The 144,179-nt window shown below is 44.1% G+C and overlaps 6 protein-coding genes across 7 annotated transcripts; 3 read left to right on the top strand and 3 right to left on the bottom strand.

Moving 5' to 3' along the window:
• The first annotated feature begins 9,429 nt into the window (after positions 1 to 9,429).
• Positions 9,430 to 38,236, top strand: LOC124040693 (serine/threonine-protein kinase PRP4 homolog). The gene is made up of 17 exons (XM_046357768.1): positions 9,430 to 9,584; positions 10,087 to 11,178; positions 12,612 to 12,635; positions 12,683 to 12,790; positions 17,212 to 17,364; positions 17,585 to 17,666; positions 18,519 to 18,717; positions 19,693 to 19,769; positions 20,705 to 20,795; positions 21,952 to 22,099; positions 23,463 to 23,600; positions 26,529 to 26,682; positions 27,993 to 28,107; positions 28,561 to 28,712; positions 28,983 to 29,069; positions 29,691 to 32,209; positions 37,908 to 38,236. The coding sequence occupies exons 1-16, from the start codon at positions 9,532 to 9,534 to the stop codon at positions 29,895 to 29,897; spliced, it is 2,880 nt and encodes a 959-aa protein (XP_046213724.1). The 5' UTR covers positions 9,430 to 9,531; the 3' UTR covers positions 29,898 to 32,209; positions 37,908 to 38,236.
• On the bottom strand, positions 37,864 to 42,344 carry LOC124042162. The gene is made up of 5 exons (XM_046360552.1): positions 41,902 to 42,344; positions 41,788 to 41,813; positions 40,860 to 40,931; positions 40,572 to 40,642; positions 37,864 to 39,829 (listed from the first exon to the last, which is right to left on the bottom strand). Exons 1-5 carry the CDS (start codon positions 41,966 to 41,968, stop codon positions 38,761 to 38,763), a joined length of 1,305 nt encoding a protein of 434 aa, XP_046216508.1. The 5' UTR covers positions 41,969 to 42,344; the 3' UTR covers positions 37,864 to 38,760.
• A 27,180-nt stretch (positions 42,345 to 69,524) lies between these two features.
• On the bottom strand, positions 69,525 to 73,988 carry LOC124041035 (C-C chemokine receptor type 9-like). Its single transcript, XM_046358198.1, has 3 exons — positions 73,790 to 73,988; positions 73,577 to 73,621; positions 69,525 to 71,547 (listed from the first exon to the last, which is right to left on the bottom strand). Exons 2-3 carry the CDS (start codon positions 73,619 to 73,621, stop codon positions 70,486 to 70,488), a joined length of 1,107 nt encoding a protein of 368 aa, XP_046214154.1. The 5' UTR covers positions 73,790 to 73,988; the 3' UTR covers positions 69,525 to 70,485.
• A 6,608-nt stretch (positions 73,989 to 80,596) lies between these two features.
• zgc:136930 (uncharacterized protein LOC563946 homolog) lies at positions 80,597 to 89,250 on the bottom strand. 2 transcript variants are annotated; one of them, XM_046358197.1, is made up of 9 exons: positions 88,631 to 89,250; positions 88,300 to 88,360; positions 88,043 to 88,138; positions 87,507 to 87,686; positions 86,563 to 86,688; positions 84,995 to 85,215; positions 84,474 to 84,520; positions 82,375 to 82,419; positions 80,597 to 80,729 (listed from the first exon to the last, which is right to left on the bottom strand). In XM_046358197.1, exons 1-9 carry the CDS (start codon positions 89,227 to 89,229, stop codon positions 80,671 to 80,673), a joined length of 1,434 nt encoding a protein of 477 aa, XP_046214153.1. In that variant the 5' UTR covers positions 89,230 to 89,250; the 3' UTR covers positions 80,597 to 80,670. The 2 variants fall into 2 exon arrangements, with proteins under 2 accessions (XP_046214153.1, XP_046214152.1); XM_046358196.1 differs by having other exon boundaries at positions 84,439 to 84,520; positions 88,631 to 89,092.
• A 23,489-nt stretch (positions 89,251 to 112,739) lies between these two features.
• On the top strand, positions 112,740 to 126,386 carry bfsp2 (beaded filament structural protein 2, phakinin). The gene is made up of 8 exons (XM_046360551.1): positions 112,740 to 113,343; positions 117,125 to 117,207; positions 119,467 to 119,623; positions 119,969 to 120,130; positions 120,510 to 120,638; positions 120,882 to 121,117; positions 121,405 to 121,487; positions 126,238 to 126,386. The coding sequence occupies exons 1-8, from the start codon at positions 112,897 to 112,899 to the stop codon at positions 126,258 to 126,260; spliced, it is 1,320 nt and encodes a 439-aa protein (XP_046216507.1). The 5' UTR covers positions 112,740 to 112,896; the 3' UTR covers positions 126,261 to 126,386.
• Positions 126,387 to 131,503: 5,117 nt separating this feature from the next.
• abcf2a (ATP-binding cassette, sub-family F (GCN20), member 2a) lies at positions 131,504 to 143,793 on the top strand. Its single transcript, XM_046360549.1, has 15 exons — positions 131,504 to 131,658; positions 133,779 to 133,950; positions 134,231 to 134,443; positions 134,942 to 135,124; positions 135,573 to 135,744; positions 136,485 to 136,580; positions 138,392 to 138,494; positions 139,506 to 139,601; positions 139,872 to 139,991; positions 140,472 to 140,561; positions 140,721 to 140,831; positions 141,118 to 141,180; positions 141,684 to 141,812; positions 142,308 to 142,511; positions 142,806 to 143,793. Exons 2-15 carry the CDS (start codon positions 133,812 to 133,814, stop codon positions 142,920 to 142,922), a joined length of 1,836 nt encoding a protein of 611 aa, XP_046216505.1. The 5' UTR covers positions 131,504 to 131,658; positions 133,779 to 133,811; the 3' UTR covers positions 142,923 to 143,793.
• The last annotated feature ends 386 nt before the right edge of the window (positions 143,794 to 144,179 follow it).

Genomic DNA, 144,179 nt, shown 5'->3' with positions numbered 1-144,179 from the left:
CTCCATGCACAACCACAAAGACAGGGTAAATGGGGAATGATGCAATTGGTAACTACCAATGATGTACTCCTATGCAACCAGCTGGTGCTACATGTTACTCAGTGGCGCCTGCTTTGATTTAACGAATCTGGAGAAAAAAAACTTCATAGAAAATGAATAGGTTAATACTGTGTAATAAAAGTAGTATCAAGTAGTATGTGGTGTCGTAAAATAAATGTGCTTGTTTAATAAGATTCATTACATATTTACATACGAGACCAGGGTCATGTTCGTTAGGCCACGCAAACAGAAAAAGGAAAATAAGCGTTTCTTATTGGACACATCCAGGGTAGTCCCTCCCTACATCAGTCAATTTTCTTTGGCTTGGTGCCTACTGAAAACAGCTCAAAGAAAGGCCTTTGTCAGGATTGCTGGGCCCTTCCTGCCAAGGTAGAGGATTTGGAGAATTTGGGTGTCCTTGGTCCTAATACGGGGGACGATCTAGAGTGGTGGTGCATTGCGCACGTGGCTGGTGGTCCGGCGTAGCGTACGGACAGAGGTGTCAGGGGAAAGTCTCGCCTTTGAGGTGGCGCCGTGCGTGGAGGTCCAAGCTCTTTTTCTGGATGCTACAGAAAGAGAGAAAGAGAGAGCAAGAAAAAGAGAGCGAGGAAGAGAGCTTTCTTACAGTGAGCTAGTGTGTGAGAGACTGTTGAGGTAGACAGAGGCTACCATTGAGGAGTAGAGATACTTTGCAAACGATTAACATGAACTCTAAAGAGCTATTTGTGTGTGTGTGTGTGTGTGTGTGTGTGTGTGTGTGTGTGTGTGTGTGTGTGTGTGTGTGTGTGTGTGTGTGTGTGTGTGTGTGTGTGTGTGTGTGTGTGTGTGTGTGTGTGTGTGTGTGTGTGTGTGTGTGTGTGTGTGTGTGTGTGTGTGTGTGTGTGTGTGTGTGTGTGTGTAGTTTAAGTGTTGTAGTACATGGCCAAGATGTTCAAACGTTCATAAATGACCAACAGGGTCAAATAATAAGAATCACTGTGGTTGTCGAGGGTGAAACAGGTCAGCACCTCAGGAGTAAATGTCAGTTGGCTTTTCATAGCCGAGCATTCAGAGTTCGAGACAACAGGTCCGGTAGAGAGAGAGAGAGAGTGAGAGAGAGAGAGAGAGAGTCGAAAAACAGCAAGTCCGGGACGAGGTACAGTAGCACGTCCGGTGAACAGGTCAGGTTTCCATAGCCGCAAGCAGAACAGTTGAACGTGTTTTTTTTTTTTACTAGTCTCTACAGGGGGTCTTTAAAGCAAAGTTAAACAATGTGACTGTGGCCCTCAAGGACGGGTTGGGAACTCTGCACTCCAGGAATAGTAGGAAAACCCTTTTTAAACCCAAAGCTAACCCAAAGCTAACCAAAGATCACTTTTTTATTTGGCCAGAGTAGGTAGCTACTTAATAATGGGGTTTCAATGCCAGACTTGGTTGCTCCCGAGTGGCGCAGCAGTCTAAAGCACTGCATGTCAGTGCTTGAGGCATCACTACAGACACCCTGGTTTGAATCCAGGCTGTATCACAACTAGCTGTGATTGGGAGTCCCATAGGGTGGCACACAATTGGCCCAGCGTCGTCTGGGTAGGCCGTCATTATAAATAACAATTTGTTCTTAATTGACTTGCCTGGTTAAATAAATAACATAAAAATGCTGCTCTGATCCTCTTGGTCACATGATAAGTAGTGTATAAAAAGAGCACCTATTATGGGGTTCAGTAGCGTTCCAACAATCAACGACAAACATTTTTGTTCAGAAACAAAACTGCGTATCTCATATTACTTGCTCTGTTGCCCATTGCATCCCAATTCCTAAAGGAAATGTCAACAATATATTGTAAACATTGGTGTCTGCTTTCCTGCAAGTTTCTCGAGGGGGCCTGGCCCCACTTTAGGGAAAATATCTAGGAAAAACAATGCATTCTACTAAATATTGTGTTTTTTGATGTTCATATCATGTCAGTGGAAAGGAACATTGGCCTATATGGGATGAACATTCCAGTCTTCAACCCCATGGCATATTATGTAACCTCCCTGATGTTACCATGGCCACACAGCTTTCAAAGCACTTGCTGAGACAGAATGTGTGGGAAAGGTTCTGTAATAAAATTGGGCCACAGTGACATCCCCCCCTCCCCCGGTAAGAACTAGCGAACAACGGGAAAATGAGGGTCCAGTTACCCCTCTGACGGTGTTCACTGGTTTTTGCATGTCCAGCTTTTCTGTAAAAAAAAAAAAAAAAAAAACTACATTAAACGTCTAACACATCATTTCTTAAACAGAGACGTCTGATATCTACAAGCCACACACACAGTACTGTGCCTTACTACTACATGCATCATGAATAACACTAGTACCTGTGTGTGTGTGTGTGTGTGCGTGTGTGTGTGTGTGCGTGTGTGTGTGTGTGTGTGTGTGTGTGTGTGTGTGTGTGTGTGTGTGTGTGTGTGTGTGTGTGTGTGTGTGTGTGTGTGTGTGTGTGTGTGTGTGTGTGTGTGTGTGTGTGTGTGTGTGTGTGTGTGTGTGTGTGTGTGTGTGTGTGTGTGTCACTCTGGATAAGAGCATCTGCTAAAAGACACAACATGTATTAAAATGTGTATGTGTACGTGTATGTACCCGTTACTGTAGGACGATTGGCCATGGTATAAAAACATGACCTGTGTGAACACGGAGGTGCTGTACCAGTGAAGCCTTGAGCGGGGTGCTTGAAGTGGCAATGGGGACACTCAACATGGCTTGTCGCCTGTTGCATTTTGGGGCGGCACTTAGCTTAGTGGTTAGAGTGTTGGATTATTAACCGAAAGGTTGCAAGTTCAAATCCCTGAGCTGACAAGGTACGAATACAAACTACAACCTTTTAGGCCTAATCTATACACAACGGCCTAGGCCATCATTGAAAATAAGAATTTGTTCTTAACTGACTTGCCTAGTAAAATAAAGGAAAAATTTAATGTACAGTAGTGCTTAAAAAAATAAAATAAAAACTTTATCGTTTGGAGTTCATTTTAAAGTATGACCATGTTATGAATACATCTCGACGAGCCATGACAGGAAGTTCTCCACCACATGGACATTTTATTTTACTAGGCAAGTTAGTCAAGAACAAATTCTTATTTTCAATAGCAAGCCTAGGAACAGTGGGTTAACTGCCTGTTCTGCCCCTGAACATTGACTTGCCTAGTAAAATAAAATGTCCATGTGGTGGAGAACTTCCTGTCATGGCTCGTCGAGATGTATTCATAACATGGTCATACTTTAAAATGAACTCCAAACGATAAAGTTTTTATTTATTTTTTAAAGCACTACTGTACATCAATGCTTCATCAATTAGGCCTAAAAGGTTGTAGTTTGTATACCATGAGTTTTTCTCTATTGTATACCTCTCTCAACACACACTGTAGCATTTAATTGTTATATGCTCCCATTATAATCACCAGATGGTCCTACAGTGTGTTTACGCGTCATTCCGGTTGAGTTTTACAGGGCTTCTTTTTTTTGTGACAAGTTTTATTTTTGAAAGTGTATACTGTATGGTCGGAAAAAAAAATGAAAAAATGAGTCAACAGTCAAAGCATCTGTAATAGGCTTGAGGTTTGAGGTTAAAGGTCATAAAAGTCCTGTGTTGCTCAGTTGGTAGAGCATGGCACTTGCAATTCCAGGGTTGTTGGTTTGATTCCCACAGGGGAACAGTATGAATGAGAAAAAAAATGTATGCACTCATTACTGTTAGTTGCTCTTGTAATGATCTTCCACTGAACTCTGACCCCTTGTGGTAAAATGGGTTACTGACACCTCTGACTGACTTCCTGTTGCAAAGGGAACAGCAGAACTCTTTCCTGCCCCTCTACGTTCCTTCTTCTTGTCTGTTTCAGCCCCTTGTTCTTAACTGACTTGCCTAGTTAAATAAAGGTCAAATACATTTTTAAAAAATTAAAAGGTCTTGTGTGTAATTGCTTTCGTGGGTGAACTTCCTTGAAGCGCGCATGTGAGTTGGAGAGGGGAACGTTAAATTGGCAATCTGCAGTTCAAACAACAAATCGGATACCATGCCATTGTTTTGGAAAACAGCTGAGGGATGAATGGGAGAAATATAACCAATCTCAAATTCATGAGCAGAGCCGTTAATGCAAGAACTGACCACTCATTATATTAAATATATGGTTGAAAAATGTTATAAAAATGCTATAAAATGTTTGTTTACAATTACATTGTCTACACAAAAGAAATGAGGGAAAAAAATGATATGATGGTTGCTGATTGGATATGACAGTTCCTAAGCTCATGAGGCATTTTTATAAGTTATATTCTTTAAGAATCAATGGGTATATTACTTTAAATGTCCAAAATGGAAGTACCAATCACAGATTGCCCCTTTAATATTCAAAAACGTATGGTTGATATAATTAACTGATTCAACTGTGTTAAAACACCAACTTGTGAAAATTCATCAGAATATATTTGATACAGTAGCTAACCGGAGCCCTGTTCAAATGATTTAGAAGTGCATCTTTCCTGAAAGCCATGTGGTTGAGCTCTTGTGTCGTCTAATCAGTGATTACTTCACGGAAGGATTTTTACTGAATTCAAATGCTTATAAATATTCTTATAAATATTTTGGGTGTGAGAAGGTTGGTTTGGTGCTTTGGGGCTATGGTGCAGGGAGGGGCTATGGTGCAGGGAGGGGCTATGGTGCAGGGAGGGGCTATGGTGCAGGGAGGGGCTATGATGCAGGGAGGGGCGATGATGCAGGGAGGAAACAGGTAAGCCACCTAAACAACATCGGTACTCAGTCCACCTGCATCTGTCAGTCAGTCTGTCCCCAAAGGCTTTAAGTTCTGAAAGAATATGTTTGTGCAGCAGATCTGGAAGAGAGACATGGGGACAAGGGGGTAAAACTTAAACATTTATGGAATCTATATTAGTGTAAATGTATATGTGTTCCTCTGAGCAATGTCATGTGGAATATAGACAGTGGGGTAAAATTGAGATAAAACTGGTGCAGGCTCTCAGCAATGTAGTGACAGTTGAACTGATCCAAAATGGCTCCCCACGCTAAAACCTGGAGGATGACCTCCATTCTGGCTCAAAGGATGCTGATGCTGACCAGATAGATCATATGGGCTTGGAGCTTGGAGTAGGTATGGCATACATACCTGACAGGACAGGTTGATGGAGCCGGCAGCGTCCAATAGGAACACGCTCTCCTTACTAGTCCACCATTCTATAGTCCACCATTGACCTTAATTTTCACTGTATCTGAAACACGAGTCCCCCCCCCCCCTAAAAAACATTTATCTTACCACACAGGTCTATGCAACGTGTAGGCTCACATCCGAGTTGGAGCTCAGGGCCATGTCACATGACCCGGGATTGATATTGGGCAGTATGCCATACATGGACAGCAGGAAGGACATGTGCTCCAAGCCCATATGATCTATCTGGTCATCATCAGCATCCTTTGAGCCAGAATGGAGGTCATCCTCCAGGTTTTAGCCTGGGAAGCCATTTTGGATCAGTTCAACTCCAACCCCTACATCCACCTCTAGGCCATGGACCTTCTCAAGACAGGGTCTCCTAAGTCGTGCTTCTCCAGTACGTGTGTGTGGATGCTGGTGAACTGGCACACTGCAGCTGTATACTTCGACCAGGTCTTATTAGCATGGGCGGGACTTCCAATTTTATTGTGATGTGGAGAGAGAGAGACACGTTTACTGTTATTTTTGGTGTTGTTTTTCACTTTATAACTATTCACTTTGTATTTTTGTTGTTTTTCTATATATTCACTCACTTGCTTTGGCAATGCTAACACATGTTTCCCATGCCAATAAAGCCCCTTGAATTGAATTGAGTGAGTGAGTGAGTGAGTGAGTGAGTGAGTGAGTGAGTGAGTGAGTGAGTGAGTGCTGGAGGAATGGCTGCAGGTCAAGCAGACACTGGATGACCACTAGGGGGTGTGGCAGGAGCAGATGTGACACTTCAAAATGGAGATTGTCTCGATGACACTGCCCACGCGCTCACAGATGCCATAATGGGATCTACATAGGGATGCTTTCTCTATCATTCTCTATGGACAGTCTAGACAGCGTTGCCCATGAGGTCACAGATGTCATAATGGTAACTACATAGGGATGCTTTCTCTATCATTCTCTATGGACAGTCTAGGCAGCGCAGGTGAGTTCAGGTAAGGTAGACAGAGCAGGTGAGTTCAGGTAAGGTAGACAGAGCAGGTGAGTTCAGGTAAGGTAGACAGAGCAGGTGAGTTCAGGTAGGGTAGACAGAGCAGGTGAGTTCAGGTAGGGTAGACAGAGCAGGTGAGTTCAGGTAAGGTAGACAGAGCAGGTGAGTTCAGGTAGGGTAGACAGAGCAGGTGAGTTCAGGTAGGGTAGACAGAGCAGGTGAGTTCAGGTAGGGTAGACAGAGCAGGTGAGTTCAGGTAAGGTAGACAGAGCAGGTGAGTTCAGGTAAGGTAGACAGAGCAGGTGAGTTCAGGTAGGGTAGACAGAGCAGGTGAGTTCAGGTAAGGTAGACAGAGCAGGTGAGTTCAGGTAAGGTAGACAGAGCAGGTGAGTTCAGGTAAGACAGAGCAGGTAGACAGAGCAGGTGAGTTCAGGTAGGGTAGACAGAGCAGGTGAGTTCAGGTAGGGACAGAGCAGGTAGACAGAGCAGGTGAGTTCAGGTAGGGGTGAGACAGAGCAGGTGAGTTCAGGTAAGGTAGACAGAGCAGGTGAGTTCAGGTAAGGTAGACAGAGCAGGTGAGTTCAGGTAGGGTAGACAGAGCAGGTGAGTTCAGGTAAGACAGAGCAGGTGAGTTCAGACAGAGCAGGTGAGTTCAGGTAAGGTAGACAGAGCAGGTGAGTTCAGGTGAGACAGAGCAGGTGAGTTCAGGTAAGGTAGACAGAGCAGGTGAGTTCAGGTAAGGTAGACAGAGCAGGTGAGTTCAGGTAAGGTAGACAGAGCAGGTGAGTTCAGGTAAGGTAGACAGAGCAGGTGAGTTCAGGTAAGACAGAGCAGGTGAGTTCACAGAGCAGGTGAGTTCAGGTAAGGTAGACAGAGCAGGTGAGTTCAGGTAGGGTAGACAGAGCAGGTGAGTTCAGGTAGGGTAGACAGAGCAGGTGAGTTCAGGTAAGGTAGACAGAGCAGGTGAGTTCAGGTAAGGTAGACAGAGCAGGTGAGTTCAGGTAAGGTAGACAGAGCAGGTGAGTTCAGGTAAGGTAGACAGAGCAGGTGAGTTCAGGTAGGGTAGACAGAGCAGGTGAGTTCAGGTAAGGTAGACAGAGCAGGTGAGTTCAGGTAAGGTGAGTTCACAGAGCAGGTGAGTTCAGGTAAGGTAGACAGAGCAGGTGAGTTCAGGTAGGGTAGACAGAGCAGGTGAGTTCAGGTAGGGTAGACAGAGCAGGTGAGTTCAGGTAAGGTAGACAGAGCAGGTGAGTTCAGGTAGGGTAGACAGAGCAAGTGTTTGGTGGTTGTTCCACTTTATGTTAATATATTAAGGTTTGCAAATACACCCATTGTATTTATGCAAATGAGGAGCATATCATTTCCTTTATTTTAACAAAGAAAAAAAAGGAAATTCCTGATAAAAGAAGAACATTTATATATGAGTGCGCTCTAAGAAAAAATAGTGACGTTTGACAATAAATGTAACACCTGAATTCACACCAAAATCCATGAACTCATTATTTCTGAAGTTGGAGACTTTTATCTCCCTCACCAACTTTAAACGTCTGCTATCTGAGCAGCTAACTGATCGCTGCAGCTGTACATAGTCTATCGGTAAATAGCCCACCCATTTTTACCTACCGCATCCCCATACTGTTTTTATTTTATTTACTTTTCTGCTCTTTTGCACAACAGTATCTCTACCTGCACATGTTCATCTGATCATTTATCACTCCAGTGTTAATCTGATCAATTGTAATTATTCGCTCCTATGGCCTATTTATTGCCTACCTCCTCATGCCTTTTGCACACAATGTATATAGACTTTCTTTTTCTTTCTACTATGTTATTGACTTGTTTATTGTTAACTCCATGTGTAACTCTGTGTTGTTGTCTGTTCACACTGCCATGCTTTATCTTGGCCAGGTCACAGTTGCAAATGAGAACTTGTTCTCAACTAGCCTACCTGGTTAATAAAGGTGAAATAAAATACAAATTTGTCTGTGGCAGTAAAATGTTTTATGTGCTATAACTCACACAAACTGGGTGGTTCGAGTCCTTAATGCTGATTGGCTGAAATATTTAAGCAATAAGGCCCGAGGGTGTGTATATGGCCAATATACCGCAGCTAAGGGCTGCTCTTAAGCACGATGCAGCGCGGAGTGCCTGGATACAGCCCTTAGCTGTGGTATATTGGCTATATACCACAAACCCGAGGTGCCTTATTGCTATTATAAACTGGTTACCAACGTAATTAGAGCTGTAAAAATAATTATTTTGTCATACCCGTGGTATACAGTCTGATATACCACGTATTTCAGCCAATCAGCCTTCAGGGCTCGAACCACCCAATTTATAACAGATCATATACCAGGGGTATCCTCTAATTATGTTATAACCAGTTTATAATAGCAATAATGCACCTTTGGGGTTTGTGATATACTGTATGGCCAATATACCACGGCTAAGGGCTGTAAACACTGAATGTGCAACCACTAACTTTACATTTGTTAAAACATTTTGTCAGTTATCACCAGAAGTTTCAGGTAGCTAGCTAGCCAGCAAATGTTCACATAGACCTACAGTCCATAGCTAGTTAGATTATCCGACAATGATGTCCCCGTTATGTCAGCCATGATTATATGCTTACAGTATGAAATGTAAACATTTCTGATTCCCGAAACAAACTGTATCCAAGCATGCAAATGAACCAACCCATGCTGACCTTTCAGGGACCACTGTCAACGGTATGCTTAGTTTCTGTGCAGAAAATTACTTATTGTCTTGTTGAAACATTTGATGTAATAAGTCATTGTATAATAGTTTGTAAAAATCAAAGTATACGCAAAAGGAAGATGAATTATTTCGAAATCTCTCATATAGATGATAATACAGACGAAAAATAATTTAAAGACAACGCTTTGGTTTGTCTCGCTTTTCCTATCCATTGCGCATGTCCAAAGTAAACGACGTGCCTATTCGATTACGCTGAACTCCGGGGCGCTGGGTAGGAGCTCCATTTCAACTCGACCAGTAATCTGTGTCGCTCGCTCATTTTGTCAACAAGGTAACATGGTGCATCGTCCATAAACATCTATTTTCCATACATTTTGGGGGCAATTTCCCATGCAATCACATCTGCATGGGAAATCACAGAGTTCTCCTACTAATTACAACACGTGCTAAATGACAACATATTTGTTTTTAGCCAACTTCGTCACGGGCTTTGAACGGGGCACCTGGCTCACGCCCGGGAGGCAGACAGTCCCACATTGAATGCCATCAACTTTTAGCTAATGCGAAACACGCTGAAACGGGCGCCTGGACGAGATTAATCCAATCCCCTCACTGAAAATGGCTGCCATTGACTTTATAACGTTAACTGGTGACAGCGAGAAAAAACAAGCGTAAGATATTTTTTTAATTGTTGTTTTAGGTAGCTAAAATGTATAGTTTTCCATATGGGTTATTCCGCGTGTGGTCATAACCAGTTATTGTTTTGAAAAAAAAATCGTCTTATATACGCGTTGTTAGGTGCTAGCCAGAGTCTGTTTCGCTTCTAGCTAGCTAGCTTACAAGCCTATGTTATGGTAATGAAACTAGGATAAATACTGGACAAGGTTAGCCGAGACCCCCAGCCGTTTACTATAATCAATAGCTAGACCATCTGATTCAACTTGCCAAACATCAAGCCCCTGACTAGCTAATTGAATCAGGTGGGCTTGTTCAAGCTGCAACAAAATTGTGTAACGACTGGGGGTCCCCAAGGAAAGGTCTGAGAAACACTCAAGTTGCACAACTAGTTGTTGTATATTAAACCAGCAGTAGTTGTCAAATGAACCGATTACCATGGAGCATTCCAGTTGATTAATCATTACAATACTCCTTCCCGTGTCCTGTCATGTGCAGGGGAGAGAAAGCAGAGAGTGGCAATGAAGAGGAAAACCAGGACCTGTCAGAGGAGGAAGGAGGCGCAGGGAAGGCAGAGGCCAGTTCGTCGACGCTCGTGGTCGCCGCGACCTCAGCTAAGACCAAGAAAAAGAAACACCGGCACCGCAGCAAACACAAGAGACACAAGCAGTCTTCGCCTGAGGACAAGGAGCGACGCCACAAGCACCGGCACAAGCACAAAAAGCACAAGCGTAAAGACGGCCCCTTGACTGACTGCTTCCCCACCGGTGGCGACGACAACGCTTTCCCATACTCTTCCTCCGCCAAGCCGCCGAGACTGGAAGACGATGAGATGGCGCTTCTGGAGGAGCTGGAGAAACAGAGGGCCCTGATCCAAGCCGAGCTAGACAGTGAAATGACTGAGGGTGGCAGGGGGGTACAGTCGGGCATGGCTCTCATACTTCAGGGATACCACTCTGGGGTGGAGGAGGATGTGGAGATTCAGGGGGAGAGGATGTACAACGGACAGCACTTCCGGAAAGGGGCAACGGGGCACGTGGCTGGCTCAGGCTCGCAGACTGCTAAAGACACCGGTAGAGTCCAGCGAGAGTCGACAGACGCCGGCAAAGCTAAGCAGAACAATCCCAATAAAAACGGCAGGAAGAGAAAGATGGACGGCAAGACCAAGGATCAGATGAGAGGACTGAGCACGTCCAGGGATGGAGACAACAGGAGACATTCCAGGAGTGCAGATTGCTTCAAGGAAAGGGCACAGGCGTCCAAGTCTCCTCCTGGCACTAGCAAGCAGCCTTCCCTGCCGGCTCAAAGCAGAGAGGCACAAAGCCAGGACAAACACAAGAAGGCGATCAAGTCCCCCGCCAAGGACGCTTCCTCTGGGAATGAGAACTGCTCTCCTGGCCTACGAGGGAGGCCGCCAGGTCCTGCCTCCCAGCTGCAGCGCAGCAAGTCCCCATCACAGTGCCGGGACCTCCGGGCCTCCACCGGAGCCGAGCGAAGGGCCAGGTCACCGCCACCACTCAGAGGGGGCCACCCGAGCCCCCCAGAGAGTCAAAGGAGAGAGGTGGACCGACTGAGACTCTCACCTGGCAGGTCAAGACATTGTTTGGCCTCATGCCAATTCCACACACACACACACACACACACACACACACACACACACACACACACACACACACACACACACACACACACACACACACACACACACACACACACACACACACACACACACATCACACAAAAAAACATCCAAGGTGATGAGTTAAGAAATCTGGCCTTTTGTGTTTAATACAGATAAACAGGCAATTTTGTTTTCACGGAGGAGATGCATCTTCTCACAATATCTTCTCCACAAATTAATTTACTGTTAACATATTGTGACAAACTATTAGGTTCGGGGTTGCCACTCTCCCGCTGGAATAGACCATGAGCATTGGGGGCTGTATTCATTAGTTCCCACTGTAGCGAAACAGTTTACAATGAATAGTAGTGTTTCTTATGGGTTAAATGTAGCTTAGTCCCTCTCCGTTTCAGCTGGTTGCTACCGTTTGGTTTCTAGTGAATACGATGGTGTTAGACACCACACCGAGGATTTGTTAAAGGAGCCGGGCTCACATTTTTAAAACTACATCTCATTTAAAATAATAACAAGATGTTAAATTGTCACATACACCGGATAGATGCAGTAAAATGTGTTGTTTTACAAGGTCAGCCATAGTAGTATAGCGCCCCTGGAGCAAATTAGGGTTAAGTTCTTTGCTCAAGGGCACCTCAACCTCAACCTTGTCTACTCGGGTATTCAACACCGGTGACTTTTCAGTTACTAGCCCAACTCTCTAATCGCAAGTAGACAGCTGCTTTAGCCAGTATTTATTTGATTTATTTAACCTTTATTTAACTAGGCAAGTCAGTTAAGAACAAATTATTATTTACAATGATGGGCTACCAAAAGGCAAAAGGCCTCCTGCTGGGATGGGGGCCTGGGATAAAAAAAAATCATAAAGAAATACAATATACATGTAAATATAGGGCAAAACACACATCACAACAAGAGAGACACAACACTACATAAAGAGAGACCTAAGACGACAACATAACACAGCATGGTAGCAACATGACATGGTAGCAACATGACATGGTAAAAAACCTTATTTGGTAAAGTCAACAGCACAAAGGTCAAGAAGTTAGAGATAACAATACACCATACAAAGCAGCCACAACTGTCAGTAAGCGTGTCCATGATTGAGTCTTTGTAAGGGTCTATCGGCAAAATCTGAAGCAGATAAAATCTGCGAAGAAGAAAGGAGTGTTGACGTAAAACCAGTACTTAATTGCCGTGTGGAAGATGGCATGTGTCATCAAGCCGTGATATTCCCATCCAAACATAGTCCAGTTTACGTCATCCACACATTGAATCGTGTCCAAATGACTTAAATGTAATGTAAATGTAAATCAATTTTTTAGGTAATGCATGGAGAACATTGAATGTGTAACCACTTGTCCTGTTGCTGCGTGATCTTCAGGATTCGGAGCCAGGACAGTGAAATGTGGGTTTTACAGGTTCCGTTCAGGGATGCCAGCGCAGCTTCAGTAGGTGCCCGTGCGTTGTGTTTTTTTACGGCTCAGCCGCTCACCATTCAGGCGGAGGTGTTGCTCTCCCAGGAGACGCAGCAGGTCTCCATTCAGGAGGAGGTGGGTGGAGGTACTTTTGTCCCAATTTGTCTGATAACTGTACTGTCCCCGCCTGTGTTGTGTATATGTCTGTGAGTCTAAAAATACACAAGTCATTCTATCCCGAATCTCTGTCCGATGGTCTACTTGGACCGAAACGTCATTCTTTATTTTAATCTTTATTCACAATATAACAATATAAATGTGGTGTTATATTTCAGTTCAGTAAATGTGGTATTTTACAGGTTCATATATCAGTGATATATATGATATATATATGTGGTGTTTTACATTCAGTTCATAAATGTGGTGTTTTATATATAAATGGGGTTTTAGTGTTGCAACTTACCTATTTTGAGGTTATCATAGGTGCAGTGAGGTATGTTTTTTTTACAGGATCAGTGAAGTGAAATGTGGTGTTTTACAGGTTCAGTGAAATGTGGTGTTTTACAGGTTCAGTGAAATGTGGTGTTTTACAGGTTCAGTGAAATGTGGTGTTTTACAGGATCAGTTCAGTGAAATGTGGTGTTTTACAGGTCAGTTCAGTGAAATGTGGTGTTTTACAGGTTCAGTTCAGTGAAATGTGGTGTTTTACAGGTTCAGTTCAGTGCAGTGAAATGTGGTGTTTTACAGGTTCAGTTCAGTGAAATGTGGTGTTTTACAGGTTCAGTTCAGTGAAATGTGGTGTTTTACAGGTTCAGTTCAGTGAAATGTGGTGTTTTACAGGTTCAGTGAAATGTGGTGTTTTACAGGTTCAGTGAAATGTGGTGTTTTACAGGTTCAGTTCAGTGAAATGTGGTGTTTTACAGGTTCAGTTCAGTGAAATGTGGTGTTTTACAGGTTCAGTGAAATGTGGTGTTTTACAGGATCAGTTCAGTGAAATGTGGTGTTTTACAGGATCAGTGAAATGTGGTGTTTTACAGGTTCAGTTCAGTGAAATGTGTAGTAGTACGGCACCACTGGAGCAAGTTAGGGTTATTTGCCTTGCTCAAGGGCACATTGACAGATTCTATTCGAACCATCAACCGTTCGGTTACTGGCCCAACGCTCTAACTGCTCATTTACCTGCCGTCCTAATCATGTTTTACTTCAAGGTTCAATAGTTTTATACAGCGCATTCGAAAAGTATTCAGCCCTTGACTTTTTCCACATTTTGTTACGTTACAGCCTCATTCTACAATGGATCAAATAAAATTCATGTTTGCACATTTATATAAATATTCAGACCCTTTCACTCAGTATTTTGTTGAAGCACCTTTGGCAGTGATTACATCCTTAAATCTTATTTGATATGACGCTACAAGCTTGGCACGCCTCTATTTGGTGAGTTTCTCTCATTCTTCTCTGCAGATCCTCTCAAGCTTTGTCAGGTTGGATGGGGAGTGTTGTTGCACAGCTATTTTCAGGTCTCTCCAGAGATGTTCAGGGACATCGGGGTTCAAGTCCAGGCTCTGGCTGGGTTACTCAAGGACATTCAGAGACTTGTCCTGAAGCCACTCTTGGCTGTGTGCTTAGGGTCGTTATCCTGTCTGAAGGTGAACCTTCGCCCCAGTCTGAGGTCCTGAGCTCTCTGGAACAGGTTTTCTTCAAGGATGTCTCTGTATGTTGCTCCATTCATCTTTCCCTCAAACCTGGCTAGTCTCCCAGTCCCTCCTGCTGAAAAACATACCCACAGCATGATGCTGCCACCACAATGCACATCGTAGGGATGGTGCCTGGTTTCCTCCAGACATGACGCTTGGCATTCAGGCCAAATAGTTCAATCTTGGTTTCATCAGACCAGATAATCTTGTTTCTCATGGTCTTAGAGTCCTTTAGGTGCCTTTTGGCAAACTCCAAGCGGGCAAGACTCTTACAGAGGAGTGGCTTCCATCTGGCCACTCTACCATAAAGGCCTGATTGGTTGAGTGCTGCAGAGATGGTTGTCCTTCTGGAATGTTCTCCCATCTCCACAGAGGAACTCTGGGGCTCTGTCAGAGTGACCACAGAGTTCTTGGTCATCTCCCTGTCCAAGACCCTTCTCCCCTGATTTCTCAGTTTGGCCGGGAAGCCAGCTCTATAAAGTCTTGGTGGTTCCACAGGCCACTGTGTTCTGAGGGACCTTCAATGTTGCAGAAATAGTTTGGTACCCTTCCCCAGATCTTTGCCTTGACACAATCCTGTCTCGGGGCTCTACAGACAATTCCTTCGACCTCATGGCATGGTTTTTGCTCTGACATGCACTATCAACTGTGTACCAGGCAAAAGTTTGGACACCTACTCATTCCAGAGTTTATCTTTATTTGTACAGTTTTCTACATTGTAGAATAATAGTGAAGACATCAAAACTATGAATTAACACACATGGATGTAGTAATCAAAAACTGTTAAACAAATCAAAAACATATTTTATTATTTTACCCCTTTTTCTCCCCAATTTTGTGGTATCTAATTGTCCCATTGCCGCAACTCCCGTATGGACTCGGGAGAGGCGAAGGTCGAGAGCCGTGCGTCCTCCGAAACGCAACCCAGTCAAGCTGCACTTGTTATTGACACAATGTGTGCTTTGTGCAGGCCCGACACAGGAGTCGCTAGTGGGCGATGGGACAAGAACATCCCAGCCGGCCAAACCCTCCCATAACCCCAGCCGGCTGCGACAGCCTGGACTCGAACCAGGATCTCTAGTGACACAGCTAGCACTAGCTTAAACCACTGCGCCACTTGGGAGAGAGAGAGGTCCTTCAAAATATGTTTTATATTTACGGTTCTTTAAAGTAGCCACCCTTTGCCTTGATGACAGCTTTGCACACACTTGGCATTCTCTCAAGTAGCTTCATGAGGTAGTCACCCGGAATGCATTTCAATTAACAGGTGTCTTGTTAATTTGTGGAGTTTCTTTCTTAATGTGTTTGTCCCAATCAGTTGTGTTGTGACAAGGTAGGGGTGGTATACAGAAGATAACCTATTTGGTAAAAGACCAAGTCCATATTATGGCAAGAACAGCTCAAAAAAGCAAAGAGAAACAGCAGTCCATCATTACTTTAAGACATGAAGGTCAGTCAATCCGGAAAATTTTAATTGTATTTTTTTTAAGTTTCTTCAAGTGCAGTCGCAAAAAACATCAAGCGCTATGATGAAACCAGCTCTAATGAGGACCGTCACAGGAAAGGAAGACCCAGAGTTACCTCTGCTGCAGAGGACAAGTTCATTTATAGTTACCAGCCCCAGAAATCGGCAATTAACTGCACCTCAGGTTGCAGCCCAAATAAATGCTTCACAGAGTTCAAGTAACGGACACATCTCAACATCAACTGTTCAGAGGAGACTGTGTGAATCAGGCCTTCATGGTAAAATTGCTGCAAAGAAACCACTATTAAAGGACACCAATAAGAAGAGACTTGCTTGGGCCAAGAAACATGAGCAATGGACATTATGCCAGTGGAAATCTGTTTTTTGGTCTGAGTCCAAATTTGAGATTTTTGGTTCCAACCGCCTTGTCCACCACTTGGTCTTTTAGAATTCAAGGCACACTTAACCAGCATGGCTACCAGCGATACGCCATCCCATATGGTTTGTGCTTGGTGGGACTATATCATTTGTTTTTCAGCCGTACAATGACCCAAAACACACCTCCAGGCTGTGTAAGGGCTATTTGACCAAGAAGGATTGCTGCATCGGATGACCTGGCCTCCACAATCACCCGACCTCAACCCAATTGAGATGGTTTAGGATGAGTTGGACCCCAGAGTGAATGAAAAGCAGCCAACAAGTGCTCAACATATGTGGAAACTCCTTCAAAACTGTTGGAAAAGCATTCCAGGTGACTTCCTCATGAAGCTGGTTGAGAGAATGCCAAGCGGGCGCAATGCAATGATTGGCTACTTTGAAGAGTCTCAAATATAAAATATTTTGATTTAACACTTTTTGGGGGGGGTTCTACTTGATTCCATATGTGTTATTTCATAGTTTTGATGTCTTCACTATTATTCTACAATGTCGAAAATGGTAAAAATGAGTCTGTATGTCCTTACTTTTGATTGGTTGTGTGTGTGTGTGTGCCTTTCCAAATCATGTCCAATCAATTGAATTTACCACAGGTGGACTCCAATCAAGTTGTGAAAACAGGATGCACCTGAGCTCAATTTCGTGTCTCATAGCAAAGGGTCTGAATACTTATGTAAATAAGGTATTTCTGTTTTTTTATTTTTTTATTAAATCCGCTTGCTAAAATGTGTAAACCTGTTTTCACTTTGTCATTATGGGGTATTGTGTATAGATTGATGAGGATATTTTTATATATATATATACATTTTAGAATAAGGCTGTATAGTAACAACATTTAGAAAAGGGGAAGGGGTCTGAATACTTTCCGAATGCACTGTAGATCATTAATTGAAATGACCGTTGAACATCGGGAAGCCTTACATATTGCCCCTGGCTTTTTCTTTTCTTTCCTGCGACTCTTCTACGTAGGTCATTGGATCGGGACAGGATGGGACGGAGGCCACAGTGGGGTTCCAGATCCCAGGAGGAGAGGCAGAGACTGAGCCGGGACAGAGAGGACAAGTTCAAGGGCAGCCTCTCGGAGGGAATGAAGGTCGACAAGGAGGACTCTGAAGATGAAGTGTAGGCAGTTCACTTGGGATTTTAATTTGATTTGCTTACTGTTTACCTCAGACGTGTTGAATGGATGGTTCATACACAAATGATACAACATTAATCCATTTCAATGTCATTAATTAAATCACACACCATTTTTCTTTTAGCAATATAAGCTTTTGTCAATGGTTGTGGGGTGGACGACCACATTGTATGTGTGTGTTGACGTGGTTTTGTCCTGTAATAGGCTGGAAGATTACGACGTGGATGAGGACGACGAGGAGGCTCTCATTGAACAGCGGAGGCTACAGCGCCTGGCCATCGTCCAGGTGGGTAAAAAGACGAATGACGTCATCATCCCCTCTGCGCCAACCTAACTTAACCAGAGCCACACAGCCATGTCGCTACAATATGTATTTGAACCTTTCTTTATTGGCTATTGTCATGCACGGCATGCAAACATGACAGGCACAGCTGTTTGATTGTTAGTTCAACAATTTGAATGGCGTTGGACACTGTGCGGTGCCTATACTCTGGCCACACTCCTAATCCCAGGTTTTGTGTTGCTTAGTGCCAAGGGAGTCACTCGAGCTTAATGGCACGCCCACCTTTTTGATTGGCTGATCGGGTCCTGGTGTGTTGATCACATTCGTTTCTGATTGTTGTGTAAGATGACTACATCGGTAGGCAGGAAGAAGGCTGGGCTGAGCGACAGAGAGGGAGGGAGGGCAGTGTATTCTGTATTCCTGGAAAATGTAACCCCCCCCCCTCTCACTCTCCCTGTCCACCAACTCCACAAACCTCACTCTCTCCCTGTCCACCAACAACCAGAATTCCTGTAGGCCCTCCCAGCACACCACTAAGAATACCAATAATTGTGACCATATAGAAATGATTTTGTATGCACAATTAATTGTTTTTTTTTTTTTTTTAGAAAAGGGTGCAAATTTTAAAATGTATCATGTTTATAATCACTAGAGAATAAACTGGATGAGCTCTGATTGTGACTATCCTATCTGTGGTACTGTAATATCCTATGTGGTGCGTCTCTTTGTTAACAGCTCGTGTGCAATCTGTCATATTAAGGAAGTCTTGGGATTCTGCTGGACTTTTATACATATTGTCTGTTTTTATACATATTCTCGTGCCTGTGCTTGAGTGTTTTATTTTTCTGTGAACAGAAGTACAAGGGAGGGAACGAGGACAATAACATGTCGGAGCCCGGCAGCCCGCAGAGCAGCCAGCGCAGCCGCTCGCCCTCGCCAGACGACATCCTGGAGCGTGTGACGGCCGACGTCAAAGAGTACGAGCGGGAAAACGTGGACACCTTTGAAGAAAACATCAAGGCTAAGCACAACCTCATCGAACAGGAGAAAGATGGTAAACGTGTGTGTGTGTGTGTGTGTGTGTGTGTGTGTGTGTGTGTGTGTGTGTGTGTGTGTGTGTGTGTGTGTGTGTGTGTGTGTGTGTGTGTGTGTGTGTGTGTGTGTGTGTGTGTGTGTGTGTGTGTGTGTGTGTGTGTGTGTACATCAGACCTGTCAACTAAGACATAGACCTATGACAAATACTTTCAACTAATTGATCTTCGCTTGGTACATTATGGAAACCATAGATTACTCTGTTGTTAAATACTATGAAGTGTCTGACCCAGGTGGGTGTTTGTCTGATACAGTAGTAGTAGTAACAGCAGCACTCGGTATGTTTGTCTGATACAGTAGTAGTAGTAGTAACAGCAGCACTCGGTATGTTTGTCTGATACAGTAGTAGTAGTAGTAGTAGTAGTCAGCTTAGTAGTAGTAGTAGTAGTCAGCTTAGTAGTAGTAGTCAGCTTAGTAGTAGTAGTAGTCAGCTTAGTAGTAGTAGTCGGCTTAGTAGTAGTGATTCAGAAGTAGATACCTAGTCAGTTGTACAACTGAATGCATTCAACTGAAATGTGTCTTAAGCATTTAACCCAACCCCTCTGAATCAGAGAGGTGTGTGGGGGGGGGGGGCTGCCTTAATCCACATCCACGTCTTCAGCACCCGGGGAACAGTGGGGTTAACTGCCTTGCTTAGGGACAGAACGACAGATTTTTTTTTTTACCTTGTCAGCTCTGGGATTTGATCCAGCAATCTTTTGGTTACTGGCCCAACGCTCCTACCCACCAGACTTCCTGGACATTGATTGATTTTTCAAATATAGTTCATAAATCTATTACTCAATTACTTATTATTATGATGTTAATTTCTCATGTACTCTGACTTCTTAATCAATGAAATATACATGTTTAAAGTCATATTGACATCAGCAGTTGTCAAGATGCTTTTACAGATTAACAGTGCTTGATCTTAAACTCGAGCCCATTTCTTTCCTAGAAGGAACCAACCCCAAAAAACCTTCCGGCCCCGACATGTTTACTGAATCGGATGACATGTTCGCCGCCTACTTTGACGTGAGTACTCCTCCCGTTGCATTGATTCCATTGCTTTGTTTGGAATCTGACCACCATGACTTGTGCCAATGTGTCTTCAACTTGGAATCTGACCACCATGACTTGTGCCAATGTGTCTTCAACTTGGAATCTGACCACCATGACTTGTGCCAATGTGTCTTCAACTTGGAATCTGACCACCATGACTTGTGCCAATGCGTCTTCAACTTGGAATCTGACCACCATGACTTGTGCCAATGTGTCTTCAACTTGGAATCTGACCACCATGACTTGTGCCAATGTGTCTTCAACTTGGAATCTGACCACCATGACTTGTGCCAATGTGTCTTCAACTTTTTTTTTTTTTTTTAAATGAAGTTGTCTATGGAATAGGATCCTGTCAGATAGGGTTGCTAAGAGTGGTATCCATGTCTCGGGGCACCCTTGTTATTATTACTGTCCAAACAAGCATCAGTCAGTGGGTAACTTTAGACCGGGCCACAGCGTTTTCTCTGGTGACCTTTCTGTGAGGCGACTGAGAACTGCTTGTCCGATTTTTTTTAATTATTTTTTTTATTTTTTGGGGAGTCGGGATAAGCACGCAAGTTGGGACTTTAAGCGTAAATCATTTGTTAATGTCAGTGCGGGACTAAAAGTTTGTCGCGTCAATCTCAAGTCAGAATACCACCTCAACTGTGGTTTTGTATTGTAGCCTGACAGTCAGACCTTGGTTCAAATGAGCGTTTAAATGGGCCTGCATGGGGTGCCAGATGGACAGCATTTGCACTTTTGGGACTGTTCCTTTGGTTCCATTGCGCCAGAGGCAAGCTCAATCAAGCACATATTCCCATCAGAATAATAACTGATTTCTTGAAAGGGGGAAAAAAAAACTAACATTTGGAAAAATACATTGGTTTCCCGTCATACTAACATTAAGTGATTTGTGGCCACTGCAGAGTGCAAGGTTTCGAGCAGCAGGTATCGGGAAGGACTTCAAGGAGAACCCCAACCTCCGAGACAACTGGACAGACGCAGAGGGATACTACCGTGAGTCCCATTTGGAATTAAAGCTCCTTCCTTATTTTGTTCCTTCATTTGTTTGTTAGCTTTTTCATTCATTAATCACTACCGAACAAAAAATATAAAACGCAACATGAAACAATTTCTAAGATTTTACTGAGTTACAGTTCATTCATAATATAAGGAAATCAGTCAATTGAAATTAATTCCTTAGTCCCTAATCTATGGATTTCACATGACTGGGCAGGGGTGCAGCCGTGGGTGGGCCTTGGAGGGCACCCACTTGGGGGCCAGGCTCAGCCAATCGGAATGAGTTTTTCCCTACAAAAGGGCTTTATTACAGACAGAAATACTCCTCAGCACCCTACCCAAATAAGATTTTTGTTCAGATGGAATATTTCTGGGATCTTTTATTTCAGCTCATGAAACATGGATCTAACCCTTTACATTTTGCGTTTTAATATTTTATGTTAGATGTTTATTTATATTCCAGTCTCTGACATATGGCGTGTTTTGATATTTCTTAATGTCTGTGTGTTTTTATTGCTAGATATTTACTTTTAGAGGAACATGCATTTTGCTGCAGCTGCTTTAACATCTGTGACCAATAAACTTTGATTTGCTCGAAAATTTCTTGTTAGTCACTAATTCAAACAACAAAGAGGATCAGACAATCTGTTTTACTCGCCTGCTACATCGGACGCGTAACTTTTGCTTAGTGTGAGACGCTCCTGTTCAGTTCAACAAGTCCTGAGCGTAACCGTGCCGGCTCTGTTTTGAGCATAATATTCAGTTCTGGTTCCATTTTCAAGATTTCGACACGCAGCTCACGCCTGAGAGCAAAAGGATATTGTGGCTAGCATTCTGCTCGCATTGACCAAAAGTTACTCTTCCAGTGTAGCAAAAAATAGTGTGTGTGTTAGGCTACTGGAATTATGTTTTTAATTTTATACTTCCTAATGGCGTAACCATAGAGCAAGCTCACTTGCCCGGCTGCCATGAATCCCATAAATTGTCAGTCTTTCACCTAAACAATGGGAATGAACCATAAGTTTTAGGCCTACTGGAATTCTTTGCCGTTTTTTGTTTACTTTCCCCAGGCAACAGGGAAACGCTTAAGGTCAATCCCTACTTATTCATAACCAATTAGCTAATACATTCAATGTCTTTTGCTATTTGACAGGACTCAATATCGGGGAGAAACTGGACAAGCGGTACAGTGTGTACGGCTACACGGGGCAGGGCGTGTTCAGCAACGTCATCCGAGCCCGTGACGTGGCCCGCGCCAGCCAGGAGGTTGCTATTAAGATCATTCGGAACAATGAGCTCATGTGAGTGTCGTTTACCAATAGCTAGTCTTGGACCCGGTTCTGTAGGCAGAAAACATTTTGAAACTGGGGAGATACTACTTGCTGTTGATTGACTACAGCTCAGCGTTAAACACCAAGCTCATCACTAAGCTAAGGACCCTGGGATTAAAACACCTCCCTCTGCAACTGGATTCTGGACTTCCTGACGGTCCGCCCCCAGGTTGATTATGTTATTTAGGATCCCCATTAGCTGACGCCTGTGGCGACAGCTAGTCTTCCTGGGGTCTGACACATTATGAAAAATACATTAGAGAAAGTGGTGAGGGTAGGTGACAACACATCCGCCACGGGGCCCCTCAGGGGTCCGTGCTTAGTCCCCTCCTGTACTCCCTGTTCACCCACTACTGCGTGGCCACGCAAAACACCCAACACCATTAAGTTTACCGATGACACGATAGTGGTAGGCCTGATCACAGATGATGAGCTGGCATATAGGGAGGTAGTCAGAGACCTGGCAGTGTGGTGCCTGGACAACATCCTCTCCCTCAACGTCAGCAAGACAAAGGAGCTGATCGTGGACTACAGGAAACAGAGCACACACCCATTCACATCGACGTGGCTGTAGTGGAGCGGGTCGAGAGCTTCAAGTTACTGTGTCCACATCACAAAGGATCTATCATGGTCCACATACGCCAACAGTCGTGAAGAGGGCATGACAACGCCCCCCCCCACCTTCAATTTTGCTTTGGCCCTCAGATCCTCAGAAGGTTCTACAGCTGCGCCATTGAGAGCATCTTGACTGGCTGCATCACCGCTTGGTATGCCAACTGCTCGGCATCAGACCACAAGGCGCCACCGAGGGTAGAGTGTACAGCCCAGTACAGTGCTTCTTGCCATCCAGGACTTCCAGCCACCCATGTCCTAGACTATTCTCTCTGCTACCGCACGGCAAGCAGTACCGATGCACCAAGTCTGGAACCAACTGTTCCCTGAACAGCTTCTTCTACCCCCAAGCCATAAGACTGGTTAATAATTAGTTCGGTTTGGTTAACTATTTAATTATCTGCGTTGACCATTTTTTATTTTGCACTCATTTTTTTTTGATTCATCACTTACACTGCTGTTACTTTATCTGTCACTGTGTTCCTAGTTACATATCTACCTCAGTTACTATTGTGGGTAGATATTGTACAGGCTTTTTGTTATAGCCCTGCTCGAACACACCATATTCCACATATTCCACTATCTGAGTCAGGTGTGTCAGAGCAGGGCTGGAACCAAAACCCTGTCCACCCAATAGCTCTCCAGGGGGACCTGTACTACTGGCACACCAGTGTGTGTCCATGAATTTAGACTCATCGAAGTGGTCTCTTTGTCCCAATAGGCAGAAGACTGGGCTCAAGGAGCTGGAGTTCCTGAAGAAACTCAACGATGCAGACCCTGACGACAAGTTCCACTGCCTGCGCCTCTTCCGACACTTCTACCACAAGCAGCACCTCTGCCTGGTCTTCGAGCCTCTCAGGTACCACCCTCCAGGTTACTGGCACCCCTAGATTGAGTGCAGTGTTTCCCTTCTCATTGTATAGGCAGGGTGGGCCTAGGGCTTTTGTGGTCACGAAAGGTTGTCAGCCGGTGATTGTCAAGCAAATAACTGTCAGTTTCACGGTAATTGACTTAATTAATGAACACATGTAGCATCTCCTGGCTTCAAAGCCATTTATGCAGATCTTTTGAACATCTACATTTTAAAAAGTCTAATCAATTAATTTAATATAGCCTACACCTTCACAATGAAGCCATTTGATTTATTTTAGACCGGTTTTAAGAAGCATGATTTGAAGAACATGTAGTCTATTTCAGAACAGAATAGCATACTCTTGAGTTGTCCTTATGTGGCTATGCCAAAAGGCTGTGGGCTACGCTAGTTCATTTAGCAGACAAGATTTGCTTAGAATTCCGGCATTATTTTATAGTAGTTAAGAATAAAATTGAACAAAACTGAATAAAATAAAGGATATTTTCTCCAAACGATTGGAGGGAATGCTGAGTTGTGTTGAGCGGTTAACAAAGAAATAGGTATTCTTATGCATTAATAACTCTAAATTAAGCATCATTTTAGTTGTTCTCCAAATGTTGGGCTATGTGTTTTGATTTTTAATACATTTTAATGCTGCATGATCCTCTTTTTAGTAGAGGCCATCACTCTGTTTTCTTGCACAATTGCATAGCCTGTAGAGATGTTGCGCAACATAAGCTCATGGGTTCTTATTAAGTGTTTAATTAGATGTTCTATTACATTTACATTGATGTCAGAGTGATTAGAGGGACAATAGAGTGCTGGGTACCAGGCAGTTCGCAAGTTTGGTAGGCTACTAATGACCAGCATCGGCATCAGAGCTTGGAGAAGCCTAATTACCTTGACTCAACAAGGTAATTACCGCCGGTGTGGCGGCAATACGGTCACCGCAACACCCCAAGGTGGGTCCCTTGAGCATAGGTTTGCTCTCCCTGTGTTAAAGAATGTGGTTTCAAGTGATAATTTTTTGTTGTAAAAGCCTTAGCTGCTGGAGATGGAGTCTGAAAAGAGGTGGTCTTATTGACGCAAAGAGGCTGTTTTGAACTCTGAGGGAGTCGGCTGCTCTCTGTCCTGGGGATGGGGGAAATCGATATGGAATAGTGGTATTATTTTTGCCCATTTTTATATCAATACTGTGACTCCCAAGTATAGATTTTTCTCCTCCTTTTCCAGTATTTGTCATCCTATAGCTTGTTCTTTTTAAACACTTAGAACCGCCTGGCCTTTCATCCTACAGGTACCCGCTAGAGAACGTTGCCGGTCATCTCCTTTAGCATCAGATGCATATCAACCCACATGGTGCTGAAACATAAGCACCAACGCATGATAAATAGTGCATCAACTATTGTAAAGGATTAGTTGCCTAAGTAAATAGCATATTTTTAAGTTTAATGTTATTTGTTTTTGCTTAGTAGCCAAAGCAATGCTGCTGCGTGGGGGGGGGTCATGTGCTGAATACAGGGACCACACGTATATTCTTTGAAAATGTGACATTTGGAAATAGAGCTGCACCTCTTGAATTATGAGAGTTATTTGACAGAGGTAAATGTCATAGAAACTGCAGGATTTTGTCATTCTCCATTCTATGCATTTGTAAATGACAAGATTGGCCCGTTTTCTTCATGTACAATTTGACAGCTGATAGGCCTAACATTGTCACTCGTCAGAGTATTGTCAAATGAATCTGGTCTATAGGCTAACTGTCGTGTGTGAAATTAGTTTCGGTATCGTTTTACTTCCTGTTCATCAACTTAAGAGTCCAGGATATGTTTTGCATTATTCTAAAGGCCTACTGCAACAAACAGCATTTCATGTAATTTCCCTAACAATTAACAATAGAGTTATAGTAAATAAAATGTCTTGTAAAAGTTTTATTTTTATTTTTTTATTGTTTACATAAAATAGAATGGTATCAAGCCTCAAGGTGAGCGTTCAAATTATTAACATGAGTGCCAACGCTGATCAATAGGCATATAACACACTCATTATTGAGAGAGAGAGAGAGAGAGAGAGAGAGAGAGAGAGAGAGAGAGAGAGAGAGAGAGAGAGAGAGAGAGAGAGAGAGAGAGAGAGAGAGAGAGAGAGAGAGAGAGAGAGAGAGAGAGAGAGAGAGAGAGAGAGAGAGAGAGAGAGAGAGAGAGAGAGAGAGAGAGAGAGAGAGAGAGAGAGAGAGAGAGAGAGAGAGAGAGAGAGAGAGAGAGAGAGAGAGAGAGAGAGAGAGAGAATCCTACAGCACATTGTCTTGGGTAAAAAAAGGATCAATACTTTTCTGTTTGATTTTTTTTATTTCATTCCGACAATAGAGTAATGTAAAATGCAAAAGTATCGTGAGGTCGCTGGCAATGTCCAGTCTAACTCTGTCCTGTGTTTTACCTCTTGAGTAGATATTGTTTTCGTTGTAACCAGCATCTCAATTATTATTTTTAGTGCAGACGGATTACTAAACCGTCTGAAATGGCTCCATATTCCTTACATAGTGAACTACTTCCTCTTCTTCTTCTGTGGTTAGAAGTAGTGCGCTAAAATAAATCATATTTTATTGGTCACCTTCACGTGTTTTAGCAGATGTTATTGCGGGTGGAACGAAATGCTTGTGTTTCTAGCTCCAACAAAATCAAATCAAATTTTATTTGTCACATACACATGGTTAGCAGATGTTAATGCGAGTGTAGCAAAATGCTTGTGCTTCTAGTTCCGACAATGCAGTGATAACAGTGCAGTAATATCTAACAATTTCACAACACACACATCTAAAAAAATGGATATATAAATATTTGGACAAGCAATGTCGGCAGTATTTAGTGAATAGGGTGCCATTTTGTGACTCACCCCTAATATTGTATGTGGTGTCTCTCTACTCTCTCTCCTCCTCAGTATGAACCTGCGCGAGGTGCTGAAGAAGTATGGCAAAGACGTGGGCCTCCACATCAAGGCGGTGCGCTCCTACAGCCAGCAGCTCTTCCTGGCCCTGAAGCTGCTCAAACGCTGCAACATCCTCCACGCCGACATCAAACCTGACAATATCCTGGTACGTCACCTGTAACCCACCGTAGCCCCAGAGACAGTCACCTCTAACCCACCGTAGCCCCCAGAGACAGACAGTCACCTGTAACCCACCGTAGCCCCCAGAGACAGTCACCTCTAACCCACCGTAGCCCCCAGAGAGAGACAGTCACCTCTAACCCACCGTAGCCCCCAGAGAGAGACAGTCACCTCTAACCCACCGTAGCCCCCAGAGAGAGACAGTCACCTCTAACCCACCGTCGCCCCCAGAGAGAGACAGTCACCTCTAACCCACCGTAGCCCCAGAGAGACAGTCACCTCTAACCCACCGTAGCCCCCAGTCACCTCTAACCCACCGTAGCCCCCAGAGACAGTCACCTCTAACCCACCGTAGCCCCCAGAGACAGTCACCTCTAACCCACCGTAGCCCCCAGAGAGAGACAGTCACCTCTAACCCACCGTAGCCCCCAGAGAGAGACAGTCACCTCTAACCCACCGTAGCCCCCAGAGAAAGACAGTCACCTCTAACCCACCATAGCCCCCAGAGAGAGACAGTCACCTCTAACCCACCGTAGCCCCCAGAGAGAGACAGTCACCTCTAACCCACCGTAGCCCCCAGAGATAGACAGTCACCTCTAACCCACCATAGCCCCCAGAGAGAGACAGTCACCTGTAATCCACCGTAGCCCCCAGAGAGAAGATTTTAACAAACATTTAATGGAGAATTAATGTTTTAATAGCAGGTTATGACCCGCTTGCGGAGATAACTGTCAGTTTTGATCAGGGCACTCTACCCTTACCAGTTTCTCCCAGTCACATGACGGGAGTGGACCTCAGTTCAGTCTAATTGAACCCACCCAGTGTGAACAATGTGCTGTTTGACGGAGCTAATTGAACCCACCCAGTGTGAACAATGTGCTGTTTGACGGAGCTAATTGAACCCACCCAGTGTGAACAATGTGCTGTTTGACGGAGCTAATTGAACCCACCCAGTGTGAACAATGTGCTGTTTGACGGAGCTAATTGAACCCACCCAGTGTGAACAATGTGCTGTTTGACGGAGCTAATTGAACCCACCCAGTGTGAACAATATGCTGTTTGACGGAGCTAATTGAACCCACCCAGTGTGAACAATGTGCTGTTTGACGGAGCTAATTGAACCCACCCAGTGTGAACAATGTGCTGTTTGACGGAGCTAATTGAACCCACCCAGTGTGAACAATGTGCTGTTTGACAGGGCTTTGATGTCACCTTTGATATTTTTAAACCTGTTGGCTGGAGTTTTTATATAGGTCAAGTTGCATATATTTTATTTTATTGGTTTGTTTTCCCCAGGTGAACGAGTCGAAAACCATCCTCAAGCTCTGCGACTTTGGTTCAGCGTCACACGTGGCAGAGAATGACATCACTCCCTACCTGGTTAGCCGGTTCTACAGGGCGCCGGAGATTAGTGAGACTCCTCTCTTCTTGTCTTTTCCTACTCTTCTCTTTTTCTGTTCTCCTCCTCCTGTTCTTTTTTTAATTTTTTTTTATCCTGTCACGACCCTTGACCTGGAGAACTACTGGGTTCAGGCTTTTTCTCCAGCCCAGTTATATTCAACTAATCACCTGCTCATCAAGTCCTTGATTGGTTGAATTAGTGCAGCAGCTCTCCGCGACCAGTTGGAGAACACTGCTGTAGGTCTTAACTTGAAGGGAAAATATTCAACTGTCGTGTTTAGTACTCGCCAAACGGAATGAAAAACTGCGTAAAATAGGGAGGGGGCTACTTCCCCCCCCCCCATTATAAAACATTTAGAATCTTTTTGAAAACGGTGTGACCTTATGAACACAACGCTCATCAAACATACTAATTTTCCATAGTTTGACCCATGTCTCCTAAAGCCTTTATCTGTCCTTGCAGTCATCGGGAAGCTTTATGACCACGGCATCGACATGTGGTCCGTTGGCTGCACTCTGTATGAGCTGTATACGGGCAAGATCCTTTTCCCAGGGAAAACCAACAACCACATGATTAAGCTCGCCATGGACCTCAAGGGCAAGATGCCCAATAAGGTCAGACCAAAATCCACCAACCACAGAAACACTCCCTTCACCCTGCTACGGGACATTTAACTGTACTGTAGGGTCCATCCAGAAACACTCCCTTCACCCTGCTAAGGGACATTTTACAGCAGAAAAACAATTTATTCAGAAGTGTTATTGAAATTCCAATTTTTAAAACAATCTGAAGAATCTAAACTCTTGAGTTTCTGGTTAGTTCCTGAATGGAATCATTTGAAATGGAATTGACCCCCCCAACTATTATCTTTCTATCCTGCACAGATGATCAGGAAAGGTGTGTTCAAGGACCAGCACTTTGACCAGAACCTCAACTTCCTGTACACCGAAGTAGACAGAGTTACTGAAAGGGTAGGAGGTTGTTGTTTTCTCTCATATTGTCTCAGTGGGAATGTTAATGGAGAATAGTAAGCTAAGCCATGTGTCTATTTTTAAGGACCCTACTTTTCAGAGGATGACTCGAAAACCTTGTGATCTGCAAAAAAGTCAAACGAACCCCAAATGATGTGATGTATCGATTTATGTCCATCTCATCTCTATGGTGTCATTGCTCTTGCCTTCCGTGCTTACTTCTTTTCCACACACACTCCCCCTCTTTCTCCCACCCTTTTTCTCCCTCTTTCTCCTCCTCTTTTCATTCTCCATTTCCTCCTATTCCAACCCCCCCTTTCCATATCTCTGCTCATTTTCTCTCTACTATCTTTGTTTTCTTCACTCATTCCTCCTTTTAAAACCGTTTTTGTTTTCCTCTCTCTTTTTCTCTCCTTTTTAAAACCGTTTTTGTTTTCCTCTCTGGGTCTTTTTTCGACTCTGATCTCTTGCCCCGCCCCATCCAACTCCACACCACTTATCTGTTCTGCTTCTCATCCCAACTCTTTCTCTCTCTCTCACTCTACCTCCTGCGCTCCCTCCCTCCCTCCATCGCTCTCCCCCCTCCCCCACTTGTTCTTCTTCTGTCCCACCCATTCACAGGAGAAGGTGACAGTGATGAGCACCATCAACCCCACCAAGGAGCTGCTGGCTGACATGGTGGGCTGCCAGCGTCTGCCCGAGGACCAGCGCAAGAAGGTGGCCCAGCTCAAGGACCTGCTGGACCTGACCCTTATGCTGGACCCGGCCAAGAGGATCAGCATCAACCAGGCCCTGCAGCACCCCTACATCCAGGAGAAGATCTTCTGACCACTTCGTACTGTATCCACTCACAGTCATGCATTGATTGCTGCAACCAGTACTGAGTCCTTAGTTTGACTATGGTTGGACCCCCATCCCATCTGGCACTGCTGATGGAGAGGAAGTAGTATTATCTTTCGTCCCCTGTTTGAACCACACACACACACACACACACACACACACACACACACACACACACACACACACACACACACACACACACACACTCTTTCTCCCGTTTTTCATCGATCTTCTGGATTGTATAAATAACCGTAGTAGGGCTCCAAGCAGAATGCCTGCTGCATAGCATATGTTCAGTTTCAGCCTACCTGCAAGTCAGATAGTTCTGTCTCATTATAAGCCCTCTATCTCATGGACAGTAAGCCACTCGAGTTGGACTTTCATCCAATCAGATCTTCCGTTTTTTGATTGGCCCCTTGCAGGTGACTGAAGGTGGATGAAATGTTTTGCTGTAAAAAAAAAAAAAAGTGAATTCTGATTGGATTAAGTAAAATGTAAATTCTGATTATTGGGGAGGGTTAGTCAAATGTTAATTCTGATTGGGTTAGTCAAATGTTAATTCTGATTGGGTTAGTCAAATGTTAATTCTGATTGGGTTAGTCAAATGTTAATTCTGATTGGGTTAGTCAAATGTTAATTCTGATTGGGTTAGTCAAATGTTAATTCTGATTGGGTTAGTCAAATGTTAATTCTGATTGGGTTAGTCAAATGTTAATTCTGATTAATGGGGAGGGTTAGTCAAATGTTAATTCTGATTGGGTTAAGTAAAATGTTAATTCTGATTGTTGGGGAGGGTTTTTGAGCTAATGGTCATTCATGAGTTACCAAGGCAGTGACAAGCAGGGAGGGTAACCCAATACCCTTGCCCTTTTGAATGGGATGTTTGTACAGTGGGTTGACTAAACTCCTGCAACCTTGGCAGCTCCTTTGACTTACTGTTACCTGTGATGTGGTGCAGGGCCAGCATAAATGATGTCTATATCCGCGTCTCCCCCAGGTATTGAAAGCCCCCATCCACCCTGTCCCCACATCCTGGTGTCTGTGCAGGCCCTGGTCCGCATGCCCGTTCTGCTGCTGCCTGTGGGTCTGTCAGTGCCGAAAACCCAAACGGTTGGGGGGGTCCTTGGGTTCTACTTTAAAGCAGGTTGTATACCACTTACAGTACATTGAAGGTAAGCTTTCTCCCCCACCCTCCTAAAAAAAAAAAAACTCATTAACTTCAACTGGTTATTATTACCTCATGTTTTATTTATTTTTTATATATTTACACATGGTTTTAGCCAGATGTCCCTGTAGACATGGTTATGTCAAGAAATAGGGTTTCTATAAGACAACTATATATTTCTTAAGCATAATTCAAATCGCTATGGCAAAGATTGGATTTAAAAGAAAATCCAAATCGGTCATGCATCTAAATTGTAGAGAGAAAATTGGGGGGGGGGCTTTATCCAACAAGCTGTCACCTTCAGTGTACTTCTCTTAATGCAACAGCTACGTTTTATTTGCTCTACTGTGTAATAAATACCTTTTTTTTCTGCGCTCCCTTTACGGTGTTAGAAACTGTGAGGATAGCAGTCTTGCTATGTACACAAAAGCATGTGTTAATTGTTTCTAGGTGTGTTCTCTAAAAAAAAATATATATAATAAGGCTATGTAAGTGTTTTGTTTCCCTCTGTTATCTGTCATTGGTTTTCATGTTTTGTATGACCATGGTGTCTTTTGATCCAGGGATATTCCTGCACTGAGCTTTGAGTCTGCTTGTTATGAGCGGTAATTGCCTCTATTTGGTGTTATATATATATAATAATGATCTTATAGGACCAAAACAGAAATAAAACAGCCTAAACGAGTAGCTAATGCAGTATGTATATGCCTTTTCCATAAAATGTCTTCCCTACATACAAATGCCAATGTTCAGGCCCCGTAAAGTGTCAACAATGAACTGAAATGCGTTCTTTTTAAAGCTAATTCACCAAACCTAAACTAAGAATACTTTGGTGGTGTTCCGCGATTTTTAGGCTAGAATCCAAACTTGAGATCTGTGCGCCAAAACTTGACACGTACAGATCGAAAAGTTAGAATTTGGCCCTCACGTGCTAGATTTAGATTTAGATCAAACCAAAGGAGCAGAAGAAGACATCATGTTGTGTGCTGTTTCACTGACGCTGGTGTTTGTGCTGTTTTTCCCCACAATGATGTTTCCTGTGGTGGCTGAGAGCGAGACAAGAGTCCAGCACTTCCTTCTCCAGGCCGGGCTCCCCTTTCAGAGAGACAAGACCTCCACGAGGCCACTTATCAAGGTCATTTCTGATGGCATGTGTAGATACTAAAAGCCGTAAAGCTATAGAAATAAATAGTCGCAAACTCGTATAACTCCCAGCGACTCGATTTAGTTGTATAGCTTCCAGTTAATTTGCCGATAGTCAGCACCTCTACACTAATGTTCCCTGGGGATGCTCCAGCTTGTTATTAGATACTAGAAGCCAACAACACTGGGGGTGATGTAAAATACAATATGGCAAATTTATTTTGCTTACTGTTTTCCGGGAAGGCATTTGTCATCACCCACACTCGACCATTAAAAAGTTGTGGTTCCAAATGTTGCCTCTCACCAGATGTTAAGGATTTATCTTTGTATTCGTCTACACATGACAGACACTTTTTGGTTAACAAAGTGTCATTACATGCTGCACATGTACCTGAGTGTGTTTTGGTTACGCATATGGCTCTAAACTGGTTCCAGATTGCCACAAGGCGTCAGGTAGCTTGACTTTTAACTGTCAAAGTTGAACCACCAGGCGTCAGGTCGGGTAGCTTGACTTGTAACTGTCAAAGTTGAACCACCAGGCGTCCGGTAGCTTGACTTGTAACTGTCAAAGTTGAACCACCAGGCGTCCGGTAGCTTGACTTGTAACTGTCAAAGTTGAACCAAGATACTTGTTCATTTGTTCTCTATATGTTCTAGGTGCCGCCATTTTAGAGAAGAGTCTCGCAAGGAACCTCCTCTGGACAAAGGTTTCTGTTCTGGAGAGAGTTACAGTATTTGTAAAAGTGGACTCATCAATATGACAACATCATACAAAGCGGGGGAAATTCCTGCATACAGAAATCAACAACAGCATTCAAATCTTCTGAGACTGACGCTTGTGGCTTTTCCCCATGTGGGCAAAGCTCAAGGGAGGGCGCAAATGAGGAAGAGGCAAATGTCGCAGTCTTGGCAGATTTTTATTCCATCGTTGATGTCTAAGCAGGAAGACGGGGGGGGGGGGAGGGGGGGCATTGTATGATGATGCCATTTTGCTAAGTCAATTATTAGTAGACATGTCATGACCTGACATTTTTCAAATATGTTATCAGTAACTACTTCAGTTATTGTAATGAGTCGGTGTTAGACACGTTGTTACCGTAATGAGTCGGTGTTAGACACGTTGTTACCGTAATGAGTCGGTGTTAGACACGTTGTTACCGTAATGAGTCGGTGTTAGACACGTTGTTACCGTAATGAGTCGGTGTTAGACACGTTGTTACCGTAATGAGTCGGTGTTAGACACGTTGTTACCGTAATGAGTCGGTGTTAGACACGTTGTTACCGTAATGAGTCGGTGTTAGACACGTTGTTACCGTAATGAGTCGGTGTTAGACACGTTGTTACCGTAATGAGTCGGTGTTAGACACGTTGTTACCGTAATGAGTCGGTGTTAGACACGTTGTTACCGTAATGAGTCGGTGTTAGACACGTTGTTACCGTAATGAGTCGGTGTTAGACACGTTGTTACCGTAATGAGTCGGTGTTAGACACGTTGTTACCGTAATGAGTCACTATTACACGTTGTTACCGTAATGAGTCACTATTACACGTTGTTATTGTAATGAGTCACTATTACACATTGTTACCGTAATTAGTCGGTTAGACACGATATCATAATGAGTCACTATTACACGTTGTTATCGTAATGAGTCACTATTACATGTTATTGTAATGAGTCAGTATTACACGTTATCGTAATGAGTCACTTACACGTTATCGTAATGAGTCTGTTAGACACGTTATCGCAATGAGTCAGTATTACACGTTATCATCGCAATGAGTCACTATTACACGTTATCGTAATGAGTCACTATTACACGTTATCGTAATGAGTCACTTACACGTTATCGTAATGAGTCACTTACACGTTGTTATCGCAATGAGTCACTATTACACGTTGTTATCGCAATGAGTCAGTGTTACATGTTGTTATCGTAATGAGTTACTATTACACGTTGTTATCGTAATGAGTCGGTGTTACACGTTGTTATCGTAATGAGTTACTATTACACGTTGTTACCGTAATGAGTCGGTGTTACACGTTGTTATCGTAATGAGTTACTATTACACGTTGTTATCGTAATGAGTCGGTGTTACACGTTGTTATCGTAATGAGTCACTATTACACGTTGTTACCGTAATGAGTCACTATTACACGTTGTTACCGCAATGAGTCACTATTACACGTTGTTATCGCAATGAGTCACTATTACACGTTGTTATCGCAATGAGTCACTATTACACGTTGTTATCGCAATGAGTCACTATTACACGTTGTTACCGCAATGAGTCACTATTACACGTTGTTATCGCAATGAGTCACTATTACACGTTGTTATCGGAATGAGTCTGTGTTAGACAAGTTGTTATCGTAATGAGTCTGTGTTAGACACGTTGTTATCGTAATGAGTTGGTTAGACACGTTATCGTAATGAGTCACTATTACATGTTATCGTAATGAGTCACTATTACATGTTATCGTAATGAGTCACTATTACATGTTATCGTAATGAGTCTGTTAGACACGCTGTTATCGCAATGAGTCACTATTACACGCTGTTATCGCAATGAGTCAGTATTACACGTTATCATCGTAATGAGTCACTATTACATGTTATCATAATGAGTCACTTACACGTTATCGTAATGAGTTACTATTACACGTTGTTATCGTAATGAGTCACTATTACACGTTGTTATCGTAATGAGTCACTATTACACGTTGTTATCGTAATGAGTCACTATTACACGTTGTTATCGTAATGAGTCACTATTACACGTTGTTATCGTAATGAGTCACTATTACACGTTGTTATCGTAATGAGTCACTATTACACGTTGTTATCGTAATGAGTTACTATTACACGTTGTTATCGTAATGAGTCACTATTACACGTTGTTATCGTAATGAGTTACTATTACACGTTGTTATCGTAATGAGTCACTATTACACGTTGTTATCGTAATGAGTCACTATTACACGTTGTTATCGTAATGAGTCACTATTACACGTTGTTATCGTAATGAGTCACTATTACACGTTGTTATCGTAATGAGTCACTATTACACGTTGTTATCGTAATGAGTCACTATTACACGTTGTTATCGTAATGAGTCACTATTACACGTTGTTATCGTAATGAGTCACTATTACACGTTGTTATCGTAATGAGTCACTATTACACGTTGTTACCGTAATGAGTCAGTATTACACGTTGTTGTCGTAATGAGTCACTATTACACGTTGTTACCGTAATGAGTCACTATTACACGTTATCGTAATGAGTCACTATTACACATTGTTACCGTAATTAGTCGGTTAGACACGTTATCGCAATGAGTCAGTATTACACGTTATCATCATAATGAGTCACTATTACACGTTGTTACCATGAGTCGGTGTTAGACACGTTATCGTAATGAGTCAGTATTACACGTCGTTATCGTAATGAGTCACTATTACACGTTGTTATCGGAATGAGTCAGTGTTAGACAAGTTGTTACCGTAATGAGTCGGTGTTAGACACGTTATCGTAATGAGTCAATATTACACGTCGTTATCGTAATGAGTCACTATTACACGTTGTTATCGGAATGAGTCTGTGTTAGACAAGTTGTTATCGTAATGAGTCTGTGTTAGACACGTTGTTATCGTAATGAGTCTGTGTTAGACACGTTATCATAATGAGTCACTATTACACGCTGTTATCGCAATGAGTCAGTATTACACGTTATCATAATGAGTCACTATTACATGTTATCATAATGAGTCACTTACACGTTATCGTAATGAGTTACTATTACACGTTGTTAACGTAATGAGTCGGTGTTACACGTTGTTACCGTAATGAGTCACTATTACACGTTGTTATCGTAATGAGTCACTATTACACGTTGTTATCGTAATGAGTCACTATTACACGTTGTTATCGTAATGAGTCACTATTACACGTTGTTATCGTAATGAGTTACTATTACACGTTGTTATCGTAATGAGTCACTATTACACGTTGTTATCGTAATGAGTCACTATTACACGTTGTTATCGTAATGAGTCACTATTACACGTTGTTACCGTAATGAGTCACTATTACACGTTGTTATCGTAATGAGTCACTATTACACGTTGTTATCGTAATGAGTCACTATTACACGTTGTTATCGTAATGAGTCACTATTACACGTTGTTATCGTAATGAGTCACTATTACACGTTGTTATCGTAATGAGTCACTATTACACGTTGTTACCGTAATGAGTCACTATTACACGTTGTTGTCGTAATGAGTCACTATTACACGTTGTTATCGTAATGAGTCGGTGTTACACGTTGTTATCGTAATGAGTCGGTGTTACACGTTGTTATCGTAATGAGTCACTATTACACGTTGTTATCGTAATGAGTCACTATTACACGTTGTTATCGTAATGAGTCACTATTACACGTTGTTATCGTAATGAGTCACTATTACACGTTGTTACCGTAATGAGTCACTATTACACGTTGTTATCGTAATGAGTCGGTGTTACACGTTGTTATCGTAATGAGTCACTATTACACGTTGTTATCGTAATGAGTCACTATTACACGTTGTTATCGTAATGAGTCACTATTACACGTTGTTATCGTAATGAGTCACTATTACACGTTGTTATCGTAATGAGTCACTATTACACGTTGTTATCGTAATGAGTCACTATTACACGTTGTTATCGTAATGAGTCACTATTACACGTTGTTATCGTAATGAGTCACTATTACACGTTGTTATCGTAATGAGTCACTATTACACGTTGTTATCGTAATGAGTCACTATTACACGTTGTTATCGTAATGAGTCACTATTACACGTTGTTATCGTAATGAGTCACTATTACACGTTGTTATCGTAATGAGTCACTATTACACGTTGTTACCGTAATGAGTCACTATTACACGTTGTTGTCGTAATGAGTCACTATTACACGTTGTTATCGTAATGAGTCGGTGTTACACGTTGTTATCGTAATGAGTCGGTGTTACACGTTGTTATCGTAATGAGTCACTGTTACACGTTGTTATCGTAATGAGTCACTATTACACGTTGTTATCGTAATGAGTCACTATTACACGTTGTTATCGTAATGAGTCACTATTACACGTTGTTACCGTAATGAGTCACTATTACACGTTGTTATCGTAATGAGTCGGTGTTACACGTTGTTATCGTAATGAGTCACTATTACACGTTGTTATCGTAATGAGTCACTATTACACGTTGTTATCGTAATGAGTCACTATTACACGTTGTTATCGTAATGAGTCACTATTACACGTTGTTATCGTAATGAGTCACTATTACACGTTGTTATCGTAATGAGTCACTATTACACGTTGTTATCGTAATGAGTCACTATTACACGTTGTTATCGTAATGAGTCACTATTACACGTTGTTATCGTAATGAGTCGGCATTAGACACATTGGGTGTGATTTGTTCATGAACTCGGATGTTTTGCTTATGGATTCTGAGAAAGTATATGGAAATCATGATAAATTGTATTTAGTTCGATTGAACTTTGGTTATAATGTGGCTAAATCTATGCCAAAGTGATCAACAATAAAGGTAATACTTTTTCTTGTTATTGATAAATATGGCCAGATTAATGTTATCACTGGTAACATTGCAATTTTGTGTTTTTGTTTTTCAGGGTAAGTCAGAACTTCTCTTCCCTGCCTTGGTTCCTTCAGTCTCCTCTCTCTGCTTTGGTGCCCATGTAAGACTGGAGACCAGGGAAGATGTTCAACGAATGAGCCCCTGTGGATATTTCTCAAATAGAAAATGTTAAAACAGAAGGGAAAAAAATGTTATGTAACACATTTGTCCACATCCTTCACTTTATTCAATGTAATCTTGTCCACTACTGTTTTCTTATGATATAACATCAATGTGCATGCTCTGTCCTTAATTGAGAACAAAACAACGTGTGTTCATTTTTCATTTGGCGTATTAATATAATAAACATAGGCACAGACTATCTGAAGATGTTGAGTTTCTTTGATAACAGTTTACTTGGAAGCTGCCATAGACTACATTAATTGTGTTGCCATAATGACAAGATGTCACAAAAACAATCATGACTTAGCCTGTCTGCTTTAATGACACCTGGCTTAAAACAAACATGACTCAACCATGGTTTGAATTTAAGGGGTGCTAGAATATGAACTTAAACAGTCAGTGAGGACACCCTGAAAATAGTCATCCCAAAGAGTTTGTATAATTTGAACCCTGAACAGAGTGTTAATTTAGGCATGCTAACTCCCACTAGTCAACTAGCTTCCAGTACCTACAGTAGATAACATTGCCTGAACTTTGACATGTTATATCGTCATGACACCAAAGGGTTCAGGTAAGGTCTAACGAGATATGTTGTACATTCATTGACTGGTACACTAGTTCACTTAGCTGTCATGTTCTACTTTGAGAACATTGTGCTGCGATCAGGAACACCCTGTTAAAGGAAAAGGCTTTCTAAATGCACAGTCTGTGTAATCTCCAATTTGTTAAGCTTTTCTCAAGTCCCTGGCTTTAGTTCTCTTTGCAGAGCTTGGTGGTGACACTCTGTGGGAGGTCAATGTACCTTTCTTGCTAGCTTTGGCTTTTCTGATTTTGGTGCAACCTGTAGGTTTTGGTGTTGATCCCTCACCCCAAGACTGGACCTGGACAAGGGTCTCTGTCCTGTTTAGTTTGGCTGAGCTGGAACAGGGCCTCTTAAAGACTGTATGTGGCCTTGCACCCACCCTGATGCGATTCTGTTTGTAAGGAGCACAAGTCGGCCTAGTGCGTGAGTCTCGAGACAGGCTCAGTTCCGTAACACTGGACACAACTGAATCTGCTTTCCTCAAGCGAGAAGTGCTCCTGGTCAAGCTGACGGCCGTAGCCGGCCGACACCGGCCCGTTTTGGTCAGCTCTCGCTGTACTGTGGCCGCCTGCAGATCCTCCATCTCAGATAGTCTGCTTACGATGGCAACCAATGAAGGCTCTCGCATGTGCAGGCTCTGGCGACTTTCCCAATCGGCCGTGCTGGGCAGACTCCGGGTCAGATCCAGCACTTTCAGAGATGCTGGGAGCACATCCGCAAATGGCAACTGGGCCTCCGACGACTCCGAGAAGTGCAAGTCGGAGTCCAGGTCTAAGTCGAAAGGTTCAGGCCTCAACCGGAGCTCTACTTCGGGCGTGACCCACTCGTGGGCCTGGGCGCCTCCTTTCTCTTGGTCGGATAGATCGCTGGCGTCAGAGTGGATGTCTGCCGGTGTGCTGCTACCGTTTCGCTTTGACCCATCAGTGCTGGTTCCTGACCCAAGCCCTGCTCTGTCATTCATTGGGCCCCAACAGTAGAATGTCTTTACCCTCCTCTCCCCATTGGCCCTTCTCCTGTCCCTCGAATTGATAGTGTAAGCCGCCTGGACAGGTGTGATTTTCAACAGAGACTCACTGGAGCTTGTGCCCCGGCCCTCCCCTTGGTTATGTTTGGTGAAACTCGGGTGCCGTAGCCTGCTGTTGAGATGATGGATGTTGATTGTTGGCCGTCTGTGGATCATCCTGAACTGGGCTCTCTGTGATTGGCTCTTGCTAAAGATAAGAGGGAATAAAAATAAGTAGTATGGCGATCTTTAATAAATAATGACATAAAACACGTATTTTAATTTCAAACTCCACAAACCTGAAAGGTGTTTTTAATTCACACCTTTGGTAATACTGACAACCACGTGGTGTTTTTAATTCACACCTTTGGTAATACTGACAACCACGTGGTGTTTTTAATTCACACCTTTGGTAATACTGACAACCACGTGGTGTTTTTAATTCACACCTTTGGTAATACTGACAACCACGTGGTGTTTTTAAGTAGTTTATCGAAGCAAAACGGATACCTAAAATCTGTCCTAGTGGATTGACTATAGCCAAGGTAAATCATGTTTGGTTATATTTTGAGTGGAATATTCCTTTTTGATAATTAAGAAATAGGGGTGAAGTAACCTAATATTTGAGTTTGGATACACAACATTTTTTTAAAGTTTATTTTTTATTGATTCCAATTAAAAGCTAGTCAATTTAAAGTTCGGTATTTTGGCGAAGGCAGAACAAACATGACACCAAATTCTGTCAGACGGGCTGGCATACATTTCTGATTGATTTTCCCTCCATCAAGGTAATGGCCGGCCCATTGTTTAATATCCCATTGTCCTCTATACAGGTGACGTATACAGAGGGGTAATATTCCCACACTGAAGATCTCATTCAGCCCGTGAATAGCCCAGCTGTCACCAAGTTAGGGTAGTAAGCAGGCATTTTAAAATATTCATCTACTTACACTGATGTAGACTCTGATGGGCTATGACAGGTGGTCAGGTAGATACTTGAATTGAGTGTTGATGGAAATATCTAAGAAATTAAAAAGATGATTGTATTAAATGCATTTTTAAAGGCATTAAAAACAACAGTACGCTAAAAGCAAAGGAATTTGTTGAAATGGTCACACACAGCCGGTAACAATTCCTTGTCTGGAAACATCCAGAACAGTTCAAATGGATTAGACTTGCTCATACATGCTGTACATCTAAATGCTCTAAACTATAGTAAGTACTTTTACAGTTATCACCTTCTGTGCTCTGACACCACTTGACATGTCCAAGTCCTCAAGTTGACGAATCAGATGAGAGATATAGAAGTCCTGTGGGCAATAAACAGTTCATTCATTCTTTTCTTAATTAAAGCTGACAGTTGGTTAGACTTTTTGAAATCGGGAGCAAGATCTGAGAAATAATAACTATTCATTCTTATTATTTTATAAAGCCCTACTTTAAATATGAGATTAGCATTAGATAAGTTTGGACAGCTGTTGTGCAATAGAAAAAGCATGTTAAGTAAAGACCGACATATACACGTTTTAATTAAGGTCTCCAATGAGTTTTTCTCTAATTAATTAAACCATGTGATCTTTTTTTCCCCATTTAGCTGAATATGCAATGGGGGAAGTTTCTTAAGGCAATGTACCTATCTATATAGATTATGGAAAGCTACAATCACACTTTAGTAGCACTTCATTAACCTAGAAGGTAGGTATAATGACATAGTCAAATTGTAATTACACACAAAGTCTGCCATCGTTTGTTTTTATTTTGGTAGCCTTTAGTATACATAGGCTACAAACAGCTCTTGTGTTTACAGGTGCACGGAGAGAGAACAAATATATAAATAAAATGGAAAGTCCCATCACACTGATGTTGGATGCTACCACAAACTAAGATAGCACACCACCTTTTCAGTCAAGAGACCTTTATTGTTCTCTGGATCTAAACATTTGTGAGATCCCTTTAATTGTTTGTGGAGCATCCCATACCTTTTATATATATTACTGGCAACATTTTGGCTACCAGTTTGCATCCTAATTTTACACCCTAATTGTTAGCACACTGAGAAAATGCTTATCAGAATGAAGATTGAATTGTTTAAGATTAACGTTACACTGCCTTTAATTTGCTTTTATTGAAAAAGCGGTGTGATGAGCCTGTTTTTTTGTCACTCACCTGGTGTATTTGGCCAGAAACAGCTCCTAGAAAAAATGAAAGCGCAACATTTCAGTCGGGCATAAATCGGGTGAAAATAATTATTTCATGAAAATAAAGATAGGTTTAACCTACCTGGCGTCGAGAGATGCGTCTCCGCTAAACCGTGCCTACGAGCTGTTGACATGTACCGGTTTGACATGTTGAGGTTTGGCGTTTTTGTCGGGCTCTTGCCGTTTGATAATTGCAGTGAAACTGTTGGGATTCCAGACGTTGTTAATATTTACTTGGACATGCACTTGATACGGACATGATCAGATATTCCTCTTTCTCTCCGTTATCATTTTACAGCACCGTATATCAATTCATATATCTCTCTACCTGTAACATTAGGAGCTCGTTTTCTCTACTACACTCTCTGTCCTCGTAGCGTCATAGGTATAGCCTATTGACTTGTATTTCCCGAAAGATTTAGCCAGATACAATGTTACAACGCGTGCCCAAAAGTTATCTTTAAATGATCTAAGATGTGTGTTTTGTCTTTCTGTCATATGCGACACAGATGGGCTCCATTAGCTTGCTTCATGTCTCAAAAACGAAAATGGTGACTGAAACCATGGTAACACATGAACTATGGTAACTTCCCAGTCCTGGAAATGTAGCCTGTTTACTCCAGCCTCAAATAGATTAAAAACCCATTGGTGGTGTTGGAGGGCAAGTAGGAGCCACCCTTTCCTCTGCTCTAAAAATATATATATATCCCAAATGCCCCATGGCAATGATTGGGGACATTGCCCTGTGTAGGGTTCTGTCTTTCGGATTGAGATGTTAAACGGGTGTCCTGACTCTCTGTGGTCACTAAAGATCCCATGGCACTTATAGTAAGAGTAGGGGTGTTAACCCCGGTGTCCTGGCTAAATTCCCAAATCTGGCCCTCATACCATCACGGTCAGCTAGTCATCCCCAGTTTACAATTGGCTCATTCATCCCCCCTCCTCTCCCCTGTAAATATTCCCCAGGTCATTGCTGTAAATGAGAATGTGTTCTCAGTCAATTTACCTGGTAAAATAAGTGTAAAATAAAGATATAAAGATAGTTGTGTGGCTAAACGGAATAGCCTATCCATACATTTTCCACATTTGTGTTTTTCTTCAGAAATGAATGAGTAGAATCCTTAATGATATTATATTAAAGCGGACACCCCGCCTGTGTTTTGATGAACAGCTTAGGGATGAGCCTGGAGATTTTAGTATTATTATTATTAGTATTATTTATTTTTTAACAATTAGGTCTAAGTGCCTTGCGCAAGGGTACATTGCGGCAGGGTAGCCTAGTGGTTAAAGTACTGGACTAGTAACCGAAAGGTTGCAAGTTTGAATCCCCGAGCTGACAAGGTACAAATCTGTCGTTCTGCCCCTGAACAGGCAGTTAACCCACTGTTCCTAGGCCGTCATTGAAAATAAGAATTTGTTCTTAACTGACTTGCCTGGTTAAATAAATTGACCGATTTTTTTTTTTACCTAGTCGACCAAGGGGATTTGTTACATTCCCCCGTTTCTGTGTTGTTTGGGGTTTGTATGTGTGTATTTCAGGAAATGGCTTTCTGGATTCTAAGCAGCTTATTTGTCGGCCCCTCGATGATTGAACCCTCTTGTCAAAGGAAACAGCAGTTTTCAATTACAAACTCCTTCTGCAGCTTGAAAAGCCAGTGTTCCTTTGTTAGGAGAGAGAGCTTCTTTGTGCGTCCTGTGTTTTGTTGTGGGTCTGTATAATTTGTTGTAAAGTGTTTTGTAGCTGGTCCTGCAGAGGTATGTTTATGTCAAAAGGACTGGTTTTGATTATTGAAATTACTCACTTTACGTTAGTAATTATTCTGTTTTTGTTCCCGGGGGGAAGGGGAAGGCACCTTAAGAGTGCTTAGCACACTAGGTAAGACCTGGGTGGACCACCCCCAGTATTTTGGTTAGCGCGCCAGGTGGCATTAAGAATAGGTAAAATAAGAGAGGGGGCTCTTTAACTTTTACTTTCTTTGCTTTGGTTCCATCCAGCCCATTTTCCCCAAATTATTGTGTAAAGGAAGAGTAAATTCCCTGTTAAAGGTAATATTCTCATCCTCTGTCATCTTTACCCGCACCTACAGTCACATACCTCTTTACCTCCACCTACAGTCACATACCTCCACCTACAGTCACATACCTCCACCTACAGTCACATACCTCCACCTGCAGTCACATACCTCCACCTACAGTCACATACCTCTTTACCTCTACCTACAGTCCCATACCTCCAACTACAGTCACATACCTCTTTACCTCCACATACAGTCACATACCTCTTTACCTCCACCTACAGTCCCATACCTCCACCTACAGTCACATACCTCTTTACCTCCACCTACAGTCCCATACCTCCACCTATAGTCACATACCTCTTTACCTCCACCTACAGTCGCATACCTCTTTACCTCCACCTACAGTCCCATACCTCTTTACCTCCACCTACAGTCACATACCTCTTTACCTCCACCTACAGTCACATACCTCCACCTACAGTCACATACCTCCACCTACAGTCACATACCTCCAACTACAGTCACATACCTCTTTACCTCCACCTACAGTCACATACCTCTTTACCTCCACCTACAGTCACATACCTCTTTACCTCCACCTACAGTCACATACCTCCACCTACAGTCACATACCTCTTTACCTCCACCTACAGTCACATACCTCTATACCTCCACCTACAGTCGCATACCTCTTTACCTCCACCTACAGTCCCATACCTCTTTACCTCCACCTACAGTCACATACCTCTTTACCTCCACCTACAGTCACATACCTCCACCTACAGTCACATACCTCCACCTACAGTCACATACCTCTTTACCTCCACCTACAGTCACATACCTCTTTACCTCCACCTACAGTCACATACCTCCACCTACAGTCACATACCTCCACCTACAGTCACATACCTCCAACTACAGTCACATACCTCTTTACCTCCACCTACAGTCACATACCTCTTTACCTCCACCTACAGTCACATACCTCTTTACCTCCACCTACAGTCACATACCTCCACCTACAGTCACATACCTCTTTACCTCCACCTACAGTCACATACCTCTTTCACTCCACCTACAGTCCCATACCTCTTTACCTCCACCTACAGTCACATACCTCTTTACCTCCACCTACAGTCACATACCTCCACCTACAGTCACATACCTCCACCTACAGTCACATACCTCCACCTACAGTCACATACCTCTTTACCTCCACCTACAGTCACATACCTCTATACCTCCACCTACAGTCGCATACCTCTTTACCTCCACCTACAGTCCCATACCTCTTTACCTCCACCTACAGTCACATACCTCCACCTACAGTCAATACCTCCACCTACAGTCACATACCTCCACCTACAGTCACATACCTCTTTACCTCCACCTACAGTCACATACCTCTTTACCTCCACCTACAGTCACATACCTCTTTACCTCCACCTACAGTCACATACCTCCACCTACAGTCACATACCTCTTTACCTCCACCTACAGTCACATACCTCCACCTACAGTCCCATACCTCCACCTACAGTCACATACCTCTTTACCTCCACCGACAGTCCCATACCTCTTTACCTCCACCTACAGTCGCATACCTCCACCTACAGTCACATACCTCCACCTGCAGTCACATACCTCTTTACCTCCACCTACAGTCACATACCTCCACCTGCAGTCACATACCTCCACCTACAGTCACATACCTCCACCTACAGTCACATACCTCTTTACCTCCACCTACAGTCACATACCTCCACCTACAGTCACATACCTCTTTACCTCCACCTACAGTCACATACCTCCACCTGCAGTCACATACCTCTTTACCTCCACCTACAGTCACATACCTCCACCTGCAGTCACATACCTCTTTACCTCCACCTACAGTCACATACCTCCACCTACAGTCACATACCTCTTTCACTCCACTGGGAGTTGAGTGTAGCGGGGTGTTGTGTTCCCTCCAAGAGGCTTAAGTAACATGACTCAAATCATCAACCGTTCAGTTATTGGCCCAACTGCTAGGATACCTGCCACTCAAATTCATAGACTGCTATGGATGTAGAACTGACTGTCCATGATATCAAAATGATAGTTTTAACCATGTGTTGAGGCTATAGCATACAGTGTTTGTTGACATTTATATTGTTCACAAACATTTGTAGTAAAACAAAGCTTGTATTTTCGGTTCTGATGGGATACTACAGTTGAACTAAGCTCATGAGCCGTTTCTTCAAGAATCGATTTATTTATTTTGGGTAACAGACACAACAAAATGTACAATGTCTACGCCAGAGGATATCACTTGAAAGTATTAATTAAAAGCTTGTTTCCAATGTGGTCCTCGGTGGTAAAAACAATAACACAAAGGCAAAACAAAATAACAAAATACATTAATTTATTTTGACATTCTAATAAGTGTCATTATTCACTGTACTTCTCCCTAACCTTAAAAATCTTAAACCTAACCTTAACACCTTAAAAATCAACCATTAATTTCAAGTTAAACTATCTATTCATTGCACATCATACCGATCCTTCAAATAAATACACCAGACCAGCAGTAGGGGGCGCTATTCCAAATGAACACCTAGTCCTGCTTTATAAAAGCTATTTCTACTTTTTCATTTGCTTGATCTCCATAGGTAGGCTATTCCACCAGACAAATACATGTTTACTCTTGGGATTTTCCTTGACATGACACACTAGCTCTGGTATTGTAACTGGGTTGGTTATAGACAATATCAATGTGGTTTTTCAAGTAACCTGGGGCACAATCATTTAAGATGACAAACATATGATTAGGTATAAGTCGGTCCACTCTGGACTCCAAAGGCAACAAGCCCACCTCCCGGAACTCCTGTACCCCTATGTGGGTCCTAGGGGGGCATTAAGCTTATACCTCAGGGGTCCCCAAACATTTTCCTGTGAGGGCCACATAACTTTTCCCTTCTCTGATGGGGGGCCGGTGTCAGTTTGTAACAGAAAAAGTGTGACGATCGTAGGGGAGCTTAATAAATTTATTGTTTTCCAGAAAGCCACACATAACCAAATAACCCTTTCCAGGTTCTTTACAGAAAAAAAGTCAGGAAACAAATAATAACACTATTAATGAAATAAATAATAACTAAATAACCCTCTCTGAGTTCTTCACAGAAAAAAACAGGAAATAAATAATAACTAAATAACTCTCTGGGTTCTTCATAGAAAAAAAAGCCATGGAACATTAACTTTCTGTCGTGCCATGCACAATCTTAACAGATAAAGTTCAGCTCAGTTGTCAGAGCAGAATCTCTCTGACACATATGAGCAGTCTCTTAAAGTTCTTGTGTTCCTTCCTTATAATCCTTTTGTAGGTTCCAGTAGGCTTGTAGACACCGCTGTTTGCAGCTCTCTCTCATCAACTTCCCTGTGAAAACCACAAAAGAAGCAGGTTGAGAAACTGAACTAAGTGATACAGCACCTACACAGCACAATACATTTCACTACCAGTATGGTTGTAAAGATGGATTTTATCCCAGTAGATTTTATTATGATTATATTTGTTTATGCTCAGAATGACTCATTCAAGTCAGAAAAGTGAGCTTACCTATGTATGTTCATCAGTGTGAACTGTGGGCCTGCATCTGGCTGGTGAGAAGTTGAATATCAGGTTCCATTCTAGTTACAGCCAGTCTCAAGCACTGATGCAAATGTTCATCTGTCAATCTTGATCTCATCTGGGTTTTCAGCAGTTTCATGCGAGAAAAGGTTTTCTCGCAGATATACGTGCTGCCAAAAACTGTGGACATTTTCATTGCGTGTTTTTTGATGTTTGGATATGTGTCGTTTGGGAGGGCGGCATAGAAGTCAATGAGACTGTTGGGCTTGAATGAGTCTTTCAGAACATCACAGTTCCGTAACTCAGCCAACTCAAACTGATATGAAGGCTGGGCTTCATCAATGTCGGCAACAAAGGGGTTCTGAAAAAGACGGATTTCTTTTGCATGAACATGTAGTTCACTGAATCGCACACCGAACTCCGCCTTCAGCATTTCCAGTGCTTCCACGCACTTTTCAGCTGGGAACAGGACCGCTGGGTTCTCTGTCGACAGGTTTTGGGTAGCAGGAAGATGGACGAAGTTGCGCTTTTTCACTTGTTCCAAAAGCAGCGCTAATTTCACCTCAAATGCTTTTATGTGTGAATACATGTCGCAAATGAGTTTCCCTCGCCTTGTAGCTGCAAGTTAAGGCTGTTAAGTATTTCTGTCACGTCTGTTAAAAATGCGAGGTGCCATTTCCATTCTGGGTCGATCAGCTCTGGGACCGTTTTGTCTTTTAAATGAAGAAATGCGTTAATTTCGGGTAGCAGCTCTAAAAACGCCTCAACTCTGCCCCGGCTCAGCCATCGGACCTCTGTGTAGTACAGCACATCTCCGTGCGTAGACTCCAGTTCAGACAGGAATTCTTGGAACTGCCTGTGTTTAAGTCCCTTTGCTCTGATGAAGTTTATGCACGACACCACAACCTTCATTACAGAATCCCACGTCAACACTTTGCAGCACAGTGCTTGCTGGTGAATTAGGCAGTGGACTCGTAGCAGGGCGGTGAGACCCCTTTTTTCCAACTCCCGGTTCATGCGTCCTATTAGACCGCGAGTTTCGCCCACCATGCTAGGAGCCCCGTCAGTCGTGATGCTAGCTAGCTTTGACCAGTCCAGGTCCAACTTCTCCATGGTTTGGCACACTTTGTCAAAAATATCCTCTCCCGTTGTAGTCCCTTTGAGACTTTGGAGGGCTGCCAGCTCCTCGCATATCTCAAAGTTTGCGCTAACTCCACGAATAAAAATGAGCAGTTGCGCTGTGTCTTGCACGTCCGTGCTCTCATCCAGTGCTAATGAAAAAAAGTCAAATTCTTTCGTCTTCTGCTGCAGCTGGGCATATACATTACTCCCGATTTCTTCAACGCATCTGGTGATTGTACTCGCCGACAGACTTACGGCATTAAATGCATCTTTCTTCTCGGGACACACCTCCTCCGCGACAGCATCCATACATTTCTTAACAAACTCTCCGTCAGTGAAAGGCTTACCGCTTCTTGCTATCAGTTTAGCAACCCGAAAGCTGGCCCGAACGGATGCCTGGTTCAGCTGAGCTTGGCGTACAAATGTATTCTGCTGAGATAGTAGTCCACTTTTTAGCTTTGAGAGTTTGTCTGCTCGTATTTGGCCTTGCAAGCTATCGTACTTGTCTTTGTGACGGGATTCATAGTGTCGGCGAAGATTGTATTCTTTGAATACCGCCACCGTCTCTTGACAGATGAGACAAACAGCCTTTTCTTTGCATTGAACAAAACAATTATCGTTTGTCCACTGCAGGTTAAATACCCTGCATTCTGAATCAATTTCTCTTACCTAACCTTTTCGCCATTATTTCGTTCTCTCTTTGACAGGGCCGGGCCTAGGTTTTTTTTTCTGGAGGCCAAATAGGAAAAAAAAAAATGATAGCGTCTCTGGTATTGTTCAGAGGGCCGGGCCAAATGTGCTGACGGGCCGTATCCGGCCCGCGGGCCGTAGTTTGGTGACCACTGTTATACCTGATAACATTAGTTGTTCCGGAGTTCTAAATTGAGCAGCTGCTGAAAAATGAGCTCCTGTATATATTGAGATTTAAATGGTTTTTTAGAGTGAAGTACATCAACAAAATCAAGAGAAAACTGCAAGACTCAATAGAAGACAAAACAAGGAACAAACCAAAAAAGACAGGCTTTTGAAAAATTAACTATTTTTCATAAAATTGTACAGTTATCTTAGCTAGCTGAATTGCTAGCAGAATTGTTTACTTGTTGCTAAGCAGTTGCTAGGGACTCTCCTGGAAGAAGCTAGCTAGCTTACAAAGAATAACAACAAAAAATATCTAGTTAACAGAAGAAAGGAAGACAAAATAAGGACAAAAGAAGGACAGAAGAAAAAGGAAAAGAAAGAGGACAACATAGTGAAACAGTCAGCACTTCTATTGCAACTTGTATTTCGTCGTCCTAACGTAGTCTACACTGCTATCTGCCCAGCAGCTAGCCAGCTAGCATACGTCCACCGTCTACCGAATAGCAGCACTGTAAAAACTATTACACTCAACTGAACGACTTGATTAGTGTAGTGTTAGCTAGCTACATAGTTGTCTTTGCTGTCTTCGTATCCAAGATAATTGTGTAGTTTAGAGCGTGTAGTGATTATCTTAATTTACTGAGGTTAGCTAGCCAGCTATTTGTCGTCCTTAACGTAGGAGACACTGCTAGCTAGCCAACAGCTAGCCAACGTCTACTGAATAGAACTTCCGCACTCAACAACCCGGTCGCATTCCGCTTCGCTCCACAGGTAGTATCACATTTTTCATTTCATTTCATTACAGCACAACGGTTTGATTTGTTTGATCGTAGCTAGCTACATAGCTAGCTACATAGCCGTCTGTGTATCAAAGATAATTGTTGTCGTTCTTTTAACGCAACGTAACGTAATCAACACTGCTAGCTAGCCAGCTAGCCCCCGAATAGCAGCACTGTAGAAACTATTACACTCAACGGAACAACTTGATTAGTGTAGTGTCAACAACGCAGCCACTGCCAGCTAGCCTACAAAGTCAACAACGCAGCCACTGCCAGCTAGCCTACTTCAGCAGTACTGTATCATTTTAATCATTTTAGTCAATAAGATTCTTGCTACGTAAGCTTAACTTTCTGAACATTTGAGACGTGTAGTCCACTTGTCATTCCAATCTCCTTGCATTAGCGTAGCCTCTTCTGTAGCCTGTCAACTATGTGTCTGTCTATCCCTGTTCTCTCCTCTCTGCACAGACCATACAAACGCTCCACACCGCGTGGCCGCTGCCACCCTAATCTGGTGATCCCAGCGCGCACGACCCACGTGGAGTTCCAGGTCTCCGGTAGCCTCTGGAACTGCCGATCTGCAGCCAACAAGGCAGAGTTCATCTCAGCCTATGCCTCCCTCCAGTCCCTCGACTTCTTGGCACTGACAGAAACATGGATCACCACAGATAACACTGCTACTCCTACTGCTCTCTCTTCGTCCGCCCACGTGTTCTCGCACACCCCGAGAGCTTCTGGTCAGCGGGGTGGTGGCATCGGGATCCTTATCTCTCCCAAGTGGTCATTCTCTCTTTCTCCCCTTACCCATCTGTCTATCGCCTCCTTTGAATTTCATGCTGTCACAGTTACCAGCCCTTTCAAGCTTAACATCCTTATCATTTATCGCCCTCCAGGTCCCCTCGGAGAGTTCATCAATGAGCTTGATGCCTTGATAAGCTCCTTTCCTGAGGATGGCTCACCTCTCACAGTTCTGGGCGACTTTAACCTCCCCCACGTCTACCTTTGACTCATTCCTCTCTGCCTCCTTCTTTCCACTCCTCTCCTCTTTTGACCTCACCCTCTCACCTTCCCCCTACTCACAAGGCAGGCAATACGCTCGACCTCATCTTTACTAGATGCTGTTTTTCCACTAACCTCATTGCAACTCCCCTCCAAGTCTCCGACCACTACCTTGTATCCTTTTCCCTCTCGCTCTCATCCAACACTTCCCACACTGCCCCTACTCGGATGGTATCGCGCCGTCCCAACCTTCGCTCTCTCTCCCCCGCTACTCTCTCCTCTTCCATTCTATCATCTCTTCCCTCTGCTCAAACCTTCTCCAACCTATCTCCTGATTCTGCCTCCTCAACCCTCCTCTCTTCCCTTTCTGCATCCTTTGACTCTCTATGTCCCCTATCTTCCAGGCCGGCTCGGTCCTCCCCTCCCGCTCCGTGGCTTGACGACTCATTGCGAGCTCACAGAACAGGGCTCCGGGCAGCCGAGCGGAAATGGAGGAAAACTCGCCTCCCTGCGGACCTGGCATCCTTTCACTCCCTCCTCTCTACATTTTCCTCCTCTGTCTCTGCTGCTAAAGCCACTTTCTACCACTCTAAATTCCAAGCATCTGCCTCTAATCCTAGGAAGCTCTTTGCCACCTTCTCCTCCCTCCTGAATCCTCCTCCCCCTCCCCCCTCCTCCCTCTCTGCAGATGACTTCGTCAACCATTTTGAAAAGAAGGTCGACGACATCCGATCCTCGTTTGCTAAGTCAAACGACACCGCTGGTTCTGCTCACAGTGCCCTACCCTGTGCTCTGACCTCTTTCTCCCCTCTCTCCAGATGAAATCTCGCGTCTTGTGACGGCCGGCCGCCCAACAACCTGCCCGCTTGACCCTATCCCCTCCTCTCTTCTCCAGACCATTTCCGGAGACCTTCTCCCTTACCTCACCTCGCTCATCAACTTATCCCTGACCGCTGGCTACGTCCCTTCCGTCTTCAAGAGAGCGAGAGTTGCACCCCTTCTGAAAAAACCTACACTCGATCCCTCCGATGTCAACAACTACAGACCAGTATCCCTTCTTTCTTTTCTCTCCAAAACTCTTGAACGTGCCGTCCTTGGTCAGCTCTCCCGCTATCTCTCTCAGAATGACCTTCTTGATCCAAATCAGTCAGGTTTCAAGACTAGTCATTCAACTGAGACTGCTCTTCTCTGTATCACGGAGGCGCTCCGCACCGCTAAAGCTAACTCTCTCTCCTCTGCTCTCATCCTTCTAGACCTATCGGCTGCCTTCGATACTGTGAACCATCAGATACTCCTCTCCACCCTCTCCGAGTTGGGCATCTCCGGCGTGGCCCACGCTTGGATTGCGTCCTACCTGACAGGTCGCTCCTACCAGGTGGCGTGGCGAGAATCTGTCTCCTCACCATGCGCTCTCACCACTGGTGTCCCCCAGGGCTCTGTTCTAGGCCCTCTCCTATTCTCGCTATACACCAAGTCACTTGGCTCTGTCATAACCTCACATGGTCTCTCCTATCATTGCTATGCAGACGACACACAATTAATCTTCTCCTTTCCCCCTTCTGATGACCAGGTGGCGAATCGCATCTCTGCATGTCTGGCAGGCATATCAGTGTGGATGACGGATCACCACCTCAAGCTGAACTTCGGCAAGACGGAGCTGCTCTTCCTCCCGGGAAGGACTGCCCGTTCCATGATCTCGCCATCACGGTTGACAACTCCATTGTGTCCTCCTCCCAGAGCGCTAAGAACCTTGGCGTGATCCTGGACAACACCCTGTCGTTCTCAACTAACATCAAGGCGGTGGCCCGTTCCTGTAGGTTCATGCTCTACAACATCCGCAGAGTACGACCCTGCCTCACACAGGAAGCGGCACAGGTCCTAATCCAGGCACTTGTCATCTCCCGTCTGGATTACTGCAACTCGCTGTTGGCTGGGCTCCCTGCCTGTGCCATTAAACCCCTACAACTCATCCAGAACGCCGCAGCCCGTCTGGTGTTCAACCTTCCCAAGTTCTCTCACGTCACCCCGCTCCTCCGCTCTCTCCACTGGCTTCCAGTTGAAGCTCGCATCCGCTACAAGACCATGGTGCTTGCCTACGGAGCTGTGAGGGGAACGGCACCTCAGTACCTCCAGGCTCTGATCAGGCCCTACACCCAAATAAGGGCACTGCGTTCATCCACCTCTGGCCTGCTCGCCTCCCTACCATTGAGGAAGTACAGTTCCCGCTCAGCCCAGTCAAAACTGTTCGCTGCTCTGGCTCCCCAATGGTGGAACAAACTCCCTCACGACGCCAGGACAGCGGAGTCAATCACCACCTTCCGGAGACACCTGAAACCCCACCTCTTTAAGGAATACCTAGGATAGGATAAAGTAATCCTTCTCACCCCCCCCTTAAAATATGTAGATGCACTATTGTAAAGTGGCTGTTCCACTGGATGTCATAAGGTGAATGCACCAATTTGTAAGTCGCTCTGGATAAGAGCGTCTGCTAAATGACTTAAATGTAATGTAAATGTAATTATGTGGGTCCTAGGAGGGACATTCAGCATATACCTGATAACATTATTTTGCATGATCTGCATTCTCTTTTTCAACTTTTTTGATAGCCCAATATACCAATCAGAGCAGGCATAATCAAAATGACACTGAATCAAGGTTGAGACGAGCAGTTTCTTAACTTTGGTGTTAAAATATCCAGTGTTACGATTTGTTCGCCATTTTAGAATGAATTTTAGCAGCAATCAGGTCTGCAGAAAGGGATTGATCTAGGGACAAACACCAAGATAACTTACACTTGTTTTAGATTCAATATCCTTCCCTGTACAGTTTGCCTTTGTCTTGTCACCCCTAAGCAATCTACATTTTGTTCCAAACAAAATCAGTTTTTCCCAAATGCAGCGATAATTTGTTGTCAGTCAATCAATCTCTAACAAAATGCAATTCCGTACTCAGGACCTCCTCTGTTATCTGTATCCTTCCCTGATACCAGTATGACTGAGTCAAAGCACTGAACTGTATTATTGACTGTATGTTTGTTTTGTTTGCGTCGCACTGTTTTGCTTTATCTTGGGCCACAGTTGTAAATGATAACTTGTTCTCAACTAGCCTACCTGGTTAAATAAAAGTCAAATGTAAAAAACTATCTGGCATATCATTAACGTATATATGAAATTAGAGTGGCCCTAAAATGGATCCCTGCGGTACTCCACAGGATATTTCTTTGGCCTGACAGAACATCACCAACATTACATACTTGTGTTCTGTTGGTCAGATAAGACCTAAACCAATTCACTGCTAAATGCCGACCATATTATTTCCCAAGAGAATTCTCCTCCGTCATCGCCACGACCATTTACATCCCACCTCAAGCCGAAACCTCGATGGCCCTCAAAGAACTTCACTGGACTTTATGCAAACTGGAAACCACATATCCTGAGGCTGCATTTATTGTATCTGTGGATTTTAACAAAGCAAATCTGAGGACTAGGATGCCGAAGTTCTATCAATATATTGACTGTCCTCCTTGTGCTATGAACTCTCAACTATTGCTATTCAAACTTCCAGAATGCTTACAAGGCCCTCCCCCACCCTCCTTTCGGCAAATCTGACCACGACTCCATCTTGCTCCTCCCGTCCTATAGGCAGAAACTCAAACAAGAAGTGCCCATGCTTCGTACGATTCAACGCTGGTCTGACCAATCGGAATCCACGTTTCAGGATTGTTTTGATCAATTGGACTGAGATATGTTTCGGGTAGCTTGCGAAATTAATCAAGATGCGTACACGGATACTGTGACAGAGATTATTAGGAAGTGTGTAGGAGATGTAGTACCCACTGTGACTATTAAAACCTACCGTAACCAGAAACCGTGGGGAACCTCTAACCTCAGGAAGCTAAATAACTTTGTCTTGTCACCTAAAACACTCACATACTTTTACAGATGCACAATTGAAAGCATCCTGTCGGGCTGTATTACCGCCTGGTTTGGCAACTGCACCGCCTGCAACTGCAAGGCTCTCCAGAGGGTGGTGCGGTCTGCCCAACGCGTTACCGGGGGAAAACTACCCGCCCTCCAGGACACCTACAGCACCCGATGTCACAGGAAGGCCAAAAAGATCATCATGGACATCAACCACCCGAGCCACTGCCTGTTCACTCCACTACATTTACATTACATTTAAGTCATTTAGCAGACGCTCTTATCCAGAGCGACTTACAAATTGGTGCATTCACCTTATGACATCCAGTGGAACAGCCACTTTACAATAGTGCATCTAAATATTTTAAGGGGGGTGAGAAGGATTACTTTATCCTATCCTAAGTATTCCTTAAAGAGGTGGGGTTTCAGGTGTCTCCGGAAGGTGGTGATTGACTCCGCTGTCCTGGCGTCGTGAGGGAGTTTGTTCCACCATTGGGGAGCCAGAGCAGCGAACAGTTTTGACTGGGCTGAGCGGGAACTGTACTTCCTCAGTGGTAGGGAGACGAGCAGGCCAGAGGTGGATGAACGCAGTGCCCTTATTTGGGTGTAGGGCCTGATCAGAGCCTGGAGGTACTGAGGTGCCGTTCCCTCACAGCTCCGTAGGCAAGCACCATGGTCTTGTAGCGTATGCGAGCTTCAACTGGAAGCCAGTGGAGAGAGCGGAGGAGCGGGGTGACGTGAGAGAACTTGGGAAGGTTGAACACTAGACGGGCTGCGGCGTTCTGGATGAGTTGTAGGGTTTAATGGCACAGGCAGGGAGCCCAGCCAACAGCGAGTTGCAGTAATCCAGACGGGAGATGACAAGTGCCTGGATTAGGACCTGCGCCGCTTCCTGTGTGAGGCAGGGTCGTACTCTGCGGATGTTGTAGAGCATGAACCTACAGGAACGGGCCACCGCCTTGATGTTAGTTGAGAACGACAGGGTGTTGTCCAGGATCACACCAAGGTTCTTAGCGCTCTGGGAGGAGGACACAATGGAGTTGTCAACCGTGATGGCGAGATCATGGAACGGGCAGTCCTTCCCCGGGAGGAAGAGCAGCTCCGTCTTGCCGAAGTTCAGCTTGAGGTGGTGATCCGTCATCCACACTGATATGTCTGCCAGACATGCAGAGATGCGATTCGCCACCTGGTCATCAGAAGGGGGAAAGGAGAAGATTAATTGTGTGTCGTCTGCATAGCAATGATAGGAGAGACCATGTGAGGTTATGACAGAGCCAAGTGACTTGGTGTATAGCGAGAATAGGAGAGTGCCTAGAACAGAGCCCTGGGGGACACCAGTGGTGAGAGCGCGTGGTGAGGAGACAGATTCTCGCCACGCCACCTGGTAGGAGCGACCTGTCAGGTAGGACGCAATCCAAGCGTGGGCCGCGCCAGAGATGCCCAACTCGGAGAGGGTGGAGAGGAGGATCTGATGGTTCACAGTATCGAAGGCAGCCGATAGGTCTAGAAGGATGAGAGCAGAGGAGAGAGAGTTAGCTTTAGCGGTGCGGAGCGCCTCCGTGATACAGAGAATACACTACCATTCAGAAGGTGAGGTCAGTACAGGTGCATCCAAGCTGGGACCGAGAGACTGAAAAACAGCTTCTATCTCAAGGCCATCAGACTGTTAAACAGCCACCACTAACACTGAGTGGCTGCTGCCAACACACTGTCATTGACACTGACCCAACTCCAGCCATTTTAATAATGGGAATTGATGGGGAAATGATGTAAATATATCACTAGCCACTTTAAACAATGCTACCTTATATAATGTTACTTACCCTACATTATTCATCTCATATGCATATGTATATACTGTACTCTACATCATCGACTGCATCCTTATGTAACACATGTATCACTAGCCACTTTAACTATGCCACTTTGTTTACTTTGTCTACACACTCATCTCATATACACTGTATATACTGTACTCGATACCATCTACTGTATGCTGCTCTGTACCATCACTCATTCATATATCCTTATGTACATGTTCCTTATCCCCTTACACTGTGTATAAGACAGTAGTTTTGGAATTGTTAGTTAGATTACTTGTTGGTTATCACTGCATTGTCGGAACTAGAAGCACAAGCATTTCGCTACACTCGCATTAACATCTGCTAACCATGTGTATGTGACAAATAACATTTGATTTGATTTGATTTGTTCAGAGAAATAGTGTCTATTCCATGCAAAAAATTGCCAAGAAACTGAAGATCTGGTTCAACGCTGTGTACCTCTCCCTTCACAGAGCAGGGCAAATGGGCTCTAATCAAAATAGAAAGAGGAGTGGGAAGCATCGCTACACAACTGAGCAAGAGGACAAGTACATTAGAGTGTCTAGTTTGAGAAACAGATGCCTCACAAGTCCTCAACTGGCAGCTTCATTAAATAGTACCTGTAAAACACCAGTCTCAGCATCAACAGTGAAGAGGTGAATCCGGGATGCTGGCCTTCTAGGCAGAGTTCCTCTGTCCAGTGTCTGAGTTGTTTTGCCGATCTTAATCTTATATTTTTATTGGCCAGTCTGAGATATGGCTTTTTCTTTGCAACTCTGCCTAGAAGGCCAGCATCCCGGAGTCACCTATTCACTTTAATGTTGAGCTATTTTTTACATTCAGCATCACTATGTCAGGGGAAATATAGTATTCTTTCTAACAAATATATCTACATATATTTCAAGATGTTGTGTATTCCTGGAAATGACCAGAATTCATGTAAACATAACAGTTTTGAAAGCATAGCTTGTCCAAAAAAAGTGGTCTCAGGGTATGGGGTAAATTGAGATTAGGGAATGGGTAAATTGAGCCAACAGTTGTCTTGAACAGGGATGTTGTGCCAATTCATAGGCAAGTTCACTACATTTGAGTCTATTAAGCCCATGAAAATGTCTGCCGGATTCTTGATATGTTTAATAAGATCAGACTCCATGTCAGCAGAAACACCTTGTGTTCCTCTGCTAGTCTATCAAAGCCTCTCTTTCTCACAGGATCATGTTTCTTTTCTTGTTTGTCAATGTACTGAGCTATTGGCTGAACTTGCACCTGGCCAAATTACACAATACCCCAACCATTTTGACTGTATTAGCTCGCACAGCTACAGGGATGCACTTTCATGCTAGTTTCAGGACCTCATATTGTAGCTTACCCCAACTAATGTATGAAACAGTCTTAAAATGATCTACTTTAGATTGGATACAACCACCATGAAACCTAAAACACAATGCATTTTTTTTTACTTTGTGAAAATCTGTTTTTTGGAACTAACACTTTTTCCATGTGGTTTCTTCCTTCACAGACTCCATGTCCCCTCCAAGTCTCCGACCACTACCTTGTATCCTTTTCCCTCTCGCTCTCATCCAACACCTCCCACACTGCCCCTACTCGGATGGTATCGCGCCGTCCCAACCTTCCCTCTCTCTCCCCCGCTACTCTCTCCTCTTCCATCCTATCATCTCTTCCCTCCGCTCAAACCTTCTCCAACCTATCTCCTGATTCTGCCTCCTCAACCCTCCTCTCCTCCCTCTCTGCATCCTTTGACTCTCTATGTCCCCTATCCTCCAGGCCGGCTCGGTCCTCCCCTCCTGCTCCGTGGCTCGATGACTCATTGCGAGCTCACAGAACAGGGCTCCGGGCAGCCGAGCGGAAATGGAGGAAAACTCGCCTCCCTGCGGACCTGGCATCCTTTCACTCCCTCCTCTCTACATTTTCCTCCTCTGTCTCTGCTGCTAAAGCCACTTTCTACCACGCTAAATTCCAAGCATCTGCCTCTAACCCTAGGAAGCTCTTTGCCACCTTCTCCTCCTCCTGAATCCTCCTCCCCCTCCCCCCTCCTCCCTCTCTGCAGACGACTTCGTCAACCATTTTGAAAAGAAGGTCGACGACATCCGATCCTCGTTTGCTAAGTCAAACGACACCGCTGGTTCTGCGCACACTGCCCTACCCTGTGCTCTGACCTCTTTCTCCCCTCTCTCTCCAGATGAAATCTCGCGTCTTGTGACGGCCGGCCGCCCAACAACCTGCCCGCTTGACCCTATCCCCTCCCCTCTTCTCCAGACCATTTCCGGAGACCTTCTCCCTTACCTCACCTCGCTCATCAACTCATCACTGACCGCTGGCTACGTCCCTTCCGTCTTCAAGAGAGCGAGAGTTGCACCCCTTCTGAAAAAACCTACACTCGATCCCTCCGATGTCAACAATTACAGACCAGTATCCCTTCTTTCTTTTCTCTCCAAAACTCTTGAACGTGCCGTCCTTGGCCAGCTCTCCCGCTATCTCTCTCTGAATGACCTTCTTGATCCAAATCAGTCAGGTTTCAAGACTAGTCATTCAACTGAGACTGCTCTCCTCTGTATCACGGAGGCGCTCCGCACTGCTAAAGCTAACTCTCTCTCCTCTGCTCTCATCCTTCTAGATCTATCGGCTGCCTTCGATACTGTGAACCATCAGATCCTCCTCTCCACCCTCTCCGAGTTGGGCATCTCCGGCGCGGCCCACGCTTGGATTGCGTCCTACCTGACAGGTCGCTCCTACCAGGTGGCGTGGCGAGAATCTCACCATGCGCTCTCACCACTGGTGTCCCCAGGGCTCTGTTCTAGGCCCTCTCCTATTCTCGCTATACACCAAGTCACTTGGCTCTGTCATAACCTCACATGGTCTCTCCTATCATTGCTATGCAGACGACACACAACTAATCTTCTCCTTTCCCACTTCTGATGACCAGGTGGCGAATCGCATCTCTGCATGTCTGGCAGACATATCAGTGTGGATGACGGATCACCACCTCAAGCTGAACCTCGGCAAGACGGAGCTGCTCTTCCTCCCGGGGAAGGACTGCCCGTTCCATGATCTCGCCATCACGGTTGACAACTCCATTGTGTCCTCCTCCCAGAGCGCTAAGAACCTTGGTGTGATCCTGGACAACACCCTGTCGTTCTCAACCAACATCAAGGCGGTGGCCCGTTCCTGTAGGTTCATGCTCTACAACATCCGCAGAGTACGACCCTGCCTCACACAGGAAGCGGCGCAGGTCCTAATCCAGGCACTTGTCATCTCCCGTCTGGATTACTGGAACTCGCTGTTGGCTGGGCTCCTGCCTGTGCCATTAAACCCCTTCAACTCATCCAGAACGCCGCAGCCCGTCTGGTGTTCAACCTTCCCAAGTTCTCTCACGTCACCCCGCTCCTCCGTTCTCTCCACTGGCTTCCAGTTGAAGCTCGCATCCGCTACAAGACCATGGTGCTTGCCTACGGAGCTGTGAGGGGAACGGCACCTCAGTACCTCCAGGCTCTGATCAGGCCCTACACCCAAACAAGGGCACTGCGTTCATCCACCTCTGGCCTGCTCGCCTCCCTACCACTGAGGAAGTACAGCTCCCGCTCAGCCCAGTCAAAACTGTTCGCTGCTCTGGCCCCCAATGGTGGAACAAACTCCCTCACGACGCCAGGACAGCGGAGTCAATCACCACCTTCCGGAGACACCTGAAACCCCACCTCTTTAAGGAATACCTAGGATAGGATAAGTATCCCCCCCTCCCCCTTTAAGATTTAGATGCACTATTGTAAAGTGACTGTTCCACTGGATGTCATAAGGTGAATGCACCAATTTGTAAGTCGCTCTGGATAAGAGCGTCTGCTAAATGACTAAAATGTAAATGTAAATGATGACCTCTTCCTAAATGTCACTTGTTTTCTCTCTCCTATCTTCCTTGTTCTCCCTCTTTTAGATCAGGCAACAGTTGAACCAAGCAATGTTTTTGTATTTGAGCAATGCCCTGGCCATGTTACTTGGTACAAACTGGGGTCCTACTATTCACATCGACTGGGCTGTAGTGGAGCAGCTGGAGAGTTTCAAGTTCCTTGGTGTCCACATCATGTTCCAAACACACCAAGACAGTCTTGAAGAGGACACGACAACACCTTTTCCCCCTCAGGAGACTGAAAAGATTTGGCATGGGTCCCCAGATCCTATAAAAAAATCTACAATTGCACCATTGAGAGCATCCTGACCGGTTGCATCAACACCTGGTACTGCAACTGCTCGACATTCGACCGTAAGGTGCTGTAAAGCCCAGTACATCACTGGGACCAACCTTCCTGCCATGCAGGACCTATATACTAAGCAGTGTCAGAAGAAAGACCAAAAAGTGGTCAAAAAGACACCCAAGTCATAGACTGTTCTCCCTGCTACCGCAAGGCAAGCGCCAAGTCTAGGTCCAAAAGGCTCCTTAACAGCTTCTACCCCTAAGCCATAAGACTGCTGAACAATTAATAAAATGGTCACCCGATCGATTTGTTTTTACACTGCTGCTACTCGTGGTTATTATCTATGCATAGTCAATTTACCCCTACCTACATGTACAAATTACCTCAACTAACCTGAACCCCCACACATTGACTCGGTACTGGTACCCCCTCTATATAGCCACTGTAATGTTATTTTATTGTGTTACTTTTTATTTTATTTGTTAATTGAGTTTATTTAGTAAATATTTTCTTTACACTATTTCTTGAACTGCATTGTTGGCTTCGTAAGTAAGCATTTCACGCTCAGGTCTACACCTGTTGTATTCGGCGCATGTAACAAATCCATTTTGATTTGTTTTGATATGTGCTGATTGGGACAACTTGCCACGAATAGATGATACTTTAGTTAACATCCACTATAAGATTTAAGGATGCTGCATCAGAGTGAGGGGCTGAAGCAGCCTTGACAGTTTAGAGATGGTCAATAGGTTGAACCCATAGATTTAGAATGGATCCCATGGCTTCCCATTCATTCATTGCCCTGTTTGAGTAGTGCACCAAAACAGAGACGGGCGTGGCACAGCCTAGTATTATGAGGGGATAACACACAATAAAGTCTGGGACTTATTTCCATTGTGGTCCTCTTGATGTGTCAATGGAAATAAGTCCCAGACTTTATTGTGTGTTATCCTCAATGATTTTATTCATGTGCATGTATGGCTTTTAAGTTTTATGTGCTTGTTTTTTAAAATGGTCGAATGGCTCGACAAGATCGAACACAGTATGGCAGTGAAATAATAAAACAAAAACATAGAAGAAGAACATCTATCTCATCAAAAACATAGAAGAAGAACATCTATCTCATCAAAAACATAGAAGAAGAACATCTATCTCATCATTCCAGTTACATCATAGGGGTTATTCATATGGGCACAGAAGACATTAAACATATTTTTACTTTATTTTTAAAGCTGTCCAGAGAGGATGTTGTTTTTATAGGCAGAGGCAACTCATTCCATTCTGAGGCTCCAGTATACAAGAAAGTACCTTTCCCAGCATTACTCCTGAACCTGTATAAGCACACATCAGCAACACCTGATCTGGTGCTGTGATTGTGTGCATCCCTAACACGAGGAAAGTAATCACTTAGATATCTGGAAGCAGGACCATAAATACTGCTGTAAGCCAGACCTAGTCTAATCTGGGACACCCTTGCCTCAACAGGCAGACAGTTTAGTTCCTGAAAGCAGATCCTGCCTATGTGAGTACGTGGACTCAGCTTCAATTACTACCCTGATCAGCTTATTCTGGGCTATCTGGAGATTCCCCTTCATAAATTTAGATAAGCCCCCAAACCAGGAAGTACTAGCATAGTCAAAATGGCATTGAATGAGAGCAGTAGCTAGCACTTTCATGGAGTCCTTATCAAGCAGCTTGGACTTTCTAGCCAAAAACTTCATCCTGTAATTAACCCTGCCTTGCACCTTATTTGCCATGTTCACACCTCCCAAGCTTCCATCAAGGATACGTCCCAAGTAGCTAACAGAGGTTTTAGTAGTCAGCACCTCACCCCTTAACTCCACTCTGATTTCAGACAACCTACACAATTTAGGTCTGGATATATTATTATTATTATTATTATTATTATATATAAAAAATAATTGCTTCAGTTTTCCCAAAGTGCAGAGATAGCTTATTATCTCCATGTCACGCCCTGACCTTAGAGAGACTGTTTATTTCTCTACTTGGTTAGGACAGGGCGTGATTTGGGTGGGCATTCTACTTTTCGATTTCTTTGTTGGCCGGGTATGGCTCCCAATTACAGGCAGCTGTCTATCGTTGTCTCTGATTGGGAATCATACTTAGGCAGCCTGTTTTCCAACTGAGTTTGTGGGGTCCAGTTTCTGTAGCCTGACAGAACTGTGCGCTTTCGTTTTTTGACTTTATTAATTTGTTTGGTGTCATCAATAAAGTTACGATGTACGCCTACCACGCTGCGCCTTAGTCCACTCTTCATTCTACAAATGAGAGCCGTTACACTCCAAGCCATTTGCTAATGTTAGTTAGCTATCTGCTAAGTATGCTCTCCAACATAGTTTTACTTTTATGAGAAACCAGAAGTGTAGAGTCATCCGCATAAAGAAAAAGACGGCAAGAACAAGCATCGGTAATATACAATAAAAACAGCAAAGGCCCAAGCACGCTCCCCTGTGGAACGCCACAACTCATTGGTTTTGCCTGAGACAGTGAACCATTAACCTCTACTGCTTGCTCCCTTCCTGATAAATAGGACTTTACCCATCCTAGAGGGATACTGCTTAACCCCAGTACCTCCAGTTTGGAGATTAAGAGACAGTGGTTAACTGTATCAAAGGCCTTCTGTAGGTCAAGCAGTACCATTCCACACAGATTTCCCTCATCAATCTCTTTCCTGGTGAAGTCAGTCAAGTAAAGTAGACATGAATCAGTGGAGTATGTTTTTCTAAAAACGGACAACACAGACAGACGACACTGGCAACAGTGCAAAAACAACAACATAATCAAATCATAGTCAAATAACATACAAGTGTTTTAATTGACACATTCCCATTTTTAAACCTAAGATTAAAGGGATAGTTCACCCAAATTACAACATTATATATTGGTTTCCTAATGCAAAGCTCTGAATGTGCGAGCTTGGAATGATAATGATACCCATTCACGTGTCGCAATTTAATGCACTTGCGAGCTCCGGACAACACAAAATCGTCCCGAACAAAAGGTCAGAATTTTCTGTCTAGCTCTGCACTTTTCGTGCTGTGTGAATGCGCCCTGAACGAGCCTACACGTTCTGCCGTTTCCCCAAGGTGTCTGCAGCATTGTGACGTGTTTGTAGGCATAATATTGGAAAATTGGCCATAAGAGACTACATTTACCAGGTGTCCGCCAGGTGTCCTTTGTCAAATTGGTGTGTAATCTCCAGCTGCAAGCATTCTTCCATGTGATTCAGAGGAGAGAGGAGACTTCCACGAACGATATATCATCAAAGAGATATGTGAAAAACACCTTGAGGATTGATTCTAAACAACGTTTACCATGTTTCAGTCGATATTATGGAGTTCATTTTGAAAAAAGTTTGGCGTTTTGATGACTGAATTTTTTTTTTTTATAGCCAAACGTGACGAACAAAACGGAGCGATTTCTCCTACACAAAGAATCTAACTGAGAGTCTCCTCATTGAAAACATCCGAAGTTCTTCAAAGGTAAATAATTTTATTTGAATGATTTTCTTGTTTTGTGAAAATGTTGCCTGCTGAATGCTACGCTAAATGCTATGCTAAATGCTACGCTAAATGCTAGGCTAGCTATCAATAATCTTACACAAAAGCATATTTATTTCATTTAATTTGCGATTTTCATGAATAGTTAACGTTGCATTATGGTAATGAGCTTGAGGCTGTATTTACGATTCCAGATCCGGGATGGCTAGAATCAAGAGGTTAACCTGTTTATCCACTTGTCCTTCAGACAACGAGGTGACTGAAAATGGTGTTGTTGTTTGATGCAAGAAACCACTTTACAAAATAGAATGCATTATTACAGAGAGTCAGACAAATTGGCTACTTATTCAAGCCTGTCTCAAAATACAACACTTCCCCTTTAGGACACAAAAAAGCTCTCTACTTGACTTGCTTTTCAAAGATGAAAAGAAATGTTTTGTGCTCTTGTAGGAAGCAATCCCTCCCATATTGCTGACTACAAATGATCTATAACTGGGCTAATAACTCACTAACTAGCAAAGGATATGAACAAAATGTGCACATGTGCCTACATGCAGCTCTCACTTTGATCTCTAAACAAGCACATCTACTCACGACCACAGCTGTAAACACGGTCCAGATCAAAGTAAATGGCAGAAATCCATATATGGCAATGGTTTATTTGCATATAGGCCTACTGCAGCTCTGATTGGTTATGCCACACCAGTCTGTGTAGAGTAAGGGCTGAGTCGTGAGCGGTCAATGCAATGGAATCACACTCCAATGCGTTCTGTCTACAACAAAATGTCTTGCATAGTTTGTTTTGTTTTCGGTATGTTGCATTGAAAGTGGCTAATATTGCGTTGAGGGGAAACGTTGATAATGTTAAATGAGGCCTTACCTCCTGGTTACACTAGTGACCATCTACCCCGTGCATCACGCAAAGGCGGAGGTGTTGCTAACATTTACGATAGCAAATTTCAATTTACAAAAAAAAATGACGTTTTCGTCTTTTGAGCTTCTAGTCATGAAATCTATGCAGCCTACTCAATCACTTTTTATAGCTACTGTTTACAGGCCTCCTGGGCAATTTACAGCATTCCTCATTGAGTTCCCTGAATCCTATCGGACCTTGTAGTCATATAATATGACTACAAGGATAATATTCTCATTTTTGATGACTTTAATATTCACATGGAAAAGTCCACAGACCCACTCCAAAAGGCTTTCGGAGCCATCATCAATTCAGTGGGTTTTGTACAACATGTCTCTGGACCTTCTCACTGTCACAGTCATACTCTGGACCTAGTTGTGTCCCATCAAATAAATGTTGTGGATCTTAATGTTTTTCCTCATAATCCTGGACTATCGGACCACCATTTTATTACGTTTGCAATTGCAACAAATAATCTGCTCAGACCCCAACCAAGGAGCATCAAAAGTCATGCTATAGATTCACAGACAACACAAAGATTCCTTGATGCCCTTCCAGACTCCCTCTGGCTACCCAAGGACGTCAGAGGACAAAAATCAGTTAACCACCTAACTGAGGAACTCAATTTAACCTTGTGCAATACCCTAGATGCAGTAGCACCCCTAAAAACTAAAAACATTTCTCATAAGAAACTAGCTCCCTGGTATACAGAAAATACCCAAGCTCTGAAACAAGCATCCAGAAAATTGGAACGGAAATGGCGTCACACTAAACTGGAAGTCTTCCGACTAGCTTGGAAAGACAGTACCGTGCAGTACCGAAGAGCCCTTACTGCTGCTCGATCATCCTATTTTTCCAACTTAATTGAGGAAAATAAGAACAATCCAAAATTCCTTTTTGATACTGTCGCAAAGCTAACTAAAAAGCAGCATTCCCCAAGAGAGGATGGCTTTCACTTCAGCAGTAATACATTCATGAACTTCTTTGAGGAGAAGATGATGATTATTAGAAAGCAAATTACGGACTCCTCTTTAAATCTGCGTATTCCTTCAAAGCTCAGTTGTCCTGAGTCTGCACAACTCCGCCAGGACCTAGGATCAAGAGAGAGTGTTTTAGTACTATATCTCTTGACACAATGATGAAAATAATCATGGCCTCTAAACCTTCAAGCTGCATACTGGACCCTATCCCAACTAAACTACTGAAAGAGCTGCTTCCTGAGCTTGGCCCTCCTATGTTGAACATAATAAATGTCTCTCTATCCACCGGATGTGTACCAAACTCACTAAAAGTGGCAGTAATAAAGCCTCTCTTGAAAAAGCCAAACTTTGACCCAGAAAATATAAAAAACTATCGGCCTATATCGAATCTCCCATTCCTCTCCTGACCCCTCCTGTCTCAGCCTCCAGTATTTATGCTGCAGTAGTTTATGTGTCGGGGGGCTAGGGTCAGTTTGTTGAATCTGGAATACTTCTCCTGTCTTATCCGGTGTCCTGTGTGAATTTAAGTATGCTCTCTCTAATTCTCTCTCTCTTTCTCTCTCTCGGAGGACCTGAGCCCGAGGACCATGCCTCAGGACTACCTGGCATGATGACCACTTGCTGTCCCCAGTCCACCTGGCCGTGCTGCTGCTCCAGTTTCAACTGTTCTGCCTGCGGCTATGAAATCCTGACCTGTTCACCGGACGTGCTACCTGTCCCAGACCTATTATTTGACCATGCTGGTCATTTATGAACATTTGAACATCTTGGCCATGTTCTGTTATAATCTCCACCCGGCACAGCCAGAAGAGGACTGGCCACCCCACATAGCCTGGTTCCTCTCTAGGTTTCTTCCTAGGTTTTGGCCTTCCTAGGGAGTTTTTCCTAGCCACCGTGCTTCAACACCTGCATTGCTTGCTGCTTGGGGTTTTAGGATGGGTTTCTGTACAGCACTTTGAGATATCAGCTGATGTATGAAGGGCTATATAAATACATTTGATTTGATTTGGATTTGGCTACCTTGCACTCTCTAAATAAATTTCATTCAACCACTGAAAACCCTCCCACTTGCTGGCCAACATATTTTGTTGTGGTGTTTTCATTCAATATGGTTTTCAGTACATTATCTTAAACTATCGCTTTAAATACGGTGTACCTTTATCATTTTGTCGACAGACTCAATAGAAAACATGTAGAGTACGGGTTCAGAATGTAGGGAACAATGAAAGAATGACATCAATGCATCCTTGTCTCAATTTTAGCACCAACTGGTAGATTAAAACAATGCTCTAATCTTGTAGATTATTTGGAGAAGGGCTGTTGATCACTGAAGCTGGAGACTCATATCTCCGTCACTAGCTTTAAGCACCAGCTGTCAGAGCAGCTCACTGATCACTGCACCTGTACATAGCCCATCTGTAAATAGCCCATCCAACTACCTCATCCCCATACTGTATTTATTTATTTATCTTGCTCCTTGCACCCCAATATCTCTACTTGCACATTCATCTTCTGCACATCCTACCATTCCAGTGTTTAATTGGCATACTGTAATTACTTCGCCATCATGGTCTATTTTTTGCCTTACCTCCCTTATCTTACCTTATTTGCACACACTGTATATAGTCTTTTTCTACAGTATTATTGACTGTGTTTGTTTATTCCATGTGTAACTCTGTGTTGTATGTATCAAACTGCTTTGCTTTATCTAGGCCAGTTCGCAGATGTAAATGAGAACTTGTTCTCAACTAGCTTACCTGGTTAAATAAAGGTGAAATAAAAAAAGACATGTTTTATTAGTTTACGAAAGAGTTATGATATGACCCACAACTACACCATTTGATCTGTCATATTTACCATGAGGATTTGAACCCTATGGCGATCTTCATGCACCATTGACCTCAATGAGAAGAAGAAGAAGAAGGTAAGTCACAGGCCTGTACCGTCCGGTGGGGGGAAATGGGGCTGGTACAGGCTATACTGTATATAAGCATCATTTTCAAAACGGACTTTGGTCTTTTGGAATATTCACTAACACTGGTATGGCATAAGCACATTTTGAAAACCGCCATAAGGATAACATTACTATGTCATTGTGCAATTATATCTATTAAGATACCTAAATATGAGCTCTTGCATAGGATGACATAATTTAATCTACATTTTGGAAAACAGTTAAGGTGCTAAATGCTGGAGACTCCATGTGTATCCACAGGGTTGGGTAAATCTGCCTTTACCTACCAGGCCCTTGTCATGTGGAATAATCTCCAATTAATGTTTCATTTGGATTGTTGTCTCTAGGTCAGTTTAGGAGAAAGACATTTTTACATTGATAAATGTGTTTGCTTTGTTTGATTGTTTATTGTGTATATAATATTTGCCATTTATTAAAATTTTGAGTTTTAAATTGTGTTTAATTGTATTTTCTGTATTGTTCCCAGGACACATTTGCAAATGAGACTTAGGTCTCAATGTGTTTGTCCTTGGTTAAATAAAAAAAATGCACTATAAGATATGCTATGCTGGTCCTTCTGTAGCTCAGTTGGTAGAGCATGGCGCTTGTAACACCAGGGTAGTGGGTTCGATCCCCGGGACCACCCATACGTAGAATGTATGCACACATGACTGTAAGTCGCTTTGGATAAAAGCGTCTGCTAAATGGCATATATTATATTTCATTAACATGTAATAATGCAGTTAGGACCTGTTATAACACGTTCATGAGACGCTAATAGATGTGCAACTGCATTATTACAGGTTAATGAAATATATCCATAGCATATCTTGTAGCGCTTTTTTTGAAACTAAGGAAAATTCACATTGAGACCTAAGTCTCATTTGCAAATGTGTCCTGAGATCAATACATAACATACAATTATACACCATTTAAAATATGGATATGTAGTCGAAGTAAATCGTTACCAAATTTGGAAAATTCAATAACAGTGACCTAAAAATATATCTTTTTTTTAAATGCATTGTTTATTTACAGTAATTACAGTCACGATCAAAGATATTTTATACAACGTTTTTGTTTATGACACTTGTTCACTCGCACTGTGAAAGCTAAACATACTCGTCACAAATAAGGGCTTTCCTACTTAGAAAGTGTCTCAAATAATTGATCAGCTCATTGATACGGGCCGACCAAAGAGATTGATGAACTAATATCAATATTAGTTAACATTGCCAATTAACTTTATAATATAGAGATGGATAGAGGGCGCACTTGCCCACAATGGAGATAACCCACAATGGTGATTCTGTCACAGAAACCATCATTGTAAAGAAAAGACATGTTCTCTCTTTCCCATATCTATACTTTCTAAACAAATGCAACAATAACAAGGCACAAAACAGCCTGGCTGACTTTACAGAACCGTAAAGACCAATGAAAATGTATTGTACCAGTACAGGCCCAATGCTGTCATGGTTAGCTCTTTTCCCATCACTGGAATCGTCAAACACAAACCCTCAACCAGACTTCGACTGTCCATCCTTTGTGGTCATCAGCTAAAACTGAGAAGGTCTTTAGACCAGCCAAAGAAGAGTCCTATCGTGACCAATGCTTTCAGCAACGTACACAAGAGCCAAGAGTTTCTCCAGCTCTCAGAAAGGGACCTCTTCTCCCCATGTCACTGCCTCAGCCTCAGCTATGGTCAGATAACCAAAGAAGTCTGATGCAAGAGTGGGCAACCGGGGAAGGGGGGGCGGCGACAGTACAACCTGACGACAGTACAACCTCTCTCACTGGGACTGTTAGCCATATTGGTTTGTCTTTCCGTTACCAGACCTTTCTGTTACCAGACCTTTCCGTTACCAGACATGGCATTGTGGAACAGAGCGTGGTTGCACAGCCCCTCGATTGTTATGAGGGACTTCTGGTCGCACGCAAAAAGTTGTACTATGACTGTGCCTTCAAAGCGAGAGTGCCTGTGTGGTGTCCGTGTCGGACATGACCGATGAGCGGCCAGGTCCTCCCTGGATCTTGCTGAGTATCCCCTGGGCCGGCCAGCAGTGGTAGATGCGGATAAGCTTGAGGACGTCTCTGCGGAAGCGTTCGCCCACAAATACATACAGGAAGGGGTTGAGGCAGGCATGCATGTAGGCCAGGCTCTTCAGTACCTGGCCGGCCACGTCGAAACGCTTTTCCGCATCGCAGTCCATTCCGGTGCTGTTGACCGCCTTGGTGGCCTCCACCACCAGCACGCTGTTATATGGCAACTGGGAGAGGACAAACACAGCCACCACCACCATGATCACGCGCAGCGCCTTGTGCTTCTTGAAGTTGCGGGTTTTGAGCAGGGTGCGGATGATGCCGGCGTAGCAGAACACCATCACCAGGAGGGGCAGGCAGAAGCCCATGCAGATCTGAAGCCCCAGGACCAGGATCTTGGTGCGGTTGTTCTGGTTACTCCAGTAGACCATGGTGCAGTAGAACCGGCCATCCAGCTCCTTGACGTTGGCGAACATGAACTCGGGCAGGGCCAACAACACGGCCAGGAGCCAGACGCAGGCACACACGAACTTGCTGCAGCTCAGCCGCTGTCTCTTGGAATTCTGGGCCATGGTGGTCTGGACGATGACCACGTAGCGATCGACACTGATGCAGGTGAGCAGCAGCATGCTGCTGAAGAAGTTGATCTTGTAGAAGGCAGAGGTGACCTTGCAGAGGCCCAAGCCGAAGCTCCATCCCTGGTTGGCCTCCACGGCCCATAAGGGTAGAGTGCCCAAGAAGAAGAGGTCGGCCACAGCTAGGTTCAACAGGTAGACATCGGTCATGGTCTTGAGACGCTGGCGGAAGTGCAGGTAGATCCACACCACGGTCAGGTTACCCAGGCCTCCCAGGATGACGATGGACCAGTAGAGAGGCGGTTCATACTGGCCTCTGAAAGCCCTAACGGCAGATTTGTCACACATAAAGTCATCCAGACCATCCTCACCAACCGTAGGGGTGAAGCTGGAGTCGTAGTCGTACACCTGTGTGTAAGACAGGACAACATAGCTTGTTGGACATGTGGACCAATTGTGCCAGTAAATTATGAACAGAATATACGGTTGCGGACAGAAATATTGGCACACGTTTCTTAAATATTTTCCTATTTATTGTAAAATATATTTTTTAATTTATAATAACTTTGTCAGATTCTCAAATTGCAGAATACATTTTATTTTTGCAAACTTGGCCATTTTAAATCAGGGACGGATTACCGAACAGGAACGCAGGGGGGTTGGGGGTCCCCTGGAGGTAGGGGGGCCACCAAATAGTATATGATAACAAAATATGTTTAATTGCAGGAAATTAGCTTTGAAAATGCTAAATGTTTTCTTAGCCTCATGACAAAATGTGTAGAATAGCATTATAAAACTCCAAATGTTTCTCTCTGCACTATGGCGGAATCAGTTTTCCTAAAAAAGGACAAAATGATTGGCAACCCCAGAGCTAGTGCTTGGTTACACAGCCTTTGGACAAAACTGCAGACAAACGTTTCTGGTAGCCGTCAATGAGCATGCTGCACCTTTCTACTGAAAATGTGACTTTTCAGCATCAAATTGCTCTAAATCCATCAATATTTGAAGGGTGTCCTCCACCAACTGCTGTTTTCAGATCTCGTTTTGGATGTGATTCAGATCTGGACTCCAGAACAGTCCAGCATCTTTTCTTAACCATTCCAAGGGGCTTTTTTTTATCTGTGTTTGGTGTCGTTGTCCTGCTGGAAGACCCACAACCGTCAATGGAGACCCAGTTTTTGGTTGACTACAAAACACCTGATAATCTGCTGATTTCATGATGCCTTGTGCACGTTCAAGGCCCCCAATACCAGAGGCAGCAGAGCAACCCCAAAAGCATTATTAAATCTCCCCCATCTTTGATTGTAAGGTGGGTGTTCTTTTCATTGAATTCTTCATTTGGCCATCAATAAACACAGCGCTGATTTGTATTGCCAAAGTGCTCTAATTTTGTTTAATTGGTCCACACATTTTTTTGTGGGGTGTAGGCTTGTTTAAGTGGGTTTTTGAGAAGTTCAATCAGTTTCCTTCGGCATTGTGGTCTTCCTATGTTTAACCAACGACCAAATGAAGCGGTCAAAGAAAAGAACACCTTCCTCTCCAATCAGATTTGATACTGCTAATGGATTGCTTTTCTGCCTCTGGTACTAGGGGCTTTGAATGTGTGCAAGACGTCATGAAATCAGCAGATTATTTTGGCTTGCAATGTTCAACCCAGTGTCCAAAAAACTGTGTCTCTGTTGAAGGTTTTGGGTCTTCGATTGGACAACAACCCCAAAGCACCCTGGAAAGGTTCTAGAAAAAACACTGGACTGTCCTGGAGTGGCCAGTGAAGAGTCCAGAGCTGAATCACATCCATAATCTATGGCGAGAGATGAACACAGCAGTTGGTGAATGGGACCCCTTAAACATTGAAGATTTAGAGCGGTTTTCTGCCGAAGAGTGGGCCAAATTGCCAATAGAAAAGTTCAGCAAGCTCATTGATGGCTACAAGAAGCATTTGTTGGCAGTTATCTTGGCCAATGGCTACGCAACCAAGTACTAGCTCCGAAGTGCCAATAATTTTGTCCATGCCATTTGTCTTTATTTTCAAAATTAAAATGGTCAACTTAACTTTACAATGTTTAACATCCAATCAGGTGGGGAGACCAAACGTTTTTGTTCAATTCCAAGTACTTATAGAAGAAATAGGGAATTATTTAAGAAAAGTGCAATGGTGCCAATATACTGTACACATACTTATATAGACCAGGGGTCTCCAACATTGTATCTCATAAGAGCACGGGGGCAAAACATCGATATACATGTCATTTAACTGTTATGAATAAAAAATTCTAAAAATTTGATGTGATTTTTTTTGTTGTTGCTATTTCCTACCAATATAAAAACACACAATATTTTACACAAATGCTATAAAAAAGTACAACAAATTAAATATATATATATATATATATATATATATATATATATATATATATATAGTGTACAAGTTGTTTACCTCTGAATCCATTGGTGAAGTCACCATGTCACCTATAACTGGCATCTGAAAAGAGACGGGAGAGAAACAACAGATTAGTCAGGAAAATAACACACAGTGCAGTATAGCATGATGAAGTAGATACTTTATACTTACATTTCAAATCTGCTATCTTAAATGTTAATACATTTGAGAACACTACACGAGACCAACTGTTCAGACAATTTTACTTACAGTTGTCCTCTGCTAGTGAGATGTCAAACAGGCGCTTAAATTCAAGATGCTTGTTGGTTGCTTCCTTATCACGGAGTTGCTTTAGAGAACTGTCTGGCAACTGTTTGCTCTCCAGAGGCTTATAAAGGTTTCAGTGTAACCACAATTGACGTCAGGTTGCAAAGCAGGGTGATATTCTGCTCATTTGCGTATTTTGTCGGGTCTCGCTAAAGCAAACCTGCAGCGTGCATACAACCTCATGCAACTTCTCGGGGATTTTAGTCGTATATGAAGATGTGTAGCTGCCTGTATACAATGGATGAGTCATAGGAAATCCCTTTTATTCTCAGCAGAAGGCTCCATTCATCTGAGATCTATGCCAAAAGAACGCTTTCTCAGGACACCTTTTGTTCACATACTGATTTACAGTTCATTTCAGAGATCCCCAAAATCTCCAGGATGACAGCCATGTGCTTTGTATTTCTTGACTGTAGTATAAACATAAGAAGGTGCATTATGCTTTTTTTTGCCAAGGGTGCACACACACACGCACACGCACGCACACACAATCTCTTCCCTCCTGTTAGGATTAGGAATGAAGGGATATTGTAACGATCCTCTTCGTCTGATGAAGAGTTGTCAAGATCGGACCAAAACGCAGCGTGGTAAGAGTCCATGTTAATATTTATTTTAACTCAGACCACTAAGACAAAAATAACAAAAAATAGACCAACACGAACCAGTTCTGTCTGGTGCAGACACAGAGACAGAAAACAACTACCCACAAACACCGGTGGGAACATGCTACCTCAGTATGGTTCTCAATCAGAGACAACGATTGCCAGCTGCCTCTGATTGGGAACCATACCAGGCCAACCACATAGAAGTACAAAACATAGAACAAAACATAGAATGCCCACCCCAACTCACGCTCTGACCAAACCAAAATAGAGACATAAAAAAGGAACTAAGGTCAGGACGTGACACCTATGCTGTGTTAAACTACTTAGGTTTTTTACTTCAGGCACCATGGTTACAATGGTTACCATTTCATTACATTACTGTAGTTGATTGACTAGAACCCACACACTTTGGCCAGACAGTCCACTCACCTGGTGTCCCAGGTCTAAATCATTCCCTGAGTAGAGGGGAAGGATGCAAACCAGCATTGCATAAAGAGCTGTCGAAGCCCATACAGTAGGTGCTTTCAAAAAGACACTGTAACATAAGGCTACAACATGGGTGGATGTAGAATCCTATTGTTCCTTCTCCGGGATCCTTATTATACGTTGTTATATATGATATGGTGATTTAGTAGATGTCTGTCTCTACTTGTCGAGGCGCCGGGGTCGGCACTGGAGCAGAAGGGTAAGGTGATACACTCCAACCAGATGCTGTCAAGTTAATTGCTCGAGGTGTTTACCATACTTTTGTTTTCTTACCGTCCTGCTGTCAATGTGACGATTGAGTCGCTTAAACAACCAGATGAACTGAAGACATGACAACGCACCGAGGCTATATTTAGTTGTAGGCACGGTTCCAAATACCTTTTTGTTTGTGTTTGCGTTACAATACTTTGAAAATATTTTGAATTTCGTAATGTACATGGGGCCTATGAACATTAATTATGGAACCACTCCCTCTTCAAATCAGGGTTGATTGGAAAAAGCTGTTCAAAAGAAGACATTGTATTATCATATCTTTGTACTCCCCGACGAAGGCCATGCGGCCGAAACGCGTCAGAGTTTTTTTTTTCATCTTTGTTTCCATTGTCATTCAAATAAAGCCATTTTTGTATTAATTATATGAAGAGTGCCTTGGTTCTTCCTTCTTTGTGAAGTCATTTCAAAATGCCTAGTCTAGTAATATCATCCCGTCTCGGCTCACGTCTATAATCGGTTCTGCCTGTATAACCCCTGGATGCTACCAGCTGTACGTTATATGGTGATTCGACACTGTCATGCCTGCCTTGACTCGCCTTTCAGGCCTCCGTGGCAACAGCTACTGATATATCACCTGTCTCTCATATCAATCTGCACATCCTTTAGGGCCAAGACATACTGAAAAACATGGGCAGGAAAAGTAGTATAACTTAATGGAAATTAGACATAAGTGTGTGTGTGTCTCTCAGAGTGTGTGTCACAGTGTGTGTCTCTCTCAGGGTGTGTGTCTCTCAGAGTGTGTGTCACAGTGTGTGTGTCACAGTGTGTGTGTCACAGTGTGTGTGTGTCACAGTGTGTGTGTCACAGTGTGTGTGTCACAGTGTGTGTGTCACAGTGTGTGTGTGTGTGTGTGTGTGTGTGTCACTGTGTGTGTGTGTGTGTGTGTGTGTGTGTGTGTGTGTGTGTGTGTGTGTGTGTGTGTGTGTGTGTGTGTGTGTGTGTGTGTGTGTGTGTGTGTGTGTGTGTGTGTGTGTGTGTGTGTGTGTCTCAGTGTGTGTGTGTGTGTCTCAGTGTGTGTGTGTGTGTCTCAGTGTGTGTGTGTGTGTGTGTGTGTGTGTGTGTGTGTGTGTGTGTGTGTGTGTGTGTGTGTGTGTGTGTGTGTGTGTGTGTGTGTGTGTGTGTGTGTGTGTGTGTGTGTGTGTGTGTGTGTGTGTGTGTGTGTGTGTCTCAGTGTGTGTGTGTGTGTGTGTGTGTGTGTGTGTGTGTGTGTGTGTGTGTGTGTGTGTGTGTGTCTCAGTGTGTGTGTGTGTGTGTGTGTGTGTGTGTGTGTGTGTGTGTGTGTGTGTGTGTGTGTGTGTGTGTGTGTGTGTGTGTGTGTGTGTGTGTGTGTGTGTGTACTCTACACTGTAATAAGATATCTTTCTAAACTTTACTTGAACTCTTCATCATAAGGGACTGCTTATAATGATGATAAAGCCGATAACCACTGTAAAGACACGAAACAGTGTTTAGACTAGCAAACTTGCCAACCAAAAGCTTACCTTCAATCTTCAATTCAAGCCTACTAAGAAGTGTGTGCTCTCAGGCCTGGAGGGAAACAAAAGTAATTCCCCTATTGTACCTAAGAATAGTAAAGTCCCCTTAACTGGCTCAAATAGCCGACCAATCAGCCTGTTACCAACCCTTAGTAAACCTTTGTCAAAAAATGGTGTTTGACCAGATACAATGCTATTTTACAGTAAACAAACTGACAACAGAATTTCAGCATTCTTATAGGGAAGGATACTCAACAAGCACAGCACTTATACAAATGACTGATGATTGGCTGAGAGAAATTGATGATAAAAAGATAGTGGGGCTGTTTTGTTAGACTTCAGTGCTGCTTTTGACATTATCAATCATAGTCTGCTGCTGGGAAAAACATATGTGTTATGGCTTTACACCCCCTGCTATATTGTGGATAAAGAGTTGCCTGTCTAACAGAATACGGAGGGTGTTCTTTAATGGAAGCCTCTCCAACAAACTCCAGGTAGAATCAAGAATTCCCCAGGGAAGTTGTCTAGGTCCCTTACTTTTTTCAATCTTTACTAACGACATGCCACACTGGCTTTGATTAAGCCAGTGTGTCCATGTATACAGATGACTCAACACTATACACGTCAGCTACCTCAGGGACTGAAATGACAGCACCACTTACCAAAAAGCTGCAGTTAGTTTCAGAACGTGTGTCAAGGAATAAGTTAGTCCTAAATATTTCTAAAACTAAAAGCATTGTATTTGGGACAAATCATTCACTAAACCCTAAACCTCAACTGTGAAGCAACACAAACACAGGCACATGCATACAAACACAAGATAACATATGCACTACACATGTACACATGTATTTTGTGTTATAGATAAGTAGTAGTAGTAGAGTTGAGGTCCGAGGGCACCCACTTAATGTGTTGTGAAATCTGTTATGAATGTATCGTAATGTTTTTAAAATGTATAACTGCATTAATTTTGCTGGGACCCAGGAAGAGTAGCTGCTGTCTTGGCACTAGCTAATGGAGATCCATAATAAATACAAATACCTAGATAACAGTTTGTGTCCCGAGAGTGTAAAGCCAGTTGCCATGAGCTGACACCAACTTGACTGTTTATAACATCTGTTATGCCATCATTATGATAGTGTTATGATGACTGTATGACAAAGGGTTAAAATAAAGTGATATTAAAGAGATCAATGGGGGGGTAAAGTTAAATTCAAAACATGATTGTTAATGCCATTAGATATGTAACCTATTCTTACATCACTGTGTTTGGCACAGCTGATTTGGTAATACTGAGATGTGATGAGAAAAGTGTTGCAATCAATCCTATGCAATGAAACTGGTATAACAACACAACAACTTGTGTTTTTTTGTGAGCGAGAACTCGTGACTGCTGTCTATGATCGGGGGTTAAAGGTCAACACGGTGAAGCCATTGTAACAGAATAACCAGACTTTACTGTAAATTCAATTGATTGGACATGAGTTGGTTTTGCTGTGTGCTTCTTCTGCTTCATGAGCATCTGATTACATCATCCTGTGGTCAACTTGAAATAGCTTCCAGGAAAGAAAGGTCACATTTTTTCCTGCACACTGTCTTTGAACACAATCAACAACAACAACAACAACAACACTCAAAACGTCTGCAACTCTATTGGGAGCTGATGGTATACTTAGGCAATATGTCCCAAGGGGTAGTTGTATATGGCCAATATACCGGGTATACCACGGGTAAGGGCCTTTCTTAAGCACGACGCAACGCTGAGTGCCTGGATACAGCCCTTAGCCGTGGTATATTGGCCGTATACCACAAGCCCCCCCCCCCGAGGTGCCTTATTGCTATTCTAAACTGGTTACCAATGTAATTACATTATTAAAAGGCAATGTTTTGCCATACCTGTGGTATACGGTCTGATTTGCCACGGCTGTCAGCCAATCAGCATTCAGGGCTCGAACCCCCCAGTTTATAAAAGAGGTTATAGCTGCATTGGGTCCATCGCTGTCGAGTATGGGAGTAGCGACTTCCATCATAGGAAGTATAATGTCATTGAAAGTTGGTATGTCCTAAAAATGTACACCGTATCAATGTCCATAATATTGCCATAGCATTGTCAACAAACATGTCATTGTGACCTGACATTTCTATTGGTGAACAATGCCATCTGTTTACATTCAGAAGAGAATGGCGCACATCAGAGGAAGAGGAAGTGGGTCAGTGTGGGCAAATCTTAGTTTTCTGTTCATGTTCACGGAGGACACGACACACACGTGCACACATGCACACGTCTGGTGTGGGTAAAGATAGCAGTTCCAATCACAGAGCCCTCAGCCTCTGCTCAAAAGGTTGAACAACTCATTGAGAGCACCAAAATGAGCAGCTATTCAACCGAGTAAAGTTTATTGAACTTTTTACAATATTTTGTAGATAAAAAGAATAAGCTGCAAACCTCTGGAAATTATACTGATGACAGTATAATTTATTTTCTAATGTGTGCATAAGTTTGGTAAAAAAAATGGAATGCCGTCAAGCCATAACGGTTCATTCAAGATATTTACAGACAAAAAAACTGTGGCTACAGTAAACCATTGTTAATGATTTATACTGATATGTTATTGAAGTAGGTTATTTATCTAAACCTACTTAGGTCTAATTTTTGGTTTTATTTTTCATATCAACGGCATGCAATGTAGCCAATACCCACTTTTGTAAACTAATGTCACAAAATGTTATTTCGAGCTCACCTTTTAATTATTATTTTTTATTCCAAACGTGTAACCTTGGTAACCACATGCAGTCACAAACAGAAAGTGAAGAACAAGGGGGGGGGGGACTGTGGCCAAAGCTAGTAGCCAAAAATAACAGTGTGGCTAGAACCTAGCAGCAAGGCAAGGAGACAACTTTTGGAATTATATTGGCAGCTCTAAGCATACTGAGAAAATACAGCACCTACAAAAGCTACCCAAGTGTGACAAGCCAAAGCCTAGTTTGGTTTATTACACTTTTTTCAATAGTTAGTTCCATCTTTCCTAATGCTTTCTTGCAGTACTTTTAAAACATATTTTGAAGTTTGTAATTTTGGTAACACTTTGCAGTATTACTATAACGTTATACAAATGGGCAAATATACAAAAAAAATATTATCTCCGTGTGCATGTGTGTGTCATGTCGTCTGTGTAACATTAACAGAAAACTACCTGCTCATATAAGTCATTACAAAACGTATTACATTGTACTTATATATATATATATAATCTTAGCTAATTGTTTGCTAAAATATGCAGTATAGCTGCAGGTTCTTAACTAATATTAAATAAATGAATAGATTTTAACTAGTGATTTTTTTTTTTTTTAACCAAACCTCAGATGAACTAGCACCCTCTACGCACAACATCATTGTCGTGACAACAGTCTGTCCTGTATAATTACTGTGTATGACTTCCTGTGTAGCGTGACAAACTTTCACAGCAGTTGCGTGCGGGGGTTGGTGGCTGTCCTGTTTAGAACATTGTATGGTGTACTTTATCTGGGGCCTTTGCATGCCAAGCGCAGACCACAAAAAATAACGATATTTGAGGAACAGGATAGAGATGACAGAGAGAAGCGCACACACACACACTGACATTCTCACATGCACTCTCCAACTATCCTGTTTCTACTCACAAACACAAATAATTATGCAACTAATGTAATTATGCAATTTCTAATCAAAACACAGTAAATTGATGAGTGCACAGACACTCAGTCACACATTCACATATAAAATTATATGAATTTGATTTTAAACGTATAAAAAAATATAATAACATATCCAAGACTTTATAATGTAACAGAGCCAACATAAATGAGCAGGGGGTCAGGTGTAAGATGCAATGTTTATTGTGTAGTCTATAAATCAGGGAAAGTGGGGCATAGGGGTGAAAAGGGGGGGTTAAAAGAGTTGCTTGAGTGTCTGAACGTCCAACGTTCCAGAGGTACCCTGGTGGAATCAGGTGGATTCAGAGTCTGCGGATGCGGTTTCAGAGATCAGGGAGGTCTCTGTATGTTCTAAAGGGGAGCAAAGTGAGTGAAGTACAAAATATATATATATATATTACAAATGTTAGGGTAGTACTGTAATTAGATTTGGCATCAAAAATTAACTCAATATTAGGAAGGTGTGCATCGGTTTTGTGTACTCAGTGTGTATTGACTAATGGCTTTACATGATGCCGTGACGACTTGTAGAAGGCATGTAAACGTTACACGGAGTGCACAAATCATTAAGAACACCTCCCTAATATTGAGTTGCACCCCCACTCCCCCCTCCTTGCCCTCAGAACAGCCTCAGTTTGTCAGGGTATGAACTCTAACAAGGTATCAAAAGTGTATCACAGGGATGCTGGTCCATGTTGACTCCAATGCTTCCCACAGTTGTGTGAAGTTGGCTGGATGTCCTTTGGGTGGTGGACTGTTCTTGATACACACGGGAAACTATTACCATACCTTATTCAAGGGCACTTAAATATTTTGTCGTACACCATTTCACCCTCTGAAATGGCACACACGCACAATCCATGTTTCAAAAGGGATAAAAATCCTTCTGTAAACTGTCTCCTCCTCCTTCATCTACACTGATTGAAGTGGACACCAGGTGACATCAATAAGGAATAATAGCTTTCACCTGGATTCACCACATGTTATGACAGGTTATTATAACACATGTTATGACAGGTTGTTATGACGGGTTGTTATGACACATGTTATGACAGGTTGTTATGACACATGTTATGACAGGTTGTTATGACACATGTTATGACAGGTTGTTATGACGGGCTGTTATGACAGGTTGTTATGACGGGCTGTTATGACAGGTTGTTATGACACATGTTATGACAGGTTGTTATAACACATGTTATGACAGGTTGTTATGACAGGTTGTTATGACAGGTTGTTATGACAGGTTGTTATGACACATGTTATGACAGGTTGTTATGACAGGTTGTTATGACAGGTTGTTATGACAGGTTGTTATGACACATGTTATGACAGGCTGATATGACACATGTTATAACACATGTTATGACAGGTTGTTATGACAGGTTGTTATGACGGGTTGTTATGACAGGTTGTTATGACAGGTTGTTATAACACATGTTATGACAGGTTGTTATGACGGGTTGTTATGACAGGTTGTTATGACAGGTTGTTATGACACATGTTATGACAGGTTGTTATGACGGGTTGTTATGACAGGTTGTTATGACAGGTTGTTATAACACATGTTATGACAGGTTGTTATAACACATGTTATGACAGGTTGTTATGACGGGCTGTTATGACAGGTTGTTATGACAGGTTGTTATGACACATGTTATGACAGGTTGTTATGACAGGTTGTTATGACAGGTTGTTATGACAGGTTGTTATGACAGGTTGTTATGACACATGTTATGACAGGCTGATATGACACATGTTATGACACATGTTATGACAGGTTGTTATGACAGGTTGTTATGACAGGTTGTTATAACACATGTTATGGCAGGTTGTTATGACAGGCTGTTATGACACATGTTATGACAGGTTGTTATGACAGGTTGTTATGACAGGTTGTTATAACACATGTTATGACAGGTTGTTATAACACATGTTATGACACATGTTATGACAGGTTGTTATGACAGGTTGATACCGTACCAAAATGACTGACCTGTTATGATCTCTTTAACTTGTATTCCCCCTCCTCCACCTCCAGCTAGAAAGACAGATATGAAAGGAAAACCAGATGAGGGGATGGAGAAAGAGCACAGAAGAGATAGCGAGGGAGATACCTTGATAAGCCATATTCAAACATTTTTACTCATGAGATGTTGTGACCCAAAAAAAAAAAAAAAAAGAAGCTGTCAGCAACTTCCCCGTTGCTAAACGTGTTACAGACTTCAGCGGAGAAAATAATATGACCAGAATGGTAGTTTTCCATTCTCCTACCCTGAGGCTCCATCTATGTGTGTGAACTTGCCTTTGTATCTAGCCTGGGTAGGGGAGGTAAAGGGGAGCCCTGGGGAGTGCTGGAGCGGGGAGCGTCCCAGCCTGCAGGATGGAAATGTGGAGGTGAATGAGGGCTCTGTCTACCCCTACACTCTCCCTCCACACTCCCCAGTCTCCTGCCCCTAGTCTCCTCTCCCCCATTTAGCACTTTTATCCCCTACAGTCATGTGTGCTCCTACGTCCACAACCCACTCCCTAGGGCTCTGTCCACACTACTCCCTACACTCTCCCTCCACACTCCCCAGTGCTCTTGCCCCCTACAATCTCCCTCCACACTCCCCAGTGCTCCTACCCCCTACACTAACCCTACACTCTCCCTCCACACTCCCCAGTACTCCTGCCCCCTACACTACACCTGCCCTCCACACGCCCCAGTACTCCTGCCCCCTACACTACCTCAACACTCTCCCTCCACACTCCCCAGTACTCCTGCCCCCTACACTACCTCAACACTCTCCCTCCACACGCCCCCAGTACTCCTGCCCCCTACACTACCTCAACACTCTCCCTCCACACGCCCCAGTACTCCTGCCCCCTACACTACCTCAACACTCTCCCTCCACACGCCCCACTACCTCAACACTCTCCTCCACACTCCCCAGCACTCCTGCCCCCTACACTACCTCAACACTCTCCCTCCACACTCCCCAGCACTCCTGCCCCCTACACTACCTCAACACTCTCCCTCCACACTCCCCAGCACTCCTGCCCCCTACACTACCTCAACACTCTCCCTCCACACGCCCCAGCACTCCTGCCCCCTACACTACCTCAACACTCTCCCTCCACACTCCCCAGTACTCCTGCCCCCTACACTACACCTGCCCTCCACACTCCCCAGCACTCCTGCCCCCTACACTACCTCAACACTCTCCCTCCACACTCCCCAGTACTCCTGCCCCCTACACTACCTCAACACTCTCCCTCCACACGCCCCAGCACTCCTTCCCCCTACACTACCTCAACACTCTCCCTCCACACTCCCCAGCACTCCTTCCCCCTACACTACCTCAACACTCTCCCTCCACACTCCCCAGCACTCCTGCCCCCTACACTACCTCAACACTCTCCCTCCACACTCCCCAGCACTCCTGCCCCCTACACTACCTCAACACTCTCCCTCCACACTCCCCAGCACTCCTGCCCCTCTCCCTCCACACTCCCCACACTCAACACTCTCCCTCCACACTCCCCAGCACTCCTGCCCCCTACACTACACCTGCCCTCCACACTCCCCAGCACTCCTGCCCCCTACACTACACCTGCCCTCCACACTCACCAGCACTCCTGCCCCCTACACTACACCTGCCCTCCACACTCCCCAGCACTCCTGCCCCCTACACTACACCTGCCCTCCACACTCCCCAGCACTCCTGCCCCCTCCATGCCAGCTCCAGTGGTCCTACTGATAAATAATCGGTCAGGTGGTCTGACTGGGATATCTCCAGAATGGATTAGTTAAGATTTCTCGATAAATCGATTAGTCAAATGTAAAATAGATATAGGATTTTAGAAAGGGCCCATCCTGAGTTATTTAAAAATATATATATTTTCAATTTGTATTTTTCTTTTTTTTAAACCAATTTTTACTGTTGTGTGACATCCATGTGGGTACTTTTTAGGGGGCGGGGGTTAAAAAGTCACCACTCACTGAAAGCCTATGGGTGCTCGCACCGCCATTTTGAGTTGTATTTTCCCACATGGTATTTTTGGCCACTCTATTCACCTCCACTATACTCCCTTGTTTCAAATGTTTCTCACCCGAGAAACTGTAGGAAGATGTTGTAAATCCGGATGTGTCAGGTAATCTGGAGGAAAAAGAGTGAAAATATGACAGTTAAATCCCTCCTCATAGTCTTTTTAGATTACATTATATATTATGCCTTCATTTACCTTCATTGCCACTTAAATTCAAACTGAACGCAGAGACATAAAAACGGTATCAACGTCTTTTATAACTTTTATAACTTTTATAACTTTTATAACTTGTATAACTTTTATAACTTTTATAACTTTTATAACTTTTATAACTTTTATAACTTGTATAACTTGTATAACTTTTATAACTTTTATAACTTTTATAACTTTTATAACTTTTATAGCTGCTTTAATTGCCTTACGTTTGCTGGACGTCGAGAAGAGCAGCTGCTGCCTTGGCAGCCTTATTCTAATTATTTATATTTATAACAAATACAAATCTGACTCTGGGGAAGTAGAATAACACATTCTTTGCCAGAATCTCGCAGTATCCTTTTAATACTGTATGTATTTATTGTACTGACTTGAGGTGGTCTCCTTCCAGCAGGGTCCTGTAGGTGGAGATCTCCACGTCTAGAGCCAGCTTGACGTCCAGAAGCTCCTGGTAGGCCATGATCTGCTTGTGGAGGTCAGTTTTGGCCACCTCGATGGCCGACGTCAAGCTGGAGATCTGACCCTGGTACCCGGCCACGCCCATGCTTGACTGGGCATGGGCTTCTGCCAAGCTCTGCTCCAGGGACATGTTCTGGAGAGAAGGGGTGGAGAGAGAGCAGAGGAATGGGGGAGTGTGAGGGCTGGGATTCCGGACAGAGTAAGGTAGGAGGGTAAAGGAGTGAAGGAGATTATGTGAGAAAAGTATAAGTCAGACAGGGAAGAGGAGAAGAGAGGGTGTGGGAATGGGAGATGAATGGGAAGAGGAGAAGAGAGGGTGTGGGAATGGGAGGGGAATGGGAAGAGGAGAAAGAGAGAGAGTGGGAGACGAAAGAAAGACAGGGAATACATGGAAAGTAGAGAGTTGAGTGAGATTGGGAATAATTAGAAAGATGATGAATTCTACACCAGTATTTAGCTATAGTAACTATTGTATTTGCATGTTGTAATGTCTTGGATGAGCAAAGATCTTTAGACAGTGAAAATCATCTCTTGTTTAAGAAAGGAACAGCAATTTTTTTTTCAACAGAAAAACAACTGCAAATTAATTTGTGCAAGTTCCCTCTGAGGAAGTCTGTCTGGCGCATTCAGAGCTGGTGTCATCTGTGGGACTTTCCTGTCACTCAGAGAACCTGATACAGATTCAACCACTTCCTGTGTCTTCTGCATACTACTTCCTGATGTGATTTATCATGAAGTCTGAAGGTGATCTGCTGGGAAGCAGTGTTCTGAAACAGCAGTTAAACAGTCGGTGTAGCTAGTGAACCGTGTGAAAATGTTGTTTTTTTGCTTTGTTGCCTGAGGTACATTTTGCACAAGGTCTTACTCAGTTGTTTAAATGCAGGTGGTTTCTCTTCTGAAATTGGCCTTGTGATAGCACTCTGGTGGGGATTCTCCACGTGGTCATAGTGAGTCATTTTATTTGCATTTATTGAACTAGGGAATTCAGTTGAGAACAAATTCTTATTTACAATGACAGCCTACCCCAGCCAAACCCAAACGACACTGGGCCAATTGTGCGCTGCCCTATGCTCTCCCAAATCACAGCCGGTTGTGATACAGCCTGGAATCGAACCAGTAGTGAGGCCTCTAGCAGTGAGATGCAGTGCCTTAGACCACTGCACCACTCAGGAGATAAGACCAAGACTTTGAGATCAAAATGTTAGGTGTCCCCTACCACCCCCAAAACCTTACTGTAAAGAGGATACACTAGAGGGACCCAAAATACACGTGGATCCATGTCGACATGAAAATAGTGAGAGAAAGACAAGATAGACAGGTCTCTATATAAATCATGCATTGATGTCAAAGAGAGATTTTTTTTTTGCATGAAAAATCCTAATATGGATGACGTACGCAGATCTCAAGTGGCGATCTTGGCCCAATAGTGCTTTTTATTTTTAGTGTGAGGTGAAGTAGTAAGATGGAGGGTCCCACTCACTGCAGTGACCAGGCCTTGGAGCTCTAGACCGAAAGTCTGCAGCTCCTTCCGGGCCCCTGAGATTTCCATCTTGGCCTCTGAGACAGCCTCTGAACTCTTGGCGGTAGCGGTCTGTATCTCTTCCATCTGCAGGAGGAGAGAGACGCTCCCTGTTAAAACACTATTTACGTTCTTTGGGATTAGCTCATTTAAACAAGCGCCATTTTGTCACTTGGTACCAGGTAGTTGCCACTCAGTAGTGTTAAACCATACAGATTATGAGAAAGTATCAAAAAGTATGCTTTGTTATGACAGACAGACAGACAGACAGACAGACAGACAGACAGACAGACAGACAGACAGACAGACAGACAGACAGACAGACAGACAGACAGACAGACAGACAGACAGACAGACAGACAGTCAGGCCAGGGTAGACAGACAGAGACAGACAGACAGACAGACAGACAGACAGACAGAGACATACAGGCCAGGCTAGACAGACAGACAGACAGGCCAGGCCAGGGTAGACAGATAGAGACAGTCAGGCCAGGGTAGACAGACAGGCCAGGCTAGACAGACAGACAGGCCAGGCCAGGCTAGACAGACAGAGACAGACAGAGACATACAGGCCAGGGTTGGCAGACAGACAGGCCAGGGTAGACAAACAGGCTAGACAGACAGACCAGGCCAGGGTTGGCAGACAGACAGGCCAAGGTAAACATACAGGCTAGACAGACAGGCCAGGCCAGGGTTGGCAGACAGACAGGCCAGGGTAGACATACAGGCTAGACAGACAGGCCAGGCCAGGGTTGGCAGACAGACAGGCCAGGATAGACATACAGGCTAGACAGACAGGCCAGGCCAGGGTTGGCAGACAGACAGGCCAGGGTAGACATACAGGCTAGACAGACAGGCCAGGCCAGGTTTGGCAGTTAGATAGGTGCAGTAAATTGTTGAAGAACCTTCAGTTTGTAGTAGGCGTCCGCCTCATCTCTGTGTTGCTGCACAGACTTCTCGTACTCCACCCTGATCTTGTTGAGAGCAGTGGAGATGTCAAAGGACTTGCCCGTGTCAACCTCGATCATGGACACAGACGTGTCCATAGACGTGGTGCCCAGTTTGGACTGCAGAGTGGACAATTCCTGTGCGGATAGAAGTTTGACAGTGATGTACAGAGTCAGCTAGACAGATTCAGCTAGACAGAGTCTGCTAGACAGATTCATGTAGACAGAGTCAGCTAGACAGATTCATGTGGACAGAGTCAGCTAGACAGATTCAGCTAGAGAGAGTCTGCTAGACAGATTCATGTAGACAGAGTCAGCTAGACAGAGAGTCAGGTAGACAGAGAGTCAGGTAGACAGAGAGTCAGGTGTGATGAACACATACACTTCGACAACCAGATATCAAAATAATGACATCGTTCATTTACTATACTCATACTTAATTTACTATTACTAATTTACTATACTCATAAACATAAACACGTAATTCTCTGTACCTCTTCCTGCGTCTTGCTGACAAAGTCCAGTTCGTCCTTCAAGCTGGAGTACTTGGCGTCCAAATCAATGCGTAGTTCAGACGCCAACTCTATGTCCTGGAAAGAGAGAGCGATAGTGGTACATCTACACGCTGAACAAATTCGGAGGGAGAGTAGAGAATTTTGACATGGGGGGGAGGAGGAGTACGTCCGTAAATATGTACACTATTATCCCAGTAAAAAATATTTTTTTAATGCCTCTTTGTTTCTCTCTTTACCTTCTTCATAGCTGAAATGTCAGAGTCCAGCTGAAACTTCACACCTTGCTCAAAGTCAAACCTGCAACAACATGCAGCAAAGGGAAAAACATTTTTTTAATGCACCATTCAGCTGTACAAGGAAGTTACATCTAACCATCAAGCTTGTCTATAGAGGGGCCAGATGAATATGGGAGGAGGATTTTTTTTGTGCTATGCAAAATAAAAGCTATCCGGTCAAGAGGCATATTTTCTAAGTTAGAATATTTATAGTTGTATTGTGCTAGTACTCTAATCAATATATTAAATCATTCTCTGAAAGTGAAATAAAATATGTGAAACAGACACTCACTTGGCCTTGAGTTCGTGGGCAGTGCCACGAACGTTGTCCAGCTCGATCTCCAGTTTGATGGTGTCCAGGGTGAGCGTCTCCAGGGCAACACGGTACTCGCCGAGCTGAGCCTCGTACTCCGCTGTGGTGGTGCTGGAGGACTCTGGAGACCCCATGTCCGCACCCCCCGACAACTGGGACAGTCTGGCCTCCAGGATGGCGTTCTCCTGCTGGAGGACTCTCACTTTGCCCATGTACGATGAGAAACGTTCGTTGAGGCCGGACAACATGTTCTTCTCTGCCTGCCGGGACCTCATAGGAGCCAATGCTGGGCCCAGAGAGGTACCCAATGCCATGGCCGACCCGCCACCGATCCCCCCTGCTGCCATGGTGCGTCCCATAGCGAAGGCAGGACTGGCCATCAGGGCTCCACCGCCACCACCACCATAACCTCCACCTCCACCATAACCTCCACCATAACCTCCACCTCCACCTCCACCATATCCTCCACCATAACCTCCACCATAACCTCCACCACCACCACCTCCACCTCCTCCTAAGCCACCACCGAAACCCAGCCCACCCCCTGCTCCCCCACCCAACCCCAGCCCAGACCCCATAGCCAGTCCACCTCCCAAGCCCAGCCCCATGCCCAAGCCTCCTCCGCCACCACCCCCAAAGCCACTGCCACCTCCCCCAAAGCTACTGCCACCTCCCCCAAAGCTACTGCCACCACCCCCAAAGCCATCTCCAACTCCCCCGAAGCCAAAGCCCAACCTGGCGCCACCGCCTCCTATTCCCCCAGACAGGCCATGGCCACCACCGGCCGACATCCTGGAGGACCAAGTCACGGACATGATGTGCAGCTGAGGATCACAGCATATGCAGCAGATGTAAGAGAATGGGAGATAGAGCTGTCTATGAGAGTCAATTCCCCAACGAAAGCAGATCTGGATTTATATACTGTGGAGCCAGGGAGTGTGTGTGTGGGGGGGGGGGTTGTGGGAGTGGAGGAACAGGATGAGGCTTGTGACTGTGCCACACCACCACTCAGGCACAGACAGAGCCCTCGGGGTGCTGGAGCACCTGCCCTTTTGATTGGTGGTAAAAAATATATATATAGACAGTTGAAGTCGGAGGTTTACATACATCTTAGCCAAATACATTTAAACTCAGTTTTTCACAATTCCTGACAATTAATCCTAGTAAAAATTCCCTGTTATAGGTCAGTTAGGATCACCACTTTATTTTCAGAATGTGAAATGTCAGAATAATTGTAGAGACAATTATTTATTTCAGCTTTTATTTCCTTCATCACATTCCCAGTGGGTCAGAAGCTTAAATGCACTCAATTAGTGTTTGGTAGAATTGCCTTTAAATTGTTTAACTTGGGTCAAAAGTTTTGGGTAGCCTTCCACAAGCTTCCAACAACAAGTTGGGTGAATTTTGGCCCATTCCTCCTGACAGAGCTGGTGTAAATGAGTCAGTTTTGTAGTCCTCCTTTCTCGCACACGTTTTTTCAGTCCTGCCCACAAATTGTCAATAGGATTGAGGTCAGGGCTTTGTGATGGCCACTCCAATACCTTGACTTTGTTGTCCTTAAGCCATTTTCCCACAACGTTGGAATTATGCTTGGGGTCATTGTCCATTTGGAAGACCCATTTGCGACCAAGCTTTAACTTCCTGACTGATGTCTTGAGATGTTGCTTCAATATATCCACATAATTTTCCATCCTCATTATTCTATCTATTTTGTGATGTGCACCAGTCCCTCCTGCAGCAAAGCACCCCCACAACATGATGCTGCCACCCCTGTGCTTCACGGTTGGGATGGTGTTCTTCGGCTTGCAAACCTCCCCCTTTTTCCTCCAAACATAACAATGGTCATTATGACCAAACAGTTCTATTTTTGTTTCATCAGACCGGAGGACATTTCTCCAAAAAGTACAATCTTTGTCACCATGTGCAGTTGCAAACCGTAGTCAGGCTTTTTTATGGCGGTTTTGGAGCAGTGGCTTCTTCCTTTCTGAGTGGCCTTTCAGGTTATGTCGATAGGACTCTTTTTACTGTGGATATAGATACATTTGTACCTGTTTCCTCCAGCATCTTCACAAGGTCCTTTGCTGTTGATCTGGGATTGATATGCACTTTTCACACCAAAGTGCGTTCATCTCTAGGAGACAGAACGCATCTCCTTCCTGAGCGGTATGACGGCTGCATGGTCCCCTGGTGTTTATACATGGGTACTATTGTTTGTACAGATGAACGTGGTACCTTCAGGCATTTGGAAATTGCTCCCAAGGATGAAACAGACTTGTGGAGATCTACAATATTTTTCTGAGGTCTTGGCTGATTTATTTTGATTTTTCCCATTCTGTCAAACAAAGAGGCACTGAGTTTGAAGGTAGGCCTTGAAATACATCCACAGGTACACCTCCAATTGACTCAAATGATGTCAATTAGCCTATCAGAATCTTCTAAAGCCATGACATTTTCTGGAATTTCCAAACTGTTTAAAGGCACAGTCAACTTTGTGTATGTAAACTTCTGACCCACTGGAATTGTGATACAGTGAATTATAAGTGAAATAATCTGTCTGTAAACAATTGTTGGAAAAATGACATGTGTCATGCCCAAAGTAGATGTCCTAACCGACTTGCCAAAACTATAGTTTGTTCACAAGAAATTTGTGGAGTGGTTGAAAAATAAGTTTTATTGACTCCAAACTAAGTGTATATAAACTTCCGACTTCAACTGTATATATACGTATATTTTAAAAAGTGCTTGTATTGTATTTTTTGGTCTCTTTTCGGCTCGTAACTTTAGATGCAACGAATTCATCTTGAAAGAAGTCCCCTCTCATTGGCTTAAACTTTTAGTTAATGAGGGATACAAAGTATATTGAAAACATGTGCTTCCACACAAGTGTGGTTCCTTAGTTAATTAAGCAATTAACATCCCATCATGCTTAGGGTCATGTCAAAAAAAAGCCCAGTTGCCCATTATTTTGGCTACCATGGATAGAAGAAGAAATCTCAGGGACTTTGAAAGAGAGGTCTCAAAGGAGTATAGGGTTTTAATGGATGTGTGCGTGTGTGTGTGTGTGTGTGTGTGTGTGTGTGTGTGTGTGTGTGTGTGTGTGTGTGTGTGTGTGTGTGTGTGTGTGTGTGTGTGTGTGTGTGTGTGTGTGTGTGTGTGTGTGTGTGTGTGTGTGTGTGTGTGTGTGTGTGTGTGTGTGTGTGTGTGTGTGTGTGTAAATCATCAGATCTCAACCCAACCCAACTCAACCCAATTGAACACATTCTGGAGCGACGCCTGAGACAGCATTTTCCACCAACATCACCAAAACACTAAATTATGGAATTTCTCTGGGAACAATGATGTCGCATCCCTCCGATAGAGTTCCAGACACTTGTAGAATCTATACCAAGGAGCATTGAAGCTGTTCTGACGGCTCGTGGTGGCCCAACAACCCTATTATTAAGACACTACGTTGGGGTTTCCTTTATTTTGTGGCAACCTGCATGTCAATTATGTTATGTTTTTAATGCTCGAGTTTGAATTCAGCCTTTAATAATTGTAAACAAAAAAAAGAAATTAAACATGTACAGCCTCACTTGGACACGATATCAGTTACAGTACTATAACTTTGTTATAAAATGTATAATGCCTTTTCCCCCTGGCTGTCTCCCAACTATGCAATATGTCCCAACGGGTTCTCATTCCTTATGCTTATAAAACCTGGAATTCAAGTGGTGATGCAAAGGATACTGTCTGGTCTTGAAAAGCCTCTGCGGGCGTTTTTAGGACGCCGTCTTCCCATGTAAGAGGGTGTATGTAGCGTGCCTACCTCTCTATGTGGCAGGTGGGGCATACCTGCATGGTGTGTGAAAACATGTATGCAGGATTTCAGCTTAAATCGACCATAAGCTTTTTGTGCAGCCGGCGCTTCGCTAGCTAATCAATCATACTGTAAAGATTGCCCCGGGGGTCAAATACTATTTCTCTCATATTGGAAGGTTGAATGCCACATCACTAGTTAGCATACATGTGCTCTTTAATACAGACTCTAGATTGCATACGTCCTGCCATTACTGGGAAATGTTTTCATTTGTTCTCATTATTATATGTAAATTGCTGAAGTTTATGTTAATGTGTGACCTTTATTTAACTAGGAAATTCAGTTAAGAACCAATTCTTATCTACAATGACGGACTACCGTCTTGGTGTAGGCAAGCCCTTGTTGGGCCGGTGTGGGCTTGGTGTAGGCAAGCCCTTGTTGGGCCGGTGTGGGCTTGGTGTAGGTTAGCCCTTGTTGGGCCGGTGTGGGCTTGGTGTAGGTTAGCCCTTGTTGGGCCGGTGTGGGCTTGGTGTAGGTTAGCCCTTGTTGGGCCGGTGTGGGCTTGGTGTAGGTTAGCCCTTGTTGGGCCGGTGTGGGCTTGGTGTAGGCAAGCCCTTGTTGGGCCGGTGTGGGCTTGGTGTAGGTTAGCCCTTGTTGGGCCGGTGTGGGCTTGGTGTAGGCAAGCCCTTGTTGGGCCGGTGTGGGCTTGGTGTAGGTTAGCCCTTGTTGGGCCGGTGTGGGCTTGGTGTAGGTTAGCCCTTGTTGGGCCGGTGTGGGCTTGGTGTAGGTTAGCCCTTGTTGGGCCTGTGTGGGTTTGGTGTAGGTTAGCCCTTGTTGGACCGGTGTGGGCTTGGTGTAGGTTAGCCCTTGTTGGGCCGGTGTGGGCTTGGTGTAGGTTAGCCCTTGTTGGGCCGGTGTGGGCTTGATGTAGGTTAGCCCTTGTTGGGCCGTTGTGGGCTTGATGTAGGTTAGCCCTTGTTGGGCCAGTGTGGAATGGAATGGAATGTTTGTATACTACAAAATAAAATAAAACAATTTAATCCATTTTTAGAATAACGTAACGTAATAAAATGTGGAAAAAGTCAAGGGGTCTGAATACTTTCCGAAGGTGCTGTATATCCATTGTTCAGCTGGAATGGAACTTTCAGATCCTGTATAGTTGACTGTGATATGCGGTTGTCTCACCTAGCTATCTTAAGATGAATGCACTAACTAAGTCTCTGGATAAGAGCATCTGCTAAATGACTAACATGTCAAAAATAAATACAGATCTAATATTACTGTATTGATTAAAAAAATAAAAATAAAAGTTTTTTAAATATTGGTGTCACAGATGTGTTATTTGTAAAGTTATTTTTTAAACATTTGTGTAAAACCTAGCAGTACTACTTATTTATCTGAGAGTGAAGCAGATACTGTATATAGCGTTTTAATAAAAAACAAGATTATTTGTCCCACCGAAATGAAACCATCAAGTGGTAAATTTCAAACCACTACATGTTTGTCATTGATCATCTCCATGCCATGATTAGATAGTGAAAAGACACCCCAATCCTTTTCATAAGTTCTTTAAACAATAAAAGCCTATTTACAAATGTTTTTGAAAAAGGTTTTGGAAAGAAATTAAACTATATAATTTTGGTTCAGTAATTATCAGGTTTGAGCAGTTTCATTAAAGCTGGAATCCTTTGGGGTGAAACGGCCACATCTGTTTACGATGTTACAACAACAAAGAAGCTACTTCAAATAACCAACACCCCCCCCCCCTCTGTAATTATTGTGTATCATTGCACATTTGATACTACAGCATTATAAGTATGTACTGCAATTTTTGTAGGACGACCAGTGGTGCTTTTTTTCTGGCAGATTCCATTTTAAGTCATAGTTAAATGTCGAGTCACAAATGTTAAGAGTTATGAAAATGTACCATATAGTTGTGAAAATGTACCGTATAGTTGTGAAAATGTACCATATAGTTGTGAAAATTGCATCAAAAGGTATAAAAAAAAGAATAATTGGTCAAAAAAAAGAAAAACAAGAACGCATTTTATGGGCTCTATTTTAGCTAAACTAAATACAATAGTAAATCTTAGCTCTGGAGGTAATCTTAGCTCTGGAGGTAGCGCTATAGGTTCTGGGGTAATCTTAGCTCTGGAGGTAATCTTAGCTCTGGAGGTAGCGCTATAGGTTCTGGGGTAATCTTAGCTCTGGAGGTAATCTTAGCTCTGGAGGTAATCTTAGCTCTGGAGGTAATCTTAGCTCTGGAGGTAGCGCTATAGGTTCGGGGGTAATCAAGCTCACAGAACGGGACCGCCGAGTGCTGAAGCGTGGTTGCAATACTCACTACCAAGTTTCAAACTGCCTCAAGAACTGTTCATCTGGAGCATCATGAAATGGGTTTCCATGGCCGAGCAGCCACACACAAGCCAAAGATCACTATGCGCACTGCCAAGCGTCGGCTGGAGTGGTGTAAAGCTCGCAGACATTGGACTCTGGAGTAGTGGAAACGCGTTCTCTGGAGGGATGAATCACGCATGACAATGCATCCGTGCACAAAGTGAGATCCATACAGAAATGGATTGTCGTGATCAGTGTGGAAGAACTTGACTGGCCTGCACAGAGCCCTGACCTCAACCCCATCGAACACCTTTGGGATGAATTGGAACGCCGATTACAAGCCAGGCCTAAACGTCCAACATCAGTACCCAACCTCACTAATGCTCTTGTGACTGAATGGAATCAAGTTCCCCTGCAGCAATGTTGCAGGGGAAAACCTTTCCCAGAAGAGTGGAGGTCGTTATAGCAACAAAGGGGGAGGACCAAGTCCATAACCATGATTTTGGAAATAGATGTTGACGAGCAGGTGTCCACATACTTTTGGTCATGTAGTGTATGTACTGTAGGTTATATCCCAGAGAGGAGGAGGTCGTGGCGTCTTAGAACACAGACATGGATAGAATGTTCCATAGTGCTTATTACAACAGAACCCTGTAAAAAGATTGCAACTGTCATGTTTTGTCTTATATTGTCTTGTCATTATGCTTTCCCTTCTGTTCGTTTCCCCCTGCTGGTCTTATTAGGTTCGTTCCCTTTTTCTATCCCTCTCTCTCTCCCTCCCTCTCTCTCCTCTCTCTATCGTTCCGTTCCTGCTCCCAGCTGTTCCTCATTCTCCTACTCACTCATTTAGTCTTTCCACACCTGTTCCCTATCTTGTCCTCTGATTAGAGTCCCTATTTCTCCCCTTGTTTTCCGTTTCTGTCCTGTCGGGCCCTTGTATATTGTTCGCCGTGCTGTGTCTTTGTCTCGCCCTGTCGTGTCTTGTTTCCCTCAGATGCTGCGTGTGAGCAGGTGTCTGAGTCTGCTACGGTCGGTGCCTTCCCGAGGCAACCTACAGTTTATGGTCGAGTCTCCAGTCTGTCCTCGTCACTACGAGTGGAATTAGTTTTTTATGTTTTGTTTTCTGCTCCGATTTGTCTAGGAGTATTGCCTATTTCCTTTACTGGAATAAAGACTCTGTTTTCGCCAAGTCGCTTTTGGGTCCTCATTCACCGGCATAACAGAAGGATCCGACCAAGGAATGGACCCAGCGACTACAGATGCTCGTAACACTGCCGTCGAGATCCAAGGAGCCATGCTCGGCAGACACGAGCAGGAATTGTCTGCTGCTCGTCATGCCGTGGAGAACCTGGCCGCTCAGGTTTCCGACCTCTCTGGACAGTTCCAGAGTCTTCGTCTCGTGCCACCTGTTACTTCCTGGTCTGCCGAGCCTCCGGAACCTAGGGTTAATAACCCACCTTGTTACTCCGGGCAGCCCACGGAGTGCCGCTCCTTTCTCACCCAGTGTGATATTGTGTTCTCTCTCCAACCCAACACATACTCTAGAAAGAGAGCTCGGGTTGCTTACGTCATATCACTCCTTACTGGCCGGGCTCGAAAGTGGGGCACAGCTATCTGGGAGGCAAGGGCTGATTGTTCTAACAATTACCAGAACTTTAAAGAGGAGATGATTCGGGTTTTTGATCGTTCAGTTTTTGGTAGGGAGGCTTCTAGGGCCCTGGCTTCCCTATGTCAAGGTGATCGATCCATAACGGATTACTCTATAGAGTTTCGCACTCTTGCTGCCTCTAGTGACTGGAACGAGCCGGCGCTGCTCGCTCGTTTTCTGGAGGGACTCCACGCAGAGGTTAAAGATGAGATTCTCTCCCGGGAGGTTCCTTCCAGTGTGGACTCTTTGATTGCTCTCGCCATCCGCATAGAACGACGGGTAGATCTTCGTCACCAAGCTCGTGGAAGAGAGCTCGCGTTAACGGTGTTTCCCCGCTCCGCATCGCAACCATCTCCCTCCTCTGGCTCAGAGACTGTGCCCATGCAGCTGGGAGGTATTCGCATCTCGACTAAGGAGAGGGAACGGAGGATCACCAACCGCCTGTGCCTCTATTGCGGACTTGCTGGACATTTTGTCAATTCATGTCCAGTAAAAGCCAGAGCTCATCAGTAAGCGGAGGGCTACTGGTGAGCGCTACTACTCAGGTCTCTCCATCAAGATCCTGTACTACTATGTCGGTCCATCTACGCTGGACCGGTTCGGGTGCTACATGCAGTGCCTTGATAGACTCTGGGGCTGAGGGTTGTTTTATGGACGAAGTATGGGCTCGGAAACATGACATTCCTTTCAGACAGTTAGAGAAGCCTACGCCCATGTTCGCCTTAGATGGTAGTCATCTCCCCAGTATCAGATATGAGACACTACCTTTAACCCTCACAGTATCTGGTAACCACAGTGAGACTATTTCCTTTTTCATTTTTCGTTCACCTTTTACACCTGTTGTTTTGGGTCATCCCTGGCTAGTATGTCATAATCCTTCTATTAATTGGTCTAGTAATTCTATCCTATCCTGGAACGTTTCTTGTCATGTGAAGTGTTTAATGTCTGCTATCCCTCCCGTTTCTTCTGTCCCCACTTCTCAGGAGGAACCTGGCGATTTGACAGGAGTGCCGGAGGAATATCATGATCTGCGCTCGGTCTTCAGTCGGTCCAGAGCCAACTCCCTTCCTCCTCACCGGTCGTATGATTGTAGTATTGATCTCCTTCCGGGGACCACTCCTCCTCGGGGTAGACTATACTCTCTGTCGGCTCCCGAACGTAAGGCTCTCGAGGATTATTTGTCTGTGTCTCTTGACGCCGGCACCATAGTGCCTTCTTCCTCCCCTGCCGGGGCGGGGTTTTTTTTTGTTAAGAAGAAGGACGGTACTCTGCGCCCCTGCGTGGATTATCGAGGGCTGAATGACATAACGGTTAAGAATCGTTATCCGCTTCCCCTTATGTCATCAGCCTTCGAGATTCTGCAGGGAGCCAGGTTCTTTACTAAGTTGGACCTTCGTAACGCTTACCATCTCGTGCGCATCAGAGAGGGGGACGAGTGGAAAACGGCGTTTAACACTCCGTTAGGGCATTTTGAGTACCGGGTTCTGCCGTTTGGTCTCGCCAATGCGCCAGCTGTTTTTCAGGCATTAGTTAATGATGTTCTGAGGACATGCTGAACATCTTTGTTTTTGTCTACCTTGACGATATCCTGATTTTTTCACCGTCACTCGAGATTCATGTTCAGCACGTTCGACGTGTACTCCAGCGCCTTTTAGAGAATTGTCTCTACGTGAAGGCTGAGAAGTGCTCTTTTCATGTCTCCTCCGTCACTTTTCTCGGTTCTGTTATTTCCGCTGAAGGCATTCAGATGGATCCCGCTAAGGTCCAAGCTGTCAGTGAGTGGCCCGTTCCAAGGTCACGTGTCGAGTTGCAGCGCTTTCTAGGTTTCGCTAATTTCTATCGGCGTTTCATTCGTAATTTCGGTCAAGTTGCTGCCCCTCTCACAGCTCTTACTTCTGTCAAGACGTGTTTTAAGTGGTCCGGTTCCGCCCAGGGAGCTTTTGATCTTCTCAAAGAACGTTTTACGTCCGCTCCTATCCTCGTTACTCCTGACGTCACTAAACAATTCATTGTCGAGGTTGACGCTTCAGAGGTAGGCGTGGGAGCCATTCTATCCCAGCGCTTCCAGTCTGACGATAAGGTTCATCCTTGCGCTTATTTTTCTCATCGCCTGTCACCATCGGAACGCAACTATGATGTGGGTAACCGCGAACTGCTCGCCATCCGCTTAGCCCTAGGCGAATGGCGACAGTGGTTGGAGGGGGCGACCGTTCCTTTTGTCGTTTGGACAGACCATAAGAACCTTGAGTACATCCGTTCTGCCAAACGACTTAATGCACGTCAAGCTCGTTGGGCGTTGTTTTTCGCTCGTTTCGAGTTTGTGATTTCTTACCGTCCGGGTAGTAAGAACACCAAGCCTGATGCCTTATCCCGTCTCTTTAGTTCTTCTGTGGCTTCTACTGATCCCGAGGGATTCTTCCTTATGGGCGTGTTGTCGGGTTGACAGTCTGGGGAATTGAAAGACAGGTTAAGCAAGCACTCACGCACACTGCGTCGCCGCGCGCTTGTCCTAGTAACCTTCTTTTCGTTCCTGTTTCTACTCGTCTGGCTGTTCTTCAGTGGGCTCACTCTGCCAAGTTAGCTGGTCATCCCGGCGTTCGAGGTACTCTTGCTTCTATTCGCCAGCACTTTTGGTGGCCTACTCAGGAGCGTGACACGCGCCGTTTCGTGGCTGCTTGTTCGGACTGCGCGCAGACTAAGTCAGGTAACTCTCCTCCTGCCGGTCGTCTCAGACCGCTTCCCATTCCTTCTCGACCATGGTCTCACATCGCCTTAGACTTCATTACCGGTCTGCCTTTGTCTGCGGGGAAGACTGTGATTCTTACGGTTGTCGATAGGTTCTCTAAGGCGGCACATTTCATTCCCCTCGCTAAGCTTCCTTCCGCTAAGGAGACGGCACAAATCATCATCGAGAATGTGTTCAGAATTCATGGCCTCCCGTTAGACGCCGTTTCAGACAGAGGTCCGCAATTCACGTCACAGTTTTGGAGGGAGTTCTGTCGTTTGATTGGTGCGTCCGTCAGTCTCTCTTCCGGGTTTCATCCCCAGTCTAACGGTCAAGCAGAAAGGGCCAATCAGACGATTGGTCGCATACTACGCAGCCTTTCTTTTAGAAACCCTGCGTCTTGGGCAGAACAGCTCCCCTGGGCAGAATACGCTCACAACTCGCTTCCTTCGTCTGCTACCGGGTTATCTCCGTTTCAGAGTAGTCTGGGTTACCAGCCTCCTCTGTTCTCATCCCAGCTTGCCGAGTCCAGCGTTCCCTCCGCTCAAGCGTTTGTCCAACGTTGTGAGCGCACCTGGAGGAGGGTGAGGTCTGCACTTTGCCGTTACAGGGCACAGACTGTGAGAGCCGCCAATAAACGTAGGATTAAGAGTCCTAGGTATTGTTGCGGCCAGAGAGTGTGGCTTTCCACTCGTAACCTTCCCCTTACGACAGCTTCTCGTAAGTTGACTCCGCGGTTCATTGGTCCGTTCCGTGTCTCCCAGGTCGTCAATCCTGTCGCTGTGCGACTGCTTCTTCCGCGACATCTTCGTCGCGTCCATCCTGTCTTCCATGTCTCCTGTGTCAAGCCCTTTCTTCGCACCCCGTTCGTCTTCCCTCCCCCCGTCCTTGTCGAGAGCGCACCTATTTACAAGGTACGTAGGATCATGGACATGCGTTCTCGGGGACGGGGTCACCAATACTTAGTGGATTGGGAGGGTTACGGTCCTGAGGAGAGGAGTTGGGTTCCGTCTCGGGACGTGCTGGACCGTTCGCTGATTGATGATTTCCTCCGTTGCCGCCAGGATTCCTCCTCGAGTGCGCCAGGAGGCGCTCGGTGAGTGGGGGGGTACTGTCATGTTTTGTCTTATATTGTCTTGTCATTATGCTTTCCCTTCTGTTCGTTTCCCCCTGCTGGTCTTATTAGGTTCGTTCCCTTTTTCTATCCCTCTCTCTCTCCCTCCCTCTCTCTCCTCTCTCTATCGTTCCGTTCCTGCTCCCAGCTGTTCCTCATTCTCCTACTCACTCATTTAGTCTTTCCACACCTGTTCCCTATCTTGTCCTCTGATTAGAGTCCCTATTTCTCCCCTTGTTTTCCGTTTCTGTCCTGTCGGATCCTTGTATATTGTTCGCCGTGCTGTGTCTTTGTCTCGCCCTGTCGTGTCTTGTTTCCCTCAGATGCTGCGTGTGAGCAGGTGTCTGAGTCTGCTACGGTCGGTGCCTTCCCGAGGCAACCTACAGTTTATGGTCGAGTCTCCAGTCTGTCCTCGTCACTACGAGTGGAATTAGTTTTTTATGTTTTGTTTTCTGCTCCGATTTGTCTAGGAGTATTGCCTATTTCCTTTACTGGAATAAAGACTCTGTTTTCGCCAAGTCGCTTTTGGGTCCTCATTCACCGGCATAACAGCAACATTGTAACATCTTATCAATATGCGATAGAACCCTGAGCACAAGAGTAGACTATAATGAACAATTTGTTTTCCATTTTATTGTTTGCTCAGAGAGAACAGCCATCATGCTCCTGTAGTAAGAGACAGACATACACACGCACACACACACACACACACACACACTCCATTAAACACACTAACAAACAACTTTATATATTTTTTCACACTGTGTATTTGCTGTTTTGTTCAAATAGCTCATTCTAATATACAGTATCTACTATTGTACAATACATTTTTGGTTAAACTGTTTATACACACACTGCATATTTATATACTGGATTCTTCAGAACAGGCATTGTATGACAAATCAAGCAGAGCATGGACCCATTTTGGGAGAGAGAAAAAAAATGTACAATGTCATCCACAACTCACTTTATGTCAATAGAACAATATCGCTACTGAGCGTCCGTAAGACACATGCATGGCATAGGTAGGTTGTTGAATTTGTTATTATGTCTGTCACGGGGTTCAGTCCATACCATTACCATTGTGATGTTCTCAGTTTAGCCCAGAGAACAGAATCAGGCAGGGATTCTCTTTCTGTATACAGTCAAGACAGTGCTGTCAAGTTCCTAACTATCCTGTGTAGATCAATGACAGACTCAAGACCCCTCTTCAACTCAATTTCACCTGGGTGGTGGAGGAGTTTTAGGGGGATGGACAAAATGAAGGAAAAAGGAAACCGCACACTGCTCTTGATATTATCACTGATTTTTTATAAGTTTTACGTATCGGCCTCACGGCCTTCGTCAGAGCTTTTGTGAGTTTAAAAAAATGTATCACCCTTATGTAGACCTAGCCCCACCCACATCCGTTCCACGCATCGAGAGGGGCTGAGGTGAAGGAAAAACAAACAAGTGTTACCAAATATAACAATTTGCATTTTATAAATATTCAAATAAAGTGTGTAAATAAGATGTATTAAACACGTCTGTAAAACAACAATGAGGACATCGCCCTACCGAGCAAGTTTTCATTAATCATTGGGTACATCGTACGAAAAACATCAGAGTCATCTTAAATAGGGGTATAATTCATGTTCACATTCACAACATAACATACACAGGCATTTCATCATTAAGTGGACAAACGAACTATCGTGGTCTGATGAAAATGGGGTCAATTTAGGATCTGATTGGCTGTTTTTTTGGAGAGAGAATACTCTCTCAGTTTTCTGGGTATCTGATTGGCTAATTTTTCTGGGTATCGATGTGATTGACAGTGACATACCTTTACAGGCTACTCCAATTAATGTAATGTAATGTTAATGTTTGCATTTGTCTGGACAAACTTTAACGACGCTGAATACCTGACTCCTGAAATACAGACAAATACTGTAGGTGGAGTTAGTGAATAGTCACCTTGTCTGTCTGTCATGGATCAATGTATAGCTTCATTTATAGGAACTATGTAGATCAATGGCAGGCTCAATGGCAGCCACACCCATGATTGTCCAGCCTTGTAGTCCTCACATCCTCTACTTTATTTCCCCTGGGTGGTGGAAGGATTTTAGGAGGATAGAAACTGGGGTTAATTTAGGATCTGATTTGCAGTTTTCAGAAAGAGAGAAAATAATTTCTGTTTTCTGGGCTTGTGTGAGTAAAGATTTGATTGACAGTTACTAACATGTGTACACTGCATTTTTCGGGACAAACTTCAATAAGGCTGAATTGTTGTCGTCTGTTGACTCCTGAAACACATAAGACACAGGCATGTTTGGAAGGAATCAAGCAATGTGTACAACGCCATCTTGTCTATTTCAAATCTTCTCTCATTGATTAAGATAGGTGTACACCCCACGCCATGATGACACTCACCTGTCTCGATCAATGAGATAAGATTTGAAAATAGACTAGATGGTAGCTTTCACATTGTTGGATTACTTCAAGGAGCAAAATATTTTATTTAATAACAGAGCATTTTTTAAATTCTAACGAACCCCCCCCCCTGCAAATTAGACATGGATGTTTAGTCGGGAATTGAGGAAGTATCTTCAAGTTAAGTCCAAAATTCTCTATGCTATGCCAAACAGTACGTAATCTGTAAGGGCTAATGAAGCATCACATTAGCCCGTTACAATCTGCTAACTAAGCTAGTTAGTGACCCATAGGCCTACTCTTGCTGCTACTTTAGCGCGCCATGCATTATAACATGTATCCAGAAACAACGAGGTATCCCAGCTGTGTTGACATTTCACCAATCCACGTCATCCACTTTTGATGTCACTACAGATGTAAGATCTTAATTTGATCGCCGTGTTGCAATAGAACTTTCCTGCAACGCATTTAAACACTTGTAGTGTATTTGAGTTTGTAATTTCCACTTTCAGACTTGATTTGCACAAACGAACAATGTATAAACCCCATCATGAATGTCCATTAATTATAATTCACATAATACTTCACATTTCCTGTTGCTGGAGGATTATTTTCCTGCTGTAGCAAACTGGCTCAAATTAAGATCTGTAGCTAGCTATCCAGCTAATGTTAGCTAGTTGACATAAGCCATGAAGCTAGCCCTTGATAAGTCGTTCGGCTAGCATGTGCCTTGCTAGGCTGCTTACTTCAGACATTCAATGTGATATTGGCAGCCATGGATATATACAGTGGGGCAAAAAAGTATTTAGTCAGCCACCAATTGTGCAAGTTCTCCCACTTAAAAAGATGAGAGAGGCCTGTAATTTTCATCATAGGTACACTTCAACTATGACAGACAAAATGAGAAAAACAAATCCAGAAAATCACATTGTAGGATTTTTAATTTATTTATTTGCAAATTATGGTGGAAAATAAGTATAGTATAAGTATAAGTATAAGCAAGTATACAAGGCCTTCCCTTGTCCCCCCTTTAGCAAATCAGATCATGACTCTATACTCCTGCTTCCAGCACAACCAATCAGAGCTCCTAACAGACTGGTACAGCACAACCAATCAGAGCTCCTAACAGACTGGTACAGCATAACCAATCAGAGCTCCTAACAGACTGGTACAGCTCAACCAATCAGAGCTCCTAACAGACTGGTACAGCACAACCAATCAGAGCTCCTAACAGACTGGTACAGCACAACCAATCAGAGCTCCTAACAGACTGGTACAGCATACAGCACACCAATCAGAGCTCCTAACAGACTGGTACAGCACAACCAATCAGAGCTCCTAACAGACTGGTACAGCACAACCAATCAGAGCTCCTAACAGACTGGTACAGCACAACCAATCAGAGCTCCTAACAGACTGGTACAGCACAACCAATCAGAGCTCCTAACAGACTGGTACAGCACAACCAATCAGAGCTCCTAACAGACTGGTACAGCACAACCAATCAGAGCTCCTAACAGACTGGTACAGCATAACCAATCAGAGCTCCTAACAGACTGGTACAGCATAACCAATCAGAGCTCCTAACAGACTGGTACAGCACAACCAATCAGAGCTCCTAACAGACTGGTACAGCACAACCAATCAGAGCTCCTAACAGACTGGTACAGCACAACCAATCAGAGCTCCTAACAGACTGGTACAGCACAACCAATCAGAGCTCCTAACAGACTGGTACAGCACAACCAATCAGAGCTCCTAACAGACTGGTACAGCACAACCAATCAGAGCTCCTAACAGACTGGTACAGCACAACCAATCAGAGCTCCTAACAGACTGGTACAGCACAACCAATCAGAGCTCCTAACAGACTGGTACAGCACAACCAATCAGAGCTCCTAACAGACTGGTACAGCACAACCAATCAGAGCTCCTAACAGACTGGTACAGCACAACCAATCAGAGCTCCTAACAGACTGGTACAGCACAACCAATCAGAGCTCCTAACAGACTGGTACAGACACAACCAATCAGAGCTCCTAACAGACTGGTACAGCACAACCAATCAGAGCTCCTAACAGACTGGTACAGCACAACCAATCAGAGCTCCTAACAGACTGGTACAGCACAACCAATCAGAGCTCCTAACAGACTGGTACAGCACAACCAATCAGAGCTCCTAACAGACTGGTACAGCACAACCAATCAGAGCTCCTAACAGACTGGTACAGCACAACCAATCAGAGCTCCTAACAGACTGGTACAGCACAACCAATCAGAGCTCCTAACAGACTGGTACAGCACAACCAATCAGAGCTCCTAACAGACTGGTACAGCACAACCAATCAGAGCTCCTAACAGACTGGTACAGCACAACCAATCAGAGCTCCTAACAGACTGGTACAGCACAACCAATCAGAGCTCCTAACAGACTGGTACAGCACAACCAATCAGAGCTCCTAACAGACTGGTACAGCACAACCAATCAGAGCTCCTAACAGACTGGTACAGCACAACCAATCAGAGCTCCTAACAGACTGGTACAGCACAACCAATCAGAGCTCCTAACAGACTGGTACAATCAGAGCTCCTAACAGACTGGTACAGCACAACCAATCAGAGCTCCTAACAGACTGGTACAGCACAACCAATCAGAGCTCCTAACAGACTGGTACAGCACAACCAATCAGAGCTCCTAACAGACTGGTACAGCACAACCAATCAGAGCTCCTAACAGACTGGTACAGCACAACCAATCAGAGCTCCTAACAGACTGGTACAGCACAACCAATCAGAGCTCCTAACAGACTGGTACAGCACAACCAATCAGAGCTCCTAACAGACTGGTACAGCACAACCAATCAGAGCTCCTAACAGACTGGTACAGCACAACCAATCAGAGCTCCTAACAGACTGGTACAGCACAACCAATCAGAGCTCCTAACAGACTGGTACAGCACAACCAATCAGAGCTCCTAACAGACTGGTACAGCACAACCAATCAGAGCTCCTAACAGACTGGTACAGCACAACCAATCAGAGCTCCTAACAGACTGGTACAGCACAACCAATCAGAGCTCCTAACAGACTGGTACAGCACAACCAATCAGAGCTCCTAACAGACTGGTACAGCACAACCAATCAGAGCTCCTAACAGACTGGTACAGCACAACCAATCAGAGCTCCTAACAGACTGGTACAGCACAACCAATCAGAGCTCCTAACAGACTGGTACAGCACAACCAATCAGAGCTCCTAACAGACTGGTACAGCACAACCAATCAGAGCTCCTAACAGACTGGTACAGCATAACCAATCAGAGCTCCTAACAGACTGGTACAGCACAACCAATCAGAGCTCCTAACAGACTGGTACAGCACAACCAATCAGAGCTCCTAACAGACTGGTACAGCACAACCAATCAGAGCTCCTAACAGACTGGTACAGCACAACCAATCAGAGCTCCTAACAGACTGGTACAGCACAACCAATCAGAGCTCCTAACAGACTGGTACAGCACAACCAATCAGAGCTCCTAACAGACTGGTACAGCACAACCAATCAGAGCTCCTAACAGACTGGTACAGCACAACCAATCAGAGCTCCTAACAGACTGGTACAGCACAACCAATCAGAGCTCCTAACAGACTGGTACAGCACAACCAATCAGAGCTCCTAACAGACTGGTACAGCACAACCAATCAGAGCTCCTAACAGACTGGTACAGCACAGACCAATCAGAGCTCCTAACAGACTGGTACAGCACAACCAATCAGAGCTCCTAACAGACTGGTACAGCACAACCAATCAGAGCTCCTAACAGACTGGTACAGCACAACCAATCAGAGCTCCTAACAGACTGGTACAGCACAACCAATCAGAGCTCCTAACAGACTGGTACAGCACAACCAATCAGAGCTCCTAACAGACTGGTACAGCACAACCAATCAGAGCTCCTAACAGACTGGTACAGCATAACCAATCAGAGCTCCTAACAGACTGGTACAGCACAACCAATCAGAGCTCCTAACAGACTGGTACAGCACAACCAATCAGAGCTCCTAACAGACTGGTACAGCACAACCAATCAGAGCTCCTAACAGACTGGTACAGCACAACCAATCAGAGCTCCTAACAGACTGGTACAGCACAACCAATCAGAGCTCCTAACAGACTGGTACAGCACAACCAATCAGAGCTCCTAACAGACTGGTACAGCACAACCAATCAGAGCTCCTAACAGACTGGTACAGCACAACCAATCAGAGCTCCTAACAGACTGGTACAGCACAACCAATCAGAGCTCCTAACAGACTGGTACAGCATAACCAATCAGAGCTCCTAACAGACTGGTACAGCACAACCAATCAGAGCTCCTAACAGACTGGTACAGCACAACCAATCAGAGCTCCTAACAGACTGGTACAGCACAACCAATCAGAGCTCCTAACAGACTGGTACAGAACAACCAATCAGAGCTCCTAACAGACTGGTACAGCACAACCAATCAGAGCTCCTAACAGACTGGTACAGCATAACCAATCAGAGCTCCTAACAGACTGGTACAGCATAACCAATCAGAGCTCCTAACAGACTGGTACAGCACAACCAATCAGAGCTGCAGCAGGCCTATATATAAACCATTGCCATACATGGATCTGTGTCATTTACTTTGAACTGGACATTTACTTTGAATGCTGATGCGCATTCTGACTGAGTGACAACAGGCCCACCACATATGTTGACTCATCCGGCTGTAACACATATACACATATAATTCATTGGCTTGTATTCAAAGCAATAATTGTTTCAAAACATCTCCTGCCATGTCACTGATGCATCGTGAAACAGTGTTATTTGATGGAGACATTATCTGTATAGTTTTTTTGGCCTTTTCCCCCCAGCATTGTCCTAGCCATATCCATGGCAGCAGAAAAAATCCTAGCCACTTGGTAGCTCACCATATAAGACGCTTCTAGCCCTTTCTTATTAATGGTATCTATTGCTTTTATACATTACTATTCGAAAGTCTTCTTAATTCTCGCTCCAAATTTTATTATATTTTTTCGGGGGGGGGGGTGCTTTTCAAATTGGCATGTTTTGTTTCTAAATGTCTGTGCAAGAGTGAAGGTTTCATCGAGTTGTGAGTACTGTAACGACCCTGGGTTTATAAGCGCCAATGTCGACTCCGCGGCTGAAGTATGCTTTTGCGGCACAGTCTAGAAGTGCGCTGGACTTCAGGCTAAAAAGTCGAGGGTTCGAGACACACTGTGGCTGACGAAAGGCACTACTCCCAATATAAGTGAATCCCAAATCAATGTAGTTCTCATCATATCTGCGCCTATTCGATGGTCCAACGTCCCTGTCTGTTGTTTGGCATACCCCCGACGGCATTACGCGTTCCCAAATTTGGGAATTCCTGCTCTGTCATTCAATGCAGCATCCTCCGAATCTGCATGCCTGGGAAATAATTGGCATCTCTTTTTTCCAACTCATCCATAGTCATGCCGCCGAAAATATCAAATTAAATGTTCCCCTCATTCATCTTAGTTTTCTCAACAAAGTATCGATTTATCCAATCAACTGAAAAAAAAGGTGTCTGTGGCTATGATAATCAGTTCGATTTTTCTGTCAGTGTCGTTCGGATATATTCACTTTATATGGGACGGCGGAGATCGCAATTCAATATTGAAACAATATTGAAAAGGTCGGAGAGACAGACAGCAAGTATCATACAAATCTCTGCAGTTGAAAACCAAATGCTAATCTAAAAGAAATGGGAGATCATGTCTAGATGCTTTATATAGTGGAGATCAAGTTTACATTTCCTGGCAGGGTTGATGAGAGTCTAAAAAAAGTCTAAAAGAAATGGGAGATCATGTCTAGATGCTTTATATAGTGGAGATCAAGTTTACATTTCCTGGCAGGGTTGATGAGACAGTGGATTGGGCAGTGAGTTGGAACAGAGTAAATCGGCATTTCAACGTCATATAATTAGCTGGTGGTGATTTGTGAAGTCGACCCCGGCTGGAATGCGGTTTTAACTAATCAGCATTCAGGATTAGACCCACCCGTTGTATAAAGTAATACTATATTCACTCAATATTCACTCATTTTACATCAACATGATGATGTGGAAACACTGGACAATTACTTTACGATTTAATGTCTGTATGAAATATAATCTTATATTCTTAAAATAAGTATTTTAGATGACTTTTACCAGCCTTGAGAATTTCAATCATGCTGATAGGTTGATATTTTGAGGGGCGGGAGTTGATCATTTATATGCAGCTGTCTGATACCAAACTCGTTTGACACGGTAACAACATGAGATCTAAGATACAGCTGCGAGTTCAATTCTGGCCATGGTTTGCAATTGCCCCCCCCCCCCCCCAAAAAAAATAAAATAATGATATTTCTAATTTATCGGTCATATATTACAGGTCATGAGAGCATACAGGTAGCTATAGACCCCTTCCGTCGTGTGCAAACATTGGCACGATAAGTGAATGCCCGCACCTGCAGATGGCAGTAGATACATTCAGTGGGCGGAGAACAAACCCCTCTTCACATTATTTAAGATATAATTTAAATTATCAGTAAAAGCAATTCACACCATAAAAGTATTTAACAAATTGAAAATGAATCTTGATATGTAAAACCTCTCTGTCTGTTAGGTTTATGTACGCTTGTTTGTATATTTCTGTTTTTATTTTATTTGTTGTGTTCATAATAAAAATAAAAATAAATCTAAAAATATATAGCTACATTCAGTGAAGATGGTGTCTCTTAGCAACCGCTTGGGAGTTGACGAAAAAACACAACAGCTGATGTTATGTTATGAAGAATACGTTTGATTTCGATGTAAACATTTGCAGCTAAAAGCTGATTTACTTTTTATATTGCCTACGACGAAAAGAAAACAAGAATAGATCAAAAACATGGCATAACTGAAATCCCTTGCGCCAAAAGGAACTGTAACTCACTAGGACAGTGATATTGTTGACACGGCATCCGTGGAGTCCAACACCAAACACAGAGGACCTGTCAGAGCCACTCACGTCTCTCTATGTCGCCAAATCTAAGGGACCTCTCACCACCTGAAGTACAGGAGAAGAGTGAAGAGGCTTTTCCAGAGGATTGAAACAGAAACTGACGTGTGAAACCATTGAGTTTACCTCCAAGGAGCAGTCCAAATGCCAGGCCTGCCACACACACAGAATCAGACGAATAACAAGCATCGCCTTCCTTCCGCCGCGTGAACGAGGCAGGCGAAAACACAGATAAAATCAACTTGGTAAAAAAGGACAACGCGTTACCATGACAGTGAGTTGCATCATGTCCCAGCTGTACTTTGTGGAAAAGACATGGAGGACACAGCCAGAAAATATTATAAAGACATGGAGGACACAGACATAAAATATTATAAAGACATGGAGGACACAGACATAAAATATTATAAAGACATGGAGGACACAGACAGAAAAAATTAGAAAAAGACATCAAAATTTCAGTGTGAAGCTCTCTGGTCAATCTGATCTTGGGGCATCCCCAGATGGAATGGTAAACTGTTCCTGTTGTGGATAGAGGAACCCATGAAGTTAAGTACCCATACAAATACTGTGCTGGCCTGACAGGGTGCAGTGATGACACACAGTTCTGTTTGGATGAATCACTGCGCCTAAAGAAGAATCATCGATATTACCAAGTTCAACTTCACATGTTCGTATGCAATGTCTAACGCTGTGACTTTGTGGTTCGGACAAGTGCAGAGGTCATTGTGCGTCACATAATCAGAGATGAAGAAATGCTGCAAAAAGCCCTACCGAAGGCTGAAAGGTTCTTTCTTGTAAGTGTTTTTGCCGGAACTGTTGAAACAAAGCCATGAGCCTCTCCTAAAAACACTTTCTTTTTAAATTCTCACTGTGATATGCCAGAATCTGTACAATCTCAAGCAAATAAAAACACAACATGTAGTGAAATGAATTACAATTTTTACATTAAGTAAAGATGTTGCAATATCACATCACAACACATAGCACACAAACACCTTATGTGATCACATTGTAACAGTTTTCTGTTCTTATCTTCTAGCAATGACACTCTTGGTTAGATTTTACACGACACACTATCACCACCATATAATCTAATAGGACTGTAAAATCCTGAAATAATTCTGTCTACAGATGACTCTTCAACATGTATTCTGACATGAGACAGTTGCGTTGATGTATCCACCTTTTGGTGAATAATGGATTCAAACTGTCTATGTTAAATTCCTCTTTTAAAAAAAAGACATTTTTTAAAATAAATAATAATAAAATGTGCCAAATTGTGATATAGCATTCAGAGCTCCCAACCCCGGATCACATAACCCCTGGTGACGGAGTCCGAGCCCCGTCTCCACTTCTCTGAGCCTCTCCTTGTCTGTCTCCTTATCTGCCAGATCACTGTCCTTTCAATAAACATGGACAACGTTACAAAAGGACATGGGGAACACGGTCTCCTTTAAAATCAGCAAATAACTCATCCCTCTAACCAGTGCTCAAAATCCACATTTGATCCTAAACGATATGCCTTGATCTATTCGGTCACCGCACGGGCACAACAGCACAATTCTATTCAACTTTTGGAGTTTTACACCTGTCTGTTTTGATCACTGAGATCAAACGCACTTCACCTGATTTCAAAATGGGCCAGTCTCTTCTTTTGACAGCAACCCGTGCAACTCATTAGCCTGTCTGATATGCGTGACATGGCAGAAAAACCATCCAATCCTCTCACTCATACTGGAGAGAATTCAGGAAGGGTGAGTGGTGACTCAATTGTCTCTGGTATTTGACCTGGGCTCTGTGGTCTATGTTGTATGGCATTATCACATGGTCTTTGCCCCCCACAAAGCTAATAGAGCCTTCTACAGAATACCACATGCAGTCTTGACAGTACTCGCTGGAACGTCGAGTATGTTTCTGTGGCTAAGAAGAAGACCACACTTAGAGACAGAAGTCGTGCTCTCCGGGGTGGTCAATTCAGGACGTGTTGAAATGTAAAACACTTTTTAACACATTTTTTTACATTTGAGAAAAGTATCCTTAAATACCAGTAAAAAAAAATTCAATTCATAAATCAGATTTTGGTTCATTCCTTCACTGACTATTTGAATCAAACATATCCCAATTATGGCCTTTAAAAAACAGGCTATACTGAACATTCCTTTGGCCCTTCTCCAGCCTGTCATATTAAATGGATACTTCAGAACACACACACACCTCTCTCATACACACACCTCTCTCATGCACACACCTCTCTCATGCACACACACCTCACTGATGCACACACACACACACACACCTCTCTCATACACACACCTCTCTCACACACACACCTCTCTCATGCACACACCTCTCTCATGCACACACACCTCACTGATGCACACACACACACACACACACACCTCTCATACACACACCTCTCTCACACACACACACCTCTCTCATGCACACACACACACACACACACACACACACACACACACACACACACACACACACACACACACACACACACACACACACACACACACACACACACACACACACACACACACACACACACACCTCACTGATGCACACACACACACACACACACACACACACACACACACACACACACACACACACACACACACACACACACACACACACACACACACACACACACACACACACACACACACACACACACACACACACACACACACACACACACACACACAAAGAGGAGGTAGAAGCATCTCCAGTCAGATTTTGTCCAGTCAGAAGTATCGGTGGCAGTGTGTGCTTGGGGATGGGGTGAGCAATCCAGCACTCGATAGAGTTTTCCTGAGAGGGCTCCAATGCTGGGTCAGCCAAAAAATAACAACCAGCAGCCACACACAAAGAGCCCCAATCCACCAACCTGAGCCAGTCCCAGTCACAATCACAGCACAAACACCACAGGAGAACAATAAGCCCCTCTGCTTTCCAGAAGCTCAGGCCACAATAAAGAGCCATGCGCCTAGGGACTACGGCTGTTTGACACGACCAGGCCACCGAACAGATTCTTAAGCCACTCAACGATGTCCATGCAGGGTGACTAGCCTTCTTCTGACACCCACACGCCTTGTTCTCTACCATCTCATACCCGCATTGTCCAAGAACAAGAGGCCATGCCTCTGCCGAGACGTCGATCCTCCTTCCTGAACCAACCTGCCGCCAAGGAGCGCCCAGGTAGTGCCAACACCAGGGTTGGCACCGCAGGCATCACCAATGCCCCCCGGGGAGTCTTTGTGGGGACGGCCCCCACGGGCGTTGCCTCCAGTATGGGCACGCGCGTGTCACGACGAGCCCTGGGCATCAGCAGTGTGTTCCTGCAGGGGCTGAGGTGCACGGCCGTGCCTGTGATGCCCCACGGGGTCGGGACCGGTGGCAGGCAGTACCCCGGAGGCGCCGAGAGCCTCAACAGCTGCCTGATGGAGTACAGGGACAAGGTGCACGCCCTGGAGCAGCTCAACCAGCAGCTGGAGGAGCAGATCAAGCACTGCCTGGATCGTAAGGTGTCCAGCGCTGGAGCCTGGGGTCCCCTCAGACAAGACTGGGAGGATGTTTACAGACATGTAAGTAAGGAAGTAAGAGAGAAAGAGAGAAAGAAAGAAAGAAAGTAAGAAAGAAAGAAAGAAAGAAAGAAAGAAAGAAAGGGAGAGAGGGAGAGAGGGAGAGAGGGAGAGAGAGGAGGGATTTTAAAATTAAGAGAGGGTACAGACTGGGGTGGGGAGTGAGAGAAGTGGAAGAGAGAGAGGGAGGAGAGGAGTAGAGAAGGAAGGACCTCTGAAGACAGGTAAGAAAGGAAGGATGAGAATGAGAGGATGATGAGAAGAGAGGGTACAGTCAGGTAGGAGGGGAAGAGAGGGAACAGACAGGTTGGAGGGGAAGAGAGGGTACAGACAGGTAGGAGGGGAAGAGAGGGTACAGTCAGGTAGGAGGGGAAGAGAGGGTACAGTCAGGTAGGAGGGGAAGAGAGGGAACAGACAGGTTGGAGGGGAGAGGAGGGGAAGAGAGGGTACAGACAGGTAGGAGGGGAAGAGAGGGTACAGACAGGTAGGAGGGGAGAGGAGGGGAAGAGAGGGTACAGACAGGTAGGAGGGGAAGAGAGGGTACAGACAGGTGGGAGGGGAAGAGAGGGTACAGACAGGTAGGAGGGGAAGAGAGGGTACAGACAGGTAGGAGGGGAAGAGAGGGAACAGACAGGTTGGAGGGGAAGAGAGGGTACAGTCAGGTAGGAGGGGAAGAGAGGGTACAGACAGGTTGGAGGGGAGAGAGGAGGGGAAGAAAGAGTACAGACAGGTAGGAGGGGAAGAGAGGGTTCAGAAGGTAGGAGGGGAAGAGAGGAGGTGAAGAGAGGGTACAGACAGGTAGGAGGGGAGAGAGGAGGGGAAGAAAGAGTACAGACAGGTAGGAGGGGAGAGAGGAGGTGAAGAGAGGGTACAGACAGGTAGGAGGGGAGAGAGGAGGGGAAGAAAGAGTACAGACAGGTAGGAGGGGAAGAGAGGGTTCAGAAGGTAGGAGGGGAAGAGAGGGAATAGACAGGTTGGAGGGGAAGAGAGGGAACAGACAGGTAGCAGGGGAAGAGAGGGTACAGACAGGTAGGAGAGCAGGGAAAGAGAGGGTACAGACAGGTAGGAGAGCAGGGAAAGAGAGGGTACAGACAGGTAGGAGAGCAGGGAAAGAGAGGGTACAGACAGGTAGGAGGGGAGGGAAAGAGAGGGTACAGACAGGTAGGAGGGGAAGAGAGGGTACAGACAGGTAGGGGGGGAAGAGGGAACAGACAGGTAGGAGGGGAAGAGAGTGTACAGACAGGTAGGAGGGGAAGAGAGGGTACAGACAGGTAGGAGGGGAAGAGAGGGAACAGACAGGTAGGAGGGGAAGAGAGGGTACAGAAAGGTAGGAGGGGAAGAGAGTGTACAGACAGGTAGGAGGGGAAGAGAGGGTACAGTCAGGTAGGAGGGGAAGAGAGGGAACAGACAGGTAGGAGGGGAAGAGAGGGAACAGACAGGTAGGAAGGGAAGAGAGGGTACAGACAGGTAGGAGGGGAAGAGAGGAGGGGAAGAGAGGGTACAGACAGGTAGGAGGGGAAGAGAGGGAACAGACAGGTAGGAGGGGAAGAGAGGGAACAGACAGGTAGGAAGGGAAGAGAGGGTACAGACAGGTAGGAGGGGAAGAGAGGAGGGGAAGAGAGGGTACAGACAGGTAGGAAGGGAAGAGAGGGTACAGAAAGGTATGAGGGGAAGAGAGGGAACAGACAGGTAGGAGGGGAAGAGAGGAGGGGAAGAGAGGGTACAGACAGGTAGGAAGGGAAGAGAGGGTACAGACAGGTAGGAGGGGAAGAGAGGAGGGGAAGAGAGGGTACAGACAGGTAGGAGGGGAATATAGGTGTAAAGAAGGTCATGAAGACATCTACAGACAGGTAAAGAAGAGAGGGAGTTGTTGGAATGGTTCACAAGGTTGATAAATTAAATCTGTTTATTTGTCACACGTGCAGAAAACAACAGTTGTAGACTGTTGAAAAACACATGATAAATAAAACACACAAGAATTTGAGCTATATACAAGTCCAGTATCTGTACCATATCCTAGAATTAAGTTAAGAAGCTCCTGCTGAGTCTTCAGTGATGCAACATTCTACTGTTCTATACCTGCCACCTGATGACAGCGATGTAACATTCTACTGTTCTATACCTGCCACCTGATGACAGCGATGTAACATTCTACTGTTCTATACCTGCCACCTGATGACAGCGATGCAACATTCTACTGTTCTATACCTGCCACCTGATGACAGCGATGCAACATTCTACTGTTCTATACCTGCCACCTGATGACAGCGATGCAACATTCTACTGTTCTATACCTTCTACCTGATGACAGCGATGCAACATTCTACTGTTCTATACCTGCCACCTGATGACAGCGATGCAACATTCTACTGTTCTATACCTGCCACCTGATGACAGCGATGTAACATTCTACTGTTCTATACCTTCTACCTGATGACAGCGATGCAACATTCTACTGTTCTATACCTGCCACCTGATGACAGCGATGTAACATTCTACTGTTCTATACCTTCTACCTGATGACAGCGATGCAACATTCTACTGTTCTATACCTTCTACCTGATGACAGCGATGCAACATTCTACTGTTCTATACCTGCCACCTGATGACAGCGATGCAACATTCTACTGTTCTATACCTGCCACCTGATGACAGCGATGCAACATTCTACTGTTCTATACCTTCTACCTGATGACAGCGATGCAACATTCTACTGTTCTATACCTGCCACCTGATGACAGCGATACAACATTCTACTGTTCTATACCTGCCACCTGATGACAGCGATGTAACATTCTACTGTTCTATACCTGCCACCTGATGACAGCGATGCAACATTCTACTGTTCTATACCTGCCACCTGATGACAGCGATGTAACATTCTACTGTTCTATACCTTCTACCTGATGACAGCGATGCAACATTCTACTGTTCTATACCTTCTACCTGATGACAGCGATGCAACATTCTACTGTTCTATACCTGCCACCTGATGACAGCGATGCAACATTCTACTGTTCTATACCTGCCACCTGATGACAGCGATGCAACATTCTACTGTTCTATACCTGCCACCTGATGACAGCGATACAACATTCTACTGTTCTATACCTGCCACCTGATGACAGCGATGCAACATTCTACTGTTCTATACCTGCCACCTGATGACAGCGATGCAACATTCTACTGTTCTATACCTGCCACCTGATGACAGCGATGCAACATTCTACTGTTCTATACCTGCCACCTGTTACTTGTCCCTTACCTAAAGGAATTGTTTAAGGGTGTTGCATAGAGCCCCGCAGACATTTCCTTAGGTGAGGACATCATTTAAGGGTTTTGCGTTAGGCAGAAAGAGTCTCCGGTTACCATGGAGACGACCTGATTCACTGACTGAAAGTCTCATCAAAAGAGATCACATTTATTTTGGGGTAGAAAAATAGGTGTGTTAATGCTGTTCGAGGGATGAATAAAGTATATTTGGTTTTCAGGTGGGTAAAAATCCTCACGCGAAATAAACGAGGTGTGTATTCGACATTCACCTGCTTTAACCCTCCAATACATCACCGGTCTTACTGTCCTTTCATAATGGTCCTACCTAAAATAAGGCATTTTGAGTCCCTTGACTTCAGATGTCATAAGGGTTATATTAAGACATTATAAAAGGTGTTTAACAAGTAATAGTGCATTATACATGCATGCAGAATACCCATTGATGTTGAACTTCAGAGCATCTGTTGCGCTGTAGTGGATAGACTGACAATTTGCAAAAACTCCCCCACAGGTTAGTGAGTCCATCCTTGCCAATGCCAGGCTAATGCTGCAGACAGAGAATGTGCAGGCCAACGCTGAGGACTTCAAGGACCGGTGAACATACACTCTCCTACCATCCTCTCTCCTGGAATCCTCGCCTCCTCTCATCCTCACCTCCTAGAATCCTCGCCTCCTCGCATCCTCACATCCTCTCATCCTCTCTCATTACCTTCTCTCTCCTCGCATGCTCTCTCCTCACCTCCTAGCATCCTCTCTCCTCACCCCCTCTCTCCTCACCTCCTACCATCCTCTCTCCTAGAATCCTCGCCTCCTCACATCCTCACCTCCTCGCATCCTCACCTCCTTTCATCCTCACCTCCTCAAAACCTCACCTCCTCTCATCCTCTCTCATTACCTTCTGTCTCCTCGCATGCTCTCTCCTCACCTCCTATCATCCTCTCTCCTCACCTCCTATCATCCTCTCTCCTCACCTCCTTGCATCCTCTCTCTTCACCTCCTTGCATCCTCTCTCCTCACCTCCTTGCATCCTCTCTCCTCACCTCCTTGCATCCTCTCTCCTCACCTCCTAGCATCCTCTCTCCTCACCTCCTAGCATCCTCTCTCCTCACCCCCTCTCTCCTCACCTCCTAGCATCCTCTCTCCTCACCTCCTAGCATCCTCTCTCCTCACCCCTCTCTCCTCACCTCCTAGCATCCTCTCTCCTCACCTCCTACCATCCTCTCTCCTCACCTCCTAGCATCCTCTCTCCTCACCCCCTCTCTCCTCACCTCTTAGCATCCTCTCTCCTCACCTCCTAGCATCCTCTCTCCTCACCTCCTAGCATCCTCTCTCCTCACCCCCTCTCCCCTCACGTCCTAGCATCCTCTCTCCTCACCTCCTAGCATCCTCTCTCTTCACCTCCTAGCATCCTCTCTCCTCACCTCCTTGCATCCTCTCTCTTCACCTCCTAGCATCCTCTTTCCTCACCTCCTTTCATCCTCTCTCCTCATCCCCTCACTCCTCACCTCCTAGCACCCTCTCTCCTCACCTCCTAGCATCCTCTCTCACCTCCTCTCTCCTCACCTCCTTGCATCCTCTCTCCTCACCTCCTTGCATCCTCTCTCTTCACCTCCTTGCACCCTCTCTCCTCACCTCCTTGCATCCTCTCTCCTCACCTCCTAGCATCCTCTCTCACCTCCTCTCTCCTCACCTCCTTGCATCCTCTCTCACCTCCTCTCTCCTCACCTCCTTGCATCCTCTCTCCTCACCTCCTTGCATCCTCTCTCCTCAATTCCTTGCATCCTCTCTCCTCACCTCCTTGCATCCTCTCTCCTCATCCCCTCACTCCTCACCTCCTAGCATCCTCTCTCCTCATCCCCTCTCTCCTCACCTCCTTGCATCCTCTCTCACCTCCTCTCTCCTCACCTCCTTGCATCCTCTCTCCTCAATTCCTTGCATCCTCTCTCCTCACCTCCTTGCATCCTCTCTCCTCACCTCCTAGCATCCTCTCTCCTCATCCCCTCACTCCTCACCTCCTAGCATCCTCTCTCCTCACCTCCTCTCTCCTCACCTCCTTGCATCCTCTCTCTTCACCTCCTTGCATCCTCTCTCCTCATCTCCTTGCATCCTCTCTCCTCATCCCGTCACCCCATCTCTCCTCACCTCCTAGCATCCTCTCTCCTCACCTCCTCTCTCCTCACCTCCTTGCATCCTCTCTCTTCACCTCCTTGCATCCTCTCTCCTCATCTCCTTGCATCCTCTCTCCTCATCCCCTCACCCCCTCTCTCCTCACCTCCTAGCATCCTCTCTCCTCACCTCCTCTCTCCTCACCTCCTTGCATCCTCTCTCTTCACCTCCTTGCATCCTCTCTCCTCATCCCCTCACTCCTCACCTCCTAGCATCCTCTCTCCTCACCTCCTCTCTCCTCACCTCCTAGCATCCTCTCTCCTCACCTCCTCTCTCCTCACCTCCTTGCATCCTCTCTCTTCACCTCCTTGCATCCTCTCTCCTCATCCCCTCACTCCTCACCTCCTAGCATCCTCTCTCCTCACCTCCTCTCTCCTCACCTCCTTGCATCCTCTCTCTTCACCTCCTTGCATCCTCTCTCCTCATCTCCTTGCATCCTCTATCCTCATCCCCTCACCCCCTCTCTCCTCACCTCCTAGCATCCTCTCTCCTCACCTCCTCTCTCCTCACCTCCTTGCATCCTCTCTCCTCACATCCTCTCTCTTCACCTCCTTGCATCCTCTCTCCTCATCCCCTCACACACTCTCTCCTCACCTCCTTCCCAAAATGTCAGTACCTAGGGAATCGAGAAGATCTCCTTGACTTTCGAGTTTCACTCTGTCTCCGTTTCCTTCTGTCGTCCTGTAGGTATGAGAATGAACAGCCGTTCAGGAAGGCGATGGAGGAAGAGATCAGCTCTCTGTACAAGGTGATTGACGACGCCAACCTGACCAAGTCGGACCTGGAGAGTCAGATGGACAGCATGAGGGCTGAGCTTCGGGACTTGGCCTGCAACCACGAGGAGGTGGGTCCAGCATGAAGGAATAAAGCTCATAAACCAGTCAGAATACCAAGCTAACAGGATTTTTCTCTCTTAGAATACCCAAGACAATTTTGGGATATTCATTTAGTTTACTTACCCAGCGTAGGAATAAATACGCCACATATGAAAGCCTAACTGCTAACATTTTCATAGGATTCCTTTCTTGTGGGGTTTCAAGTGTTATGACAAATGTTCCACTGACAATCATTTGCCTCCACAGAGTGAGAGACGACACCTCATCGAGCCAATTGTTATCTAAAATCAAGATCATTTTAGTTGATTATGTGAATCCGGTGTGTTCGTGTTGTGTTCTGCTGCCCCCTACAGGACGTGAGGGTGCTCTACAAGCAGATGGCAGGTGGCGAGATGGACGAGCTGGACGCTCCCATTGAGACCAATCTGGACCAGATACTGGCCTACATTCGCTCCCACTGGGAAAGAGTCATCGAGAAGAACCGGGCCGAGACCGACGCCTATCTGGAATGCAAGGTAAATTCATAATGTTGTGCCCCATCTGTACACGCTGTAACACCTGAATAAACAAGGGGTAAAAAAACAACCATTTACTTTTAAACAGCTGTGTACTTGACATTTATTTACATTTGTCTGTCAGTTGTTTATCTATTCTGAGGTCAGCTTGAGGTTTATTGTGTTTACTAAAAGGGCCAGTCAAAACAAAGGAAACACACCTGCTCTTTGATGTAGCTTTGACGGCTGTACATTTGTGTGTGTGTGTGTGTGTGTGTGTGTGTGTGTGTGTGTGTGTGTGTGTGTGTGTGTGTGTGTGTGTGTGTGTGTGTGTGTGTGTGTGTGTGTGTGTGTGTGTGTGTGTGTGTGTGTGTGTGTGTGTGTGTGTGTGTGAGTTCAGCAGGCGGAGAGTGTGGGCAGTAAACTGAGCCGTGAGGAGGAGGAGCTGGAGAGTCTGAAGACAGAGTGTAACGATGCTGGCTGTAGGATCCAGAGTCTTCAGGCCCAAACTGAGTCTATCAGAGCACTGGTAGGTAGTGTAACGATGCTGGCTGTAAGATCCAGGAGGGGGTGGGGGGTGGTTGGAGGTGTCAACTGCTTCAAAGCCGGCACACCTCCCAACACACCCGTTCTCAAAGACTGATATATTGTGGACATTTTCATCTCAATAAATATTGTTTGCTGTTTTGTGTGATATGAAGCATGTTTCTTTGTGGGTATTTACAGTTGAATTCTGGCCTGATCCTTTGTGTTGTTCTTATTGCTTCAACAGAAGCGAGGTCTGGAGAACTCCCTGAACGACGCCAGGCATTGGCACGACATCGAGCTACAGAACCTGGGATCCGTCATCGGCAAGCTGGAGTCGGAGCTGGGTGACGTCCACGGCGACGTCGAACAACAGCGTCGCGACTATGAGACGTTGCTAGGAAACAAAATGCGTCTGGAGCTGGAAATCGGCACCTACCACGGCATCTTGGACGGGGAGGAGAGCCGCTACCACCCCTCCATGTGAGTAGGGTTAGGGTAGCTAACTTCAAAGAAGAAGATTAATAGCCCAGCAGGCAAAATTTGACACATGACGTTGTAATGACATCATTTTAGGCCGTCATTGTAAAATAAGAATTTGTTCTTAACTGACTTTCCTAGTTAAATAAAAGTTCCATAAAAATTAAAATACATTTTCTGGTCGTAAACTGGTTTTGTGTTTATGCTATGATTGCAAGGTGAACTGCACGTAATGTATTCCAATGGGTGAAATAGCATGACCTCTTTTGACACAGTGTTCCTCTCAACAGGTGCACAGGTGCATCAGAGCCCGAGGGGAAACAAACTCCCCTTCCTCCCCATTCAGAGCTCTCTGGCAGCCCAGCCCTCCAAGGTAACGTCTACAGCCCGGTTCAAAACACAAGGAGGAGCAAGGCACTCTTTATGACCTCAAAATGGCTCTATTGTGATGGCAAGTTCAATTGAACAATATCTTTAAAAACTCAAGACTTGTTTCGGAATGTTAAGCATTCGTCAGGGAGAACAGCTTGCTGAGAATATTGACAGAGGCATTTAATCTCTTGCTTAAGCATAAATCCACACACAGATCACAATGATCTTGAATTTCACAAACATTTCACACACCTGTGAAATCTGACTGGCTTTTGTGAGAGGTGTGTGAAGTTGTTCTGTGCTTCTGGAAACATCTTCCTTGTGCAACACTCTTAGAAAAAAAGGGTTCCAAAAGGGTCCTTCGGCTGTCCCCATAGGAGAACCCTTTTTGATTCCAAGTAGAACTCTTTTGGGTTCCATGTAGAACTCTTTTGGGTTCCATGTAGAACCCTCTGGGCTCTATTTGAACTAACTTAACACAATGGTAAATCTAAGTGCAGGCGGTAGTGCTATTGGTTCAGGGGTGTGTCAGAAATATTTTTTGCTATTTTCACTGTCACAATTATCAGAGAGCTTGCTGGCGTTGGCGTGAAAGGGCTGGGCTTTGATGAATAAATATGTTGTAGGTGTGTCGAGGCTTGGCCCCTCACTGACCAATCAGAACGTGCTCCATATGCAGTTGCTTCAAGTTGTGTACTTACGATCTTTAATGTATTGCCTTGGAATCAACTCCAATTCCAATGTTAGTTCGTTATAGTTTGTTAAATGGTTTACAGAAATGAAATAACAAAATGTAGACCTATGCCATCTTTGGTACTTAGGTTAACTTAAACCCATTTGCAGTCCACATTGTTCTAAGTAATTGTGTGGCTTTAATAGCATTCACACTGATATAGGGGCTAGACCTACTGTAAATTGCATTATGGCTGTGCATGGACATGACAAATATTGTCAATAAGCACGATTAAATTAATTATTGATAAGGCCTAACAAGAGAACTAAAAATTCTAATCAAATTCTAAAACAAAACAACTTGTTTTAAATAGGTCATGTCACACTTACAGGCACCGTCATTTCTCATATTAAAACAACGCAGACCATGGAGTTTTACGCACATCCTAAATGGGTCCTGCAAGGCTAAAATAATGTGGGCCTACCTACAATACATACAGCGCCTTCAGGAAAGTATTCAAACCCCTTGACTTTTTCCACGTTTTGTTACCTTACGGCTTTATTCTAAAATGAATTAAATGAAAAAAATCCTCAGCAATCTACACACAATACCCCATAATGACAAAGCGAAAACAGTTTTTTTGTGTGACATTTATGCAAATTAATTTAAAAGAAAACGCAGATACCTTATTTACATAAATATTCAGACCCTTTACCATGAGACTCGAAAATTGAGCTCAGGTGCATCCTGTTTCCATTGGTCATCCTTGAGTCCACCTGTGGTAAATTAAAATGATTGGACATGATTTGAAAAGGCACACACCTGTCTATATAAGGACCCACAGTTGACAGTGCATATCAGAGTAAAAACCAAGCCATAAGGTCAAAGGAATTGTCCGTAGAGCTCCAAGGCAGGATTGTGTCAGATCTGAGGAAGGCTACCAAAACATTTCTACAGCATTGAAGGTCTCCAAGAACACTGTGGCCTCCATCATTATTAAATGGAAGAAGTTTAGAACCACCAAGACTCTTCCTAGAGCTGGCCGCCCGGGAAAACTAAGCAATCGGGAGAGAAGGGCCTTGGTCAGGGAAGTGACCAAGAACCCGATGGTCACTCCGACAGAGCTCCAGAGTTCCTCTGTGGAGATGGGAGAACCTCCCAGAAGGACAACCATCTCTGCAGCACTCCACCAATCAGGCCTTTATGATAGAGTGGCCAGATGGAAGCCACTCCTCAGTAAAAGTCACATGACAGCCCGTATGGAGAAACAAGATTCTCTGGTCTGATGAAACCAAGATTGAACTCTTTGGCCTGAATGACAAGTGTCATGTCAGGAGGAAACCTGGCACCATCCCTATGGTGAAGTATGGTGGTGGCAGCATCATGCTGAGGGGATGTTTTTCAGCGGCAGGGACTGGGCGACTAGTCGGGATCGAGGGCAAAGGTGAACAGAGCAAAGTGCAGAGAGATCCTTGATGAGTACCTACTCCAGAGCGCGCAGGACCTCAGACAGGTGCGAAAGCTCACCTTCCAACAGGAGAACGACCCTAAGCACAGAGCCAAGACAACGCAGGAGCGGCTTCGGGACAAGTCTCTGAATGTTCTTGAGTGGCCCAGTCAAAGCATGGACTTGAACCCAATCTAACATCTCTGGAGAGACCTGAGAATAGCTGTGTAGCAACGCTCCCCGTCCAACCTGACAGAGCTTGAGATGGGATCTGCAGAGAAGAATGGGAGAAACTCCCCAAATACAGGTGTGCCAAGATTGTAGTGTTATACCCAGGAAGACTCAAGGCTGTAATCGCTGCCAAAGGTGCTTCAACAAAGTACTGAATAAAGGGTCTTAAACTGAAATATCACATTTGCGTAATATTTTCTAAAAACCTGCTTTTTGCGTCATGGAGACTCAATGAGACGCATTGCCAATATGATTGAATTACCTGGTCATTGGAATGTGAAATAATTAGCTGACAAGTGGAAGCTAGGTGCTGGCAATTTATTAGCTAAACTATCTTGCAAAGTCGTTAGCTTTGTAGTTAGCTAAGACATTGTTGTTAGGTTGTTTGTAATTATGGAGAACCAGGAATGATAAAAATCAAATAAATGAAAATGAAAATGTATACATATCAATGTATATAATTCCTCTTCATCATGTTTGGAATTTGTTATCATCTTTTTAATGATCACAAATGCATTATAAATGCATTAATTGTCAATTACTTTTGTAATTTAATCATGGGTTTATGTGTATGCATTTATTTAGTATTTTCCAAATGTTGTATTTATTTAGATATTTTAATGTTTCCAGATGTATTTTGTTTCCACTCCTGGTTTTCCAGACCAGTAGTTTGCTGGTTCATATCTATATACAGTGCCTTGCGAAAGTATTCGGCCCCCTTGAACTTTGCGACCTTTTGCCACATTTTAGGCTTCAAACATATAGATATAAAACTGTACTTTTTTGTGAAGAATCAACAACAAGTGGGACACAATCATGAAGTGGAACGACATTTATTGGATATTTCAAACCTTTTTAACAAATCAAAAACTGAAAAATTGGGCGTGCAAAATTATTCAGCCCCCTTAAGTTAATATTTTGTAGCGCCACCTTTTGTTGCGATTACAGCTGTAAGTTGCTTGGGGTGTCTCTATCAGTTCTGCACATCGAGAGACTGAAATGTTTTCCCATTCCTCCTTGCAAAACAGCTCAAGCTCAGTGAGGTTGGATGGAGAGCGTTTGTGAACAGCAGTTTTCAGTTCTTTCCACAGATTCTCGATTGGATTCAGGTCTGGACTTTGACTTGGCCATTCTAACACCTGGATATGTTTATTTTTGAACCATTCCATTGTAGATTTTGCTTTATGTTTTGGATCATTGTCTTGTTGGAAGACAAATCTCCGTCCCAGTCTCAGGTCTTTTGCAGACTCCATCAGGTTTTCTTCCAGAATGGTCCTGTATTTGGCTCCATCCATCTTCCCATCAATTTTAACCATCTTCCCTGTACCTGCTGAAGAAAAGCAGGCCCAAACCATGATGCTGCCACCACCATGTTTGACAGTGGGGATGGTGTGTTCAGGGTGATGAGCTGTGTTGCTTTTACGCCAAACATAACGTTTTGCATTGTTGCCAAAAAGTTCAATTTTGGTTTCATCTGACCAGAGCACCTTCTTCCACATGTTTGGTGTGTCTCCCAGGTGGCTTGTGGCAAACTTTAAACAACACTTTTTATGGATATCTTTAAGAAATGGCTTTCTTCTTGCCACTCTTCCATAAAGGCCATATTTGTGCAATATACGACTGATTGTTGTCCTATGGACAGAGTCTCCCACCTCAGCTGTAGATCTCTGCAGTTCATCCAGAGTGATCATGGGCCTCTTGGCTGCATCTCTGATCAGTCTTCTCCTTGTATGAGCTGAAAGTTTAAAGGGACGGCCAGGTCTTGGTAGATTTGCAGTGGTCTGATACTCCTTCCATTTCAATATTATCGCTTGCACAGTGCTCCTTGGGATGTTTAAAGCTTGGGAAATCTTTTTGTATCCAAATCCGGCTTTAAACTTCTTCACAACAGTATCTCGGACCTGCCTGGTGTGTTCCTTGTTCTTCATGATGCTCTCTGCGCTTTTAACGGACCTCTGAGACTATCACAGTGCAGGTGCATTTATACGGAGACTTGATTACACACAGGTGGATTGTATTTATCATCATTAGTCATTTAGGTCAACATTGGATCATTCAGAGATCCTCACTGAACTTCTGGAGAGAGTTTGCTGCACTGAAAGTAAAAGGGGCTGAATAATTTTGCACGCACGCCCAATTTTTCAGTTTTTGATTTGTTAAAAAAGTTTGAAATATCCAATAAATGTCGTTCCACTTCATGATTGTGTCCCACTTGTTGTCGATTCTTCACAAAAAAATAGTTTTATATCTTTATGTTTGAAGCATGAAATGTGGCAAAAGGTCGCAAAGTTCAAGGGGGCCGAATACTTTCGCAAGGCACTGTATATATGATGCATTTTTCAAGTCCTTCATACTATTTTGGTAAAATTAACTACTTATTAATAATTGTTGTCTTTTCAGGCTCCAACACATCTAGTCCCTAGTGGAAGGACTTTGGACCATTTGACGAATAAAGCTCTCACACCATTGTTCTCCAAGGTATCTGTGCAAAGTTTCATTTTGAAACCATGTTTTTACTACAGAGTTGAATAAAATCTAAACCTCCGCAAGAAAGCGTTTGGACCTCTTTTTTCCCCAACTAGTCCTCTATTCAAATAGATTTGGGTTAGAATGGGAAAGTATTCAAACCCCTTGACTTTTTCCACATTTTGTTGTGTTGCACAGCCTGAATTTACAATTTAATTAAATGTAGGTTTTTTGGGGTCCTGGCCTACACACAATACCCAATAATGTCAAAGTGGAATTGTGTTTTTTGAAATGTTTACAAGTTAATTAAAAATGAAAGGCTGAAATGTTTTGAGTCAATAAGCATTCAACCCCTTTGTTAAAGCAAGCCTAAATAAGTTCAGGAGTAAACATTTACTTAACAAGTTAAATAACATGTTTCATGGACTTACTCTGTGTGCAATAATAGTATTTAACATGATTTTTGAATGACTACCTCATCTCTGTACCCCACACATACAATTATCTGTAAGGTCCCTCAGTCAAGCAGTGAATTTCAAACACAGATTCAATCACAAAGAACAGGGAGGTTTTCCAATGCCTTGCAAAGAAGGGCACCTATTGATAGACAGTCAACATTGAATATTCCTTTGAGCATGGTGAAGTTATTATTACACTTTGGTCACTACAAAGATACAGGCGTCCTTTCGAACTCAACTTACGGATAGGAAGGAAATCGCTCAGGGATTTCACCATGAGGCCAATGGTGACTTTAAAACAGTTACAGAGTTTATTAATGACTGTGAAAACTGAGGATGGATCAACAACATTATCGTAACTCCACAATACAAACTCAACTGACAGTGAAAAGGAGGAAGTCCGTGCAGAATAAAAATATTCCAAAACATGTATCCTGTTTGCAACAAGGCACTAAAGTAATACAAAAAAAAACATTGTATTGGACAAATCCAATACAATACCTTACTGACTACCAGTCTCCATATTTTGAAACCGACGCTGAAAAACATCCCTACCACATGATGCTGCCACCTTGCTTCACCGAAGGGATGGTATTGGCCAGGTTTCCTCCAGATGTGACGCTTGGCATTCAGGCCAAAGAGGTTTCATCAGACCAGAGAATCTTGTTTCTTTAGGTGCCTTTTGGCAAACTCCAAGCGTGCTGTCATGTGCCTTTTACTGAGGAGTGGATTCTGTCTGGCCACTCTACCATAAAGGCCTGATTGGTGGAGTGCTGCAGAGATGGTTGTCCTTCTGGAAGGTTCTCCCATCTCCACAAAGGAACTCTGGAGCTCTGTCAGAGTAACCATCGAGTTCTTGGTCACCTCCCTGACCAAGGCCCTTCTCCCCCGATTGCATGATTTAGCCGGGCGGCCAGCTCTAGGAAGAGTCTTGGTGGTTTCACATTTTTTTCCATTTAAGAATGACAGAGGCAAATTGTGTTCTTGGGGACCTTCAATGCTGCAGAAATGTTTTGGTACCCTTCCCCAGATCTGTGCCTAGACACAATCCTGTCTCAGCGCGTTACAGACAATTCCTTCAACCTCATGGTTTTTGCTCTGACATGCACTGTCAACTGTGGGGCCTTATATAGGCAGGTGTGTGCCTTTTCAAATCATGTCCAATCAATTGAAATTTACCACAGGTGGACTCCAATCAAGTTGTAGAAACATCAAGGATGATCAATGGAAACAGGATGCACCTGAGGTCAATTTTGAGTCTTATTACAAAGGGTCTGAATACTTATGTAAATAAGGTATCCATTTTTCATTTTGAATACATTTTCTACATTTTCTAAAAACCTGTTTTTGCTTTGTCATTATGGGGTATTGTGTGTAGATTGAGGAAATGTTTTTATTTAATCCATTTTAGAATAAGGCTGTAACGTAATAAAATGTGAAAAACGTGAAGGGGTCTGAATACTTTCCAAATGCAAGGTACACTACATGACCAAAAGTATGTGCTCATCAAACATCTCATTCCAAAATCATGGGCATTAATATGGATTTGGCTGGCAGGGATGTTTCTGTCCCATCGCGCACTTGTGACTCCTGTGGCGTGCCTGGCGCAATGCATGCTGACACGGTCACCAGATGTACGGTGTTTCCTCTGACACATTGTTGCTGGCTTCCGGGTTTAGAGGTCGTTGTGTCAAGAAGCAGTGCAGCTTGGCTGGGTTGTGTTTTGGAGGACGCACGGCTTTCGACCTTCGTCTCTCCCGAGTCCGTACGGGAGTTGCAGCGATGGTCCAGGACTGTAACTACCAATTGGATACCACAAAATTGGTTAAAAATAAAATAATAATAAAATATAATAATCAAATAAGATGTCCCGTCACTGGAACTAAAGGGCCCGAACCATGAAAAACAGCCCCAGACCATTATTCCTCCTCCACCAAACATTACAGTTGGCACTATGCATTGGGGCAGGTAGCGTTCTCCTGGCATCTGCCAAACACAGATTTGTCCGTTAGACTGCCAGATGGTGATGCATGATTCATCACTCCAGAGAACGCGTTTCCACTGCTCCAGAGTCCAATGGCGGTGAGCTTTACGCCACTCCAGCTGACGCTTGGCATTGCACATGGTGATCTTAGGCTTGTGTGTGCGGCTGCTCTTGCTCCTGCTCGGAAACCCATTTCATGAAGCTCCCGACGAACAGTTATTGTGCTGATGTTGCTTCCAGAAGCAGTTTGGAACTCGGTAGTGAGTGTTGCAACCGAGGATAGACCATTTTTACGCGCTACACACTTCAGCACTCTGCGTTCCTGTTCTGTGAGCTTGTGTGACCTACCACTTCACAGCGGAGCCGTTTTTGTTGCTTCTAGATGTTTCCACTTCACAACAACAGCACTTACAGCTGACCGGGGCAGCTCTAGCAGGGCAGAAATTGGACAAACTGACTTGTTAGAAAGGTGGCATCATATGACAGTGCCATGTTGAAAGTCTCTGAGCCCTTCGGTAAGTCCATTCTACTGTCAATGTTTGTCTATGGAGATTGCAAGGCTCTGTGCTCAATTTCATGCACCTGTCAGCAACAGGTGTGACTGAAATAGCTGAATACACTAATTTGAAGGGATGTCCACATACTTTTGTATAAATAGTGTATTAGTGTTTCCTTTTCCTTTTTTAATTATTATTATTATTATTTTCTTTTTCAAATGTTAGACTTTTTCTTCCCCTCTAACATTAAAGAGTATTTTGCTGGCTGTTTGTGTACATCATTGACTAAAATTTTGAGTAAGGTGTGGTTCGGTCCTATGAATTTCTCCACTCAGATGGTTTTGGAGTTGTAGTAAATGCTGTGCCATGGTTTCAATTACTCATTTTAAAAAACAAATGGTGTCTCACGCAGGCTATATGACTCAGTTAGCCTGGGTAAACCATTGAACGCTATTCAGTCTGGTTTAACAAGGCTATGACTTAGCAGGTGTAGAGCTCTAAATTGAAGTCATTGATAATGACAGACCCAAATTTTCAGTCTTGCCCTTGTGTGTCAAAAAGAGGACGGGGGGAAAGGTCATTTCAATTGCACGCTCCTACAAATCAAATCAAATGTATTTATATAGCCCTTCTTACATCAGCTGATATCTCAAAGTGCTGTACAGAAACCCAACCTAAAACCCCTAAACAGGGGTTAAGACCACATTCATCCATATACATGACACTGCACAATTCATATGAAACAGAGACTTTCATTCATCGTAGAAAACACGTAGAGATGTTCAACAACACAGTGTGTCCTCAATATAAATTCTGTAATTGTGAAAACAAAGTGGGTGTCAGTGATGACATTCATATTGATGATAGTTCCTTGGAGGAAAGTTGCTCGAGTTTAGTATTTTGTTCTTCCTTCATTTACTGGGGATTCTGGGTTGTTTATTTATCCTCTGTAAGAAGGAAACCAGATCCTGCAGGGTGTGTCTATGACAATTAAGTACTTTTTCCACCACTGTGTGACCTTATGGTTCACCTCACTGGCGTGGTGATCGTGTTGTAGTGGGGTCACATATGACAGAGTAGCAGACAGACGTGAAACCATACCGAACAAAAATATAAACGCAACCTGCAACTATTTCAAAGATTTTACTGTGTTACAGTTAAGGAAATCAGTAAATTGAAATAAATAAATTAGGCCCTAATTTATTGATTTCGCATGACTGGGAATACAGATTGGTCGGTTGGTCGAAGTCACCTTAATAAAAAAAATAAAAAAAGTAGGGGCGTGCATCAGAAAACCAATCAGTATCTGGTGTGAAAAACCATTTGCCTCACGTCTCCTTCGCATAGAGTTGATCAGGCTGTTGATTGTGGCCTGGGGAATGTTGTCCCACTCCTCTTCAAGCTATGCAAAGTTGCTGGATATTGGCCGGAACTGGAACATGCTGTCGTACACATCGATCCAGAGCATCTCAAATATGCTCAAAGAGTGACATGTCTGGTGAGTATGCAGGTCATGGAAGAACGGGGACATTTTCAGCTTCCAGGAATTGTGTACAGATCATTGCGACATGGGGCCGTGCATTATGCTGAAACATGAGGTTATGGTGGCGGATGAATGGCGCGACAATGGGCCTCAGGATCTCGTTACGGTATTTCTGTGCATTCAAACTGGCATCGGTAAAATGCAATTGGAGGCGGATTATTGGAGAGAAATTAACAATCAATTTTATGGCAACAGCTCTGGTAGACATTCCTGCAGTCAGCATGCCAATTGCATGTTTCCTCAATTTGAGAAGTGAGAACCTCCTAGAGTTTATTTAACATGTCTTTATATTATAGTAAATAATCAGAATCTGCAAAGTCTAACCATGTTTCAGGCTTATTTACAATGACTGCCTACCACGGCCAAACCCAGACGAAGCTGGGCCAATTGTGCGCTGCCCTATAGCCTCCGTTACTTTTTAAAAATGTTATAAATATTTTCCTAATTCTATTTCTTTAACTGCATTGTTTAAAGGCTTGCAAGTAAGCATTTCACGGTCAAATTGAGGTACCTGTTGATTTTACCCATGTGACACATACCATTTTATTTAGATGAGTAAACAAGCTTGTCTACTGTTCAATAGTTACAAATCACAGGAGTTCCGGCCACACTATCAATGATGTTGCAATAAATGAATAATTTCTCGTCTTGACGCTTTTTTTTGTTGTTGTCTGTAATGACGTACAGAATACACCATTTCCCGGCAACCCTTCCTTTACCCGCCCTACATTAAAATGAGAAGGTGGAGCTACAAAGACAACTCGGCGTTTCATTGGTCGGCTGAGCCGGCGTAGGGAACACGCGACAACGAGATCATTCTTTCTTGTGCGTTTCCAACGTCGTCGCCGCTGCCGGTGAACAGGTACAAGACCGGTGAGAAAATATATTTAATTATATTTAAAAAAACGTATATGAACCACACCTGACATAGTCACGAATAATAATATACAAAAAAAATGTCGTATGTGGGCTTTTAGTACGAAGATACATGATTGTTTCGATCAGTAACGTTAGCTAACTAAAGTCGAGCTAGCATACCCGCCGGTACAACTAGCTAGTTACACAATGCAGTGAAGAGGACCACGAGTTGCTTCGGCATTAGCCACCAGTTAGCTGAATCATTACTTGGAGTCTGACTCAATCGGTTTTTTGTGGGGGTGGGGGGGGGGATTTATAGCCAGCGGAATTTATTGGCATCTGTCAAATCAAAGGCCATATGAAGGCCCACACGATTCCTGGATTTTGTGATAAGATTTTATAACTCTATATTCGGACGTGATTTTAGCTAGGCAATTTTTACCTTTGGTTGAATATAACCGTTGTGTGTGTGTATTTCGACCTAGCCGTTTAGCTAGCGAACATTAGCTTGGTAATTTAGGGGCCTTTATTTATCAACCTCCATATAAAATGGCCCAGGGCGCCAGTTTCGCATCTAGTTAACTACCGCAGTTGGGCTAGTAGTTGATTAAATTATGTAGCTACTAGTTACGCACAGTTCTTACAGGATATTGGTTAAAATAGCTAACTAGGTAAATGGCAGGAAATGCGTGTGAGGACGACACGTGAGATGACATTTACCCACCTGTCTTATTAACTACCCCGGTTCTTCAGCGCTTACCGCTATGCTGTAAGAACGAACTAGCTTGCTACAAGGGAAATGATGCCGGCATTTTATTATGTGTTGAGCAACGATGCAAGGCCCGGAATGTACTGATGTTGCAATCACCACGGCACCAATATAATTAGCTAGTTACATACCGTTAGCGATCTTGGCATAAAGTCCATCAGCTGTGTAACCAGATATGAACTAGCAATTTCCAATGTCTTTGATTGCGATTCATATGAATGGAAACCAATGATGTCTGTGAACAGCTTGTGTTAATACCATGTAGCTAATGAGGCTTTGAAGCCACCGGCCTCCATATTGATGCTCCTCAGTAGGCCCAGTCCTCCATAGAAATTAATGGAATTCTGCAGTATTTCAATAACATTTAAACACCAAATTACATTTGTAGTGGGAACAGTTAAATTGGTACAAAAATTGTTCTTTTTTACCCCTTTTTCTCCCCAATTTCATGATTTCCAATTGGTAGTTAGTCTTGTCCCATCGCTGCAACTCCCGTACGGACTCGGGCGAGGTGAAGGTTGAGAGCCATGTGTCCTCAAACTCGACCCTGCCGCACTGCTTCTTGACACTGCTCGCTTAACCCGGAAGCCATCCGCACCTATGTGTCGGAGGAAACCCAGTCCAGCTGGCTACCAAAGTCAGCGTGCATGCACCCGGCCCGCCACAAGGAGTCGCTAGAGCGTGATGGGACAAGGACATCCCGGCCGGCTAAACCCTCCCCTAACCCGGACGGCACTGGGCCAATTGTGTGCCGCCTCATGGGACTCCCAGTCATGGCCAGCTGCGACACACCCTGGGATTAAACCCGGGTCTGTAGTGATGAATCTAGCATGGTGATGCAGTGCCTTAGATCACTGTGTCACTCAGGAGGCCGTGTTTATATATATTTTTTAATGTTTAGGTTACATAATATAATACTAAAATATGCATTGAGGAGTCTAATAGAATATACAGACACGCTTTCAAATATATATTTTTTTGGAGTACCAAAATGGCTGTGCGGTGGCTTCAAAACAGTGCCCCCTGTATGTCATCTAGGGTTAATACATATCATTAATGGCAACTACGGCTGGAAGGGAGGACTTCCACTAAAGCCCGATCAAGTGGGGCTTTATCAGGGTTAATTGCATTGAATTTCCCATTTAGCTGGTCAGCAACAAGTCACCTTGAATCTAACACAGGCAACCCCTTAAGTCAACCATTTATATAACGTTACTTTAATTTGTTTACTAGTGGCTGCATCAAACAATATAAAATTACTTTCACCTTAAGACCGTATTAGCCTCTCTGATAATCCAGATGCAGGGAACACAATGTTACTGACCCAGTTTCCCCTGCTTTGTCCCCCTTCTCGCTGTGTCTTCAGGTTGAATTTTTTCCCTCGAGGTCCTCAGCAACCATGCCCTCCGACCTGGCCAAGAAGAAGGCGCAGAAGAAGAAGGAAGCTGCCAAAACCCGGCAGAAGGCTAAAAAACCAGGAGAGGACGGAGAGGGAGAGATACCAGAGCAAGGCCAGCAGAACGGAGCAGAAAGCAACGGTAATTGTTGTCTATCATAGAGGAACTAAAGGGCTCAAGTCTAAATCCTCTTCACAGCTACATTAGGTGCTCAGAGATGTGTTTTGTTTTCTTCTTGCACTAAAATGTAAATGGCTCTTGAGCGTCTGCTAAATTACTGTAGTGTCATGTAAGTGGGTGGGTGGTTGGTACCTCATGTCAATATGGGTTGACTGGTACACATGTCTGTCATCTCAGTGGACATGGATAACCCCTTTTTCATGTATAAAATGGCAAACTAAAACGTCTCACTGTGTCACAGGAGTGGATATGCTGACCAAGGAGATGGACGAGTTTGAGCTGAAGAAAACTGAGGCGCGGGCTGTGACCGGCGTCCTGGCGTCGCACCCCAACAGCACGGACGTCCACGTCGCCAGCTTGTCGCTCACCTTCCACGGGCAAGAGCTGCTGCAGGACACCAGCCTGGAGCTCAACTCGGGCCGACGCTATGGCCTCATTGGCCTTAACGGCACTGGTAAGTAGTTACCGCCACCTGAGTTGTGTTCAATGGGCATAAAACGGAAGAAACCCCTCAAATGACATTTTGGGTAGAAACACAAATATACATTTTTCATTGCAAAACATTTTACTACGGTGTGCTCTAATGAACATGATCCAGTGCCTTTGGGACACCTTTTTTGCCATGTAATCTTCAGCAGTGGGTATGCCCGTCTCAGTGGGTACGCTTTTCAACCATCTCAGCCGTTTATTGGGACAATGGGGCGGCAGGGTAGCCTAATGGTTAGAGCGTTGGGCTAGTAACCGAAAGTTTGCAAGTACGAATCCCTGACAAGGTACAAATCTGTCGTTCTGCCCCTGAACAGGTAGTTAACCCACTGTTCCTAGGCCGTCATTGAAAATAAGAATTTGTTACTAACTGACTTGCCTCGTTAAATAAAGGTAAAATAAAAAAAATGTCCGCCTTGTTTACGAATACAACATTTGATCTCCTATGGGGACTCTACTTTTCCAGGTAAATCCATGTTGCTGTCAGCCATTGGCCACCGCGAGATACCTATCCCAGAGCACATTGACATCTACCACCTGACCCGTGAGATGGCGCCCAGCGACAAGACGGCCCTGCAGTGTGTCATGGAGGTGGACGCGGAGAGGATTCATCTGGAGAAGGAGGCCGAGCGCCTGGCCTCCGAGGACTGTGAGTGTTTTTGCATTCGTCCTTCGTCTACTTCGTCCTCGTCGGAAGACCATTGCTAAAAGTGTCTCAAATGGAGCAATTTAAGGTTGTTCCTATTTAGCTAAACGTTTTGTACCTTGCTGTGGTGATAGTGATTGCCTTTTTATAATGGTGGATAGGTTGTAGTAATTTAAGAGTATTTCCGCGTTACCATGGGAACTGTGCTCACCGTGGCAGCTTCCCTTCCTAGGCGTGGTACACTACTTCCCATGTCCCGAACAGTCCTACACAATGAGTTCCCTTCATGGTGTAGCGTCGGGCAACGGGCACAAAGGGTTATTTGGTGGCATGACAACCGTGATTACATTTCAACCCCCCCCCCCCCCCAACCAGTTAAAATAAAAACCCTCCCTTCTGTCCACCACTCCAACTCCTCTCTCTCTCTCTCCCCTTTTTCTCTCCCCTAAAGCTGAGTGTGAGAAGCTGATGGAGCTGTACGAGCGTCTGGAGGAGCTGGATGCAGACAAGGCCGAGGTACGGGCCTCCCAGATCCTCCACGGCCTGGGCTTTACCGCCGCCATGCAGCAGAAGAAGCTTAAGGATTTCAGTGGAGGCTGGAGGATGCGTGTCGCTCTGGCCAGGTAAAACCCACCCTGTACAATACAAACCTGCTGATCTAGGATCAGGTGTTCATTATCCACAGCTCTGGGTCTGTATTGATAAAACATCTCAGTGAAGGAGTGCTGATCTAGGATCTGTTATATAACCTTTGAATCATAAAAGATGGGGACCTGATCCAAGATCAGCAATCCTACTGTGAGACACTTTATGAACGCAGGCCTTGAGCCCAGTCTTTTTCATAGACTCTCAAGCATCGCTACAGAAATTCCCTTTTTAACATCTGTCTAGAAGAAATGTCAGATCTTCATGAAAGGGGTAGGAGCCAATGCCTCTAGGGTTCTGAAGGGTCTAGCGCTATGGGATATATGTATTTGAATGCTGCGTAGGCGTTTGCCTCAGAACTGTTTGGGAAGTGATGTAAAGAAAGGCCGAATGATAGCGCCGCCGCCAAGCAGTATGTTCACAGCGCGGCGGCGCAGTGACAAAAATGGACCGAAGCGTTTATCTGATCCCTACAGTTCTGGGCACTCTACTCTTTGTGTTCCGTTTCACTTTGCCCAGATGCCTTTAGTCATTAAAAACAATTTATAGATTTAAAAGGTGTTAAGATTTTAAAAAATAAATAAATCTAAATCACACATCAATAAGAACCTAAGAGTGAATGGCTGTTTTTCATTTGCAAATGCCCTGTTTTTTAAAATGTTTTGGGTCACCCCCCCCCCCCAAAAAGTAATGTTTTGTTTGTGTTCCTCGACTCCAGAGCCCTGTTCTTGAAGCCCTTCATGTTGCTGCTGGATGAGCCCACAAACCACTTGGATCTGGATGCCTGTGTGTGGCTGGAGGAAGAGCTTAGCCAGTAAGGCCCATTACCTGTGTGTGGCTGGAGGAAGAGCTTAGCCAGTAAGGCCCATTACCTGTGTGTGGCTGGAGGAAGAGCTTAGCCAGTAAGGCCCATTACCTGTGTGTGGCTGGAGGAAGAGCTTAGCCAGTAAGGCCCATTACCTGTGTGTGGCTGGAGGAAGAGCTTAGCCAGTAAGGCCCATTACCTGTGTGTGGCTGGAGGAAGAGCTTAGCCAGTAAGGCCCATTACCTGTGTGTGGCTGGAGGAAGAGCTTAGCCAGTAAGGCCCATTACCTGTGTGTGGCTGGAGGAAGAGCTTAGCCAGTAAGGCCCATTACCTGTGTGTGGCTGGAGGAAGAGCTTAGCCAGTAAGGCCCATTACCTGTCTGGCTGGAGGAAGAGCTTAGCCAGTAAGGCCCATTACCTGTGTGGCTGGAGGAAGAGCTTAGCCAGTAAGGCCCATTACCTGTGTGTGGCTGGAGGAAGAGCTTAGCCAGTAAGGCCCATTACCTGTGTGTGGCTGGAGGAAGAGCTTAGCCATTAAGGCCCATTACCTGTCTGGCTGGAGGAAGAGCTTAGCCAGTAAGGCCCATTACCTGTCTGGCTGGAGGAAGAGCTTAGTCATTAAGGCCCATTACCTGTCTGGCTGGAGGAAGAGCTTAGCCAGTAAGGCCCATTACCTGTGTGTGGCTGGAGGAAGAGCTTAGCCAGTAAGGCCCATTACCTGTGTGTGGCTGGAGGAAGAGCTTAGCCAGTAAGGCCCATTACCTGTGTGTGGCTGGAGGAAGAGCTTAGCCAGTAAGGCCCATTACCTGTGTGTGTCTGGAGGAAGAGCTTAGCCAGTAAGGCCCATTACCTGTGTGTGGCTGGAGGAAGAGCTTAGCCAGTAAGGCCCATTACCTGTCTGGCTGGAGGAAGAGCTTAGCCAGTAAGGCCCATTACCTGTCTGGCTGGAGGAAGAGCTTAGCCAGTAAGGCCCATTACCTGTGTGTGGCTGGAGGAAGAGCTTAGCCAGTAAGGCCCATTACCTGTGTGTGGCTGGAGGAAGAGCTTAGTAAGGCCCATTACCTGTGTGTGGCTGGAGGAAGAGCTTAGCCAGTAAGGCCCATTACCTGTGTGTGGCTGGAGGAAGAGCTTAGCCAGTAAGGCCCATTACCTGTGTGTGGCTGGAGGAAGAGCTTAGCCAGTAAGGCCCATTACCTGTCTGGCTGGAGGAAGAGCTTAGCCAGTAAGGCCCATTACCTGTGTGTGTAAGATGTAGGACATTACTTTTCTAGACAGATTTGTGCCGTTTTTATCATTTATTTTTATTAACTCAAAGCGAACGTTTGATTGGTTGAAGGCAGCTTTCTGCTATGACCTACTGTGGTTTTATTGATCGACAACTCCAGAGGTAAACTAGGAAGTCGTGTAAATGTGTTTCCGCCTTTAAGATATTACTGCTGTTGTGACATGATGTAAACAAAAGGCCGAATTACAGTGTCCCTGCCTGGCAGTATGTTGTCAGCGCGGGGGCGCGTTGACAAAAACTAGACCGAAGCGTTTATCTGATCCCAGCAGTATGCCAAAGTGTAGGACGGACGCCACAGGGTTAGTTAGTTCCAAGACATTACTCATGAGGTTTACTAGTGCTAACCACTAGCTCCAACATGAGCTGTTTTAGACATTACTCATGGAGTTTACTAATCTGTGCTAACCACTAGCTATATACTTACTTTGACTATAATCCTTTACATTTGGATGGAGAATCTCCGTGTTTGGTGTAACTCAAGATTAGCTTTGTCTGTATTTTGAAGTGTCCAAACAATTCTCTATCCAATTCAACAGATTTAAACGTATTTTGGTCCTGATTTCCCATTCGCAAGACTTCCTTAACGGCGTGTGCACCAACATCATGCACTTACACGAGCGCAAGCTGAAATACTACACGGTAAGAGCAACTGCACCCTGCAACTAGCCAACATGGACCAATGAGATGTTTTGTCTGGTTTCGAATAATGCTCCAAGTCAGAGCAGTTGCATTTCCTGTCTTCAGTTGATAAATAAAATACCAGTTTATCATACTTACCAAGGCCTAAAATTAACACCTGTAGAACTTGGCATTGGCGGGCAAGTATGTCTAATTCACCATCCATGTGAATTACAGGGATGTAAAACAAATTTGTGCTCAAATTGTGAGAAATGTTTTTTTGTGCGTAGGGATTGTTTTATTTCAGCTCATGAAACATGGGACCAACACTTCTTGTGTTTTATATTTTTGTTCAGTGTAAAATTAAATCGAACATATACCACATCACTTATTATTTGTAATACATTTGTTTTTTTAGAAACATTACTACACATGCTCATGTTGTGTAATTATTGCTAAAATATTTTGTCTGGTTAAAAAACAAAATCTGTGGCTGGTAGAAATTATATCTACCTGCCACCATGATTGGTATACAAAAAAATTTGTTTTACACCCTGATACTTTCTCAGACTTCAACCATCTAGTTGTTTTGTATTTGCCCTTGGTGAGTTACTCTGGATTAAAGTTGGTATATTCAAGTCATAAGAACAAAGAAAAATGACTCCGGTGTGCGAGTACATCCCATTTCAAGTGTAAAATGGTACTTGTGTAAAAATAAAGGTTTAATTCCTGGATGGGCAACTTTGATTGTGTGGGGGGGACGCAAAAAATGATGAGCTGCAGTTGTGCTTGGGTCTGTGTACCAACATCTGTCCTCCCCCTGACATGGGCTAATTTAATTGAGTGACTATCAGTGACTGACCCAACAAGACAAACTACTGATGGACAACCAAATTTCGACAAAATTGTACCTTGTGTGTTCTACTCTTGATCCGAGACCCTTCAAAGGGGGACACCAGTTGCCTATCCCTGTGGTAGGGTAACTGTTTGTTTACATCCTGGTAGGGTAACTGTTTGTTTACTTCCTGATAGGGCAACTACGATCAGTACATAAAGACCAGGGAGGAGCTGGAAGAGAACCAGATGAAGAGATTCAACTGGGAGCAGGACCAGATCAAACACATGAAGGTATCTTAAGATTCCTTTCTCTAAACATGTTTCCTCATTCACTAGTGGTTTGGCCATTTATTTATGTGAAATTCGGGCTGACACCAGTATTATGTGAAGGATCAAGCATAGTGGTGGGTTATTTTGGAACCACCTAGGGTGTGGTCGTTTCATACAAACTGTTTTAAGTTGAATAAACTCATGTGACACACAATGATTTGGGAGTGAAGGGCTTCACCAAACAGATATTTATTTTGTAAACCTCCCTTTCTCTCCTTACCACCCCACCAGAACTACATAGCCCGGTTTGGGCACGGCTCAGCCAAGCTGGCTCGCCAAGCACAGAGTAAAGAGAAAACCCTGCAGAAGATGGTGGCCTCTGGCCTGACTGAGAGTGTTTCCAATGACAAAGTAAGTTTGTTTAGTGACTGACTCGGTGGACAAAAGTGACAGTGCTTCCCATACAGGGTTTGAAAAGGTTCTCTCTTTTTTTGGTGTGTAATTAGTTTTGACTACAGCCCAGGGCAAGTCACATGGTCAGAATTATCTGGACTGTAGTAAGTGGATATTACTGCAGGTAACTCTTTTATTTTAGAAAATTCTGAACATATTTATGGTCTATTGTGATGCAAAGAAGTGTACAGTAGATGACAGGGTGAGTTAGTTCCAGGATAATAGATTTGTTTTTTTAAATAGAAACTAAAATCTCATAGCTCCATTCAGGGTGGTAGGTCACAAGGCAGGGATCACTAAACTCCTCCCTGAGGACAGTAAGCTATATCCTAAGCTATTCCCTGAAGACAGTAAGCGATATCCTAAACTCCCTGAAGACAGTAAGCGATATCCTAAACTCCCTGAAGACAGTAAGCTCATTCTTCTCTTTTCCTTTAGACCCTGTCATTTTGTTTTCCTCCCTGTGGGAAGATTCCCCCTCCGGTCATCATGGTACAGAATGTCAGCTTCAAGTACTCTGATGACCAGGTAGGTGATTGTCCAACCTCTCACTTTTGACTGAATTTTTTTATCTATTTGTTTTATTTATGAGAAGAGAAATTCCAGCTCCAAACTACTCAATCACGTTTTTTTGCGATATTGTTAATGTGAATTTCTTATATTATTTTCCTTTGTTTGACATTTCAGCCCCATATATACAAGAACCTTGAGTTCGGCATAGATCTCGACACCCGAGTGGCCCTTGTGGGGCCCAACGGGGCCGGGAAATCCACCTTGCTCAAACTTCTCACTGGAGAGGTGAGTCTTGACATGATTATATGGTCATTTAGCTAACTAATTGTTCTGCTATTCGGCCCTGCCATGAGGCATTATCTTAATGGTACTGTTTTTACTGATAAGTGAGGGGCCAATGAGTAGAAACCATGTACGTTGTCACTTTTTTTTTTCATTTCCTGTTCAGTTGTCTTTTCTAGTTAAATGTCTTATTTTATTCAACTTCTGAAAAGTATACATGTTTTTGATTAGACATCCCATCCGTCTCTTCTCTCTCTACCCCGACTCACGTATCGTCCTTTGTCCTCAGCTCCTCCCTACTGATGGTATGATTCGCAAGAACTCCCACGTCAAGATTGGCAGATATCACCAGGTACCATACCATTTTTGAAATGCACTGATAGCCTAAACTGTCTTGACAATTGTGTCCGTAATGGACAGAAACATTTGTTGTTTTTTGCTCCTACAATGGCAAAAATTGGAGTAGACTGCAAATTTTGAGTGACTGGATGGTCAGTGGCATCTTTAGTTTTATTTAATAACTTGAAGTTAAAGTCATCCTCCAGTGATATTATTATCATTATTATTTAAAAAATAATTTAAATTTATGGTTGTAAACGAAGTCCCAACTATAAAGTGATGTACACATTAAGTTCTAGAGTCTATGTCTGCGTCCCTGCAGAAATCTAATTAGCATTCAAATAAATCCATCAATCTGTCAGTTTAAGCTAGATATGTTTAAAAAAAATAATAATTGTCTCAATCCACCGCATCCATCACGGGACAACTTCAGAAATTAGACTTTTTTTTTTTTTTTTTTTTTTTAACTCTACACGATTCACATGGATGAACCTACTCCTTATTTCCCCTCTAAAGCATCTAACTGAGCAACTGGAACTCGACCTCTCGCCCCTGGACTACATGATGAAGTGTTACCCAGAGATCAAGGAGAGGGAGGAGATGAGGAAGATCATTGGCCGTTATGGGCTGACGGGCAAACAGCAGGTCAGTTTGATCATTAGTGATCCTAAAACATAGTCATGTAGCAGGGTTTGATTACGCTCGTCTGGCATGCCACGGAAGTGGGGTTTGTACTTTTGGGACTATTCCATTGGTTCCATTTGCACCATTCAAGCTCCAAGGGCAGCTTATGTATTTGGAGGGGGAAAAAACAATTCTATTTGAGCCCAGGTTTGTAGGGTTGTAGGTCATTTAAATTAAACCGAAGTTGGAAATGTAATGAAAACCATAGATGAATTGGGGGAGCTGTCTTACGACAATTTACATTTTAGTCATTTAGCAGACTCTTGTACAGAGTGACTTACAGGAGCAATTAGTGATAAGTGCCTTGCTCAAGGGCAAATCGGCAGATCTTTCACCTAGTCGGCTCAAAGATTGGAACCAACGACCTGTCACTTATTGGCCCAACGCTCTTAACCACTAGGCTACCTGCCGCCCTGATTTTACTGACATTGGTGGCAATTTTCTGCATTTTACCAGGTGAACCCCATCCGGAACCTGTCTGATGGGCAGAAGTGCCGGGTGTGCTTCGCCTGGCTGGCTGGTCAGAATGCCCACATGCTCTTCCTGGATGAGCCCACCAATCACTTGGACATCGAGACCATTGACGCCCTGGCCGACGCCATCAACGAGTACGAGGGCGGCATGATGTTGGTTAGCCACGACTTCAGGCTCATCCAGCAGGTTCGGATAAAAAGACTAGAACACTTTTATTTTTTTTGTATGAAAGGGTTCATTTTTAAATACATTGTTGGACAACTGCCACACTGTCTGAATATACTCCACCATGCCATTGGCATACTGGTGCACTGTTGCACTCCACTAATATACAGTAGCAGAGTCGACATATTTTGAATGAGTTTATTATAAATAGTCCTAGTTTATATATACTTGTGAAATCTTTGTTGGAAGAACTGGGATTGATGCACATTTGTCCCTCTTCAACCCCCGTTTCTCCTTTTTGTTTTTGCTCCCTAGGTGGCCCAGGAGATCTGGGTTTGTGAAAAGCAGACTATCACCAAATGGAACCGGGACATCTTGGCTTACAAACACCATCTGAAAAAGAAGATTGACAAAAATTCGCATGGTGTATAAAAAAAAAAACATTATTTAAAAAAACAAAAATCTCCCCAGATTCAAGACTGGACTCCCAATTTCCCATTCCATCTTCACTTGACTATTTATCTCAAGAAGCATGTTGCTCCATTTCTTGATGCCTATTTCCTTCCTGCTTAAAGCCTCTTTAATTAACAGACTGCTGGAAGGTTGTGGTGCGTCCTAGTTGCCTTCCATTGCTACCCCTTCATCAGGCATACATAAGGTATCTTAATTTCTCTGAATTAAAAGGTATTTAAAAAAAAATATATGTATCCATTTAATGTAGTGGAGAACATGTGCACTTTGTTTTTAATTCACGGTTCATGACCTTTCCACAGATCAGATCTAGGTAGGATATAAACTGCCTGCAGGGTTGGGTAGGTAAAAATGTAATACGTTACCTGTTCAAAATTGTCATCAGTAACGTAACTTTTGGATTACCCAAACTCGGTAATTTGATTTACTTTTGATAACTTTCCCCTTTTAGGAGGCATTAAAGCCAAACATGAAGCGCATTTGTCGTCATCGGTGGTCTGACATGTCAGACTCGCTCAGGTGGAACAAATTTAAAATTGCCCCCCCCCCAATGCAGAATTGTCATTGAGAAAGGTGTCATAATGTTTTTTTTTTTTTTTGTGATCATACTTTTTAAATCTAAAAAGTAATCTAGTTCAAGTGTGTAATCTGATTACAATATTTTTGCTGGGAACGTAACTGATTCATTTTTAGTAATCAGATTACATGTAATCAGTTACTTTCCGCCAGTTTTTAGTTTCCTTTCACTTTTAAAAAGAGCTTTATTATTTTGTCATTATTTAACACTGTACCTGCAATAATGGGAATGTCTGAAATAAAGGAGCAAAATAACTGACGTGGTCTGTTTTTAGTAACATGACAATGATAACTTTGATTTAATCAGTAAATTGAGTGCTTTTTATTTCAGTGTCTTTTTAACCTTTTGAAATTTGTATAGATATTTCAAATTGATTGGCGTTAGAGCCCACATACTAGGTTTGGTTAGCTCTTGGCAGGGCTAGGCCATGTCAACGTCTGCCTTAATTAAGACATTTGCTTGAAAAATGAGCAAAGCAGCAATATCATTTGTCCCTCTTTTATTTCACCTTTATTTAACCAGGTAGGAAAGTTGAGAACAAGTTCTCATTTTGAGATGCCATAGCAACAGCAGCCAGTATACACTTCCTCAAAATAGTTAACTAGGAGAAATAAAAAAATGTCATAGATTTTTGCCAAATA

This window comes from Oncorhynchus gorbuscha, linkage group LG08, assembly GCF_021184085.1.
Source record: "Oncorhynchus gorbuscha isolate QuinsamMale2020 ecotype Even-year linkage group LG08, OgorEven_v1.0, whole genome shotgun sequence".
Taxonomy (NCBI): domain Eukaryota; kingdom Metazoa; phylum Chordata; class Actinopteri; order Salmoniformes; family Salmonidae; genus Oncorhynchus; species Oncorhynchus gorbuscha.
The sequence above is the reverse complement of the archived record's forward strand: the minus strand, read 5'-3'. Positions and strand labels throughout refer to the sequence as shown.

What these genes read in the sequence shown, in the direction of transcription:
- zgc:136930 (XM_046358197.1), bottom strand. Translation starts at nt 89,229, where the DNA reads ATGGGGTCTGGGCTGGGGTTGGGTGGGGGAGCAGGGGGTGGGCTGGGT. An exon ending in GCCCACGAACTCAAGGCCAA is followed by an intron (nt 88,361 to 88,630) that starts GTGAGTGTCTGT and finishes ATGTTGTTGCAG; the next exon opens with GTTTGACTTTGAGCAAGGTG. An exon ending in AGTTAAAGAGATCATAACAG is followed by an intron (nt 80,730 to 82,374) that starts GTCAGTCATTTT and finishes GCTCCCCTTTAG; the next exon opens with AACATACAGAGACCTCCCTG.
- LOC124041035 (XM_046358198.1), bottom strand. Translation starts at nt 73,621, where the DNA reads ATGCCAGTTATAGGTGACATGGTGACTTCACCAATGGATTCAGAG. An exon ending in CTTCACCAATGGATTCAGAG is followed by an intron (nt 71,548 to 73,576) that starts GTAAACAACTTG and finishes TCTTACACACAG; the next exon opens with GTGTACGACTACGACTCCAG.
- bfsp2 (XM_046360551.1), top strand. Translation starts at nt 112,897, where the DNA reads ATGCCTCTGCCGAGACGTCGATCCTCCTTCCTGAACCAACCTGCCGCC. An exon ending in ACGCCTATCTGGAATGCAAG is followed by an intron (nt 120,131 to 120,509) that starts GTAAATTCATAA and finishes GTGTGAGTTCAG; the next exon opens with CAGGCGGAGAGTGTGGGCAG. An exon ending in TGGCAGCCCAGCCCTCCAAG is followed by an intron (nt 121,488 to 126,237) that starts GTAACGTCTACA and finishes TTGTCTTTTCAG; the next exon opens with GCTCCAACACATCTAGTCCC.
- LOC124042162 (XM_046360552.1), bottom strand. Translation starts at nt 41,968, where the DNA reads ATGTCAAACCGGTACATGTCAACAGCTCGTAGGCACGGTTTAGCGGAG. An exon ending in GACGCATCTCTCGACGCCAG is followed by an intron (nt 41,814 to 41,901) that starts GTAGGTTAAACC and finishes CATTTTTTCTAG; the next exon opens with GAGCTGTTTCTGGCCAAATA. An exon ending in TTTCTGGCCAAATACACCAG is followed by an intron (nt 40,932 to 41,787) that starts GTGAGTGACAAA and finishes TATTGCCCACAG; the next exon opens with GACTTCTATATCTCTCATCT.
- abcf2a (XM_046360549.1), top strand. Translation starts at nt 133,812, where the DNA reads ATGCCCTCCGACCTGGCCAAGAAGAAGGCGCAGAAGAAGAAGGAAGCT. An exon ending in AGATTGGCAGATATCACCAG is followed by an intron (nt 141,181 to 141,683) that starts GTACCATACCAT and finishes TCCCCTCTAAAG; the next exon opens with CATCTAACTGAGCAACTGGA. An exon ending in GGCTGACGGGCAAACAGCAG is followed by an intron (nt 141,813 to 142,307) that starts GTCAGTTTGATC and finishes GCATTTTACCAG; the next exon opens with GTGAACCCCATCCGGAACCT.
- LOC124040693 (XM_046357768.1), top strand. Translation starts at nt 9,532, where the DNA reads ATGGCTGCCATTGACTTTATAACGTTAACTGGTGACAGCGAGAAAAAA. An exon ending in GAGGACTCTGAAGATGAAGT is followed by an intron (nt 17,365 to 17,584) that starts GTAGGCAGTTCA and finishes GTCCTGTAATAG; the next exon opens with GCTGGAAGATTACGACGTGG. An exon ending in CATCGAACAGGAGAAAGATG is followed by an intron (nt 18,718 to 19,692) that starts GTAAACGTGTGT and finishes TTTCTTTCCTAG; the next exon opens with AAGGAACCAACCCCAAAAAA.